Genomic DNA, 139506 nt, shown 5'->3' with positions numbered 1-139506 from the left:
GCATCTGAAGTTTGTGAGCGTTTGAAGGGAACGAGGTCAACGTGGGCAGCTGCCACATCGTTATATTCTCCATGTAAAGAACCGTCACGAGTCTTTATCAGCTGAGAGCAGAGGCGCCGAGGGGAGAATCAGCCACCACAAACCTCCAGACATTTTTCTCTGTAACGTGCCAGAGAGAAGCTCAGTCGTCTTCCTCTTCATCTGAATGCTCTCAGCAAACTTAACAATGCTCAGCCACATTTAAATATGTGTTGGCTCCTGCAGCACTTTCAAGGTCTTCTACGTTGTAAACTTCATTTTGTTACTCAGGTTCTAATCAAGCTTTTTAACATGTAACATTTGTGCAGATGTGGCCAGATGTGCTGTCTGCCAATCGTTGTAATACTCAGCTATGCTTAAAGGAACTACTCAAAGTGTCTTGCCAAGGACACATTGGACATGTGGCTGCAGAAACTGGGAATCAAACCCCCGACCCCAACTGAGCCAGAAGCACGAGTAACTTATTCATCCAGTAGATGTCGCTCTTTAGCACCAGCAATAACGCAAAACAAACCGGCGACCCTCCCCACTCATGCTCGCACAAAAGGACGGATAAATATCGTCCAATGTTGTGTTAGCATGCTAATGTTAGCATGCTAATGTTAGCGCTCTTCAATTAGCTGGTTAGCTTCATGTAAACTGACACAGAATGATGTAAAAACTCCTCATCCAGATAATCAGTGAGTATGTTCTTCTTCTTCTTGACTCAAACAGCTTTATACACAAGGGGAGGAGCCGGCCGTCCCGTCCATGTAAACACAGCTCTGACAACAACACAGCCAGCAGGACTCCAGCTTCTCCCTCACTGTACACAGGAGAGACTTGGTGTATTTACGTGCAACATGTCGAACACTCAGTGATAGTTGTTGTTGTTGAGTTGGTTATTTGAATGAAGTTTTTAGCGGCGTGGATAACAAGCTGTTCTTTGTGACTGTGAGGTAAATAAAAGACAGTGATGCCTCTCTGACGCTCATCACATTCAGGGACTGCTCTCCTGTTCCCTCATTAGTATGGACTCAGTTCAACGGGACGGTCTGCATGGACAGCATATCAAACCGTCCTCGTTTCCGCGGGGGATCCGGAAGATTTGCTGGGTGGAAGGATCAAAGTCAGTTAAAACACTGGGCTTATTTTGCTCCACGGACTCAGACTGACATGTTTACATCAGGAATGAGTCTTCAAAAGCTCCCGAGAAATAAATGAGGGAGGGATGCAGCAATACGGGGAAATACCCAGAGCTCCCATGTCAAAGAATAAACCATATTCCTGTTATTCCCGACCATATAAAGCTGAAATAAAACGTCAGAAATGCCTGATAAATACACGTTGCTTCATGAGGTCGTCTGTCAAATCAGTGTTCATTTGTCTCCTTAAATTCTCATGTGTGAGTGAGGAATGCTGCTGGTGTCCCAACAATCACAGTTATTGACAAGAGATTCAGAAAGCGAGCGCCTCAGAACGCTTCAAGGAAAGAAAACGTGAAAGGTGTTTTGACTGTTTCGCTTCAGCGTCCGTGCCGAGGAGAAAATCAGCCTCAGGAGATCTGTGCATCGTCCGCTCTGATCTCTCTGAGACGAGTTTGGACGACGAGTTTCACAAAGTGAGAGGAGATAAATGACTCCGACATCGTCAGCTACAGAAGCAAACAGGAAGCAGCCGACTGGTTAGACAAAGACACAGAACATGACCGGCTGTCCCAAAGGATCCCGATTGTTGCTTTCTTTTATGCGAGAAACACAAGTCGACAACTTACCGTAATGTTAAGAGTTCAGACTGCAGTACCCATTTTAAACACTAGGGGTCAGAGTTACATACTGCTCCTTTAAATGAAGCCAAGCGTTTCATGTTGGGAAACAATGTTCTTTGTTCTGGAAGTTGTTGACGATGACTCGGAGTGAGTGTGAAGGCTAAACGTGATGATTGACACGCAGACAGAAGATTAGACGGTTTGAAAATAAAAAATGAAAAAAAGGCTGATTGCATATCGGAGAAGGGAAAATTCAATCAGAGGTGACTGTGGTCTGAAGGGTTCAGCTATGAAAGGCAAACTGATTGCTTTATACAAAAGACGTCATTCTCAATTTCACAGACAGCGATCTGCTGAGTCTTTGAGTGCGACGGCACTGCACTCAATTAATAGTTCAGCGGAACACAAAAGAGCTGTAGAAACGGGGAACTATGGCGTTGACATTATGCCACAAATCACAGTGAAAGGACTGATTACTATGCTAATTTATTTCCGATGAATATTACACCTACAGTGGAAAGTATTCCTGAAAGAAAGACAAAGCGTTGGGTTTGTTTTGGTGTTAGATTCTGCTGGTTGGGCGGCTCGGGGAGATGAGCTGCTGATCCTGAACATTAAAGTGACGATGAAAAGCTTCCTCCAAAGACAGAAACAAAGATAAATAAAGGAGTCAAACAGCCCAGACACGTGACAGACAGAAAACCTATGAGCACCTGAATATTAGTAACGGCCATTACAGACAGGATGTTTACTGTTGCCGTGGAAACGCCGGCTGCTACGTGTCCGAGGCGGCTACATAAAGAGGTGCAAGTGAACGCTCGCTGTTTGTGCCTCAGGGCGATCACTCCCATGATTCCCCCCGCCATCATCTTTTGTTTTCGTTTTTGACTGAGCGCCCCCTGGCGGCTGATGCTACAGAAGAATTCAAACTTTCGGTCACCACTTTTCACGGCCCTCGTCCCGTCATCGCTCTATTAGACGCACTTTGATACGAGTGTTTTAAGGTTACACGTTGTTGCTTTTGTTTCCCCCGTTAGCAAAGAAGCGTGTGTGTTTGTCATCAGTCCAAAGCTCCTTCAAGCTCCTCAGTGTATCCGCGCTGTGTGAAATAAAAACTTCAATCCAAGCCTTGGACTCTGTTTTTGCCTGTAATATAAATGAGATTTTTGAAAGTGCATCCTATCAGTCGCAGACGTCCGACCTTGGAGCTGGTTATGGGCCTGATGAAAAGCAGCAGACTGAAATCTGCTGCCAAACTGCGCTCAGCTGCCAGAGAGGAAGAGGAAGAACTCCTGAAAGCAGTTTCTTCATTTCAAGGATTACTCCCTCCCATCTCCTTCCCCGAGTTCAGAGAAGAGCGAGGTTTTATCTACGCTTGATCCAAAGAGGAGGCAGCTTGTAGATGTCTGAAACCCCGGGTTACGGTGTAACGGTAAAGACGGAGACATGCGACGCCGTGTTTTTAAATCTTATTGTTTAATTACTGCTGCCACACGGGGGGGGACGTAAAGCAAGCCGCTCAACCTGTCCATACCTGTTTATCCATCAGCCTCCGGAAACATCCGCTGGCTCCGGAGGACTGAGTGTCGGAGGCAGCGGTGGAGTGAAACCCGCACTTGGATGCGTTCAGCTTTGAGGTCTGCTGTTGAACTGGACCGCCCAAAGTCGACCTGCACTCTGCTTTCCCGCCATAATGTGAACAGTTATACCCACCCCCCCCCCCCCCCCCCCCCGTTTGTACTTTGCAGACTCAAAGTCGATCCCGCGGAAGTTTCTCTCTGACCTGTGAGCAGTCTGCAAACAAAGCCTGTGTGAAGTCAATATTTACTAAAGAGCAGAGCAAACAGCAGTCTGCTAACAAAAAAACTAAATAACAAGCTGAGAGCAAAGAGAAACTTTCCCGACTTTTACCAACACGTACAAACTCTATGCTGTTTAACTAGCAGCTGTTCAAGTTCACAAGGCCCGGCCCGCCCCCAAAAAAAAGCTCACTTGTTTTTTTCTTTGTTTTTTTTCACAGCAGACGACAGAAGTAAAACCATCTTTCAATCCTGGGCGGTTAATAAATAAAGAATAGGGTTAAAAGGTCAAAGCTGAAACAGCGATCGGTCCCTTTGGAGACCCTGGGTCGACCTGGAGCTGCGTGTTGGATCATTTCTGCTCTAAAATCTGCAGAACGTCATGATGTTCATTCATTTGATGGTACGGGTGAAGACGAGGAAGATGTGTGTATGCAGTCTGAGGATGAAAGTTCACACCTCTTATCACAAACATTTTCATCCTCGCCTCGAACCTCTTTCCCTTCAGCAGGAAGCTCATCCCTGATTGGCTGGAATTCGGCTTTTCCCCCCCGACGTCACACAGACCTTTTTGTCTCCCCCCCTGGACATGAGGCCAGTGAAGGTGCTTCTGATGACATGGAGCCCTCATAAAGGAGAGACGCATGATGACTCACGCAGCGTGGCTACAGTCTGACAGGAAACGCCTGCTTGTCTTCCTCTTTTAATCCCCGCAGACATCTCCAGCACACTTGTTGGGTAAAAGCTCGGAGCAGACAGAATCAGCGTCTGACCCTGAGGCCAGGCTGACGCGCTGTCTGAGGCTCCCTGCTGAGACAGCCCAGCACTTCTCTGAGAGGAAGGTGAGGAGGAGGAGGAGGAGAGGTTACATAACTGAGAGGAGCTCCATCTCAAGGGTCCCGACAGAGGAGGGTGGAAGTCGCCTCCAGCAAATGTGTCCAAAAAGTGAGGCCAGCAGGAGAAGAGAAAACGAGAAGAGGCGAGCGGAGCGGGAGGAGACGCTGCTCGTGGCGTTTGTGTGCAGAGACGGATGATGATGATGCGTGGGGGGGTTTCTGCAGCTATGGTTTCCCCGCTCGCTTCGTCAGACGCTCCTGGAATCAGGACAGAAACAGGAAGCCTGTGTGGGCCGACAGGAGGCTTCCAGTGTTCCAACAAGTGGGAGTTTCCTCACAGGCTTCGGTCTAAATGAATACACACGGAGCGCCTTCTGAGATGAGATGAGATGAGATTCAACTTTATTGTCATTACACAGATACAAGTATAGTGTAACGAAATGAGGTTTGGCATCTCACCAGAAGTGCAAATAAGCAGAAAGTGCAAGAGTTCGTTCTATGTACAGTGATTACAACATTTACAGATGTAGTTAAATAAAAGTGAATTATTAAGTATATATGGCTGGATGGATTATTGGGATGCTATAAATATAAATAAATGCTATAAATATAAGTGTATTCAGAGGATTAAATATACAGGTTAAGGTGCAGAGAAAAAGCTTATACTAGTGTACAGATAATATACAGAATATGAATATATTATACAGATCAATAACTTACTGTGGTGATATGAACATACTATAATACAATGATGTGTGTGTGACCAGGAGGAGTGGTGGGGGGATGATGGATGTGAGGTGATATGCAGGGGAGGGGGGGGGGGGCGTCAGAAGGGGGCGGAGTTCGAGAGAGAGACAGAGTTCAGAGTTCGGGGGGTAGAGTTCAGTAGGGAGACAGCTCTGGGGAAAAAGCTGTTCCTCAGTCTGCTGGTTCTGGTCCGGAGGCTTCTGAAGCGCCTACCGGAGGAGTGGGAGGAGTCTTTAAGGACGCCGTGAGCTCGCCGCAGACAGCGTTTCCTCTGGACATCCTCGATGGCAGGAAGTGGACACCTTGTGATGCGCTGGGCTGTTTTAACCACCCGCTGTAGCGCCTTACGGCCTTCTGACCTTCTGACCTCTGACCTCTGGAGTCGCAGTTTGTGCTTTACATTTTAAAAATCAGAGAGGCCTCGAGGCTGCAGCAGAGATGAACTGATCCACAAGGTCAGAAGCTGGAACGCCATTCCTGTTTGAACAGAACAACAGAGTGGACTCTCCTCGTCCCCGTCTCACGAGTGGTTTTATTCTCCCTCCTCAGCGGCTGCCTCCTTCATGTCTGAGACCACGCTCAGCTCATGTCCTGATCTCCTTCTGACCGCGTGCTCCTCCAGACAAAACTTTGATCTTGGTTCAGATTTACTAACCGAAGAGGAAAAAAGAAATTCCAGAAGAGACGAGATGAGGTGTACAGTCGGATACGAGGCTCACGAGGGAGCGCTGGAGATGTAAATAATTGATCGGTATTGAGAGAGAACCTGAATCTGCTCTTTGAGAGATAAACATCTTTGATTTGATGTAGACCGCCCCGGGTGAATGGTGGGCTGCTCCCTTCCTCTCGTCTGATTCACAACATGTTCAATCTGATCCTGCAAGAATTCATCAAACGCTCACGCTTGTTTGATTAAATATTCATCAAATAAAAGAGTCAGATTCCTCTAACAGCGTTTAGATCGACGCGCAGGAGCGACTCCAGACTGCTGAGACACGGGGAGCCCAGCTGGGGCCCCCCGACTAATGGGGGGGTGGGGGTCTAAAGTATGCTGTGGTATGATGTGTAACTTTATAACTCCTGTTAGCTGCTCGTGCATTTTCAGTGAGTCAAACAAAACGAGCTAACAGGAAGCTGCAGAGCTCACGCCAACACGCAAACTATGTAAACAAGGAAAGAGTGGATGTTACCCGGCTGGTTCCTCGGCTTCAGTTACACAACCAAACTTCCTCCTCAGCCTCCAGGTGTGCGCTCACTGATGGACTGACGTCAGTGCTAATGCTAATTCTTTAAACGGCGACGTGAAGGGTGAAGTAACACACCGACGCAGAGTGTCGGCTAGATTGGGAAAAGCCTCCTCTGAAATCTGACAAACGCCACAGACGGCTGCACGTCTGTCCAGTGCTTAAAATTAGCCCCGCCCCCCTCTCTCTCTCTCTCCTGTCAGACAGGGATCGACCCCGCTGTGAGGTGCAGATGTGAACAGCCATGTCGGGAAAGTCCTCCTCAAATTATGAAGTGCAGGTGTGACTAACAGTACGCAGGATTGTAACCATGGAAACGTTAAAAAAAACAACTTTCCTCCCACGTGTTCACCAGCAGGTTGGTCTGACGGTTGGATCGATCCGACGCCATCAGACTGAAAAAGGGGGCGTGTGATGGTCAGCAGGACTGCTGTCACGTGTTCGACTGTTTACGTGACGTGTGTGGGAGCAGCTTGCTTGTTTTCTCTCTGGGAGGTGAAGCCCCGAGGTGTTCCTGCAGCCTCATTGGACGACCACAGTGAACCCGCTAACGGCTGAGTGTGAGCGTGGGCTAACGCTAAGCACCTGCTTGCATCATTAACTCCGCCTCCAGAGCCATGGCAACCGGCAGGAAGCTGACAAACGACAAAGTTCCTCCTCATAATTATCCCTTCCCTCCCTCCGGTATATTACATTTAGTGCGAGTGTGGGTTTGACAGACGGAGGGGAAAATCATTTCCAGCTCCCGCTGAAACTCCAGTCCTCCTGTTGACTGTTTCAGACTTCTGGCTAACGTGTTAGCTTGTTTTTAGCACGATGTCACCCAGGAGAACATCCATTAAATGCAGCGAACTCGGCACCACTATTCAGAGGTGCTGCTCGTCGACAGGCAAGGAAGGAAACTGCTTTGGGCCCCAGACCAGGAGGAGGCCCCTGAGGGTTCGCAATGAACCACGGGAAACCTCCCTAAGGGGGCCAAACCTGACAGAACTGAACCTTCAAAACAAGCAGCAGGAAATAACGGACCTTCGTCTAAACTTGCATACACGTGTTCTCCAGAAGCTCAGCTGCGTCTGCACAACAGCTCTTCCATTGTTATCCATCGTTTCTAATATCTCTACAGGCCGATCGATGTGGGATTATTGGAGCCGATGAATCGCTCTCGATCTCGGGAGAAAACAAATCTAAGATCAATCTGCAGACATTTATTTCGTGGATGCTTCAAACGCAGTGATCAGCGACGTGACGCGACTCTCACTTGACTCTTGTTGTTGTTAGAGCGCCCTCTGCTGGTGACAGGGACCAGCTGGTGTTATGCAACGAAACTCAAATTTAAAAACGATTTGACAGGTGAACAAATCAAGTAACATCGACGCACATCTGTCGTGAAAGTAGCCAATAGGGATAGTCACTGGATCTGCTGCTGTCAGCTGATGTTATCCGTCACTGTGCAGAAGGCTGTGGTTTAGTTTTTATAGCAGCGACTGTAGTTGTGTCACTGCTGAGTCCCCTAATAAGGAAAATAAAGTCTCACTTGTCCCCGCTGTGAGGACATTTCAGAAAGTACTGGCTGTTCTCATGTCGGCTCCTTGTCATCCGTTCTTCTCAATGATGACCCACATCGCTGCAGATTCATCCGCTCCTGCCAACCGAGCCTTATTCTGAATTATTGATTTGTCCGTCCGCGGGGAGAGAGTCGGGGGGGATTTAAACTGGCAACCCACCACACGTAAGGCTCGCAGCCGACTGCCCCGACGCCCACCAGGGAACTCCACTTCCCCAGTGACACAGAAAAATCCATGCCACATGCTCCCCCGTGCTTTTAATGCACACACATGCATCACATGGAGAGAGAATCAAAATTGAGGGAGGGGGCGGATGTATCCTCATGGAGCTCAAGTTTCTGTATACATACTTTCTGTTCCCTATACTTGAGCACAAATAAACTCCCACGTCTTCCTTCTGTCGGAGGAAATTAAACCTTCATGCACACATGTAAGCTGAATCGTCTGCTTATTGAAATTAAGCACCACCAGACGCTTATTAACAAATCTCCCAGCAGCACAGAGAACACGGGGGGGGTCTTCAGTCAGAGGCCAGCATCCCTGCTCTTTTTATTAGACGGATGAAATGCATTCATCTGTATCTAACGTGGACAAACACAGGCAGAGCTATTCACCAAATCGCTCTGAACGGCCCCTTGAATGTTGCTCAGCCAAGGACGAAGCTGCAACTACATCCTGAAATCCAACACAGCCCGAAACAAAGAGGGGGGGGGGGAATAAACAGCTTCAGACTGAGTGCACAGAAATGCAAGCCATGAATGTTAGATTGTCTTATGTTAACCTCAGAGAAGCAACTTTCTTTAAATTAAAAGGTTGCAGCTTGTTTGTACTCAAAGCAGTGCTTGTGCAAGAGGCTGGTTTGTATTAAAAGTGCAAAGAAATGTGAAATTCCGTCAGAGGTCTTGCACTGCAACAGATTGCATGCAATTTTAGTTGAAATGTGGATGACGAAATAGGAGGCAGAAACACAATCAACAAAACAAGCTGACGTGATAGAAGTGAAGTGTGCAGCTTGGTTTAATAATTACAGTGTAGCTGCAGTGGTGGTCGTTCAGGTAGAACTACAACATGGAAGCAACAGGAGAGATTACATTAACTATTTGATCAGATAGAAGTGATCGGTAATTGAGCAAATGAACGCCGCCGAACTGATCAATACCTCCTTATTTGTCTAAAACCTGAATAGGTTTTATTGATTATTTGGACATTATTCCAACACACGACAGCTTGCCGTAAATCTGCATTTTTTCCAATGGAGAGTGGTCTTCCATGGCAGACTGCAGGGGCATGCCCTGAGAGGTGAGCGTGCGGCACGGACTCACCTTCTGCTGCCGCCGGGCCATGTCAGTGGGCTGCTTGGCGTTGAACGGGTAGGCTATACAGCGCAGGACGAACACGTAAATCTGCACTTTCATTTTCCTCTCTTCTTCCTCCTTTTGGATCCGCTCTCGCTCTTTCCTCTCCTCCTCTTCACCTGTGGACGCGTCGTTGTCGTCTTTGGCACCTTTGCCGGGGGCAGCTCCAGCCGCGGCCGCCTGTCGCTTCTGGCCGCCCGGCCGGCTGCTGCCGCTGCTGTCGCTGTTATTGTTGCCCCGTTTCCCCGCAGAGGAGCCAGCCGCTTTCCTCGGAGGCTCCTGCACAACTTCTGGGTCCGACTCCCCGCCGGTGTCTTCGCTGGAGGACGGGTCCAGCATGGTTCACGGCGGAACAAAAACACCTGTTAAAGCGTTTTCTGGTTACTGAAGTCGACGTGGCGGCAAAGAGCAGCACTTCACAAACGTGACGGTGTTTCCCCTCTGCTGTCGTTGCTGTGTTGGAGTGAGGGCTGTTAGTTTTTGGTTGAGGGGTGGGCGGAGTTGTTACGGTTAAGGTAATGCGCCGCGTGCGCTCCGTTCCGTTGCACCGGAGGAATGAGTGTCGGAATGGCAGCGCGCGCCCGCCGCCACTTTGTTGTTGCTGCTGCTGCTGCTGCTTCACGGAGCTCGCGCCCTCTGCGACTGAGCGCCACCGCATACAGGTGAGCAACCTGTGGCTGAATGCAGAGATGGGAGAAGAAAGCGAAGAGGTCTCACTCTGCAGTGATGTATGTTGGACACTTTATTAACACTTTATTAAAATACAATCAAATAAATGTTGACAGTCAGACTGTCTCGAAATATGGTTAAAAATGTGATCCTAAAGGGTTAGTCTACATATCGTGTTTGGATTCGACAGGATCTCCTTACATGAGTTGTATATTTGCCCTTTTTTGTGTTCTTTGTCTCTCTGGTGATTGAGTTGTTTTAGACAGACTTTGAGGAATCTGATCAATAAAGGGACAGTTTTACTTAATTCTGTGATACCTCTTCTTGAATAAACAATCTTTGATCGTAAAAGTCATTATTTACAGCCACGTGTTTCACTCACACTCAACCATGACAGCTTGACAGAAAGTATAAATACAACTCGTATACATATATAAAGGTATTTCATGTAAGCTAGATTGTATAGGCCACATGTGTACACATCATTTTCTTTACTCGTACATCAACATGGAGAACATTTTAACTTTTGCAATCGATTTGCTAATTGACTGCTTCATCAATAAATACAATTTTGCATGGGTTCTCTCCAGGTATACTCCAGCCTCTCCCACAGTCCAAACACATGCTCGTTAGGTTACCTGCTGACTCTAAATTGTCCGTACTGTAGGTGTGTGTCTCTTTCTTTATGTCGGCCCTGTGATTGACAGGTGAACAGTCCGGGGTGTAACCACGCCTCTCTGGGCTCGACTCCAGCCTACCGTGACCCTGAGCGGGAAGAGCGGTGAAGATAATACTCGAAACAAGATAATAGAAACAACACTTCAGCACGTTATGGCCTCAAACATAGACGATGAAGCTGAATAAACGGCGGTATATAAATAGTCTGGATGTATGATGCATCCAAACCTTCAGTAAGAAACGAGTTAAAGACACTGTGGCCACCAGAGGGCAGTGTTTCTCTGCTCTACACTGATCAATCAAAGTACTTGACTGCAGAAGCCTGTGTGTGTGTGTGTGTGTGTGTGTGTGTGTGTGTGTGTGTGTGTGTGTGTGTGTGTGTGTGTGTGTGTGTGTGTGTGTGTGTGTGTGTGTGTGTGTGTGTGTGTGTGTGTGTGTGTGTGTGTGAAACCCCAGTTAAAACTAAAACAAGATACGAAAATAAAGTCATGGCAAAGTTTGTAAAAAAAAAAAACCTAGAATAAAAAACGTACAGAGAAACCATACGGAGGCTCCAGTGGAGAGGGAGCTTTAAAAGACCTGAAGAAGAATAAATACGCTGTCTTTGTCCTGAGACTTCCTCTGAAGAGTCCCGTGAGGTGTGAGGCACGGCGACGTCTAATTGTCACGGCACGGTGGAGTTGAGCCCTGGGCGGACTGGCGCCCATTCAGGGTAGGTATCCAGAGAGAATAATGGAACTCCCCACGTCGACACGGCCAACAGGGTGGCGAGGACGCCAATCACGTTGACGCCGAGCCCCGCCTTCACCTGCAGCAGCAAACGCACCTTTTTAAAGATGCGGTTCAAATTTTTGTGCCTTCAGTCGGCGTGTGGATCGTGTTCAGCGTGCGGACTCACCATGTCCAGGATGTCGATGTGTCCGTAGGCGAACACGACGGCGTTGGGCGGGTTGGACACCGGCATCAGGAAGGAGAAAGACGTGCAGAGGGTGGCGGGGATCAGGACGTACAGAGGGTTAACGTGGATGGCCTCAGCCTAGAGAAAAAGAAACAATGAACACGCAGAGCCACTACGAAGCCCAACGATGGCGGTCGCCATTTTGGAAATGCTGTCTACAATACGCTTTGGATCAGTGGAGAAAAAAGGCAAAGAGGTGGAGCTGCTGCAGACTGAATTCTGGATGAGACGGCGGTGAAGAAGAGACTCACCAAAGGAGAGAGGATGGGGAGGAAGATGGTGATGGTGGCGGCATTACTGGCCACCTCCGTCACCGTGGTGACGATGATGCAGGCGACGGTGATGGTGGCGAGGACTGGCAGGTCACCCAAAGGTGTCAGCAGCTCGGCAACCCACCCAGACAGGCCTGATACCTGCACACACACACACACACACATAAAGACCACTGAATTATTATTCAGCAGGATTTCAAACTTCTTTTAAATGTCCCTGCTGGTTTTAAAGTAGTGAATCTGCTTCATTCATGCATATAGTAATCTCTGTTCATGGTCTGTCTGATGAATGGGAGGTGTGAGAGTAGAATGTTTCTGCATAATGCCTGTTCATTTTGTTAAGTTGATCGTTTTGTTCGGTATTCAACGTGACATTTTCAGGTTGTATCTTGTCCTCTCTGTGACGAGACATAAACACAGGAGAAGTGTTGGATGACGGACGGCTCCAGGAGAGCGAGTCACTAAGCCCCCCCCCCCCCCCGGAGGTGAGATCGTGTTTTCACCTCTGTGCCTTCAGCGAGTGCGAAGCCTCCACCGACCAGCAGGGCGACTTTCCAGGGCATGGACGCCTGGAACTCTTTCCAGGACACCATTGTTTCTGGATGGAGAGATTAGAAAACACCCTGCTCATATCTTTACCCACAGACTCTCTCAGCACAGCTAACACTCATCAACATGCATTCAGACACAAAGAAAGAGGATTAGAAAGAACTGTATTTTCCTCTGAATTGATTGAATATGAAGTGGAAAATTACAAAATAAGGAACTCAAGTGAACGCACTTTGTGACATTACACACCTTGTGTGGTGATCTTTACAGTAAAATGACTCATAACGATCCCAGCTGAATTGTTATATTTTGTGTATTTACCATATTTCTGCGAGGGTCCGCCGGCAGGTACGATGAAGAAGAGGAGACCCAGCAGCAGTGCGACAGTGGCGTCGGTGATGTAGCCGGAGTGACTGCAAGAAATGAGGACAAAAAAAAAGATTATTTATTTTTGTAAAGACAGGAAAATACAGGTTGAGTCGTTCTTGAGAGCTCCAATCAGCATCACAACCATCCTGAACATCACGGTGATCGTCAAGGTCGCAGGTGTTCATAAAGAGCTGGGTCTTTAGCTCTTTCCTAAAGGTGCAAAGAGGCTCTGCAGATCGAATGGAGTTAGGAAGTTCGCTCCACCACCAGGGGGCGACAGAGGAGAAGAGTCTAGTGAGAGACTTCGTAGCCTGTTGTGAATGTTGGATCAGACGTCTTTGATTGACAGGAGGGAGTGTCGACCAGGAGGACAGTTTAATTAAGGAGGAGGCGTTTTGTAAGCGAGCAGCTCGTGTACTCTTTTAGCAAACAATCAATTTTAACGATCCAAACCGAAAATGTCTCCCTACATTCAGATACTTTCTGACTTCTCCCCCCTGTTTCCTCGATATCCACATGACACACAAAGCAGGCTACCACAACAATCCCCTATGATGTCGTTTGTTTGTTCTGCAGCGTTTCAGCCGTTGCATTTGTTTTGGGAGTTTTTGTTGATCCATCTTTCGTCAAACAGAATTTTATTTTGGTATCTTCAGCTGCAGATGAATCCTATCTGGTGTTCTGTGGAGAGACCGCGGCCTCTTGCACTCTTCGGCACGCTCTGTGGAGTTCTGTGTGCAAATAAATAACAGAGGAATAAAAAGTGAAGTGACTCACTGAGGGAAGAGAGAAGCCCAGCCCGGCATGAAACCAGGCGATCTGGTCAACCACAACAAAACCATCAGCAGGAAAACTGAACCAGTGAAGATCTCCTGCGGACTGGACAGAGTGAGTCAATGTGAGAGAATGATCAGGTGTGTATGGAAGCTCTGAGAGGACAAAACTCCTGCACACATTGATGGATTTATAAATAAAATGTACATGAATAAATAAACCTAAAGGTGAGAGAGAGAGAGAGAGATCACCTCATGGCGCCCAGCGACCTGTACTCTTCTTCTATCACTCTCCGGGCTGCTCCGCCCCTCTCGCTCTTCCCTCCTCCACATCGCCACAGGAACCTGAAGCTGTGTGCGAGTGTGTGTTAACACTAATTACATGATTGATAGCAGACAGAGAGACGCTCACATTGATATACATAATTGACTGTGATTGGGTAAAAAGTAAACTGTGTGGTGGTCTTCAGCGCTCATCATTGACCTTTTCTGACATCATTACACAGCTAATGCTAACATTAGCATGATGGACGCGGATCGTATGCAGGTTGTGTTAGCATTAAAGCATAGAGTTCTGAGAGTACATCCAACATTTGTCAAACCTGGAGTTCTCATGTAGTCAGTGATTTTGAAAGTGGTTTTACTCTTTCAAGATTCAGAGATTAATCTTTAAGTCCGTGCTTCTTGACTGCTCTCATTCAGCACCCACCACGACCGTCTTTATGAAAAATCACAACCCAAACTTCTTTTATTTTTCAACCAGTCTGATTTCTTTAAAGGGTCACACATTCTGCAAAATCCTCTTCTCCATGTTCCTCTAACATGTGTCTCTAGTCTGTCTACAAACCCCCCAATGATGACAAAAGTCCATCCTCTCCGTCTGCTGCCTGCTCCACTTATCAGAAAATGTGTGCTCAAACAGGCCGTTTGCAGATGTTCCCTTCATGACATCACAAAGGGCAGTAGCCCCTCCCCCAGGTGGGTGACACGCCCACAGCTAGGTGTTTGTTCTGCCCTCTGAGTCTGCCTTCTCACCGTAAACAATAGGACATGGAGCCAGAAAGCAGTGAGTACACCCGAGCCCTTCCAGAGAGGGGGCGTGGTCAGACACAGCTCATTTACATATTTAAAGCTACAGACACAGAAACAGCCTGTTCTGAGCAGGGCTGAAATACTTCATTATTAAGCCCATTGAGAGGAAGGGTTCGGGTGTTGAAGGAAACAAACTACTGACTCGATCTTTAAATGAGTGATATTCCTTAAAACCAAGTGGCAACCTCCGGTCTTGAAAAAGAAAGCCATTGCAGAAGAGTAAAATCCTGCAGTTTGTCGAATGTCCGCTTGAGGCTGGCTGCAGGAACACCCGAAGTCACAAACACACAACAGGCAAAAAAGCATAAATAAACAGCCTGGTACAAAAAACAACAAATAGGTGTGTTGACACTCACTCTGAGCCAATGAAGAGCCAGCACAGCCAAATCCATGTGAGCAGCAGCATAATCACACTGATGGGCAGACACATCAGGAGCCAGTTCCCAAAGTTTACACAGTTACAGTTTGGGTACATCCTGGATTCAAAGACAAGGTTTGAAACAGATTTTTTTTAAATGCATCCAGTTTTAGGACTGACAAATACCAACCTCCTCACAGATTGAGTTATTTTCTATTTAGTTTTCATCTCGCCTCATAGCCTTTACAGGATTCTCTGTTTTGTCTCTCCCCTATGTTTGACTTTTCCCCTTTCCTTTAAATGTGCGGTCTCCTTTTCCTGCGGTTCAGGCCCACACGCCCAGCATGTGGGGCACAGCACTCACTGGTTGAGGTACTCAGAGAAGATGAGGTTAGGCGAGGTGCCGGGCAGCGTGCTGATGCCTCCGATGTTGGAGGAGTAGGCCACGCTGATGCACATGGCTTTACAAATCATCAGGTCACGTTTCCTCCGGCTGGGAGCCACAGGCGGACTCGTGGCAACCTGCAAGACGAAACCAAGGGGAAAAAAAATACAGCTAAAGCAACGGAGAGGAAGAAGGAGCAAACACAGAAGTCGTTGGTCTTAGCAGCAACCGCAGTTGTAATGATAATAATAAATGATTGTACAGGGAGGAATGAATTCAGTGTTTCTGTACCTGAGCTGTAACAGGCTGACACACCGTCTGTATCCGAACACAAGTCGACTTCTCATCAGGAACATCTGGATGCTTCTGGTCACTGAGACGTACAGATGTCGTTAATCCCCCACGATGCCACGGGAGAGTGAAGGGAACGTAATAAGACTGAAGTAATCACTGAGCATTGATGGACATTAGCTTCACTTACCTCACATCGTCCTCTATCTTTTCAACATGGCAGACGGTTTCTGCAAGAAAAACAGACCTGGGTTGACTTCTCTCTCTTCTCGATGTGCTGCTGTGAAGTCATTTCATGGCAATTAACTGGAAATGGTGGAAAATTACCTCAATGAGCGCCTATGATGCTTCACCCCCAGTGTGATAATTAGACACTTTTTTTCACTCCTCAGAGCCTGTGTGACTTTGAAGTCCTGTTGATAAATCCCCTTTATCATTGTTTTCCTTTAGACGTCACATATAATGCAAAATCCACTCAACTTTCTTATTCTAACATGTGTCTGTAGTCTGTCTCCAAACCCCCCAATGATGAGAAAAGTCCATCCTCTCCGTCTTCTCCCTGCTCCACTTTTCAGAAAATGTGTGCTCAAACAGGCCGTTTGGAGATGTTCCCTTCATGACATCACAAAGGGCAGTAGCCCCTCCCCCAGGTGGGTGACACTCCCACAGCTAGGTGTTTGTTCTGCCCTCTGAGTCTGCCTTCTCACCGTAAACAATAGGACATGGAGCCAGAAAGCAGCGAGTACACCCGAGCCCTTCCAGAGAGGGGGCGTGGTCAGACACAGCTCATTTACATATTTAAAGCTACAGACACAGAAACAGCTCAGAAACTGTTCTGAGCAGGGCTGAAATACTTCATTATTAAGCCCTTATAAATACATTTTATGTGAAGAAACCAAATAGGTCAAGTGTTAAGTCTTGCTTTCAACACTATTTGGTTGTACAGACACATTTCAGTCAATACCAGAAAAGTACAGAGGTTAGATGGCGGTCGTGGAATAATTTCCATTATCTTCTTTAAACCTTCTTTTCGGGAAAGTTTGTTGGGGTCTTTAAGAATTAAGGTACCATCGAGTTGCAGATTGGGGTTGACTTCGCCAGCGCCTCCTCCTTCGTTGGCCTTCAGGATCTGCTGGAGAACAGCCTCCACGATGGGCATCACCATGGTAACGGCCGAGGTGTTCTGGACCCACATGGAGAGGAACGCACAGCCGCACATGAAGCCCAACATCAGCCTGGAGAGGGCGACACACTGCCATCTCAAAAAGCAACTCAACACTGTCAATGCACCAATCAAAATGAAGCAAATACAGAGGAATGAAAAAAACGGCTGAAGGTCTCCCGAATGGAAAAACGTTGATTGTCTTCTAGTGTTGGACATGTTGAGGTGATGTTTCTTTAAAGGAGAGAAGGGTGTGGCTCACCACGCAGGGTTAACTCCCACCATGAGGACGAGCCTCAAGGCGATTCTCCGATGGAGTCCCCACTTCTCAATGGACGTGGCGAGGCAGGTCACGCCCACCAGCAAGAGGTGGAAGTCTTTAAAGTACTCCTTTGCCACCTGCAGGAGAGACAGATTTACACAACCTCGACTTTTGGCCGCAGATCTAAACTTGTGGTTTCTGTTTCTTTTATCTCTCCTATAAACGGATCATTCCTCATCATTTTCTTTGTCGACTTTCATTAACAAACTTTGGTTTTGTCAGATGAGGCCCCCTGAGGGAAGTTTTCTACTGTCATTGCAAAACTTGTACATTGCTTCAGTTTCAGCCTCTGGTGACTCACATCTGAAGACTTCATGATGCCAAACGTGGGGAAGAGGGCAGCGGGGAGCATGGCGGTCATGGACAGAGGAATCGCCTCCGTCACCCAGTACGTCGCCATCAGCAGCAACACGAAGCCACATTCAGCCTCCTGCAGGGACAGAACGCACTGCGGGATCATCTTCCATTTACAGAGCTAGCATACCAGGACATCTCAGGCAGCAGTGAGCAGTTCATAACATTACACTATTTGTGAGGCAGATTTTCTAAGTTTGCAGCACAATTTAAGGGGAAATCTGGCCCTGCTTTAACTCAGGTACAATATGTGTGTTTGTTTCCTGAAACAAAGCTGGAAAACCCCCCCAAGAAAACCACAAAGTAGATGCAGAAGAAGCCTAAATAAAGGCACAGCAATCTGTTCCAGGAGTTATTTCAGCTCTGAACTCTAATCGTTCTTGTCCTCGCAGCACTCGTCTGGTATTTAGAGAAAACTCACCTTTGCACCGATGACAAGAGGAAGAGGAAGCAGCAGCAGCGGCGTCAGCACAATCACGGCGACGCTGCGATAATACCACAACCTCCTGCTCAACCTCTGCAGCATTTCTCTCGTGGTCTCTGACTCCGGCTCGTCTCTTCGGAGGGCTCTCGCTGTAATGCTGTGCTTGTCGGCAGGAGGACTTAAAAGCGGCTGATTATTACCACGACGCTTCAGCAGGTCGACCTTTGGAGACTCCAATCAAACACAATTGCAGGTTGTGCGTTCGTATCTGCGGGAGTTTTCTCGAGCAAGATACCAAACTTAGTTACTCATTGCAGGTTATCTTTAAACACAAGTGGGACAACAATGTGACACAACCTCTCATTTATGGTACACCTTCGATGTACACACACATCTGTGGACGAGGAGGAAAAAAAGTTTGAGTGGTTCAGTTTCGAGGTTTTCTTTCTTTTCTCGCTTGATGAGATGTTTGAAGTTGTCGCCTCCTCGTCTTTGTGCTAAGCTAGGCTAAAATAACCATTATGATTTTTTTTTATTTGCAAAGAGATGAAAACTTCAAGTCTCATCTTTCAATTCAGACAAATCTGCAGGAAAAGGTGTGTCAGTCAGAGGTCAGTGAGTTCAGTTCACACGAGCAATAAATGAGCGTTTTACTCAGAGTATTGAGTAAACATTCAGTCCAGCTGGAAAACGTTGCTGCCACCTTTACTCGACCTCGGGATAAGCAGAATAAAATATGCAGAAAGAAGCGACGCTGGATTGTTTCCACACGAGTCATGAACTTTATTTTTGATTTCAGACAAAATCTTTTTAAAGGTCGGGGACAAAATGAGGGAGCGAGGAAACGTTGACAGAGGAAAGGAAACAAAGGGGGCTTTCTTAACGAGCTCAAGCAGGTGTGTTGTCGGTGGTGTGCTTGCCTGTCGCCATGGTGATCGGCATGGAGACAAGCTGGTTTCCCAGGGCGGCTGCAGGCTGAGGGTCCAGGTACTCAGTCATGACGGGGATCTGGCTGAAGTGGCGACGAGCCAGCGTGTGCTTGTGCTGGATCCTGCGGATGAACGTCGACTCGTACGCCTGAGATTCACACACACACACACACACACACACACACACACACACACACACACACATACACACACTGTGTGTTCACTGTTTGACCAGATAATGTAAGAGAACAGCAAAACAAAGTGCTGTGAAGCGCTTTACTGTGGAAGACTTCAACGTAAAAATCCACCTAAAGCCTGTGTGCTGGTTCATCAGTAAATCCCACAGAAACTTTTTTCACACAGACTGAACTTCTCAAGGCGAGCTGCACGTGTTTACACAGACAACCCAACTCCTTCCAGAACTTTCCTGGCAGTAAACTGTCCACGAGAAGTTGTGGTGAGCCGGTGTGTGAAGGCAGCACGTTGAGTTATAAGTCGAGATGTAAATATAGTTCGACCTGCTCAGTAGAATAGACTAGAATGCATTTATTTTCATCATACAAATGTACAATTAAATTATTTGGCTTCACCTTAAAGTGCACACAGCTAAACAGAAAAACAACAGAAGAAGAATATTAAACTCTAATTAATGGTAGGAGTTATTTACAGGTAGCAGCATTATGTACATTTATAACATAAATATTTGCACTGTATGAAATGTAAAACTATAGCAGAAACATAAAGAAGATATTGCACAGATCAAAATGTCGCATGTTGCAGAAATATACTCTTGTTTCATGTGCAATATTTATTTTCATACGGTGCAATATTCATGTACATGTGTGTGGTGAGGTCAGTGCATGTTCCATCGTTTGTTTGACGCTCAGTCAGCCTTTAAGATAAGGAGACGGTTACATTTCTAATCAGCAGGCAGGAATGCAAAGACGTGTGAACAGCTGCAGCTCGTCATTCATTCCCAGGCGTGTGAACGTTTACACACCTTGTGGACGTCTTCCACCTCCAGGTGAGCCGACGTCTCTTCTTTGGACAGCAGGATGCAGTTCCAGGGGCTCCAGTCTCTGTCGCGCTCCCAGCGGACAAACAAAAGGCTGAAGAGGTCGCTGCTGCCGTGGAGGGCGGAGCGGGACGCCCAGATCACCTCCAACAGGTACTTCAAGTCCTCCGCCTGACAGAAGAAACACGTGTCGTTGATGTATCGAAGCAGACAGGAAACAGGAGCGCTCGTCTGTGGTTCGCTCACCTGCAGCAGGAAGGGAATCTTGGCCTCCGGGTTGATCTGCTTCTCGTCGTCTCTCAGCCTCTGCAGGATGTTCCTGTAGCACGATAAGTCAGTGCGGGGTCCGCCTATGTTTTCCAGTCCGACGCAGTCTCTGCAGCGGCCGCAGTGACGGGCGTTGGCGGCTGGGTTGAAGTCGGCAGATTGCAGGTAGCGTTTGCAGCCGCGGCAGACAAACATGTTGTTCTTCAGCTGCGAGGGATTCTGGGGAACCTTGGGTTTATTTCAGATCATGTGGATATAATTAACCCATCTGTGGGAGGTCACGGCGTGTACAATGTGACATCAGAGCAGCGGGGCTCTTTGTTTACCTTCAGCAGCCTGGCAGCCTCGGGGTTAAACGCCGGCGTTTTGATGTACTGGAGGAACAGAGTGGAGGTCCTCTTCCTCAGTCCCTCCAGGCTGGCTGCCTTTATCCCCCGAATCATCAGATCCACCTCCCTGTCAATCAAATCCACGATGTCCCGGGTCAGCTGACACTGGTTCTCCTGTCCAATAGGAAAGAAACAACAAGAACAACAGGAACAGTATGCTGTCGTTATGAGACGATGTGGAATCATATCTGTTTAAATTCTGTCCTTGATTTGTTTACGTATAGTTTGTGCACTCTCTTCTACAGAGCTGCAGGATTGACATGTTTCCTGCAGAAGTTAGCGTCACACTGACAACATGAGCGACATTCATTCAATCATGGATTTTTGCAGAAGGGAGATTTTGAAGTGCTGTTTGAGAACTGGCAGCATGTGGACTACGTGCATATGATTCACCTTCCAAACAGCAGCATCACCTGCTCTTTGTCACACTTCAGCTCTCACTGACTCTAAAAACACGTTCAGTATTTACTCTGACTTGGCTTCTTGCTCAGTCAAACCTTTTGTTTCTCTTCTTAGCTTCTTCTAAAGTTCATCTAGCTGCAGCGACCTCCTGACAGAACGGGGGGGGGGGGAGTCATTCCTGCTGCACCTTTTTTAAAGTATTTTTTTAGTGTTTGTTATTTTACAAGCTGCCTTTGTTTCCCTTCCATCGGCTTTCCTCAGACTTCTCATTCTGGGCTTTTCTCCGTGCACGCCTACAGAGCTTTCATGGAAGAGGAGTCCTTTAAATACTTCCTGTTTTATTAACTCTGGTGCCCTGCGAAAACAGTGCAGAAAGACAGCGAGGGGAAAGCATGCTTCTCGTACAACACATAACACAGTGCAAAAGGTAGAACGAACACTTGAGCCACTTAAAGGACTGTAGAGGAAAATAACCCGGCACATTTGCAGAAATGTCCATCGCTGTGCAAAATGAAAAGAACATCTCAATAAGTACTGTTCAGAATAGCTTTCTATATTGAGAATAAATTGTTGAATGCATTGAAGCACACACACAGACAAACAGGTTGTGCATCATTAATATTAAAGTGTGAGCTTGCAGACAGGACAGAAGTGTGTGTGTGTGTGTGTGTGTGTGTGTGTGTGTGTGTGTGCTGCACCTTCACGGTGTGTTTGAGGGTCATGAGGACGTGGAGTCTCTCCTCCTGGTTGACGACGCTCTCGTTGCTGCTGTTGTAAAGTTCTTTCAGCTCTCTGGCTCGGATGGTGTGCTGTGTGTCCATCTCGATCAGTCGACCGTCTGCTGCTCTCCACTGATGAGGAGCTGCAGACTGTAACGCACACACACACACACACACACACACACACACACACATACTCTCAGTCCTATATCAAAAACCCACATGATGTACATCCAACATGGGACTTTTCAGGTCTGGTCTGAAACACCTTCTCACCTTCTCCAGGAAGCTCCTGACTGTTTTGTCGTAGTTGCTGATCTGTGCGGCGATGCGATGGCGTCCGATGGCGCCGATGAGCTGAGTCTCCTGCTCCAGCAGCGAGCAGAGAGCTGCCTTCCTCTCGGCTCCTCTCAGGCTGGAGTTGATCTGCTGCTCCTCCTCGCACCTCCACTCTGACAAAACGTACGCACAGACACCAACAATTTGACTCTCCAGCTTCAGCACACAGATTTAGCTCCGAGTGAGACCTCCCCGTGCACGGCTTACTCTCTAAAGCGTGGAACAGCAGGTTAAAGTCCTCCCTCCTCTGCGGGTTCATCCAGCGGTGGCGGCGGTCTCTCAGCTGCTCCTCCTTCTCCTCCTTCCTCCTCGTCTCCTGCAGCTCCAGCCAGGCCAGCCGCCGGCTGCGGTCGCTCTTCAGCCGGCTCACTTCCTGCTGGGCCAGCCAGCGCCGAGCAAACGACTGCAGACGGATTACCTGGAAGGAGACGAGAGAGGAGGGACGCATGTCACCGCAGCAGAAAGACAAACAGGAGATGTTTTATTTTTATTGACTTTAAATGTTTTCAGTGCATCACTATGGTATGTTGAGGCTGCACCACCACGCAGGCTGGATTTGTTGATGATGACTGAAAACCTTTGAACAAACTTTCATCTATTAAGTCGGCATAGAAAGAGACTTCACGCCTCAGGTGGGACATTTCAGAGAATTTAACTGAAATGTAGAAAAGTGCGTAAAAAATTCCAGACGCACAAACACACTAACTCATGACCCCGCTGACCTTTCCTGTCGTAGCGACATTATCCCGACACATTTCTTTATACTCATATTCACACAACACACTCGGCGTTCACCTACAGCGTTCAGCCTCCTGTCGTGATACGCATCGGCGGTGATGTAGTTGCCCGGGGCGACCAGCGTGTCGCTCACACAGGAGACGTAGCAGCCGATCCCGGTCATCTGGGTGGAGACGTGGACCGCACACTGCTGGACCTGAGACCTCGTCTGCACCGTCTGACGGAGAAGAAACACACAGAGTGAGATTCTTTTAAAGCACAGAATAATACATTCAACTTCAGTTCCCCGGGTCGATGCCTCCTGCGGAGAATAAAGTGACCCCAGGAGCTGTATCACATTTCATTTGCAAATGGTCCTCGCGCCCGACGACAGATAGACGAGCTAACAACATTATTCAGTCTGGCCTCAGTGCTGCTCTGGATGAGCTGTGTGATGCAGAGAAGCAGAGAACCCCTGCAGGCTGGAGCCCAGGTCACAGGCTCAAGGCTCAGAGCAGGAGGAGGAGGCGGGCGGCTGCAGACACAGATTGATGCCACTGCTCAAATAAATAATGGAGAGGGAAACCTGTGTAGTGTCAGAGAGAGATTTAATTATTGCTGACCTTTAAAACATGTCTGAAACATTTTGTGTGTGTGCAACAAGATGCTACACGCGTGTAGCAGATGCATTCGTCATATAAGAGCAGCTTTATCAGACGCTCCAGTACTAAAGGAAAGGAGACATCAACCTCTGGAGCTGAAACAATCAAATCAAAGCTCACAGGCTGCGTCAGGAGAGGAGTCACCTGTGAATCCAAGAGATCATTCCTGAGAGAAAACGATCCAGAACAGAGGAGCTGTGCACCTGTGCTTTTCAAAGTGTCTGCAGAGTTCTTTCACTTCTCTCACTAAACAATAACAGAAGAAACAGTTTGATGCTGTCTTTAAGTGGCCTTCCCTCAGTGCTCCGTCTGCACACCGCCGCCCCCCCTCCACCATGTGTCATCTGCCTACGAGCTGGTCCTGCAGCCTGGGTTTTGTTTGTTGAGAGATGACCTTTTAAAGCTCAAGACCGGGGTCAAAGGTCATCTCGTCTTCACAGATAACTGAAGTAACGATCCCGAAAATAAAATACTTTAGTGCCATTTCAGCTGCTTTTATTCATTTTTGAAAAAGTGACTTGAACAACCCGACCTGATTCCTGGAAAATCAAACATGTAAAAGGAAGACGAGAGAGAAGATGTTTAATAAAAGAGAAAAGCAGCTTGGAATAGAGAGAGACGACGCGGATCATGAGGCCGACACGATGCTGTGCTGCGATGTGTAAACAAACTGTAGAGAGGGGCAACAGGTCAGCTCATCACTGTGACAACACACACACACACACACACACACACACACGCCTCATTAGTGCAGCACTGAGCGTCTGCACATACGTCACTGTGTATGTTCACGTCATGCGGGTCAGGTGTAATCCAAAGGCAGAAGGAGCTGTTTGCAAAAGGATGAAGATGAATCATCCACATACTGATACACTTTCCCCATCGATGAGCTAACACACACACACACACACACACACACACACACACACACACCTCTCTGAATCAAAGCAGGACGAACTTCATCACTGTTGGACTTTAAGAAAGTTTTAAGAGGGTAACCGTTGATTGGATTTAAATCAGGATCCTTCAGGTGGAGTCGAAGGGTTAAAAGCGACGATGATGATGTAAAAGATTTATTTCTGAACTATAAAACTGTGCGCACACGTTGTCAATAATCTTCCTTATTTGTTCAAAGAATTGCACGAGACTGTCAGAAATCAGGTAATTAACGGCGGCGCTCAGCAGAGAGGCGTGACTGTGACCGTTTGTCTTCTGTCTTCTGCTCCAACGAGCTCATTTGCATCTTTTTTTCTGGCTGTAATTACATTGTTTAATTTGCACATGGAGTCGTGTTTCTGTGTGACGGCTGAGTAAAAATGCTGCTCTGCAGTAATGGATGACCTTTAAATGCACCACGCACACACACACACACACACACACACACACACAGACCTGCTGTGTGTGTGTGTGTGTGTGTTCTGTAGAATGGAGACAGACGCTGATGCTCTTGTGTGATATTTCGGTACCTGTGTGTCACGGCTGAAGACGAGCACTCCTCGGTCAGGCCGCCTCTTGGGCCGTGTCTGGACGGCGGCGTGGTGGTACTCGGCCCCCGTCAGCCGGTGTTTGTAGCCCCCCAGGAAGGGCTTCTGCTGACGGGGACGCTCGATCTCCACCACCACCTCCTCAAACGCGCTCTGACCTGCAAGTGAGAGAGTCCTGTGACTGGTGTTTCAGTGACGTCTCAGCATCCTTAAGAGCTCAGGATGGGATTTAATAAATCACTAACAGCCAGATTATTTATAAAACATGGCGCTCAGGCCCAGCTGTGATCTGCTTAACGTTTGTTCATGAAGATATAAAAGTACCCAAACAACGCAGACGCACGTCTTAAAACTAGAGAAGTGAGGTGGTGGTGTTTGGACCTGTTTGTACTCGGACTGTGATGACGTCCTGCGTGGTGTCGTGCTGCCGCGCTCGAACGGGGCGAAGCGGGTGTGTGTTCGGATCCGCCGAGCTCATCTCCATCCGGGTGGAGCCGTGAGGGCGGACCCCGAGCTCCATCAGGCTCTGCTGCTCCTCCACCTCTCTGCCTGTGAGAGAACAGAAGGCTCCCATTCAACAGTTCACTTCATTACGTTTAACAACGTCTGTGAGATTCTCCTGAACTCCTCAAAAACGTTATTTCGGTCAATTATTTCGCCCCTGTAATAATGTTGATTGGTGTATTATATATCTTTAGAAAGCCTGATTTGTCATGTTTACATAGATACAGATATTAAAAAAAAAAGACTGGAGGGTACGGATCTAATATTTTGGTAAAATTCAAAACTTTTGAAAGTGGAGACGGCAGTAAATGTGTACCGGACCAAACCGAACCGGACCGCTTGGTGGAAACAGGGTTGAAGGCCATAGTTTGAACATAGCTTGTGTTATGTTACGTCTTAAAGACGACAGTCGGAGCCTGCAGCTGCATGCTGGGGTGGAGGAGGAGCTGAGAGAGAGAGAGAGAGAGAGAGAGAGACAGAGAGAGAGAGACGGTGCTGCTGCGGGTCAGAGCGTGCAGTGAAAGAGCAGAGACAGGGAGAGAAAGCTCTGGAATCTGACCGCTAATTAGAAAAGAGGTGTCAGGTGATGATGTGTGAAATCACTGCAGCTCCAGTCGTCGGCCTGAACGAGCTCACAGGTGTCACCTCATTTATTTTTCACAGGTCAGTATCTGATCTTTTATTCAAAATCTCTTCGTCTTTTATCTGCAGCTTTCAGAGCCTCAAAAGACAGAAACAATTATTCAAACCTGGGGGGGGGGGCGGGGGGGGGGGGGGGGGGTCTTCTAAGAGGACATGACGTAAAAAGAAAGTAAAGCGATGCACGATGCAAACAAACCTCACCTCCTCCTAAACTTCCACCTGTCATGTAAAAAAAGGAAACTGCTGGGGAGGTCAACGTACCATCCAGAGAGATGTGCAGCACCTCAGCAGGAACTCTGAGCTCTGAGGCGAGATGACGCTTCAGCTCCTCGATGCTGAGCCCGATGGCGAACGCCACGGTCATCACGTGACCCCCTGGCACCAGCACCACCTTGACTGGAAGCACACAGAGACGTGTTTGTCCCCCTCTGAAATCTCTCTATAAGTTTGGACTCTTCTCTCCAGCAGAGTCGCTGCGTTGCCTCGGAGTTATTGGCTCTGGTTGGTGTCATGTCTTTGTCGCTGCTCATAAACCTTTAATAAGATATTGATCCTGCTGTCGTGTTATTCAGGTAACCTAGAAACAGCACGTCACAGATACTTCACAGCCTGCTCTTCACCGGCTTTAATCAGTTCAACCATACAAGATCATGATCTGCATTTGGTTTGGCTTTTGCCTTCATATTTAACACGATGCTAATATAGATATGACTGAACTCAGTTGAATCTGTGAGTGTGTGTATTGATCATTACGGCTGTGTGCTGCCCTGTACTGTTTGTCCCTCCTCTCTCTCCGTACTGTAGTTGTACTGTGTTTTCTACACATGGCTCTACCTGTAGCTGTGGAGTTTCCAACGTTGCCTTTTGTCGGACACTCTCTGAGCTGCTCGGCATCATCAGGCAGGTCGGCCTGAGTTTCAGCTTCTTCCAGCACACCTGGAGGGTCCAGCAAGGTCAGATTATAACCATGTAAACACACGGATACATCTGATAATCACCACAGGATTTAATATTGTCGGTCTAACACTTGACGTCTTGGGTTATATAGAAATATTTGAAGCGTTTGATGGATTTCAACAAAGATTGAATTACTTATTTAACCAGCAGTATTTATTCCATGAATACACACAATCGTTGATATTTTCTATATACTGTATTTAAATATCCAAACATAATCACGTTTTCTGACTCACACTTGAACTTCAAACTTTTTTTTGTTTTTTTTTTACCAGTTTCTCGCGACAGCTCAGCTTGTTGTGCTTCGCTCTGAAGCTGCTCATCGTCTTCATGCAGGTCAGTCTGATGTTCAGCATCGTCCGCAGCATCCGGCACACCTGCATCTGTCAGTTCAGATCGGGAAGACATCACTTATGTCTCAGTGTTCAATAATAATCAAAGGTAACGACCCATATGAGGATAAATAAAAATGATTTATTTAAACAAATAAGGCAGAAATGAAAGCGGAAATAGTTTCAGTTCTGATAATAAAATGTCTGACACCTGAGGAGGTAAACCTGGACTCACCTGAGGAGGTCAACCTGGACTCACCTGAGGAGGTTAAACTGGACTCACCTGAGGAGGTTAACCTGGACTCACCTGTGTGCTGTCGGGCAGCGTTCAGCTCCTCTCCATCATGGCCCGGATCTCTGTCTCCCTCTGGAGGCTGTTCAGATGTACCTCCGTCTGGTTGTGTGTTTGAAGCCGTGTTCGCCTCCTGCTCTGTGTTTCCTCTTTGCTCCGACATGTCAGCGCTAGCTGCCCCTGGCTAACGCTCAGCTGACTCGTTAGCTTTCCTCACGTACACTTAACAAACTGTGCCGGAAATCCACCGGAAGCTCATGTCCGTACGAACAGAATCGTTTCCTCCACTTCCCGTCAAAACGTCTCTTTTAATCCGTGTTTATCTCCTTTATTTTTAAAGGAGACTTTCAGTTAGCAAAGCACAGCTAACGCTGTCTTCCCTGACGCGAGATTGGTTACCGGGCAACGCCAGAGTGTACACGTTACTATAGCAACCATAAACGTAACTCCGTTTTGTCCCCTTCTCTTCTGGATTTCTTTGTTTATATGTATTTATTGATGTTATATTTATTTATGTAGGCTCTTTAATGGCCACTAAAATATCCGTGTAAGTAAGTAAAGTTTATTTATAGAGCACCTATCCAGAGGAGACGTCACAAAGTGAACAAGTGAGGTCACAATGAAATTAAAAAAACAGATAATACAAACAGTCACATGAAATTAAATACAGACAGGTCAAACTAAGTCTGAACAGATTTGTATACAGCTGGGGGGGGGGGGGGGGGGGGGGGGGGGGGGGTTGTCCACAGAGGTCAAGGCTCTCATTCTGGAACAGGACAGTTCCAAAATGTTGGAGCCACAACCTCAAAGGCTCGCTCTCCTTTGGTTTTTAGCCTTGAGCGAGGAACGACCAGCATTTATATCAATTTCAGGGTTTCTTCTTTCTTTCTTTTTTGTTTTGTTAAAACATTCACAAAGTATTTTGCTGTGTAGCAGCGCTTGAGACCTTGCTCTGAGAAAGTCTCCTCATTAAGTATATTTTACTCGCTTCATTTTCCTCTAAGCTATCTTGCAGGAGCGTGCAGGCTACTTTCAAACTGTTTAATTACACAGAATGAGATGGGTAAAATGATTGAGTTGGTATTTCAAGCAGACAATCTTTAACTTCTGTTAGGGTTATATAAAGAGGATTGTTGTGCAGGTTTGTCACTGTGCTGCTGAGGATCTGGTTTAGTGTCCATTACCTCGAACATCTCCAAACAGAAGCACTGCTTATTACATTTGGACAGGTTAAGAGCTCCTTGTGTCAATGCAGGAATGAAATCTGATCTGGTAGTTTTGAAGCATACCACCATGAACATACTGTCGGTATACAGAAGGTTTATGGTGAGCTATATGCTTCTATTTCCATGTCTGGGAGCCAGAGAAGGCGACATGGTGGCCCCTGTAAAGCTCCACTAATCTGCTGCTGGATCCGCAGAGATCACTCGTCCTGCAGCGGAGCGGGCAGAGGACATGGGGGCCCCCCCCCCTCCCGGTGTAAACCTGTCACACACGGGTACTCATTTATCCAGCGGAGGTATTCCTGTGCTGGAAACACAGATTCACACTGACGCACTTAATCCCCTCACTGGGACCGAGGAGGGCGAAAGAGATCAGGACCTCCTGATCTGGGATCTGGAGAAGAATGTGATTCAAAATGACTGCCCGTATATTACAAAATAACAGAATACATCATGATTTAAATGTGATGCAATATGACCACATGAGGAAAGAAATACATTGACACAGGGACTGTAGGTGAACTAACCCTAACCCTTCCTACCATCGTTGCTAATGTTGTTCCCTAGTGGGTCCTAGTGGGACATTCTGAGCTGCTGCTGTGGTTTAAAGTTCGTCGGGCTCCTAAGTGGCCTAGGGCCTCCAAGCAGTTTCCTGCCATGCTTGGTGACAAGGAACGCATCTGCATAACCGAGACCACAGTGCACCGAGACCGAGAGAAGACCAAGACATTTAAGGATGGAGACCGAGTCAAGACCAAGACCTGGACCATAAATATCACAGAGAAGTCTTTATCTTGTGCTTCTGGGCCGAGGCCCCAGAAAGGTGCAGCTGTAACCGGAGAGCCTTTCAGCAGTGGTCTTGACTGGTCTAGATTTAAAATCTTGAGAAGTAATCTTGAGTAAGCGAGTAAAAATGCTTTCAAGACAAGACTGAGACTTTCAAATGGTAGTCTTGCGACAAAGACCTGCGGTATTTTAAGTACTTTAAAACTGCTCGTCAAATTTTAAATAACTAAAATTAAGAGACAAATCTTTTTCATGGATTAAATCTGTTTTTTTTTCTTTCCAAAAGGCCAAAATCATGCAAAACAAAAAGGGCAGAATTAAAAGAAACACTGAATTCGAGCTTAACTAAAAAGACACAAACATTTAAAGCTCTTTGTCTACTTTCAGATATCATCTTCATGTCTTTACAATGTTAAGCAAACAATGCGCTTCACTAGACGGCATTCGGGTAGTAAATCCATGGACAATTAATCTATAAATAGTTTTTAATGCAACTTAACTCTGTTGACAGTCCTGACATTGTTAGTGATGAGGTGTTTGCTTGTTTATGACTAGCTGTCGTCTTAAGGGACACCTCCAGACGGGTGAATAAAGAGCAACAGGAAGTAAATAAAGAACAGATCTCCAGACACATACTGAATGAAAGGTGATTGTAGTGCAATGATGATGGTGCAACGGACCAGAACTTCAACTTTCACTTTATTTGTCCCAATTTTTTACAGTCTATTGTCCCAACAATGACAGCAGACAATACAAGGACATCCAACAAGACAGGAAAAAAAGAAAAAGGACAAAAGTACATGACCAACACGGACACAATGCAAGTGGCTACGAATACAAGAATCACTGCAACGTTTTCATACACTGAAGTTTCCCAAATAACTGATCCCTACTGTCCCACTGCTTGGAATTGATTGGTTGAAAGATTCGTCACTTCCTGTTTGACAACAATAAGCCAAACCTCGCCGTGTTTAAACCACAGACGGTGATCATTCACGTCTGTTTATTTCTCCTCGAGGCACACAGCCTTCACTGAGACAAAGCTGGATTGAGTTTTGTGATAAAGATCCACATGCTAGAGACAAAGTGGATGAACCGCTTGATGTCTTCCAGCGTTTTTCTCCTTTTGTTGAATTTATTAGTTAGCTATTAGCGGTTAGCAGTTAGCGGGTAGCTGTTAGCAGTTAGCAGCTATCATACACAGCATACGGCTTACACGTGGGTGGCTGAGGAAACAAACAGGATCAGGCTTAACCGAACCAAACTGTACTGATCCGTACCGGACTGCTATGTGGAAAGGGGGCTTTTTTTTACACATCTATGTTTAAGGTAACCATGGTAACGGCTCAACAATGTCAGTTTGAAATATAAACGGAGCTTTGAAGAGAGAAGTTGAAACGATTTTTCTAAAATGTCTGAAGTTGAGTTGCTGAGAGCTTTCACCGAGCAGAGACTGCCTGCAGCTGCTGAAGAAATTCTGGAGCAGTTTGAAGGAACAAAAGCAGAATATGAGGAGGAAATCCGTCGATTAAAACGGGAAATGAAGCAACAACTTCACCTGCTGGATGCTGCTTTCAACCCTAGAGTCTGCCTCCACAGATTAGGTTTGTTTTGGTTTTTTATGCTTTTTTATTTCCAGTCAAATGTGAACATTACCTGTTTGTTTGATTTTGATTCAGTCACTCGTGACTCCGCCCACTGAGACATCTCGTGCATACCCTGTATAAAGTAGTGCTATCAGTGGTTTCATCTGATTAGTAAATTCAGGTTTTTAGCACTTTATGTATTTCACTGTTTTCACAGATGTGCAGCAGCTGGTGGTGAGTCAAGACGAGGTTTCCCCTGAGCAGCAGGATCTGAGCCCTAGACTGGACCAGAGCGAGCCACCAAACTCAGCACAAATTAAAGATGAAGAGAAGGAACTGTGGGGCAGACAGGAAGGAGAGCAGCTTCAAGGGCCAGAGGAGTTTGATATCAGCATGTTAACATTCCAACTTGTCCCCGTGAAGAAGGAAGAAGAAGACGAAGAGAAACCTCAGATCTCACAGCTTCATGAAAATCAATGTGAAGAGAGCAGAGACACACAGAATATAAAAACAGAAGCTGACGGAGAGGACTGTGGAGGAGCAGAACCAGGCAGAGACTTTAATCCAGACAGTCATTTACAGCCAGATACTCCTGACAAGACTTCCGACTTTTCTGGATCTGATACTGATGACAGTGGTGATTGGGAGGAGAGAGATGAACCTCAGGAAGGTTTAAAACTTCTGCCAAACAAAGACATAGCAGATACTCCTGACAACCCTTCACTCTCTGAATCAAAGACAGATGACACACGGTGGGCTTTTGAGGGCTCCAGGAATCATCAGGAAGATTTAAACCCTGTGCAAAACGAAGATGTACCTGTGAGTAATGTGGTATGTAATACAGCTAAAATATCAGTCAGCTCCTCTGAATGTTTTACAAGCTTCGGACAAAAGAAACCAAAAAAACAAAAAGGAATCCAAACGGGAGTGAAACTTTTGAATTGTAAAAAAATCAGCTGTTCACTTTGTAAAAAAGGTTTTTCTTCTCAAGCAGCTGTTGTTCTACACATGAGGACCCATACAGGAGAGAAACCCTTCAAGTGTTCAATTTGTGATAAAAGATTTACACAAAATGGAAATCTGAAGTCCCACAAGGCAGTTCACTCAGAAGAGAAACCATTTAGCTGTTCAGTTTGTGGTAAAAGATATACACTAAATGGAAGTTTGAAGTACCATATGGCAGTTCACTCAGGAGAGAAACCATTTCGCTGTTCAGTTTGTAAAAACAGTTTTTCTTCCCAAAAAGGTTTTGTGAGGCACATGAGGACCCATACAGGGGAGAAACCCTTCAAATGTTCAGTTTGTAATAAAAGATTTACCCTCAATCAAAATCTGAAGACCCACATGACAGTTCACTCAGGAGAGAAACCATTTAGCTGTTCAGTTTGTAGTGAAAGTTTTGCACTAAATAGATATCTGAAGTCCCACATGGCAGTTCATTCAGAAGAGAAACCATTTAGCTGTTCAGTTTGTGGTAAAAGATTTACCCTAAATCAAAATCTGAAGACCCACATGACAGTTCACTCAGGAGAGAAACCATTTAGCTGTTCAGTTTGTAGCGAAAGATTTGCACTTAATAGATATCTGAAGTACCACATGGCAGTTCACTCAGGGGAGAAACCGTTTAGCTGTTCAGTTTGTGGTAAAAGATTTCCACTAAATGGACATCTGAAGTCCCACATGGTAGTTCACTCAGGAGAGAAACCATTTAGCTGTTCAGCTTGTGGTAAAAGATTTTCACTAAATGGAAATCTGAGGCAACACTATGCAGTTCACTCAGAAGATAAACCATTTAGCTGTTCAGTTTGTGGTCAAAGATTTACACAAAATGGAGATCTGAGGCGACACTCTGCAGTTCACTCAGAAGAGAAACCATTTAGCTGTTCAGTTTGTGGTAAAAGATTTACACTAAATGCAAATTTGAGGCGACACTCGGCAGTTCACTCAGAAGAGAAACCATTTAGCTGTTCAGTTTGTGGTAAAAGATTTACACTAAATGCAAGTCTGAGGCGACACTCTGCAGTTCACTTAGAAGAGAAACCATTTAGCTGTTCAGTTTGTGGTAAAAGATTTATACGAATTGTACTTCTGAAACGCCACCTGGCAGTTCACACATGAGAGAGACCATTGAGTTGTTCATATTTTTATAAAAACGGTCTCTCAACGTGATTGTTCCAAACGTCACATGCTTGTTTGTGAAAGAAGGAAAATTCAAAATGTCTGTAATGCCAATTAATTCCTGTAGGAATCTATCAGAAAAGGTCAGACACATCTTAACGATGTTCAGATAAAAAAAAAAACACAACAGACTCCAAAATGCGTCTTCTTCAGTTTGATGTTTTCAGCAGACAAAGTCACATGATTAAATAAATTCTGCATTCTGAAACAGTTTTTAAAAAATGATTTACAAACATGTTGTATTTGTTTTGATTTGTATGTAAAAAAAAACTTTGTTCCAAATCTAAAATAAAGTCTTGTTTGCAATATTTCTTTGGTTGTGTTTTTTAAATTGGTCTTATTATTTACTGACCCGCTCACAGAGTGCTTTATGAAATATTTCAGCTGCTCTGTTTGTGAAAAAATATTTCCAAGAGAAGAGATACACAGAAGATAGTCCTTACATGTGTTCCCTCTGCAGTACAGGATTTGCTATCAAAATGGAGCTCTGAGACAACCCTTGGATGTTCATGCAGCCAGGGGCAGCCGTGGAACACTGGTAGGTTTATCCCCAGCTCCTGTAGCCACATGTCAAAGTCTCCTTGGTTAAGCCACATCCATGCCCTGATGACCTCCACACCCAACTACTGAAATTCAATATTTTGATATGAACCAGACCTCTACACACATGTACATTTGGTTCAAAATGCTGAAGCCAGACTCTTTTGCAGATGCAAAACATGTCATCACATAACACCTCTTCTGACCTTCTTGCACCGGCTCCCAGTTCAGAATAGACGTGTAAATATCTTGCTTGTGTTTAAAGCCCTTTATGGCTTCACTCCAGTTTACATCACAGAACTTTCACAACAAGGCCCCTCAGGTCATTGCACCATAAGGGACGTTCCGGTTCCCTTATTGCATCAAGCGTCCTCCAAGTTGTCTCCTCCACTTGCGTCTTAGTCCCGCCCACCAGAGATGCACGGAGGAAATGAAGCCGAGGAGAGAGGACCAAGGAAATCAGCTTAAAGACACATGAGACGTCGTTTCCTCGACAGCGTCACATGACGCGACATCAGCTGATCACGTTCAGCTGTCAATCAGACTAACAGCTGTTTATGTTCACACAAACACACACTGGATTACTTCTAATCAAACACACACACTGTATTATTTCTAATCAAACACACACAGTTACAGTCAAGGGTGTAGGTTTGACTTTGACTTTGGTGGGGACATGAAATCAGGGCTTACAGTATTTTAAGTGTTTAAATAATGTATTATTTTGTACTGTGAATTTACTTAAACTATTAAAGAAAATACCGACAGTCTCTTCATTTCACTGATAAACACTCACGCTCACTTCTCAGGACGTTTTAGCTTCTAACTCAGTCTGAAGGTTTCTCTCCTGTATTTCTATTTTAGACGTCGAAGATGTGTTGAGCTGAACTATCAATATGCATTAAAGTGTCCAACTGGAGGATGACTCTGAGGTCAGCAGTGCAGATGAGGAGTGAGGAAAAAAAAAGTGAAAAATGAGTCCAGGGTTCACCGTGTGCTTCTTCCCTGCCGTGACAGTGAAGTGTTGTACAGTCTGATGGCCTATAGGGGGACAAAAGAGTTCTTGAGTCTGTCCGTGGAGCACGACTGTGACAGCAGTCTGTCACTGAACATGCTCCTCTGCCCGGTGAAGGTGCTGTGCAGAGGGTGGTGTGTGTTGTCCATGATGGAGAGCATTTTGTCCAGAGTCCTCCTCTCTACCACTGTCACAAGTGAGTCCAGCTCTGTACCCACCACAGAGCCGGCCCTCCTCACCAGTCTGTCCAGGCGTGCTGCGTCCCTCTTCTTGCAGCTTCCTCCCCAGCACACCACTGCATGGAAGAGGACACTGGACACCACAGACTGGTAGAACATCTGCAGCAGCTTTTTGCAGATGTTGAAGGACCCCAGCCTTCTCAGGAAGTACAGACGACTCTGTCCCTTCCTGCAGGTAGTGTCCATGTTAGGCGACCAGTCCAGCTTGTCATCCAGTTGCAGCCCCAGATACCCGTAGGTCCTGACCACCTCCACGTAGACCCCCCCGATGGAAACAGGTTCTAGATGTGGCTTGTTCCTTCGGAAGTCCACCACCAGCTCCTGGGTCTTGGAGGTGTTTAGCTGCAGATGGTTGGCACTGCACCACGTCACAAAGTCCTCGATCTGGCTCCTGTACTCCTCCTCCTGTCCATCCCTGACACAAGCAACTATTGCAGTGTTGTCCGAGGATTTCTGCATTTGGCAGAGCTCAGAGTTATACTGGAAGTCAGAGGTGTACAGGGTGAACAGGACAGGGGAGAGCACAGTACCCTGTGGTGCTCCGGTGCTGCTGACCACAGTGTCAGATGTGCAGTCCTTCAGTCTGACGTACTGTGGTCTCTCTGTGAGGTAGTCAGTGATCCACCTTACCAGGTGCAAGTCCACCCTCATCTCGGTCAGCTTGTCTCTCAGTAGGAGGGGATGGATGGTGTCAAAGGCGCTTGAGAAATCACGCTGCTCCCTTTGTCCAGATGAGAGTAAGCCCTGTGTAGAAGATAGAGGATGGCATCATCCACGCCCACCTTTGCCTGGTATGCAAACTGCAGGGGATCCTGTGCGTGTTGGACCTGGGGTCTGAGGTGTTGGAGCAGCAGCCGCTCAAAGGTCTTCATAACGTGGGATGTCAGAGCGATTGGTCTGAAGTCGCCTGGCTCACTGGGGTTTTTCTTCTTGGGGACCGGGGTGAGGCACGAGGTCTTCCAGAGCACAGGAACCTTCCCGAGCCGCAGGCTCATGTTGAAGACGTGCTGAAGTGGCTCCCCCAGCTCAGCAGAGCAGGCCTTTAGCATCCTGGGACACACCTTGTCCGGGCCTGCTGCCTTCCTGGGGCGGAGTCTTTTCAGCTCCTTGCTCACCTGGTCTCTGGTGATGGTGGGATGGATTGTCTCTGGAGATTGTGTTTTGGAGGTGTTGGGGGGAGTGAGAGGGAGGGAGGGGGTGTGCAGAGGGGTGCTGGGGGGACAGGCACTGGCTGCAGCGACGGAGCAGTCAAACCTGTTAAAAAACAAGTTGAGCTGGTTTGCTCTCTCAGGGTCCCCGTCTTCTGCGTTGTTATTTTTCTTCTTGCAGCCTGTGATGGTTTTCATGCCGTCCCAGACCTCCCTCATGTTGTTCTGTTGCAGCTTCTGCTCTACCTTCCTTCTGTACTCCTCCTTTGCCTCTCGGAGTCTGACCTTGAGTTCCCCCTGCACACGCTTCAGCTCTGCCTGGTCTCCCTCCTTGAATGCCCTTTTCTTCCTGTTAAGGATCTCCTTGACATCGCTGGTGATCCAGGGCTTGTTGTTTGGGAAGCAGCGCACAGTTTTAGTGGGAACCACAACGTCCATACAGAAGTTCCATACGGTCCATACGCAAATGGACGCCGATTTGCAGCGTTTCCATACACTAATCCCGGGAAAGTTTCCCAAATAACCGATCCGTACCGGCCACGCTGAGAACTCTCCCTAATCCTCCTTACAGCCTCTCGTCATGTTTTTCAGTGTTCTTGCAAATATTGGGTTAATAAACAACTTATTAAGCTAACGTTTAGCTAGCTTGTCAAATCCGCTGATTAGATCGATGAAGCATAACAGTTGTGACGTCATTACAAACCAACCGTGGTGTGGTTAGCTTGTAGCATAACGTTAGCTTTTTACTTCTCTCAGCTGCATTAACTCTTCAAACTTCATATAAATGATGTTCATCTGTAAAGATTATCCCGCTGAACTAAACAGCTACACATCAGAAACGTGTGGGTTTTTTTTAAAAAAAATTTATTTTTGGCTTTTATGCCTTTATTATAGAGGGAGGACAGTGGATAGAGTCGGAAATCAGAGAAGAGAGTGGGGAGAGACATGCGGGAAATGGGCCACAGGCCAGAGTCGAACCCGGGCCGCCCGCGCGTGAGGACTGAGCCTCAATATGTGGGGTCGCGCGCACTGCCGCTGCGCCACCGGCGACCCCAGAAATGTGTGTTTGACACAGAGATTATTTTCTGCAATGATCCAAAATCCAATGCAAAAATCCTGTAGGCGAATTTTCGTAGGAAACACCGGCGCTATTTTTTCAAGCTGAACTGAAAAGGTGGAGCTAAACACCGCTGTCCGCTGATTGGTTGATTGGTCACTTCCTGTGTTACAACTGTAAAAAAAAAAAAACACCATGTGTGAACCACAGATTGGTCTGTAATCTGTTCTGACTCAACAGCAGCACTGGTGGCATTAAGAGAGGGGACATCAACATCTCGTCCTGATTTAGTTGAGGAGATCCTGTGCTGCTTACTAGAAGTTGAGAATGTAGGTGGTCAAATTGGGTTTTTATGGGTACCCGGTCATTCAGGGATCGAGGGAAATGAAATCTCTGACAAGCTTGCAAAAGAGTCTTTGAGTAAACAGAGTATTGACATGAATGTTCCTCTTGGGAAGAGTGAATGTTATAGTATATGTAAAGAAAAGTTAGGGTGTCAATGGCAGAGAGAATGGGATGAAGAGCAAAAGGGCAGGCGTTGTTTCTCTCTGCAACCATCAGTTAAAAGGAAGGCGAAATTCTTCGTTTCTTGCACGCTACTGGCCTGTATCAAAAGATCTGAAATAATTATACACTCCGAGACTGTGGAGGGCAGCATTACACTTCACAGTGTACAGCCTGCCGGAACTCTAAGAGAGGAAGAAGAAGAAACCACAGACGGTGGTCATTCACGTCTGTTTGTTTCTCCTCGAGGCACACAGCCTTCACTGAAACAAAGCTGGATTGAGTTTTGTGATAAAGATCCACATGCCAGTGACAAAGTGGATAAACTGCTTGATGTCTTCCAGCGTTTTTCTCCTTTTGTTGAGTTTATTAGTTAGCTGTTAGCGGTTAGCTGTTAGCGGTTAGCTGTTAGCAGTTAGCGGATCAGGCTTAACCGAACCAAACTGTACTGATCCGTACCGGACTGCTATGTGAAAAGGGGGCTTTTTTACACATCCATGTTTATGGTAACGGATCAGCAATGTCAGTTTGAAATATTAACGGAGTTTTGAAGAGAGAAGTTGCCGCGATTTTTCTAAAATGTCTGAAGTTGAGTTGCTGAGAGCTTTCACCGAGCAGAGACTGCCTGCAGCTGCTGAAGAGATTCTGGAGCAGTTTGAAGGAACAAAAGCAGAATATGAGGAGGAAACCCGTCGATTAAAACGGGAAATGAAGCAACAACTTCACCTGCTGGATGCTGCTTTCAACCCTAGAGTCTGCCTCCACAGATTAGGTTTGTTTTGGTTTTTTATGCTTTTTTATTTCCAGTCAAATGTGAACATTACCTGTTCGTTTGATTGACTTTTCCCTACGAGCGAGAAATATTTGTGTTGCAGGATCGTGTGAATGTCACTGTGTTGATCAAATATATTGAACCAAAATTTCACCATCTGACCCTGAAGAAACAAGCTGAGGGGGAGGGGCTTGTCAAATAGATACCAATGTTTGTTTTCGTCTCCTACAATCAGCCAGGGTGGTGTCATGGCTGCCTTTTACCTGTTGACCAAAGTCAGAAAAGTTGTAGGTTCAAACACGGCTCTGTGAATGTCACTGTTTCCTCCAGGGACTGCGTACGGATTACGGCTGTTTTCAGTGTTATTTGCAGGCTGACCACTCGAGTTGTGCAGCTCCACATGTCCGCAGACAGCAGTTACAAAATGACCAAATCTCAACAAACGGTGAAGACGTCATCTCTGACACTTGAAGAGAGTTAATGTTGTGTACATAAGATCATAAATAACAGGCTTCCAGGGACTTTAAAGGCCCTGACACAGCGAGGAGATCGTCAGCATTTTAGCAGGTCGGGCTGAAGGATGCCATTGTTAACGTTAATGCTGAATGTCCTTTGCGGGAAATGCATCGTGGGAAGGGAAGGCTGCAAAGGACCCAACCGTTGGAGCCTCTAAATCGGGGAAAAGAAGGCTGCATTCGAAGGAGCCGCTGAATTGGGACGGCACTTATCACACCGGTGTGACGCAATCGTTCTGACAACGCAGCCCACGAAGGCTGCGGCCGCTGGAATGGGACTCGGCTTATGTGATAGTTTGTGCACAAAAACGCCATGACCACACGTCCACAGAGAGAACTGTCACGATACTGTCGGTGTGTTTGATTGAGTCACACAAAAAGAGCAACAAGCTGTTAATAAACACTGAACTTGAATTTTGACTTGAATTTCAAATTAAAGGAGCATCTGTAAAGATGATGTCATATATTGATGTTTACACCGATTCTATTGAATCTTTGTTCAACCAATCAAAGCATCGATGTGGAGTGATGGATCGTCGAGTCCCGAGGTCCCCTCATCACAGAAAAGACATAAAGCCATGTACTGCTTCCTGACACCACTATGAGCTTTCTGTCACTCGTGACTCCGCCCACTGAGACATCTCGTGCATACCCTGTATAAAGTAGTGCTATCAGTGGTTTCATCTGATTAGTAAATTCAGGTTTTTAGCACTTTATGTATTTCACTGTTTTCACAGATGTGCAGCAGCTGGTGGTGAGTCAAGACGAGGTTTCCCCTGAGCAGCAGGATCTGAGCCCTAGACTGGACCAGAGCGAGCCACCAAACTCAGCACAAATTAAAGATGAAGAGAAGGAACTGTGGGGCAGACAGGAAGGAGAGCAGCTTCAAGGGCCAGAGGAGTTTGATATCAGCATGTTAACGTTCCAACTTGTCCCCGTGAAGAAGGAAGAAGAAGACGAAGAGAAACCTCAGATCTCACAGCTTCATGAAAATCAATGTGAAGAGAGCAGAGACACACAGTATATAAAAACAGAAGCTGACGGAGAGGACTGTGGAGGAGCAGAACCAGGCAGAGACTTTAATCCAGACAGTCATTTACAGCCAGATACTCCTGACAAGACTTCAGACTTTTCTGGATCTGATACTGATGACAGTGGTGATTGGGAGGAGAGAGATGAACCTCAGGAAGGTTTAAAACTTCTGCCAAACAACGACATAGCAGAATCTCCTGACAACACTTCACTCTCTGAATCAAAGGCAGATGACACAAGGTGGGCTTTGGAGGGCTCTAGGAATCGTCAGGAAGATTTAAACCCTGTGCAAAACAAAGATGTACCTGTGAGTAATGTGGTATGTAATACAGCTAAAATATCAGTCAGCTCCTCTGAATGTGCCACAAGCTCCGGACAAAAGAAACCAAAAAAACAAAAAGAAATCCAAACGGGAGTGAAACTTTTGAATTGCAAAAAAAACATTTGTTCACTTTGTAAAAAAAGTTTTTCTTCCCGAAGGGGTTTTGTTAAACACATGAGGATCCATACAGGGGAGAAACCCTTCAAATGTTCCGTTTGTGATAAAAGATTTACACAAAATGGAAATCTGAAGTCCCACATGGCAGTTCACTTGGAAGAGAAACCATTTAGCTGTTCAGTTTGTAGTAAAAGATTTACCCTAAATCAAAATCTGAAGTCCCACATGGCAGTTCACTCAGGAGAGAAACCATTTAGCTGTTCAGTTTGTGGTGAAAGATTTGCACTAAATAGATATCTGAAGTCCCACATGGCAGTTCACTCGGAAGAGAAACCATTTAGCTGTTCAGTTTGTGGTAAAAGATTTACACTAAATACAAATCTGTGGCGACACTCTGCAGTTCACTCAGGAGAGAAACCATTTAGCTGTTCAGTTTGTGGTAAGAGATTTGGACTAAATGGACATTTGAGGCGACACTCTGCAGTTCACTCAGAAGTGAAACCATTTAGCTGTTCAGTTTGTAGTGAAAGATTTGCACTAAATACATATCTGAAGTCCCACATGGCAGTTCACTCGGAAGAGAAACCATTTAGCTGTTCAGTTTGTGGTAAAAGATTTACACGAAATCAAAATCTGAGGCGACACTCTGCAGTTCACTCAGGAGAGAAACCATTTAGCTGTTCAGTTTGTGGTAAGAGATTTGGACTAAATGGACATTTGAGGCGACACTCGGCAGTTCACTCAGAAGTGAAACCATTTAGCTGTTGAGTTTGTGGTAAAAGATTTATACAAATTGAACTTCTGAAACATCACCTGGCAGTTCACACATGAGAGAGACCATTGAGTTGTTCATAATTTTATAAGAACGGTCTCTCAACGTGATTGTTCCAGACGTCACATGCTTGTTTGTGAAAGAAGGAAAATTCAAAATGTCTGTAATGCCAATTAATTCCTGTAGGAATCTATCAGAAAAGGTCAGACACATCTTAACGATGTTCAGACATCTTCTTCAGTTTGATATTTTCAGCAGACAAAGTCACATGATTAAATAAATTCTGCATTCTGAAACAGTTTTTAAAAAATGATTTACAAATATGTTGTATTTGTTTTGCTTTGTATGTAAAAAAAAAACTTTGTTCCAAACATAAAATAAAGTCTTATTTCCATGGTTGTGTTTTGTAAATTGGTCTTGATATTTACTGACCCGCTCACAGAGTGCTTTATGAAATATTTCAGCTGCTCTGTTTGTGAAAAAATATTTCCAAGAGAAGAGATACACAGAAGATAGTCCTTACATGTGTTTCCTCTGCAGTACAGGATGTGCAAACAAAATGTAGCTCTGAGACAACCGTTGGATGTTCATGCAGCCAGGGGCAGCCGTGGATCACTGGTAGGTTTATCCCCAGCTCCTGCAGCCACATGTAAAAGTCTCCTTGGTTAAGCCACATCCATTGGTCAATCTCATTTCCCTTATTTGCACCGAGTGTCCTCCGAGTTGTCTCCTCCACTTGTGTCTTAGTCCCGCCCACCAGAGATGCACGGAGGAAACGAAGCCGAGGAGAGAGGACTGAGGAAATCAGCTTAAAGACACATGAGACGTCGTTTCCTCGACAGCGCCACATGACGCGACATCAGCTGATCACGTTCAGCTGTCAATCATCCGAACAGCTGTTTATGTCCACACAAACACGCACTGTATTATTTCTCATTAAACGCACACACACACACACACACACACACACACACACACACACACTGTATTATTTCTAATCAAACACACACACTGTATTATTTCTCATCAAACACACACAGTTACAGTGTTTAGTGCCTTTACCTGAAGAACAACCTGCAGTCTACTCATAACCAAAAGGACAGTTTCTACTGACTAAAAGATTTCATTTTGAATTGTCTTTAATTATTCATTATTATTAAACAGTTTTGACTTTACCTGGCCTGTATTTAGACAACGAACTCTGTATTTTATAAACGGATATTTATGTGTCAGGATACTGAAAATGATTGATTAGAATCTAAATGATGAAACGTTCAGAAGATAAATAAGTGAGAATATAGAACGGACTCCTCTTCATGTCAGACTCTTTTTAATCCCAGCTCATCACAGAGCGACTCTTTACAAACTCACTGATGTTCATCATCTGTTTAAATGTCCCACGCTCCGTTTAGCCTCTTTTTAATGTCCGTCTTTTCTCCCGTATTAAACTCTGCTCATGTTGAGAAGTTTCACTGAAGTCTGATCCTGTGCAGCGTCCAATCAATGAGTGATATACGAGAAGGGGGCGTGTCTGTCAGTGAAAAGACTTCCGTGAAGTCAGCTCTCGTGTCTCCTCGGTCATCGCTCCTCGGATCAGCCTCCTCTCTCCTCGATCCTCTCTCCTCCGTTCGCTATAAGAGCTTTGGAACGATCCTCAACATGGCGGCTTTGGAACTACTTCCGGTTCGACCGAGGACCGAGGAGACTGCAAATAAGAAACTTGGGATGTACCCCATGCCCTGATGACCTCCACACCCAACCACTGAAATTCAATATTTTGATATGAACCAGACCTCTACACACATGTACATTTTGTTCAAAATGCTGAAGCCAGACTCTTTTGCAGATGCAAAACATGTCATAACATAACACCTCTTCTGACCTTCTTGCACCGGCTCCCAGTTAAGAATAGACGCGTAAATATCTTGCTTGTGTTTAAAGCCCTTCATGGCTTCACTCACAGAACTTTTACAACGAGGCCCCTCAGGTCCTCGCACCATAAGGGACGTTCCGGTTCCCTTATTGCATCAAGTGTACTCCAAGTTGTCTCCTCCACTTGCGTCTTAGTCCCGCCCACCAGAGATGCACGGAGGAAACGAAGCCGAGGAGAGAGGACCGAGGAAATCAGTTTTAACAGACATGAGACGTCCTTTCCTCGACAGCGTCACATGACGCGACATCAGCTGATCACGTTCAGCTGTCAATCAGACTAACAGCTGTTTATGTTCACACAAACACACACTGGATTATTTCTAATCAAACACACACACTGTATTATTTCTAATCAAACACACACAGTTACAGTCAAGGGTGTAGGTTTGACTTTGACTTTGGTGGGGACATGAAATCAGGGCTTACAGTGTTTTAAGTATTTAAATAATGTATTATTTTGTACTGGGAATTTACTTAAACTATTAAAGAAAATACCGACAGTCTCTTCATTTCACTGATAAACACTCACGCTCACTTCTCAGGACGTTTTAGCTTCTAACTCAGTCTGAGGGTTTCTCTCCTGTATTTCTATTTCAGACGTCGAAGATGTGTTGAGCTGAACTATCAATATGCATTACAGTGTCCAACTGGGGGCTGACTCTGAGGTCAGCAGTGCAGATGAGGAGTGAGAAAAAAAAGTGAAAAATGAGTCCAGGGTCCGTGACAGTGAAGTGTTGTACAGTCTTATGGCCTATAGGGGGACAAAAGAGTTTTTGAGCCTGTCCGTGGAGCACGACTGTGACAGCAGTCTGTCACTGAACATGCTCCTCTGGCCGGTGAAGGTGCTGTGCAGAGGGTGGTGTGTGTTGTCCATGATGGAGAGCATTTTGTCCACAGACCTCCTCTCTACCACTGTCACCAGTGAGTCCAGCTCTGTACCCACCACAGAGCCGGCCCTCCTCACCAGTCTGTCCAGGCGTGCTGCGTCCCTCTTCTTGCAGCTTCCTCCCCAGCACACCACGGCGTAGAAGAGGACGCTGGACACCACAGACTGGTAGAACATCTGCAGCAGCTTTTTGCAGTTGTTGAAGGACCCCAGCCTTCTCAGGAAGTACAGACGGCTCTGTCCCTTCCTGCAGGTAGTGTCCATGTTAGGCGACCAGTCCAGCTTGTCATCCAGCTGCAGTCCCAGATACCCGTAGGTCCTGACCACCTCCACGTAGACCCCCCCGATGGAAACAGGTTCTAGATGTGGTTTGTTCCTTCGGAAGTCCACCACCATCTCCTTGGTCTTGGAGGTGTTTAGCTGCAGATGGTTGGCACTGCACCACGTCACAAAGTCCTCGATCAGGCTGCTGTACTCCTCCTCCTGTCCATCCCTGACACAACCAACTATCGCAGTGTCGTCCGAGTATTTCTGCATGTGGCAGAGCTCAGAGTTATACTGGAAGTCAGAGGTGTACAGGGTGAACAGGACAGGGGAGAGCACAGTCCCCTGTGGTGCTCCGGTGCTGCTGACCACAGTGTCAGATGTGCAGTCCTTCAGTCTGACATACTGTGGTCTCTCTGTGAGGTAGTCTGTGATCCACCTCACCAGGTGCGAGTCCACCCTCATCTCGGTCAGCTTGTCTCTCAGTAGGAGGGGATGGATGGTGTCAAAGGCGCTTGAGAAATCAAAGAACATGATTCTCATCACGCTGCTCCCTTTGTCCAGATGAGAGTAAGCCCTGTGTAGAAGATAGAGGATGGCATCGTCCACGCCCACCTTTGCCTGGTATGCAAACTGCAGGGGAGCCTGTGCGTGTTGGACCTGGGGTCTGAGGTGTTGGAGCAGCAGCCGCTCAAAGGTCTTCATAACGTGGGATGTCAGAGCGATTGGTCTGAAGTCGCCTGGCTCACTGGGGTTTTTCTTCTAGGGGACCGGGGTGAGGCACGAGGTCTTCCAGAGCACAGGAACCTTCCCGAGCCGCAGGCTCATGTTGAAGACGTGCTGAAGTGGCTCCCCCAGCTCAGCAGAGCAGGCCTTTAGCATCCTGGGACACACCTTGTCCGGGCCTGCTGCCTTCCTGGGGCGGAGTCTTTTCAGCTCCTTGCTCACCTGGTCTCTGGTGATGGTGGTGGGGTGGGGGTGGAGGGGGGGGGGGGGTGGATTGTCTCTGGAGATTGTGTTTTGGAGGTGTGGGGGGAGTGAGAGGGAGGGAGGGGGTGTGTAGAGGGGTGCTGGGGGGACAGGCACTGGCTGCAGCGACGGAGCAGTCAAACAAGTTGAGCTGGTTTGCTCTCTCAGGGTCCCCGTCTTCTGCGTTGTTGTTTTTCTTCTTGCAGCCTGTGATGGTCTTCATGCCCTCCCAGACCTCCCTCATGTTGTTCAGCTGCAGCTTCTCTTCTACCTTCCTTCTGTACTTTTACTTTTTTTAAGGTTTTTACGCAAACTTTAAACGGCGGTTGCTAACGAGTAGCTAACTGAAACTACAGTGGTTGTTGCAGACATTAAACGTCATCACGCTGGGAACTCTTTCACTAATCCTCCTTACAGCCTCTAGTCATGTTTTTCAGTGTTCTTGCAAATATTGGCTTAATAAACAGCTTATTAAGCTAACGTTTAGCTAGCTTGTCAAATCCGCTGATTAGATCGATGAAGCATAACAGTTGTGACGTCATTACAAATCGACCGCGGTGTAGTTAGCTTGTAACACTACGTTAGCTTTTTACTTCTCTCAGCTGCATCAACTCTTCAAACTTCATATAAATGATGTTTATCTATAAATATTATCCCACTAAACAAAACAACAACGCGTCAGAAATGTGTGTTTGACACAGAGATTATTTTCTGCAATGATCCAAAATCCAATGCAAAAATCCTATAGGCGAATTTTCGTAGGAAACACCGGCGCTATTTTTTCGAGCCGAACCGAAAAGGTGGAGCTAAACACCGCAGTCCGCTGATTGGTTGAAAGATTCGTCACTTCCTGTGTTACAACTGTTAAAAAAAAAACACCATGTGTGAACCACAGATTGGTCTGTAATCTGTTCTGACTCAACAGCAGCACTGGTGGCATTAAGAGAGGGGACATCAACATCTCGTCCTGATTTAGTTGAGGAGATCCTGTGCTGCTTACTAGAAGTTGAGAATGTAGGTGGTCAAATTGGGTTTTTATGGGTACCCGGTCATTCAGGGATCGAGGGAAATGAAATCTCTGACAAGCTTGCAAAAGAGTCTTTGAGTAAACAGAGTATTGACATGAATGTTCCTCTTGGGAAGAGTGAATGTTATAGTATATGTAAAGAAAAGTTAGAGTGTCAATGGCAGAGAGAATGGGATGAAGAGCAAAAGGGCAGGCGTTGTTTCTCTCTGCAACCATCAGTTAAAAGGAAAAGGCTTCTGCTGAAATTAAGCAGAAAGGACGATGTGGTTTTAACTAGGCTGAGGTTAGGATAATGTGTTCTAGCCAGTTACTTAAAGGTAATAGGTAAACATCCTGATGGCCTGTGTCAATGTGGACAGGAAGAAACAGTCCGACATGTTGTGTTTGTGTGTTGTAATTATAAGAATGAAAGAAGTCAGTTATTCAGGGAGTTATCTGACTTGGGACTCTCATCCTTCTCATTGAAGTCCATATTTTCTGTGGAAATAAATGCCCAGTGTGTTGCAGGCGCAATTCTTTGTTTCTTGCACGCTACTGGCCTGTATCAAAAGATCTGAAATAATTATACACTCCGAGACTGTGGAGGGCAGCATTACACTTCACAGTGTACAGCCTGCCGGAACTCTAAGAGAGGAAGAAGAAGAACCACAGACGGTGATCGTTTACTTCTGTTTGTTTCTCCTCGAGGCACACAGCCTTCACTGAAACAAAGCTGGATTGAGTTTTGTGATAAAGATCCACATGCCAGTGACAAAGTGGATGAACCGCTTGATGTCTTCCAGCGTTTTTCTCCTTTTGTTGAATTTATTAGTTAGCGGTTAGCTGTTAGCTGTTAGCGGTTAGCGGATCAGGCTTAACCGAACCAAACTGTACTGATCCGTACCGGACTGCTATGTGAAAAGGGGGCTTTTTACACATCTATGTTTATGGTAACGGATCAGCAATGTCAGTTTGAAATATAAACGGAGTTTTGAGGAGAGAAGTTGCCGCGATTTTTCTAAAATGTCTGAAGTTGAGTTGCTGAGAGCTTTCACCGAGCAGAGACTGCCTGCAGCTGCTGAAGAGATTCTGGAGCAGTTTGAAGGAACAAAAGCAGAATATGAGGAGGAAACCCGTCGATTGAAACGGGAGATGAAGCAACAACTTCACCTGCTGGATGCTGCTTTCAACCCTAGAGTCTGCCTCCACAGATTAGGTTTGTTTTGGTTTTTTATGCTTTTTTATTTCCAGTAAATGTGAACATTACCTGTTTGTTTGATTGACTTTTCCCTACGAGCGAGAAATAATTGTGTTGCAGGATCGTGTGAATGTCACTGTGTTGATCAAATATATTGAACCAAAATTTCCCCATCTGACCCTGAAGAAACAAGCTGAGGGGGAGGGGCTTGTCAAATAGATACCAATGTTTGTTTTCGTCTCCTACAATCAGCCAGGGTGGTGTCATGGCTGCCTTTTACCTGTTGACCAAAGTCAGAAAAGTTGTAGGTTCAAACACGGCTCTGTGAATGTCACTGTTTCCTCCAGGGACTGCGTACGGATTACGGCCGTTTTCAGTGTTATTTGCAGGCTGACCACTCGAGTTGTGCAGCTCCACATGTCCGCAGACAGCAGTTACAAAATGACCAAATCTCAACAAACGGTGAAGACGTCATCTCTGACACTTGAAGAGAGTTAATGTTGTGTACATAAGATCATAAATAACAGGCTTCCAGGGACTTTAAAGGCCCTGACACAGCGATTAGATCGTCAGCATTTTAGCCGGTCGGGCTGAAGGATGCCATTGTTAACGTTAATGCTGAATGTCCTTTGCGGGAAATGCATCGTGGGAAGGGAAGGCTGCAAAGGACCCAACCGTTGGAGCCTCCAAATCGGGGAAAAGAAGGCTGCATTCGAAGGAGCCGCTGAATTGGGACGGCACTTATCACACCGGTGTGACGCAATCGTTCTGACAACGCAGCCCACGAAGGCTGCGGCCGCTGGAATGGGACTCGGCTTATGTGATAGTTTGTGCACAAAAAAACGCCATGAACACATGTCCACAGAGAGAACTGTCACGATACTGTCGGTGTGTTTGATTGAGTCACACAAAAAGAGCAACAAGCTGTTAATAAACACTGAACTTGAATTTTGACTTGAATTTCAAATTAAAGGAACATCTGTAAAGATGATGTCATATATTGATGTTTACACCGATTCTATTGAATCTTTGTTCAACCAATCAAAGCATCGATGTGGAGTGATGGATCGTCGAGCCCTGAGGTCCCCTCATCACAGAAAAGACATAAAGCCATGTACTGCTTCCTGACACCACTATGAGCTTTCTGTCACTCGTGACTCCGCCCACTGAGACATCTCGTGCATACCCTGTATAAAGTAGTGCTATCAGTGGTTTCATCTGATTAGTAAATTCAGGTTTTTAGCACTTTATGTATTTCACTGTTTTCACAGATGTGCAGCAGCTGGTGGTGAGTCAAGACGAGGTTTCCCCTGAGCAGCAGGATCTGAGCCCTAGACTGGACCAGAGCGAGCCACCAAACTCAGCACAAATTAAAGATGAAGAGAAGGAACTGTGGGGCAGACAGGAAGGAGAGCAGCTTCAGGGGTCAGAGGAGTTTGATATCAGCATGTTAACGTTCCAACTTGTCCCCGTGAAGAAGGAAGAAGAAGACGAAGAGAAACCTCAGATCTCACAGCTTCATGAAAACCAAAGTGAAGAGAGCAGAGACACACAGCATATAAAAACAGAAGCTGACGGAGAGGACTGTGGAGGAGCAGAACCAGGCAGAGACTTTAATCCAGACAGTCATTTACAGCCAGATACTCCTGACAAGACTTCAGACTTTTCTGAATCTGATACTGATGACAGTGGTGATTGGGAGGAGAGAGATAAACCTCAGGAAGGTTTAAAACTTCTGCCAAACAACGACATAGCAGAATCTCCTGACAACACTTCACTCTCTGAATCAAAGGCAGATGACACAAGGTGGGCTTTGGAGGGCTCTAGGAATCGTCAGGAAGATGTAAACCCTGTGCAGAACAAAGATGTACCTGTGAGTAATGTGGTATGTAATACAGCTAAAATATCAGTCAGCTCCTCTGAATGTGCCACAAGCTCCGGACAAAAGAAACCAAAAAAACAAAAAGAAATCCAAACGGGAGTGAAACTTTTGAATTGCAAAAAAATCAGCTGTTCACTTTGTAAAAAAAGTTTTTCTTCCCGAAGGGGTTTTGTTAAACACATGAGGACCCATACAGGGGAGAAACCCTTCAAATGTTCCGTTTGTGATAAAAGATTTACACAAAATGGAAATCTGAAGTCCCACATGGCAGTTCACTCGGAAGAGAAACCATTTAGCTGTTCAGTTTGTAGTAAAAGATTTACCCTAAATCAAAATCTGAAGACCCACATGACAGTTCACTCAGGAGAGAAACCATTTAGCTGTACAGTTTGTAGTGAAAGATTTGCACTAAATAGATATCTGAAGTCCCACATGGCAGTTCACTCGGAAGAGAAACCGTTTAGCTGTTCAGTTTGTGGTAAAAGATTTACACTAAATACAAATCTGAGGCGACACTCTGCAGTTCACTCAGGAGAGAAACCATTTAGCTGTTCAGTTTGTGGTAAGAGATTTGGACTAAATGGACATTTGAGGCAACACTCGGCAGTTCACTCAGAAGTGAAACCATTTAGCTGTTCAGTTTGTGGTAAAGGATTTACACAAAACAGAGATCTGAAGCGACACTCTGCAGTTCACTCAGAAGAGAAACCATTTAGCTGTTCAGTTTGTGGTAAAAGATTTGCAGTAAATAGATATCTGAAGTCCCACATGGCAGTTCACTCGGAAGAGAAACCATTTAGCTGTTCAGTTTGTGGTAAAAGATTTACCCTAAATCAAACTCTGAAGACCCACATGACAGTTCACTGAGGAGAGAAACCATTTAGCTGTTAGGTTTGTGATAAAAGATTTACATATAATGGAAATCTGAAGACCCACATGGCAGTTCACTCAGGAGAGAAACCATTTAGCTGTTCAGTTTGTGGTAAAAGATTTACACAAAACCAAGATCTGAAGCGACACTCTGCAGTTCACTCAGAAGAGAAACCATTTAACTGTTCAGTTTGTGGTAAAAGATTTACACAAAACAGAAATCTGAAGCAACACTCTTTAGTTCACTCAAGAGAAACCATTTAGCTGTTCAGTTTGTGGTATAGGATTTACACAAAACAAAGATCTGAAGCGACACTCTGCAGTTCACTCAGAAGAGAAACCATTTAGCTGTTCAGTTTGTGGTAAAAGATTTATACGAATTGAACTTCTGAAACACCACCTGGCAGTTCACACATGAGAGAGACCATTGAGTTGTTCATATTTTTATAAAAATGGTCTCTCAACGTGATTGTTCCGGACGTCACATGCTTGTTTGTGAAAGAAGGAAAATTCAAAATGTCTGTAATGCCAATTAATTCCTGTAGGAATCTATCAGAAAAGGTCAGACACATCTTAACGATGGTCAGATAAAAAAAAGACACAAAACAGACTCCAAAATACGTCTTCTTCAGTTTGATGTTTTCAGCAGACAAAGTCACATGATCAAATAAATTCTGCTTTCTGAAACAGTTTTTAAAAAATGATTTACAAATATGTTGTATTTGTTTTGCTTTGTATGTAAAAAAAACTTTGTTCCAAACATAAAATAAAGTCTTTTATTTCTTTCGTTGTGTTTTGTAAATTGGTCTTGATATTTACTGACCCGCTCACAGAGTGCTTTATGAAATATTTCAGCTGATCTGTTTGTGAAAAAATATTTCCAAGAGAAGAGATACACAGAAGATAGTCCTTACCTTTGTATCATACTGAAATTCAATATTTTGATATGAACCAGACCTCTACACACATGTACATCTGGTCCAAATGCTGAAGCCAGACTCTTTTGCAGATACAAAACATGTCATCACATAACACCTCTTCTGACATTCTTGCACCGGCTCCCAGTTCAGAATAGACGCGTAAATATCTTGCTTGTGTTTAAAGCCCTTCATGGCTTCACTCCAGTTTACATCACAGAACTTTTACAACAAGGCCCCTCAGGTCATCGCACCATAAGGGACGTTCTGGTTCCCTCATTGCATCGAGTGTAATCCAAGTTGTCTCCTCCACTTGCGTCTTAGTCCCGCCCACCAGAGATGCACGGAGGAAACGAAGCCGAGGAGAGAGGACAGAGGAAATCAGTTTTAAAAGACATGAGACGTCCTTTCCTCGACAGCGTCACATGACGCAACATCAGCTGATCCCGGTCAGCTGTCAATCAGACTAACAGCTGTTTATGTCCACACACACTGGATTATTTCTAATCAAACACACACACAGTTACAGTCAAGGGTGTAGGTTTGATTTTGACTTTGGTGGGGACATGAAATCAGGGCTTACAGTATTTTAAATATTTAAATAATGTATTATTTTGTACTGTGAATTTACTCAAACTATTAAAGAAAATACCGGCAGTCTCTTCATCTCACTGATAAACAAAACAAAGTGTACTTGTTTTAGTTTAGAATCACACAGTTCTCACAATCATAGAGGTTTCTGCTGGAAAGAAAGTGGTTTAGTCACTGGATTCACTTCTCAGGACGTTTTAGCTTCTAACTCAGTCTGAAGGTTTCTCTCCTGTATTTCTATTTCAGACATCGAAGATGTGTTGCGCTGAACTATCAATATGCATTAAAGTGTCCAACTGGAGGATGACTCTGAGGTCAGCAGTGCAGATGAGGAGTGAGAAAAAAAAAAAAAGTGAAAAATGAGTCCAGGGTTCACCGTGTGCTTCTTCCCTGCCGTGACAGTGAAGTGTTGTACAGTCTTGTGGCCTATAGGGGGACAAAAGAGTTCTTGAGTCTGTCCGTGGAGCACGACTGTGACAGCAGTCTGTCACTGAACATGCTCCTCTGCCCGGTGAAGGTGCTGTGCAGAGGGTGGTGTGTGTTGTCCATGATGGAGAGCATTTTGTCCAGAGACCTCCTCTCTACCACTGTCACCAGTGAGTCCAGCTCTGTACCCACCACAGAGCTGGCCCTCCTCACCAGTCTGTCCAGGCGTGCTGCGTCCCTCTTCTTGCAGCTTCCTCCCCAGCACACCACTGCGTAGAAGAGGACACTGGACACCACAGACTGGTAGAACATCTGCAGCAGCTTTTTGCAGATGTTGAAGGACCCCAGCCTTCTCAGGAAGTACAGACGGCTCTGTCCCTTCCTGCAGGTAGTGTCCATGTTAGGCGACCAGTCCAGCTTGTCATCCAGCTGCAGTCCCAGATACCCGTAGGTCCTGACCACCTCCACGTAGACCCCCCCGATGGAAACAGGTTCTAGATGTGGTTTGTTCCTTCGGAAGTCCACCACCATCTCCTTGGTCTTGGAGGTGTTTAGCTGCAGATGGTTGGCACTGCACCACGTCACAAAGTCCTCAATCAGGCTCCTGTACTCCTCCTCCTGTCCATCCCTGACACAAGCAACTATTGCAGTGTCGTCCGAGTATTTCTGAATGTGGCAGAGCTCAGAGTTATACTGGAAGTCAGAGGTGTACAGGGTGAACAGGACAGGGGAGAGCACAGTACCCTGTGGTGCTCCAGTGCTGCTGACCACAGTGTCAGATGTGCAGTCCTTCAGTCTGACGTACTGTGGTCTCTCTGTGAGGTAGTCCGTGATCCACCTCACCAGGTGCGAGTCCACCCTCATCTCGGTCAGCTTGTCTCTCAGTAGGAGGGGATGGATGGTGTCAAAGGCGCTTGAGAAATCAAAGAACATGATTCTCATTACGCTGCTCCCTTTGTCCAGATGAGAGTAAGCCCTGTGTAGAAGATAGAGGATGGCATCGTCCACGCCCACCTTTGCCTGGTATGCAAACTGCAGGGGAGCCTGTGCGTGTTGGACCTGGGGTCTGAGGTGTTGGAGCAGCAGCCGCTCAAAGGTCTTCATAACGTGGGATGTCAGAGCGATTGGTCTGAAGTCGCCTGGCTCACTGGGGTTTTTCTTCTTGGGGACAGGGGTGAGGCACGAGGTCTTCCAGAGCACAGGAACCTTCCCGAGCTGCAGGCTCATGTTGAAGACGTGCTGAAGTGGCTCCCCCAGCTCAGCAGAGCAGGCCTTTAGCATCCTGGGACACACCTTGTCCGGGCCTGCTGCCTTCCTGGGGCGGAGTCTTTTCAGCTCCTTGCTCACCTGGTCTCTGGTGATGGTGGTGGGGTGGGGGTGGAGGGGGGGGGGGGGGTGGATTGTCTCTGGAGATTGTGTTTTGGAGGTGTGGGGGGAGCGAGAGGGAGGGAGGGGGTATGTAGAGGGGTGCTGGGGGGACAGGCACTGGCTGCAGCGACGGAGCAGTCAAACAAGTTGAGCTGGTTTGCTCTCTCAGGGTCCCCGTCTTCTGCGTTGTTGTTTTTCTTCTTGCAGCCTGTGATGGTCTTCATGCCCTCCCAGACCTCCCTCATGTTGTTCAGCTGCAGCTTCTGTTCTACCTTCCTTCTGTACTTTTACTTTTTTTAAGGTTTTTACGCAAACTTTAAACGGCGGTTGCTAACGAGTAGCTAACTGAAACTACAGTGGTTGTTGCAGACATTAAACGTCATCACGCTGGGAACTCTTTCACTAATCCTCCTTACAGCCTCTAGTCATGTTTTTCAGTGTTCTTGCAAATATTGGCTTAATAAACAGCTTATTAAGCTAACGTTTAGCTAGCTTGTCAAATCCGCTGATTAGATCGATGAAGCATAACAGTTGTGACGTCATTACAAATCGACCGCGGTGTAGTTAGCTTGTAACACTACGTTAGCTTTTTACTTCTCTCAGCTGCATCAACTCTTCAAACTTCATATAAATGATGTTTATCTATAAATATTATCCCACTAAACAAAACAACAACGCGTCAGAAATGTGTGTTTGACACAGAGATTATTTTCTGCAATGATCCAAAATCCAATGCAAAAATCCTATAGGCGAATTTTCGTAGGAAACACCGGCGCTATTTTTTCGAGCCGAACCGAAAAGGTGGAGCTAAACACCGCAGTCCGCTGATTGGTTGAAAGATTCGTCACTTCCTGTGTTACAACTGTTAAAAAAAAAACACCATGTGTGAACCACAGATTGGTCTGTAATCTGTTCTGACTCAACAGCAGCACTGGTGGCATTAAGAGAGGGGACATCAACATCTCGTCCTGATTTAGTTGAGGAGATCCTGTGCTGCTTACTAGAAGTTGAGAATGTAGGTGGTCAAATTGGGTTTTTATGGGTACCCGGTCATTCAGGGATCGAGGGAAATGAAATCTCTGACAAGCTTGCAAAAGAGTCTTTGAGTAAACAGAGTATTGACATGAATGTTCCTCTTGGGAAGAGTGAATGTAATAGCATATGTAAAGAAAAGTTAGAGTGTCAATGGCAGAGAGAATGGGATGAAGAGCAAAAGGGCAGGCGTTGTTTCTCTCTGCAACCATCAGTTAAAAGGAAAAGGCTTCTGCTGAAATTAAGCAGAAAGGACGATGTGGTTTTAACTAGGCTGAGGTTAGGATAATGTGTTCTAGCCAGTTACTTAAAGGTAATAGGTAAACATCCTGATGGCCTGTGTCAATGTGGACAGGAAGAAACAGTCCGACATGTTGTGTTTGTGTGTTGTAATTATAAGAATGAAAGAAGTCAGTTATTCAGGGAGTTATCTGACTTGGGACTCTCATCCTTCTCATTGAAGTCCATATTTTCTGTGGGAATAAATGCCCAATGTGTTGCAGGCGCAATTCTTTGTTTCTTGCACGCTACTGGCCTGTATCAAAAGATCTGAAATAATTATACACTCCGAGACTGTGGAGGGCAGCATTACACTTCACAGGGTACGTCTCACTTTGCTTATTTGCAGTCTCCTCGGTCCTCGGTCCTCGGCCGAACCAGAAGTAGTTCCAAAGCCGCCATGTTGAGGATCGTCCCAAAGCTCTAATAGCGAACGGAGGAGAGAGGATCGAGGAGAGAGGGGGCTGATCCGAGGAGCGATGACCGAGGAGACACGAGAGCTGACTTCACGGAAGTCTTTTCACTGACAGACACGCCCCCTTCTCGTATATCACTCACTGATTGGACGCTGCACAGGATCAGACTTCAGTGAAACTTCTCAACATGAGCAGAGTTTAATACGGGAGAAAAGACGGACATTAAAAAGAGGCTAAACGGAGCGTGGGACATTTAAACAGATGATGAACATCAGTGAGTTTGTAAAGAGTCGCTCTGTGATGAGCTGGGATTAAAAAGAGTCTGACGAAGAGGAGTCCGTTTTATATTCTCACTTATTTATCTTCTGAACGTTTCATCATTTAGATTCTAATCAATCATTTTCAGTATCCTGACACATAAATATCCGTTTATAAAATACAGAGTTGGTTGTCTAAATACAGGCTAGGTTCAGTCCAAACTGTTTAATAATAATCAATAATTATAGACAATTCAAAATGAAATCTTTTAGTCAGTAGAAACTGTCCTTTTGGTTATGAGTAGACTGCAGGTTGTTCTTCAGGTGTTTTTTTTTATCAGGTAAAGACACTAAACACTGTAACTGTGTGTGTTTGATTAGTAATAATACAGTGCGTGTGTGTGTGTGTGTGTGTGTGTGTGGACATAAACAGCTGTTCGGCTGATTGACAGCTGAACGTGATCAGCTGATGTCGCGTCATGTGACGCTGTCGAGGAAACGACGTCTCATGTGTCTTAAAGCTGATTTCCTCGGTCCTCTCTCCTCGGCTTCATTTCCTCCGTGCATCTCTGGTGGGCGGGACTAAGACGCAAGTGGAGGAGACAACTTGGAGGACACTTGATGCAATAAGGGAACTGGAACGTCCCTTATGGTGCGATGACTCGGTGCAAATAAGGGAACTGAGAAAGGCCCACAGTGTACAGCCTGCCGGAACTCTAAGAGAGGAAGAAGAAGAACCACAGACGGTGATCATTTCCGTCTGTTTGTTTCTCCTCGAGGCACACAGCCTTCACTGAGACAAAGCTTGATTGAGTTTTGTGATAAAGATCCACATGCTAGTGACAAAGTGGATGAACCGCTTGATGTCTTCCAGCGTTTTTCTCCTTTTGTTGAGTATATTAGTAAGCTGTTAGCGGTTAGCTGTTAGCGGTTAGCTGTTAGCAGTTAGCTGTTAGCTGTTAGCGGATCAGGCTTAACCGAACCAAACTGTACTGATCCATACCGGACTGCTATGTGGATAGGGGGCTTTTTACACATCTATGTTTAAGGTAACCATGGTAACGGTTCAACTATGTCAGTTTGAAATATAAACGGAGTTTTGAGGAGAGAAGTTGCCGCGATTTTTCTAAAATGTCTGAAGTTGAGTTGCTGAGAGCTTTCACCGAGCAGAGACTGTCTGCAGCTGCTGAAGAGATTCTGGAGCAGTTTGAAAGAACAAAAGCAGAATATGAGGAGGAAATCCGTCGATTAAAACGGGAAATGAAGCAACAACGCCACCTGCTGGATGCTGCTTTCAACCCTAGAGTCTGCCTCCACAGATTAGGTTTGTTTTGGTTTTTTATGCTTTTTTATTTCCAGTCAAATGTGAACATTACCTGTTTGTTTGATTGACTTCCCTACGAGCGAGAAATATTTGTGTTGCAGGATCGTGTGAATGTCACTGTGTTGATCAAATATATTGAACCAAAATTTCACCATCTGACCCTGAAGAAACAAGCTGAGGGGGAGGGGCTTGTCAAATAGATACCAATGTTTGTTTTCGTCTCCTACAATCAGCCAGGGTGGTGTCATGGCTGCCTTTTACCTGTTGACCAAAGTCAGAAAAGTTGTCGGTTCAAACACGGCTCTGTGAATGTCACTGTTTCCTCCAGGGACTGCGTACGGATTACGGCCGTTTTCAGTGTTATTTGCAGGCTGACCACTCGAGTTGTGCAGCTCCACATGTCCGCAGACAGCAGTTACAAAATGACCAAATCTCAACAAACGGTGAAGACGTCATCTCTGACACTTGAAGAGAGTTAATGTTGTGTACATAAGATCATAAATAACAGGCTTCCAGGGACTTTAAAGGCCCTGACACAGTGAGGAGATCGTCAGCATATTAGCAGGTCAGGCTGAAGGATTCCATTGTTAATGTTCATGTTAAATGTCCTATGCGGGAAATGCATCATGGGAAGGGAAGGCTGCAAAGGACCCAACCGTTAGAGCCTCCAAATCGGGGAAAAGAAGGCTGCATTCGAAGGAGCCGCTGAATTGGGACGGCACTTATCACACCGGTGTGACGCAATCGTTCTGACAACGCAGCCCACGAAGGCTGCGGCTGCTGGAATGGGACTCAGCTTATGTGATAGTTTGTGCATAAAAACGCCATGACCACACGTCCACAGAGAGAGCTGTCACGATACTGTCGGTGTGTTTGATTGAGTCACACAAAAAGAGCAACAAGCTGTTAATAAACACTGAACTTGAATTTTGACTTGAATTTCAAATTAAAGGCACATCTGTAAAAATGATGTCATATATTGATGTTTACACCGATTCTATTGAATCTTTGTTCAACCAATCAAAGCATCGATGTGGAGTGATGGATCGTTGAGCCCCGAGGTCCCCTTTACTCTTAGTCACATAGGGGCTGCAAAATCTTGTTTGGGGGATTATTGTATAGAGAGGGGAGGGGGGACAGCGGGTGTGCATTGTAACGATGCTTTGTACTGTAACCAATGTCCTGTGTCTTGTGTCCTGTCTGTATACAGCTACTGGATGCCCTGAATTTCCCTCGGGATCAATAAAGTATCTATCTATCTATCATCACAGAAAAGACATAAAGCCATGTGCTGCTTCCTGACACCACTATGAGCTTTCTGTCACTCGTCACTCCGCCCACTGAGACATCTCGTGCATGCCCTGTATAAAGTAGTGCTATCAGTGGTTTCATCTGATTAGTAAATTCAGGTTTTTAGCACTTTATGTATTTCCCTGTTTTCACAGATGTGCAGCAGCTGGTGGTGAGTCAAGACGAGGTTTCCCCTGAGCAGCAGGATCTGAGCCCTAGACTGGACCAGAGCGAGCCACCGAACTCAGCACAAATTAAAGATGAAGAGAAGGAGCTCTGGGGCAAACAGGAAGGAGAGCAGCTTCAAGGGCCAGAGGAGTTTGATATCAGCATGTTAACATTCCAACTTGTCCCTGTGAAGAAGGAAGAAGAAGACGAAGAGAAACCTCAGATCTCACAGCTTCATGAAAACCAAAGTGAAGAGAGCAGAGACACACAGCATATAAAAACAGAAGCTGACGGAGAGGACTGTGGAGGAGCAGAACCAGGCAGAGACTTTAATCCAGACAGTCATTTACAGCCAGATACTCCTGACAAGACTTCAGACTTTTCTGGATCTGATACTGATGACTGTGGTGATTGGGAGGAGAGAGATAAACCTCAGGAAGGTTTAAAACTTCTGCCAAACAAAGACATAGCAGATACTCCTGACAACCCTTCACTCTCTGAATCAAAGACAGATGACACAAGGTGGGCTTTGGAGGGCTCCAGGAATCCTCAGGAAGATTTAAACCCTGTGCAAAACAAAGATGTACCTGTGAGTAATGTGGTATGTAATACAGTTAAAATATCAGTCAGCTCCTCTGAATGTGCTACAAGCTTCCGACAAAAGAAACCAAAAAAACTAAAAGGAATCCAAACAGGAGTGAAACTTTTGAATTGCAAAAAAAACAGCTGTTCACTTTGTAAAAAATTGTTTTCTTCCCAATCAGCTGTTGTTAAACACATGAGGACCCACACAGGGGAGAAACCCTTCAAGTGTTCAGTTTGTGGTAAAAGATTTACAGAAAATGGAAATCTGAAGACCCACATGGCAGTTCACTCAGGAGAGAAACCATTTAGCTGTTCAGTTTGTGGTAAAAGATTTACACTAAAACGAAGTCTGAGGCGACACTCTGCAGTTCACTCAGAAGAGAAACCATTTAGCTGTTCAGTTTGTTGTAAAAGATTTATACTAAATGGAAGTCTGACGACCCACATGGCAGTTCACTCAGGAGAGAAACCATTTAGCTGTTCAGTTTGTGGTAAAACATTTCCGCTAAAACGAAGTCTGAGGCGACACTCTGCAGTTCACCCAGAAGAGAAACCATTTAGCTGTTCAGTTTGTGGTAAAAGATTTATACTAAATAGAAGTCTGACGACCCACATGGCAGTTCACACAGGAGAGAAACCACTTCGCTGTTCAGTTTGTGGTAAAAGATTTACAGAAAATGGAAATCTGAAGACCCACATGGCAGTTCACTCAGGAGAGAAACCATTTAGCTGTTCATTTTGTGGTAAAAGATTTGCACTAAATGGACATCTGAGGCAACACTCGACAATTCACTCAGGAGAGAAACCATTTAGCTGTTCAGTTTGTGGTAAAAGATTTATACTAAATGGACATCTGAGGCGACACTCGACAATTCACTCAGGAGAGAAACCATTTAGCTGTTCAGTTTGTGGTAAAAGATTTGCACTAAATGGACGGCTGAGGCGACACTTGGTAGTTCACTCAGGAGAGAAACCATTTAGCTGTTCAGTTTGTGGTAAAAGATTTACACAAAACAGATATCTGAGGCAACACTCTGCAGTTCACTCAGAACAGAAACCATTTAGCTGTTCAGTTTGTGGTAAAGGATTTATACAAAACAGAGATCTGAGGCGACACTCTGCAGTTCACTCAGAAGAGAAACCATTTAGCTGTTGAGTTTGTGGGGAAAGATTTATACGAATTGAACTTCTGAAACACCACCTGGCAGTTCACACATGAGAGAGACCATTGAGTTGTTCATATTTTTATAAAAACGGTCTCTCAACGTGATTGTTCCAGACGTCACATGCTTGTTTGTAAAAGAAGGAAAATTTCAAATGTCTGTAATGCCAATTAATTCCTGTAGGAATCTATCAGAAAAGGTCAGACACATCTTAATGATGTTCAGATAAAAAAAAGACACAAAACAGACTCCAAAATACGTCTTCTTCAGTTTGATGTTTTCAGCAGACAAAGTCACATAAACAAATAAATTCTGCATTCTGAAACAGTTATTAAAAAATGATTTACAACTACGTTGTATTTGTTTTGCTTTATCTGTGAAAAAACAACAACTTTGTTCCAAACATAAAATAAAGTCTTGTTTGCAATATTTCTTTGGTTGTGTTTTGTAAATTGGTCTTGATATTTACTGACCCGCTCACAGAGTGCTTTATGAAATATTTCAGCTGCTCTGTTTGTGAAAAAATATTTCCAAGAGAAGAGATACACAGAAGATAGTCCTTACATGTGTTCCCTCTGCAGTACAGGATTTGCAAACCAAATGGAGCTCTGAGACAACCCTTGGATGTTCATGCAGCCAGGGGCAGCCATGGATCACTGGTAGGTTTATGCCCAGCTCCTGCAGGCACATGTCAAAGTCTCCTTGGTTAAGCCACATCCATGCCCTGATGACCTCCAGACCCAACTACTGAAATTCAATATTTTGATATGAACCAGACCTCTACACAGATGTACATTTGGTTCACATAACACATGGTGGGGACATGAAATCAGGACTTACAGTATTTTAAGTATTTCAATAATGTATTATTTTGTACTGGGAATGTACTTAAACTAGATTGGACAACAATTGGGAATGTACTTAAACTAGATTGGACAACAATTGGGAATGTACTTAAACTAGATTGGACAACACACACCAACCACCTGTACGGGAAGACACAAAGCAGGATGTACTTCCTAAGGAGACTGCGGTCCTTTAACATCTGCAGCAAGTTGCTGGGGATGTTTTACCAGTCCGTGGTTTCCAGCGTGCTTTTTTACACCGTGGTATGCTGGGGGGGGCAGCATATCCAAACAGCACACATCCAGACTGGACAAACTGATCAGGCGGGTCGGCTCTGTGGTCGGCTTGAAGCTGGACTCTTTGGTGACGGTACACAGTACCCAGGAGGTCGAAGCGCAGCGAGCCACCCAAGGACTCACGGGAAGCTCTGCCTGCAGCCATGGCGCAAGAACAAGAGGCAGAGTTCCCCCTCACACTGAACACCAGTGACTACGAGGAGCAGTACTCACTTCCGGACTTTCCGGGTTTAACACCGTTCACCCCGGTGGACACGCGGCCCAGGCGGAAGCAGGTGAAGAACCCCTTCTATCCGGTCACTGCGGAGTCTTACGGCGCATACGCGATCACGATCTTCGCCGCCGTCATCTTCAGCGTGGGGATCATCGGTCATGTGCATCGTGTGTCACAACTACTACATGAGGAGCATCTCCAACTCGCTGCTGGCCAACCTCGCGCTCTGGGACTTCGTCGTCATCTTCTTCTGCCTGCCGCTCGTGGTGTTCCACGAGCTCACCAAGAACTGGCTGCTGGGGGAGTTCTCGTGCAGGATCATCCCCTACCTGGAGGTGAGTGGGGGGGGGGGGGTTCAACTCCTCCAGGTTCAACTCTGGAGGAAACGAGCTGCCTGGCGTCCAGCTTTCAGAATATCGTAACTGTGATGTCATCGGGAGGTCAGATGGCTTTACTCGACCTGTCGGCACCGTTCCTGTTCAGAGGCAGGAAGATATACTATGGGTACAGATGACTTTTAAAAGGACCAATCAGTGAGCTTCCTCTCTGATCTGTGAGCCGAGGATCAACGTTTCCTGTGTGTGTGTGTGTGTGTGTGTGTGTGTGTGTGTTTTTCAGGTGTCAGCGGTGCTCCGAGGTCGCAGTGAGGGAACCATGTGCCGCGGCGATCGACGAGAAGGTCGTAGCAGAAGGTGAGACGTAACGAAGCTCCTCCGCCACGACCTCACATCAACCGTGTCGACCAATTTACATCTTTGTGTTGAGGCGTTCTGGAAGCATGGCGAGCAGAGAAAACAACCGGTGATCACACACACACACACACACACTCTGAAATCTAAACACACGCAGCGCTGCTCCGCCAATTTGTGAGAAACTGACGAGATGTCGAACAGTTTTTACACATTTCACGCAGGACTACTTCTTCAAGTTCCACAAAAACTCCTTTTCTCTTTTTTTTAAATTGTTTTACATTTATTTATATTTGATGAATAAACTGACCACACGTCACCGTCTGTGTTCTGCAGCTCTCGGCGTGCAGCTGCTGCAGTTCGTCCTGCTGATGAAGCTCGAGCTGCAGGACTCGACGGACACGCTGGACGTCTTCCTGTGGAGAGACGCTGTGAGTTTTCTCATCGCCATCAGAATCCAAAGCTCAGCATGCATCAAATTAATCAGTATTAAAGAAAAAAAAATTAAAAAAGAGGCGAATGTGAAAGTGCTTGAACGTGCTTTACCTCTGAGTGCCAGCAGGGGGCGACTCGACCAGCTGCAGAAAAAAAAAACAGAAATCTATAAAAGTCTTTAAAAGAGACATTTAACAACGTTGGTCCAAATATGGTCGCTTCTGGGTCACATGATATTAGAGGTGGCGTAAAGACGCCGTCCAGAAGCTGCTCCAGTTTAACGGGTCAGAATCAGCGCTTGGACCCCTTCGGGCCCTCGCCGTTCATTTTAGTCTTCGTCTGTCCCGTGCGAGCTCTCTGAGCAGAGATGATGTCAGCGCTTTGTTTCCATATTCAGGAGGAGTTCTTCGGTGTGGCAGCAGAAGACGCCGCGGCCAATCAGGAGGCTCAGAACAGCATCCGTCAAACGATGAGCTTCCTCTGTCCACCGGGGGCCGCCACGGGCAAGTATTTTAAATATATTCATCTGTAAAAAGAAAACATAGAGGAGTGTTAAGTTCAACACACACAAGAAGGACAGAGCCTCGTCAGTTAGTTGCTATGGCTACCCCAAACCTGGAGCTCGACACACAGTGAAGGTAACAACGTGACCTCAAGGAAAGAGAGAAGGGAAAATATGACAGAGCGGCCTTAATAGAGTGTGACTGGTCGTCTGTCTGTATATATCAGCCGCCCTGTGATTGGCTGGCGAGCAGTCCAGGGGTTTAGCCCCGCCCCCTCATCCCATCTTTCACAGCCTCAGGTGTGTTTGTGTCCTCAGGTGAGCGGCGTCCGTGGATGGATTTGTGTCTGGCGGCATACGAAGCAGAGAACCGCATGTGTTATCAGATCTGTCAGACCGTCTTCACCGAACCCGCCTCGTCAACACGCAGCAACCCGAACCCGGTCTGAAACACCTGCAGCTTAGAAAAAACCACGAGTCGCTCACACCAGCTTTGACCTTTATTTAAACCTATTCCTGAAAACAAACATTCATGTATATATTTCTTTAGATGTATAAAACTGAGTGTGTGTTTGAAAACGTTCTTTGAGCGACTCTTTTATTTAAACGTCATGTATGTTGTGTATTTGTGTTCTTGGCATGTTTATGTTTGTATTTTTGAGGTTTGTACATGTAAATAAAACTTTCTTTATATAGTATACTTTTTATCATTTGTGTCTCAAATTACTTTAATTATACACAACACACACACCTAGTCGTTGCGGCTCACAAAGGAAACAGAAGGGTTGAGTATCTGCTGTGTTATTGCGCCCTCTGCTGGTCAGATGAACTTCATAAAAACTTCTAATGAACTGGCTCTCCTGTGATGATGAAACACTGAGTGATAACTTTATTATCCACTTTGAGCAAGGGTGTAGGTTTGACTTTGGTGGGGACATGAAATCAGGACTTACAGTAGTTTAAGTATTTAAATAATGTATTATTTTGTACTGTTAATGTACTTAAACTATTAAAGACAATACTGGCAGTCTCTTCATCTCACTGATAAACAAAACAAAGTGTACTTGTTTTAGTCTAGAATCACACAGTTCTCACAATCATAGAGGTTTCTGCTGGAGAGAAAGTGGTTTAGTCACTGGGTTCACTTCTCAGGACGTTTTAGCTTCTAACTCAGTCTGAAGGTATGTCTCCTGTATTTCTATTTCAGACGTCGAAGATGTGTTGAGCTGAACTATCAATATGCATTAAAGTGTCCAACTGGAGGATGACTCTGAGGTCAGCAGTGCAGATGAGGAGTGAGAAAAAAAGAAGAGAAAAAAGTGAAAAATGAGTCCAGGGCTCACCGTGTGCTTCTTCCCTGCCGTGACAGTGAAGTGTTGTACAGTCTTATGGCCTATAGGGGGACAAAAGAGTTCTTGAGTCTGTCCGTGGAGCACGACTGTGACAGCAGTCTGTCACTGAACATGCTCCTCTGACCGGTGAAGGTGCTGTGCAGAGGGTGGTGTGTGTTGTCCATGATGGAGAGCATTTTGTCCAGAGTCCTCCTCTCTACCACTGTCACCAGTGAGTCCAGCTCTGTACCCACCACAGAGCTGGCCCTCCTCACCAGTCTGTCCAGGCGTGCTGCGTCCCTCTTCTTGCAGCTTCCTCCCCAGCACACCACTGCGTAGAAGAGGACACTGGACACCACAGACTGGTAGAACATCTGCAGCAGCTTTTTGCAGATGTTGAAGGACCCCAGCCTTCTCAGGAAGTACAGACGGCTCTGTCCCTTCCTGCAGGTAGTGTCCATGTTAGGCGACCAGTCCAGTTTGTCATCCAGTTGCAGCCCCAGATACCCGTAGGTCCTGACCACCTCCACGTAGACCCCCCCGATGGAAACAGGTTCTAGATGTGGTTTGTTCCTTCAGAAGTCCACCACCATCTCCTTGGTCTTGGAGGTGTTTAGCTGCAGATGGTTGGCACTGCACCACGTCGCAAAGTCCTCAATCAGGCTCCTGTACTCCTCCTCCTGTCCATCCCTGACACAACCAACTATTGCAGTGTCGTCCGAGTATTTCTGCATTTGGCAGAGCTCAGAGTTATACTGGAAGTCAGAGGTGTACAGGGTGAACAGGACAGGGGAGAGCACAGTCCCCTGTGGTGCTCCGGTGCTGCTGACCACAGTGTCAGATGTGCAGTCCTTCAGTCTGACATACTGTGGTCTCTCTGTGAGGTAGTCAGTGATCCACCTTACCAGGTGCGAGTCCACCCTCATCTCGGTCAGCTTGTCTCTCAGTAGGAGGGGATGGATGGTGTTGAAAGCGCTTGAGAAATCAAAGAACATGATTCTCATCACGCTGCTCCCTTTGTCCAGATGTGAGTAAGCCCTGTGTAGAAGATAGAGGATGGCATCGTCCACGCCCACCTTTGCCTGGTATGCAAACTGCAGGGGATCCTGTGCGTGTTGGACCTGGGGTCTGAGGTGTTGGAGCAGCAGCCGCTCAAAGGTCTTCATAACGTGGGATGTCAGAGCGATTGGTCTGAAGTCGCCTGGCTCACTGGGGTTTTTCTTCTTGGGGACCGGGGTGAGGCACGAGGTCTTCCAGAGCACAGGAACCTTCCCAAGCCGCAGGCTCATGTTGAAGACATGCTGAAGTGGCTCCCCCAGCTCAGCAGAGCAGGCCTTTAGCATCCTGGGACACACCTTGTCCGGGCCTGCTGCCTTCCTGGGGCGGAGTCTCTTCACCATCACCTGGTCTCTGGTGATGGTGGGGGGGGGTGGATTGTCTCTGGAGATTGTGTTTTGGAGGTGTGGGGGGAGTGAGAGGGAGGGAGGGGGTGTGTAGAGGGGTGCTGGGGGGACAGGCACTGGCTGCAGCGACGGAGCAGTCAAACCTGTTAAAAAACAAGTTGAGCTGGTTTGCTCTCTCAGGATCCCTGTCTTCTGCGTTGTTGTTTTTCTTCTTGCAGCCTGTGATGGTTTTCATGCCCTCCCAGACCTCCTTCATGTTGTTCAGTTGCAGCTTCTGTTCTACCTTCCTTCTGTACTCCTCCTTTGCCTCTCGGAGTCTGACCTTGAGTTCCCCCTGCACACGCTTCAGCTCTGCCTGGTCTCCCTCCTTGAATGCCCTTTTCTTCCTGTTAAGGATCTCCTTGACATCGCTGGTGATCCAGGGCTTGTTGTTCGGGAAGCAGCGCACAGTTTTAGTGGGAACCACAACGTCCATACAGAAGTTCCATACGGTCCATACGCAAATGGACGCCGATTTGCAGCATTTCCATACACTAATCCCGGGAAAGTTTCCCAAATAACCGTTCCGTACCGTCCCACTTTTTTTGGGACCCTTCCGTTCGGGTGCCAAAAATAGACTGGCATAGTTTAGAGTCCTTAAACCAGGATGTGAGTTAGCATTTTAGCGTCATGGGTTGCTAACTCTAAAAGTCAATGAGGATTTTGAATGGGTTTGTGTTTAGACGCCTGAAATAAGGTCTGTGGTTAACACAAGCTGAAGAGATGTTGACGTTTTGTTAGACGAGATAAACTACGTTAGCTAAGACCCCACGTGTGAATTTTAAGGTTTTTACACAAACTTTAAAAGGCGGTTGCTAACGAGTAGCTCACTGAAACTACAGTGGTTGTCACAGACATTAAACGTCATCACGCCGGGAACTCTCTCCCTAATCCTCCTTACAGCCTCTAGTCTTGTTTTTCAGTGTTCTTGCAAATATTAGGTTAATAAACAACTTATTAAGTAGTGATGTTACAAGATGTGCCGAGGCTTTGAAGCGTGTGTCGAGTAATCGAGGGGGCGGTTCGGCGAAGCGCGTATCAAGGCTTGCTTCTTTTAGAGGAGGAGCCGAAAATGATGACGTCTGAAGCCTCGCTGCCCGGCTGTACCACGTGACTGCTTCGGGAAGTGGTTCAGATTTTTTTTCCCCTGTGTGGGAACATTTTGATTTGATAACTCCTAACAAGGTAAGCTAAATCTAACATTATTTCAGACCAAATAGGTTTGCTTATCAAGAACTGCATTTTCATTCACTTTGTTATTTTATTCAAAGGTGAGGTGTTTATTGTGTTCCAAGGAGTTGGGGTACAATAACAACACCTCATCCATGCTAAGGCATTACCGTGCCTTGCATGAGAATAAGGAGGCAACTGGAGCCTTAAGGTAAATCATTACAATATTATAAACGCGCTATAATAATTTTTCCATGTTGACTTTTGTTTATTGTGCAAATAAAGACAATTAACAGACACTGTATTTATTCTCATTTGACCAGCCACCAGAAAACAAGAGCTGGATGAAGCCCTGGTCTCCATGATAGTGAAGGATACACAGCCCTTCAGTGTTGTGGATGACGTTGGATTCAGGACATTTGTGTCCAAACTGGATCCCAATTATTCTGTACCCTGTGAAAGGGTGTTTTCAAAGGCTGGAGTGTCAAAAAAAAAAAGGAATCGCTTAAAACCAAAAACTGCTGAGAAACTGTTATTTCTGAATAAAAATGAATAAAATCTCCCCTTTTCTGTACATCATTGTCCAAGTTACACAAGCATGTTCAGTGCCCTTTTCCTAGTTCCACAAGCACTTTAACTGTCCTATGCCTGCTTAAGGCCATGCCATTTTCCTAAAGTGACAGAAAAACACTACACAACCTGTTTTATATATACTACAATATTTTGAAAATGTACACACAGAAAAAATGTAAAAATACTTTATTATACACATATGTGATCAGTTATGTAGAGAAATTATTTGGTCATACATTTCTTTGTAATTCTCAAGAGCCATAACAGACACAAAAATTCAATGCATCACACATTATGTGGTTAAGATCATAGGTTAAGATACAGCTGCCTGCAATTATAAACCTGGCCAGTAGGTGGTTTCGTGTGCACATGAAGCTTCGTGAGATGAACCCTTTCTCGAACCAATTGGCTCAAGTGGATCAATGCCTCATGAGGCTTCATCTCATTAAGCTAACATTTAGCTATCTTGTCAAATCCGCTGATTAGATTGATGAAGCATAACAGTCGAGACGTCATTACAAACTGACCGTGGTGTAGTTAGCTTGTAGCATAACGTTAGCTTTTTACTTCTCTCAGCTGCATTAACTCTTCAAACTTCATATAAATCATGTTTATCTATGAAGATTATCCCGCTGAACTAAACAGCTACACATCAGAAACGTGTGTTTGACACAGAGATTATTTTCTGCAATGATCCAAAATCCAATGCAAAAATCCTGGAGGCGAATTTTCGTAGGAAACACAGGCGCTATTTTTTCGAGCCGAACCGAAAACACTGCAGTCCGCTGATTGGTTGAAAGATTTGTCACTTCCTGTGTTACAACTGTAAAAAAAAAAAAAAAAAAAAAAGGGAAACGAAATCTCTGACAAGCTTGCAAAAGAGTCTTTGAGTAAACAGAGTATTGACATGAATGTTCCTCTTGGAAAGAGTGAATGTTATAGTATATGTAAAGAAAAGTTAGAGTGTCAATGGCAGAGAGAATGGGATGAAGAGCAAAAGGGCAGGCGTTGTTTCTCTCTGCAACCATCAGTTAAAAGGAAAAGGCTTCTGCTGAAATTAAGCAGAAAGGACGATGTGGTTTTAACTAGGCTGAGGTTAGGATATTGTGTTCTAGCCTGTTACTTAAAGGTAATAGGTAAACATCCTGATGGCCTGTGTCAATGTGGACAGGAAGAAACAGTCCGACATGTTGTGTTTGTGTGTTGTAATTATAAGAATGAAAGAAGTCAGTTATTCAGGGAGTTATCTGACTTGGGACTCTCATCCTTCTCATTGAAGTCCATATTTTCTGTGGAAATAAATGCCCAATGTGTTGCAGGCGAAATTCTTTGTTTCTTGCACGCTACTGGCCTGTATCAAAAGATCTGAAATAATTATACACTCCGAGACTGTGGAGGGCAGCATTACACTTCACAGTGTACAGCCTGCCGGAACTCTAAGAGAGGAAGAAGAAGAACCACAGACGGTGATCGTTTACGTCTGTTTGTTTCTCCTCGAGGCACACAGCCTTCACTGAAACAAAGCTGGATTAAGTTTTGGGATAAAGATCCACATGCTAGTGACAAAGTGGATAAACTGCTTGATGTCTTCCAGCGTTTAGTTAGCGGTTAGCGGTTAGCAGTTAGCGGTTAGCTGCTATCATACATAGCATACGGCTTACACGTGGGTGGCTGAGGAAACAAACAGGATCAGGCTTAACCGAACCAAACTGCACTGATCCGTACCGGACTGCTATGTGGAAAGGGGGCTTTTTTAGACATCTATGTTTAAGGTAACCATGGTAACGGCTCAGCAACGTCAGTTTGAAATATAAACGGAGTTTTGAGGAGTGAAGTTGCCGCGATTTTTCTAAAATGTCTGAAGCTGAGTTGCTGAGAGCTTTCACCGAGCAGAGACTGTCTGCAGCTGCTGAAGAGATTCTGGAGCAGTTTGAAAGAACAAAAGCAGAATATGAGGAGGAAATCCGTCGATTAAAACGGGAAATGAAGCAACAACTTCACCTGCTGGATGCTGCTTTCAACCCTAGAGTCTGCCTCCACAGATTAGGTTTTGTTTTGGTTTTTTATGCTTTTTTATTTCCAGTCAAATGTGAACATTACCTGTTTGTTTGATTTTGTCACTCGTGACTCCGCCCACTGAAACATCTCGTGCATACCCTGTATAAAGTAGTGCTCTCAGTGGTTTCATCTGATTAGTAAATTCAGGTTTTTATAACTGTATACATTTCACTGTTTTCACAGATGTGCAGCAGCTGGTGGTGAGTCAAGACGAGGTTTCACCTGAGCAGCAGGATCTGAGCCCTAGACTGGACCAGAGCGAGCCACCAAACTCAGCACAAATTAAAGATGAAGAGAAGGAACTGTGGGGCAGACAGGAAGGAGAGCAGCTTCAGGGGTCAGAGGAGTTTGATATCAGCATGTTAACCTTCCAACTTCTCCCTGTGAATAAGGAAGAAGAAGACGAAGAGAAACCTCAGTCCTCACAGCTTCATGAAAACCAAAGTGAAGAGAGCAGAGACACACAGCATATAAAAACAGAAGCTGACGGAGAGGACTGTGGAGGAGCAGAACCAGGCAGAGACTTTAATCCAGACAGTCATTTACAGCCAGATACTCCTGACAAGACTTCAGACTTTTCTGGATCTGATACTGATGACAGTGGTGATTGGGAGGAGAGAGATGAACCTCAGGAAGGTTTAAAACTTCTGCCAAGCAAAGACATACCAGATACTCCTGACAACCCTTCACACTCTGAATCAAAGACAGATGACACAAGGTGGGCTTTGGAGGGCTCCAGGAATCCTCAGGAAGATTTAAACCCTGTGCAAAACAAAGATGTACCTGTGAGTAATGTGGTATGTAATACAGCTAAAATATCAGTCAGCTCCTCTGAATGTGCTACAAGCTTCGGACAAAAGAAACCAAAAAAACAAAAAGGAATCCAAACAGGAGTGAAACTTTTGAATTGCAAAAAAAACAGCTGTTCACTTTGTAAAAAAAATGTTTTCTTCCCAATCAGCTGTTGTTAAACACATGAGGACCCACACAGGGGAGAAACCCTTCAAATGTTCAGTTTGTGGTCAAAGATTTACACTAAATAGACATCTGAGGCGACACTCTGCAATTCACTCAGGAGAGAAACGATTTAGCTGTTCAGTTTGTGGTAAAAGATTTACACGAAATGGAGGGTTGATGCGACACTCGGCAGTTCACTCAGGAGAGAAACGATTTAGCTGTTCAGTTTGTGGTAAAAGATTTACACTAAGTGGAGGGTTAATGCGACACTCGGCAGTTCACTCAGGAGAGAAACCATTTAGCTGTTCAGTTTGTGGTAAAAGATTTGCACGAAATGCACATTTGAAGTCCCACATTGCAGTTCATGCAGAAGAGAAACCATTTAGCTGTTCAGTATGTGGTAAAAGATTTGCACACATTAAAACTCTGAAACACCACCTGGCAGTTCACTCATGAGAAAGACCATTGAGTTGTTCATATTTTTATAAAAACGGTCTCTCAACGTGATTGTTCCAAACGTCACATGCTTGTTTGTGAAAGAAGGAAAATTCAAAATGTCTGTAATGCCAATTAATTCCTGTAGGAATCTATCAGAAAAGGTCAGACACATCTTAACGATGTTCAGATAAAAAAAACACATAACAGACTCCAAAATACGTCTTCAGTTTGATATTTTCAGCAGACAAAGTCACATGATCAAATAAATTATGCATTCTGAAACAGTTTTTAAAAAATGATTTACAAATATGTCGTATTTGTTTTGCTTTATATGTTAAAAAAAAAAAAACTTTGTTCCAAACATAAAATAAAGTCTTGTTTGCAATATTTCTTTGTTTGTTTTGTAAATTGGTCTTGATATTTACTGACCCACTCACAGAGTGCTTCATGAAATATTTCAGCTGCTCTGTTTGTGAAAAAATATTTCCAAGAGAAGAGATACACAGAAGATAGTCCTTACATGTGTTTCCTCTGCAGTACAGGATTTGCAAACAAAATGGAGCTCTGAGACAACCGTTGGATGTTCATGCAGCCAGGGGCAGCCGTGGATCACTGGTAGGTTTATCCCCAGCTCCTGCAGCCACATGTCAAAGTCTCCTTGGTTAAGCCACATCCATGCCCTGATGACCTCCACACCCAACTACTGAAATTCAATATATTGATATGAGCCAGGCCTCTACACACATGTACATTTGGTTCAAAATGCTGAAGCCAGAAATAAATCAAAAGTAGAATAATGATAAATAACAGTGAGAAGTTGTGTGCAACATAATTTAATATTCTTTAGTTTTTGTACCAGTCCCTTTAAATATGAAACACAATCAAATAAACACGTCAACAGAAGGAAGAAAAGAAGAGGAGGCTTTTATTTGATCTTTAAAACAAACAGGTGAAGTTGTTCACGTCTGTATGATCATATTAAATGTCCATCTTAGTTGGAGCAGTGTTTTGGTTTGTACAAACACTTGCACACAGCACTTGTAACGGTTCTGGTCTTAAAGGAAGGAGTGCCAGTCAGAGTCAGTCTGACAAATAATGTGTTAAACATGAACCAAGATACCTTAACCCGCACAACAAACATGCATAAACAACAGAATAACAACATCATGAACAAAAAAAAAAAAAAAAAGGAATCCAAACAGGAGTGAAACGTTTGAATTGCAAAAAAAAACAGCTGTTCACTTTGTAAACAAATGTTTTCTTCCTAATCAGCTGTTGTTAAACACATGAGGACCCACACAGGGGAGAAACCCTTCAAGTGTTCAGTTTGTGGTAAAAGATTTACAGAAAATGGAAGTCTGAAGACCCACATGGCAGTTCACTCAGGAGAGAAACCGTTTAGCTGTTCAGTTTGTGGTAAAGCATTTCCACTAAAAGGAAATCTGAGGTGACACTCGGCAATTCACTCAGGAGAGAAACCATATAGCTGTTCAGTTTGTTGTAAAACATTTGCACTAAATGGAGATCTGAGGCGACACTCGGCAGTTCACTCAGGAGAGAAACCATTTAGCTGTTCAGTTTGTGGTAAAAGATTTACACTAAATGGACTTGTGAGGCGACACTCTGCAGTTCACTCAGGAGAGAAACCATTTAGCTGTTCAGTTTGTGGTAAAAGATTTACACTAAATGGACATCTGAGGCGACACTCTGCAGTTCACTCAGGAGAGAAACCATTTAGCTGTTCAGTTTGTGGTAAAACATTTGCACTAAATGGAGATCTGAGGCGACACTCGGCAGTTCACTCAGGAGAGAAACCATTTAGCTGTTCAGTTTGTGGTTAAAGATTTACACGAAGGGAAACTATGAAATACCACCTGGCAGTTCACACATGAGAGAGACCATTGAGTTGTTCATATTTTTATAAAAACGGCCTCTCAACGTGATTGTTCCAGACGTCACATGCTTGTTTGTGAAAGAAGGAAAATTCAAAATGTCTGTAATGCCAATGAATTCCTGTAGGAATCTATCAGAAAAGGTCAGACACATCTTAACGATGTTCAGATAAAAAAAACACATAACAGACTCCAAAATACGTCTTCTTCAGTTTGATGTTTTCAGCAGACAAAGTCACATGATTAAATAAATTCTGCGTTCTGAAACAGTTTTTCAAAAATGATCTACAAATATGTTGTATTTGTTTTGCTTTGTATGTAAAAAAAACTTTGCTCCAAACATAGAATAAAGTCTTTCATTTCTTTCGTTGCTTTGTAAATTGGTCTTGATATTTACTGACCCGCTCACAGAGTGCTTTATTAAATATTTCAGCTGCTCTGTTTGTGAAAAAATATTTCCAAGAGAAGAGATACACAGAAGATAGTCCCTCAGAATAGACGCGTAAATATCTTGCTTGTGTTTAAAGCCCTTCATGGCTTCACTCCAGTTTACATCACAGAACTTTTACAACGAGGCCCCTCAGATCATCGCACCATAAGGTACGTTCCGGTTCCCTTATTGCATCGAGTGTCCTCCAAGTTGTCTCCTCCACTTGCGTCTTAGTCCCGCCCACCAGTGATGCACGGAGGAAACGAAGCCGAGGAGAGAGGACAGAGGAAATCAGTTTTAACAGACATGAGACGTCCTTTCCTCGACAGCGTCACATGACGCGACATCAGCTGATCACGTTCAGCTGTCAATCAGACTAACAGCTGTTTATGTTCACACAAACACACACTGGATTATTTCTAATCAAACACACAGTTGAGGAAAAACCAGTCAAGTCAGAGCAGAATCCACTCAATAGGCAGCACAGCACCTTACACAATCAAAAACATAAACAAAAGCCCATGAAGATCAGCCTATAAGGTTCAAGGTTCTTGAACCTTATATATATAAGAAAGTAACTGCTGACCAAAGAGACGCAGACACACAGTGAAACACAGCTGTCTCCCCGTCATGCATCAGGTAAACAGCAACAGCTTAAAGAAAGAAGGAAAAGAGAAAAGAACAAAGAATCAAATGAAACCAAGCACATCGATGTCAATCAAAGCGATAAACACACAGCGGAGAATAAAAGTGTGGAAATCAGTCCAGGAAACAATCACAGAACTCTTCCTTCATCACACAGGATCGCTTCATTTCCCCCCTGCAGCTCTTTTAGCAGTTTCCGAGACATCCTCCTTCTCATGTTTCTGAGCGCAAACCGGGGGGGGGGGGGAAATAGACCCTGTTGATTTTGTTTTCCATTTCACAATAGAAGCTCAAATGGTTGTCTGCACTAGTCCTCGACCCGTAAGCCCCAGAGGATTGTGGGATCTCGAATGTGGGATTCTCGCCAAACACGGCAAAGACCTGGCTTAGCTGACACAATGGCACATGTAACGCTCTATATTTAAGGCCACAAGGCAGGTGTCGGACACACGCCCATCTCTCAGTGTGTGTGTGTGTGTGTGTGTGTGTGTGAGAGAGAGAGAGGAATCTGAAATCAGGTCACACCCAAATATAAAAACCCTCGGAGCTGTTTGGAGGAGAGGGAGCGTTCAGTGCAAGCCGCTAATACACCTCACAGGTGAGACATTTTTTAAACTTCAGAGATGTTTGATTTTTGTCCATGTTTCTGTCATAGTTAGGATTTTATTTTAATTATTTTTTGTCGCTCAACTTGCCGAGTTGAAGTGAATTTGTCGGCAGTAGATCTTTGCATTTCTGTCTCTTTGTGTGCAAAGAAGGAGGACACTGAAAGCTCTGCCATCGTACCTGTCCTTTAACCTGAACCTGCAGCACTTTAGGATTTACGTTTTTTATTGGATTGGAGTTTTTTAGAGGTAAATTCATCTCTGCCTTATTTCTATTTCCGGGAAGTTTTCCTGGAATTTTTTGGTTGAACAGGAAATGTCTTCATTTAAAGAAAGGACTAAATGTGTTGTTACTGATTCAAACTTTGCCGTCCATGTTGTCGCTGAAATGTTTGTTGTCTATTTTTGGAGGCCGGTGTGACCGCGAGGGAGAATATAAATGATTAGCACATGATAGCTCTGATGTTTGGAGCCTGTTTTATCCCATCAGTCTGCAACATGAATTTATAGAGAAGGTAAAAGATGCAGCTGGTGGCCTAGTGGTTCGTGTGCGAGCCCCATGTACAGAGGATGTTCAATCAGGAGAGACAAGGCCATTAAAGTATTTATTACAATGAATTAAATAAAACTGGGACGTGACAGAAAGTCTTTGGGGCCCCCCACCATGGAGTCCAGACCCTAGTGGTGGTGAAGCTCAGGACTTGATGAGACCGGATGGAGTCCGGACCCTGGTGGAGGGGAAGAACAGGACTTGATGAGACCGGGTGGAGTCCAGACCCTGGTGGAGGTGAAGCTCAGGACTTGATGAGACCGGGTGGAGTCCAGACCTTGGTGGTGGTGAAGCTCAGGACTTGATGATACCGGGTGGAGTCCGGACCCTGGTGGAGGTGAAGCTCAGGACTTGATGAGACCGGATGGACTCCAGACCCTGGTGGAGGTGAAGCTCAGGACTTGATGAGACCGGGTGGAGTCCGGACCCTGGTGGAGGTGAAGCTCAGGACTTGATGAGACCGGATGGAGTCCGGACCCTGGTGGAGGTGAAGCTCAGGACTTGATGAGACCGGGTGGAGTCTGGACCCTGGTGGAGGTGAAGCTCAGGACTTGATGAGACCGGGTGGAGTCCGGACCCTGGTGGAGGTGAAGCTCAGGACTTGATGATACCGGGTGGAGTCCGGACCCTGGTGGAGGTGAAGCTCAGGACTTGATGAGACCGGATGGACTCCAGACCCTGGTGGAGGTGAAGCTCAGGACTTGATGAGACCGGGTGGAGTCCGGACCCTGGTGGAGGTGAAGCTCAGGACTTGATGAGACCGGATGGAGTCCGGACCCTGGTGGAGGTGAAGCTCAGGACTTGATGAGACCGGGTGGAGTCTGGACCCTGGTGGAGGTGAAGCTCAGGACTTGATGAGACCGGGTGGAGTCCGGACCCTGGTGGAGGTGAAGCTCAGGACTTGATGAGACCGGGTGGAGTCCGGACCCTGGTTGAGGTGAAGCTCAGGACTTGATGATACCGGGTGGAGTCCGGACCCTGGTGGAGGTGAAGCTCAGGACTTGATGAGACCGGGTGGAGTCTGGACCCTGGTGGAGGTGAAGCTCAGGACTTGATGAGACCGGGTGGAGTCCGGACCCTGGTGGAGGTGAAGCTCAGGACTTGATGAGACCGGGTGGAGTCTGGACCCTGGTGGAGGTGAAGCTCAGGACTTGATGAGACCGGGTGGAGTCCGGACCCTGGTGGTGGTGAAGCTCAGGACTTGATGAGACCGGGTGGAGTCCAGAACCTGGTTGAGGTGAAGCTCAGGACTTGATGAGACCGGGTGGAGTCTGGACCCTGGTGGAGGTGAAGCTCAGGACTTGATGAGACCAGGTGGAGTCCAGAACCTGGTTGAGGTGAAGCTCAGGACTTGATGAGACCGTGTGGAGTCCGGACCTGTGGCTTCTTTCCTGCACGTCATTCCACACTCTCTCCATGACCTCCCCCTCCCCACACACACACACACACACACACACACACACACACACACACACACACACACACACACACACATCGACTCTGACATTTCTGTCCTTGAAGTTGAGTCCATCAGCCTTCACGTCGTGTCTCCTCCCTGCAGAGTGATGAACTCGTATGAAGAGCACGACGAAGATGAGCTCGACGACTTCATCATCCAGCTCAGCATCCAAGACGCCTGCCAAGAGGCCTTCCTGAAATCTGCAGCCAGGTATTCCCACCACACCCAAAATCATTTACTCACTGAAAAAAACCCAAAAACAAACACAAAGGTAAGATAAGCCGCCTGCTATGTGCTTCTCTCCGTTAGCTTAGAAGCAGCAACGGAGGAAAACCTGAGAGTCCTGGCTGCCATCGAGCAAGGTAGGCTGGAAATACCTCCATCATTACGTTGTCTTTTTTGTTATGTGTGTTGGCTCTCCTGTGTGAATCACACGGCCAGCAGCTGCAGATGAGGACAGCCAGACACACACACACACACACACACACACAGAGGGAGATAAATACACACACACACACACAGAGCTGCAGAGAGATGAAGGCAGCTCTTGAACATTTCTCAATAACTGTCCGTCCGTCTTCCTGTCATTGGTTGGCTGTTTTTTTCGTGTCACTGTGGGGACCAGGTGAGGTCGCGGTCCTCAGAGAGATGTTGAAACACACCTTCGCCTTCGAAGAGCCGGACAGTCGTGGCTGGCTTCCCCTCCATCGAGCCGCGTCGCAGCCCGTCCTGGAGGTCCTGGAGACCGTCCTGAGACGTGAGACACACCGAAGCATGTTTCCTGTGTTTGTATCAGCTCTTTAAAAGTGCAAAATACTGACTTCAATTATGTGCAAGTTATTGTTTTTAATCTTCACGTGAAGTCTATAGAACTGTCAGATTATAAAGACAAAAGTCCCGCACACTGCTCTCGCTCGATATCGCCAATTTACAAGAAAAATAATAAACGCTCTAAAGTGATCACGCGTTGTGATCACTTTTTGATTTTCTTCAAACGGATTGGTGAGAAGAGACGACGGTGCAGGAGTTTTTCTTATCAATTGAATTTGGATATTTCATCTGTATTTATTTAAGGAGAAGCTTTATTCACAGTAGGACAGATAGCAGACCTGACCCGCCCCCCCCTTCAGAACCAGACTCAGGCTTGGCCCCCTTGTGATTCACACTTTTCCTCCCTGTCTGTGGCGACTGCAGCTGAACTGATCAGATGATAGGATCTAAAACGGACGAGGTGACACGCATGCAGGATTTGAATAACAAGGTTAAATGTCAGGTTGAATGAAGGGGTGGGGGGGGGGGGTGGGGGGGTCGGACGCCGGAGACTTCATCATAACGATGGCTGTCCAAAATAATCCTCAGATTACGTCGGTTAGAAATGCTGCAGCTTTCCATCTGAAGCCAACAATCCTCTCCTGCGTGTTTGTGTCTGTGTCAGTGGCGTCGCAGGGCCTCGGCCTGGAGGAGAGGACGGCCGTGGGAGGAGAGACGCCACTGACGCTGGCGGTCAGAGCCGGGCTCGTGCAGCACGTGAAGAGCCTGCTGGTGCACGGAGCTTCGCCTCACAACACCAACAGCAAGAACGAGACGCCGCTGCTGCTCGGTAACACTTCACAGCAGGCCGTCGTTTTCTTTAACCAAACTGAAACTGCATTCTTTCTAATGACCACTAGGGGGGCATTTCGAGTAGCGTAAAAGAAAATGAGCCTCGCCTTATTTAAGACCTTCCTTTAAATTCCTGAATTTTTCGGGGTGAGCTGCATGTGTGAAACCAAACGGCCATGTGTTGCCTCACCTGCATGGCTTGTTTGTTTTTTTTCCGTGTCGGTCCACAAACCAAATGTCTGCAGCGGTGAGGGCCGGCTCGTACCCGATGGCGTACGCGCTGGTCGCTCACGGCGCCTGGGTGGAGCAGGTTTGCCGGAAGAAGTGGACGGCAATTCACGAGGCGGCCAAGGTGGGCGATGTGGACATCCTGATGCTGCTGCTGAGGAACGGCGGGCGGGTCAACCACAAAGACGTGACGGGAGTGACGCCCCTCGCTGTGGCTGCAGAACACGGACACTATCACATCGCTGAGATTCTGCTGAACTGTGGTCAGTCTGAGTTGGACGCCGGCTTCAGAGACGATGTTGATGTTGAGTTTGATGCGTTTATAAGTTTTTTGTGACGGTCTGAATCGCGGCGTTGCAGAGGTTCATCCACCTCGTGTTCTCGTCTCCTCCTCAGGCAGCAAGGTGAACTCTCAGGCCTGCAATGGGGAAAGCGTCCTGCTGGATGCAGCTGGATCAGGAAACACCGCCTGCATCCAGCTGCTCCTGGATAACGGAGCTAACCCCAACCTGCCCAGCATCACGGGACACCTGCCCGTCCACAAGGCGGCGTACGCCGGGCACTACGAGTGAGCTCCTTTAGCCAGAATATGAGTTGTAAAAAAAAACAAAAAAACATGGCATTGAGTGATTTCCTGTATCCATCCAGAAGTGTGAAAAGGTGCTCTTGAAGTCAGATCCCCTTTAGTTCCTTTATTTTAACACAGTTTTTTAAGGTTTGCATTAAGAGGGTTTTTATTGCCTTAAAAAAAAAGGCAATAAAAAAAAAGTTTTTTCAGTAAAAACTTGCACAAGTAAAATGTTCTTATCACTCATCACTTTCATAATACACAGACAAAGAGCTTTATTTGTTTGAGTTGACTGACAGGTGAACATGTGACCTAACATGTCACATCAGAAGACACATGCACCTTTTTCTTCTTTTTCTTTTTTTTACATTTCCAACCAGATAAACATTTGAAGGGTGTTCTTTGGGACAATTCAAATGTATCTCCATTATTGTTTTTTTGTTTTTTTTCATTAACAAAGTTAAGGCTTATGACCAGCAGCAATCAGAACTATAAAAGTAGAAAGTCCTTCTTGGGTGTCTTTCGTTCACCTCGCCGTATCGAGCCGATGTTTACAGTCATCCATTTTCAGGAAGCAGCCTTAAAGAAAAAAACTGGTTTTAAAACGAGCTGCTCTCTGTTTCCGGATGTTTCCGCTCAGGTTGGTTTAAACTCTTTGCTTCCATTCCCTGATCGTTTTTCTCTAACCGCAGCGCTCTGAAGATGCTGATCCCTCTGACCACGAAGAAGGCCATCAAAGAGGCGGGTCAGAGCCCGGTCCACTCTGCAGCAGAGGGCGGTCAGAGTCGATGTTTGGAGCTCCTGCTGGCCTGCGGCTTCGACGTCAACTACCGAATGAGCGCCAGAAACTCGGAAAACTACCGAGACATGAGGAGGAGCGCGTTGTACTTCGCCGTCTCCAACGGGGACGTTAAATGCACCAAAACCCTGCTGGCAGCCGGGGCGAAGACAGACCTGGACCCGCTGTGCTGCCTCCTGGTGGCGGTCAGGTCGGGGCGGTACGACATGGTGAAGCTGCTGCTGGCGGCCAAGGCGGACGTGAACTGTTACTTCACGGTGGTCAGCGACACGGTGTTTCCCACGGCGCTGCAGTACTGCCTGAAGGACGAGGTGATGATGCGGCTGCTGCTCAACAACGGGTACAAGGCAGAGAGGTGTTTTCACTGTTGCCATGACGACGGCTTGGACGCCTTGGACGAGGGGGAACAGAAAATTCCAGTGAGTACAAAACGTGGCGTGGTTTATTTCATATTCACGTGATCACACTCGGCTTGACCTTCGCCGTGGACTCGCCACGCTTGAGTCGACGTTTTGTGTGACATTTGAAGACGGTCCTTTTTGATTGGTTCACACACACACACACACACACACACACACACACACAAATAAAGACAACGACCTCCCTCATGCCTCCCTCTTCAGTTCTGCGAGTTCATGAACCTGTGCTGTGTCAAGCATCTGTCCGGGACCGTGGTCCGGACTCTGCTGGACTACGTGAGCCACGTCAACATCTGTTCCAAACTCCGAGTCCTGCTGGAGAAACAGGCAGAGTGGACGGAGATATGCGACATCCTCAGTGAGTCTTTTTTTTTTTTTTTAACGCTCCTCTCTCCATTTCACAACTTCTCCGAACCTCTCTCTCTCTCTCTCTCTCTCTCTCTCTCCAGGCAGTCCTCGCTCGCTCAGGCACCTCTGCAGACTGGAGATCCGGAGGCGTCTGACCCTGAAGAGAATCAACAAGCCCGAAATCATGAACTCGCACGTTTTCCCTCCCAGACTGAAGAACTTCATTCTGTATCAGGAGCTCGACCTCTACAGCCAGGACCCTGAACGCATCATGTGACCACGTCACACGCCAAGAGTTTTTTTTCTTTCTGGTTTAACACTTTATAGATATTTTATTTTTATGATAGATTGTACGCTGAATAAAAGTGTGATTGCACACAACATGTCACCGCGAGTCGAATGTCATTCAAACAACTTTCTTACTTATTTGTTTTGATACAGTGTGTGGCTCTTTGCATTCACACATACAGCAGCACTATCACACATGCAGACAAATAAAGCTGGATGAAGTCTGAGAGAAGTCTGTGGCTGTTTGAGTTTCACACATGCAGCTCACTTTGCATTTTGTGCAAGTGTGAAATCTCTAAAACAGAGTTGTGAGTGAAAGGATCCGGGTCTGGATGTCTTACATGTGTCACATACATGTCAGAGTTCATGTGTGCAAAGAGTTAGAAAAAAAGCAAGGCCAACCTTTGACCTGCAGTTCTGTAGACATCGTTCACTCATTCCTCTCCTGCAGCAACACATCACTTCATGAATGATCCACTGAGCATCACGCACACTCCTGCATGTGAAAATAAACAAGGAGCAGATGAAGGTGTCGGTCCTTTCACTCTTCTTCATGTGTTCAGCATGCAGGCTCACCGTGCATGGATCTGTGGCTCATCATTGTTCGTCATTATCTGTGGGAAAAATGTGTGCCGACTGAGACTGCACTTGATTTAGTTCTGTGAACGCCCTGCATGTTAAATACACTGCAGCAGGTGACGGCTATAAATAGTGTTCAGGCTTGTGTGTGTGTGTGTGTGTGTGAGGGGGAGGAGGAGGGGAGTTCAGCCATGACACAAACACTCTGCTGCTGCTTCGTCCGCCTGACTCCGACTCCGACACACTAACAGGTGAGAGGGATTCAAACTAAGCTTTGTTTTAAAAAAACATGCATCAGGTGTGATTTGTAAGTTTTTCTCGTGCAGGATGAAATAAAACGGTTTGGATTATGTTGCGCCTGCTCACCCGTATCATATTGGGATAAACAGAAAGGAGGTCAGAGGTCGTGATCTTTTATAAAGAAGAGCTTATTGTATGTGAAAAACAAGGTTTACAGTAACGATGGAGACAGAAGGAACTTCAACGTTTAACACAGAAGAGAACGAGTCAGAATCTGTTACTCAGCGACACCGGAGAGCTTTGACCCACTTCCTGATGAAACACTGAATGAGTCTAAACGGACCTGAATCAGACGAGTCACTGCTGCCTGCACAGGATATTCATGTGGACTTTGATTATTGCTTCGTGTCAAACACTGTGTCGCTCTTTTTCCGTGTTGTTTTGTGCATGTCTCTTTTTTTACATCTCACTTCCTTCTCTGAGTTTTTGTTCAACAATAAAACTGATAAATCCCTTGTATTTTAAAAAAAACAATAACACCCTGTATTATAAGGAATGGTTGTTGCTTCTTGCTGCAAATTCTTTGAGCCAGTAGGTGTCGCCATTGAGCTCCAGCATGAAACCAAAACAAACTGCTGTTTGGCCACGCCTCCTCTATACTGAAGCCTCCGCCCTCCTCCAGAGTCAGAATCGTTTTTATTGCAGAGTACATTTTCATACACGAGGAATTTGTCTTGGTTTATTGGTGCAAAAGCAATTACCAAAATAAAAGACAAAAAAAAGAAGTCAAAAATAAAGAATAATAAAAAACACAAAATGTGCAAATAATAAAGTCCAGTGAGTGTAACTCTTAGAGTTCACTGTGATGTTTTCTCACTGTGAGGTCACATTTACACAGGAGACACTGGATTTATGAAAAGTTGATGACATTATATCAAATAATAATAATGAACATGTCTCACATTCTTTCCAATAATTTAGTAAAATATGATCCAATATGAGCTAAAATAGTGTGTCGTCAGAAGGATGGATGACGTGGATGAAGACGAGCTCCTGGACTACGACATTCAGATGAGCATTCACAAGGCGTGTCACAGAAACGCTCTCACAGGATCAGGAAGGTAAAAAAAAACTGTATCTACTGATTTTACTGATTCAGTTTAAAATGTGTTTTTTTGTGTGTTTGTTTTAAAGTGTCGTTGTCTTGTTTTCATGTTTTCATGTTCAGGAACGAGTTTCTGAAGCTTGTTGGAACCATCAAACAAGGTAAGAGTCAAACGTTACTTTACATCTAAAGTTCGGTAAATCCCGATTTTAGAAATGTAGCACCTAGCTGTGAGAGTGTCACCAACCATGGGGGAGGGGCTACTGCCCTTTGTGATGTCATGAAGGGAAGATCTCCAAACGGCCTGTTTGAGCAGATTAGAGACGTTTCTTAGTGTGTGACCTTTTTATAAAAAAGAAAAAACTACTGACAGAATCTGTCCCTGTAGGTGACATTTTGGCTCTGCAGGAGCTCTGTGACTTCCCAGAATCCTTCAGTCGGGTGGACGAGCGCGGCTGGTATCCTCTGCACTGGGCTGCGGTCCAACCTCTGGTTCAGGTCCTGGAGATGGTGCTGTATGGTGGGTAAGAGGTCCTAAATGTTTGAGTCCCTGCAGACTTAAAAAGAGCTTCAAACTGCATCAGAAAAAAAACTTTACTGAGTCTGAGAGGATTTTCTCTGACAGGGAATTCTTGTGAACTAATATGTTCTCTTCTTCAGCGTCTCTCGGTCTGACCCTGGAGGAGAAGACCTCAGAAGGAGACACCCCCCTGACTCTGGCCGTAAAAGACGGTTTGGTTGAAAACGTCGACTTCTTACTGAAACACGGAGCTTCTCCTCACACCACCAACAACATCAACGAATCCCCGCTGATTTTAGGTCAGAACCACCCGAGTGCAGGAGACCCCTCTCTGTCCAACCCTAATTAAAATGTCCTCCTCTTATGTGCAGCCGTCAGAGCTGGATCTCACCGGATGGTGTCCTGTCTGATAGCTGGAGGAGCTCGGGTGGAGCAGGTGTGTCTGAAGAAGTGGACGGCCATGCACGAGGCCTCCAGAGCCGGCTGCGTTCACGTGTTGGAGCTCCTGTTGCAGAACGGGGGTCGGGTGTCGGAGACGGACCAGCATGGAGTGACTCCTCTGGGGATCGCTGCGGAGTACTGTCACCCTGAAGTCCTGGAGCTCCTCATCAAACATGGTGAACCCAGGATTCCCAACTTTCCCAACACACCGCTCATCGTCAGGGTTTCCTGTCGCCAACTCACTCCAAAGTCTTTTTTTTGTCTCCACCTCTCATTAAGGTGCCGATGTTAACGCCCAGGCACCGAATGGCGACAGCGTCCTGTATGACGCCGCGGGATCAGGGAATCCAGACTGCATGGAGATCCTGCTGCAGCACGGAGCAAATCCCAACATCCGCAACCTGAGCTCGCAGCTTCCCATTCACCACGCCGCATATGAAGGACACTTCCTGTGAGTGGACGTGCCGCCGCGGCTTGTGTGGAGTTCAGTTCCAAAAAAGAAGAACTGAGCGCCTTATGGTAATTTAGTTAGACGGGGATGGATGTTTTTTTAATGGTTTTATTATCAATAAAAAACCTAGAAAAAATAAAAAACTATCGATAAAAACATACTGTAGTATGAACAACAGTTCCACATCAGCAGCAGCTGATTATTATTACAGAAATGCAAACAACAAAACATTTACAGTAAAATCCGCCCATAATAGATAAACCCTTGTGATTGGTCCGAACAAAATCCGGCCTAATGGGAATATTTTGGGGTATTTTGCCTTCATCCAATCGACAGTAGAGAGAGTTGGAGATGACATGGGGTAAAGGAGCTGCAGGTTGGACTTGAATCCGGGCCCCAGCCTCCATATAAGGAGCTGGTCCTAACCGCTGGGCCATCTGCGCCCCCCCCCCCCCAGACCACATGGAAACCAGTCCAGACAGGAAGTGAAGGGAATGCATTTCCCCAAGAAAAAAAAAAAGAGATCCCAGATTTTTCAGGATCCAAAGCAAGTAAATGGCTTTGATCCTACCTCAAAAAAAAAAAAAAAAAAAAAAAAAAAAAGGTTTGTAAACAAAACCTTGTAAGAATTTCAAATGTTTGATGTTGGACTTTATCTGGGTAATTCACTTCTTAAAGATTCATCAGCTTCCACTTTCTACCTCCAGAGCTTTACGGATCTTGATGCCGATCACCACTCGACGAGCCCTGAGGCTGTCCGGACACAGCCCGGTCCACTCCGCCGCTGACGGAGGCTACGCCCACTGCCTGGAGCTCCTTCTGCAGAACGGCTTCGACGTGAACGCGACGCTCGCTCCTCACCTCTCGGAGAATTACGGCGACATGAGGAAAAGCCCGCTCTACTTCGCCGTCTCCAACGGGGACGTGACCTGCGCTGAGATTCTGCTGAGGTCCGGGGCCAAACCCGACCTGGACCCGCTGCGCTGCCTCCTGGTGGCGGTGAGGTCGGGGCGGTACGACATGGTGAAGCTGCTGCTGGCGGCCAAGGCGGACGTGAACTGTTACTTCACCATGGTGAACGACACAGTATTTCCCACGGCGCTGCAGTACTGCCTGAAGGACGAGGCGATGATGAGGCTGCTGCTCAACAACGGGTACAACGCTGAGAGGTGTTTCCACTGTAACCACGGCAACGACAACTGGGAGGACCTGGAGTCGGGTTTCTCGCAAGATCAGGAGGAAAAAGTTTCGGTGATTTATCTTCCTTACTAGAATTAAAAAATGATATCCCAAAGTATAAATCTCCAGGAAGCAGAACAGTTTGTGACTTCCTGACTTGAATTTCCACTCCTCCAGTTTTGTGACTTCGTCAGCGTCTCCTGCCTGGTCAACCTGGTTGGTCGAGTCGTCTCGCTCCTCCTCGAGTACGTCGGTCAGGTTTCTCTCTGCAGCAAACTGACAAAGATCGTGGAGCAGCAGGAGGCGTGGCCTCACATCCACTGGACCACACGTGAGTGAGCGTGTCATAAATAACGATCTGACGACGGTACGAACACAAACGATGTGCGATGTTCTGTGCCATGCAGGTAACCCTCGCTCTCTGTCACACCTGAGCCGAGTGCTGATCAGAAAACACCTGAGCTGCAGAGATCTCATGTCGGTCCACCTTCCCAACAGGCTGAAGGACTACCTGCTGTTCAGAGACGACGACCTCTGCGGTGAGGACTGACTCCGGTCGTCTCCACAAGCTCAGCAGCGACTTTATCTTTTACTTTGAAGAACACAAACTGGGCCCATTTGTTTGTTTAGTCAGGGAGACCAAATCAAACCCCCAAACTGGGACCCTGAAGTGTCCATGCTAGCACACGTGTACTGTATGAGCCTAAACACACAGCCTGTTTCTTATTGGGTGGGTTCTCCTCTGTGACTGTTTAATGACGCAGCATTAACATCATTTCTATCCGAGCTGTGATTTGCTTTTTCGTCGTGTAAGTGTCACATTTTCCTGCAAAATCAAAACCGACCAGGTGAAGTTCAGACCTCCATCAGCGTCAGTGTGAAACAGAAGCACGACTGCACTCTTGCTTAATGAAGAGTGGAACGCACCCCCAACACGTCCAGACCATCCCATAACTCAGACCACATACTGTATGCAGGAGATCCGTCGTTTTTGTTTGCTTGTTTGTTTGTTTGTTGTGGAAACGTGAACACCTTCTGGGCAGCATGAAGGACCAACCTCTTCGCTGTGAGAATAAACGATGCCTCCAAAGCTTCTTAAACTAAAATGATCTGAATTCAAGGGCTCGAAGGACGTGCAGAGTGTGAACGCGCCTACTTCCACGCTTTATCCGATCACACAGGATGGATGGAGAGGCCTTTTGTTGATGTACAGGTGGAACAAGAAACCACTGAGAAGGGCATTATAAGAAACGCATCAACGTTAGAAATGCAGAAGTGTTACCTGTGTGGCATGAGGAAATCAAGCTGAGCATATTTATGGAAGGGAATAAAAAATAAAAACACCTGTTTGTGACGTTTTCTTTGCCTGACAGTCTTCAACGTTTTGCAAGACGCTAAATTAACTGCATCAATGAATTTGATGCACCGGTTGTATTTGAGAAATGGACCTTTGAGGCGGATCCTGTTGACGCTGGTAGAGAGAGGAAGATGTCGACGCCTGAAGCTGTGAGCTTTGCTGACTTCACATGAGCTCTCCTGCCATGTGGGTGAATAGGCTTCATCAATATGAGCTCATTAAATATCATTATAGCATTTAGTTACTGTGCGCCTCAACTGTTGAATTGTTTTCCTTTATTGGAGAGACAGGAAACGTCTGGACGAGAGATTAGACGGCGAGATGCAGCGAAGGACCAAGGCCGGACTCGAACCCGCAGCAGCCACCATGACGAGGACTTACGCTTCTGCACATGGCCACAGGAAACCCAATCTAGCTAGCTAGGTGTAAAGGAGGCTTCTTGTCCCACTCACGCCATCGAGTGACCACAACGAGAATGTGTGCGCCGCTTCCGCTTGGCTAAAAAAAGTGAGCGCCTCTAAATTTAACCTCCTGACCTGCACAGACATTCGGTCAGCTGCACAGAGATCCTGATAACAAAAAAAGGAGGTCATATTCAAACGACCTCCAAACTGCAGGGTCGTATCAGAGCAGGTGTGTTAATGCGCTAAAACAAAGCTAACAGGAAGTGTGCAGGACATCAAAGGATTTTTGAGATGGCGGTGTCTTTGTGAACAGCGGATTGTGTTTCTGTCTGTTTGGATTGCATTGAACAGAATTCATCTGGAGCTTCGATCTCTATCCGACTAGCAGGAAGTCTTCACAGCTGTCAGTCATGTGACCGGCGTGGAGGCACCATTGAACACTCTGTGGAGCTGCAGGACTGTCTCTGGTTTTCCACAGCGGCAGATAAACAGAGATGTTTACTTGTATCGAGCGGAGAAATCTTCCCCTTACACCATCACTGGGTGAAAATCACAATTTTATTTAAAAAGCGCTGCACAGGTAGTGAAATCAACAAAAAAATATGAACACAATAAAAACAAATCAAGACATATTGGACAAAGTAAACAAGCAGGTTTTGAGCTTAGCTTTAAAAGCACCCACAGAGCATGCTGATGTCCAGAGGAAGACGCTTCCACAGTGCCGGTGCACAAACATAGAAGGCTCGCTCACCAACAATCAGCAGATCCTCGAGAGTGAAGAGCACGAGAAGGTTCACACAATCCAACCAGATTAAGTTAGTTAAGTAAGAAAAATGTTATAAGTCAATCAAATCAGCACAAACACTGACATGGAAGTGTGAAGAAAAGGCCGACACCGGGTTAATGTCTTCATATTTTCCGGCTCCTGTCAGAACCCGAGCCGCAGTATTTTGCTGAAAAAAGGTAAAAGAAGGCACATGATGTAATGCTGCAAGGAAAGAAGGTAGATGACAGCAGCTGAGAACAAATCATAGAGCTTTGTGTCAAATTTAAAAAGTTATCTCCATCCTGACTCTGATGGATATCTCTACCCGCCAGCGGGAAAAAAAATAAATAAATAAAAAAGACGTCTGTGGAAGAAAAAATGAATCCATAACTTGAATCTGTGATTCAGAAGAAAAGCATCTGCAGTGTCCTTCTCAACCGAGGTTAGAAGTGCAGACGCTAAAGTTATACCCTGAACCTTGTTTTCATTCTAAGTCTGGACCCGATGACTGATGCTTATCTGCACTAATCCAGGTCAAAGGTCACGTTTACAGCAGATCTAGGATGAGAGTGTTGTTATGTCACCCTTCAGACGTGTAACGTGATATGACTGCAGAGCGGCTTGTTAAACACGCTCACTGATGGATGTTTGTGTGTGTGTGTGTGTGTGTTGTTATTGAGCTGAGTCGGTGGTCATGGCAACAATCATCAAACGTTCCCTCAGCACCGGGAGAATAAAACATCCTGGGGTCCCTGCACGTGTTTCCCTCGCATCAGATCTTGTGTTTTGTGTTTTGGTTGAACAGAAGTGTCGAGGTTTGGACAGTGTTTGGTTAAGTTTGTGCAACGTTACATGTTTCAACCGTCTCCAGGAACCGTGGGAGTCTTAAGCACCTTATTTCAGGGGTCGCAGGCGGAAAAGTTAGGAAACACCTTCCCAAGACTACGCCTACTCGGAGTCCAGATACTATTGCTATATATATGTAAAAACATGACTTCGTATCGAAGCCAAAATCGAGCTCTTTCTCCATTTTTTGGTCTCGCCTGAATAGTCAAAATTTGCTCAAGTGTTGCTCAAAGAATCAATCATTTGGTGACATTTTGATGACGTCGTCAGCCAGCGCTGTACTGTATGCAATCCTCGTCAGAGGTTTCAGACAACAACAACACCACTCTGTGTTTCTATGTTACATAACGTTGCATCTCTGATGTTTCCCCACTACGATTCGCTCCCTCCATTTCTTTTCTTTAGAGGCACGAGTCCCTGATAAGCTCTCGGCACAGGGCCACTCCGAGGGCTCACATTCCCCCCGTTCAACACCCTAAAAAAAGACCGGACCATCAGCGGCAGGACGACACTCCCCTCTCTCCCCGCCAGTCTCCTCCAGCAGCTGGGAAGAGTACATGAGCGAGGACTCTGATCCGTCTCTGACAGTCCGAAGCATCCCTGATCTGAAGGAGTCTGCTAGAGGACAAGTCAATGAGCTGAAGAGGATTCAAGCAGGACAACTTACTGAATATTTGAATCAAGCACACGAGGAGGTGAAGTGGACGAAACAAAAACTTGAAGGTAGAGATTTCAGTTCTCAGAGAGTTCAGAAAGCATGAGTACCTCAGGGTACCGCAGGGACGTGAAGAAAAACGAGGAGGTGGATGAAGACGAGCTCCTGGCCTCTCTCTCCTTCGACGAGCTCCAGGAGCTGGAGAGGGAGCTGGCTGTGCTCGATGACAACATCCCGATCGGCCTGAGGCAGAAAGACCAGACGGCCAAAACGCCAACAGGGACCTTTGACCGGGCCGCTCTGCTGACTTACTGGGAGGAGGAGAACAAGGCGCTGCTTAAAGACGACAGAATGGAGCGTGTAGGGCAGGTGAGATTACTCTCGTTTTAAACATCAACACATCCATTATGGTAACTGACCAAGTTACGGTACCGTTTGTGGGAATTCAAGGTTTGAAATGACAAAAACTCCGATTTTGGTTCTGAGAGTGACTCTCAAATGTCTGAGAGATTTTAGAAATCATTTATTTAGAAGTTGAATTTTCTGGACGTTTTCTGCAGCTGATTCTGAGTTGGTGGTCGCTGCTTGCACGCCCTTTACCAACGTGCAATCGTTCTAGATGAAGAACTAGATCAACCTGTTTGATGTAAACATGTTCATGTCTGCTGTAAAAACAGGCTTTTTGAACGGGTGTGTATGTGACTTCCTGTGCTTCTGCAGCCAGCCTCTAGTGGACACTCGAAGTACTGCAGGATTTTGCTTCATTATTCAACACCGCAGTTTTCCGCTTGGTAATAATTTGATAACTGTCACTCTGTCTCTGACAAAGATAATTATCGTTTAGATGAAGGTACTGAGAGATTCAGTTTCAATGAGATTAATGAGACACTCCAAACTTGTTTCGCATGAAGATCAGTTATCGTGGACCTAATTCAGTCTGTGAAAACAGTTGTAAAATGTCTCCGCGGGAGGGAAGGGAAAAAAAACAAAAAAAACACCCAGATGGCACTCGAGTGATGCCTTCAAGGTCTTTCATCTAGGGAGGGAAATTAAGCATTCAGTGTTTGAAACTTAGACCCAGACATGGCAATTAAATCCTGAAGATTTCTGCGAAAAATGAGAAACGTTTTAGTTCGAATCCATCTTCCTGGTTTAAAGCATTCGACCCTTTATCACAAGAAAACATGTTGAAGCGTTTCCAAAGGACATTAACTGTTTGCTAATTATATTCTGAACTCTTTGGCCTAAACTCTGTCGTTATAAGAACTCTTTAATGATGGAGAAAGTGTCATGTATCGATGTGCGGCTGGAGGGGAAAAAAGTCTAAAAATAAAGCCAGTGAGAAATGCCAGCTTTAATAAGCGTCTCCCAGTGTGGGAGAGGGTTCTTAATTAAAAGTCAAAGGCGAGAGAATGTCAGGGTTCAACCTAATTTTCTGTCCTGTTATTGTGTGCAGGATGGACGCCCAGTTAAGATCATCGAGGAGCAAGTGACAGTCTCCACTAGCATCAAGAGTAAGACTCTGGACGGTGACAGGAAGAAGACGTTGCAAAAGGGGAAGAAGACGCAGAGCACGGCAAAGCAAGATGAAAAGAAGGATGAGTGTAAAAAAGAGGCTCTGATCAGGAGTAAATGTCCTTCAAAGAATGGCCTGTCAAAAGGCACTCAGTCTAAGAGGACTGAAACTGCAAACCAGAACCTGAACGCAGACCTTGACAGACCAAGCGGGAACCCGACGATCATCGACAAAACTCTGGAGCAGATCCTGTGCGACGATCCCACCACGAGGGAAGTCAATCTCAACAACATCGAAGATATTTCCCAGGAAACCTTGCTTCGTTTTGCAGAAGCCCTGCGCACAAACACCAACGTCCACGTTTTCAGTCTCGCCAACACCCATGCGGATGACCGGGTCGCCTTTGCAATCTCCAAGATGCTCAGAGAGAACAGCTGCATCCAAAACCTGAACATCGAGTCCAACTTTGTCTCTGGTCAGGGCATCTTGGCGGTGCTGGCGGCGCTTCAGCACAACAGGACTCTGGTGGAGCTTCGCTTCCACAACCAGAGGCACATCTGTGGGGGAAAGGTGGAGATGGAGATGGTCCAGCTGCTGAGGGAAAACACCACCTTGCTCAAGCTCGGGTACCAGTTTGATCTCCCAGGCCCGAGGATGACGGCGACCAGTATCCTGACACGCAACCAGGACCAACAGCGACAGAGGAGGCTGCAACAGAAAAAGGACCAGAGTCCTCCGGAGGTGTCCGCACAAAGTCCTGGTTCGTCAGCAGCAAACAAAACACCAAAGAAGCCTTTACAACCGTCCAAGAAGGTTGAAAACCAGAACAGAAATCCTCTGTCTTTGGATCAACCGACGAGAAAGATCGCCGAAATGGTCAAACAGCACGAAGACTCAAACGTGGCGAAGAGTCAGTCGAACCTGAAGAAACCCAAATCAAAGAAGCTCAAGAACGGCGCAAATGAAAAGGAGAGCGCGGATATTCTCAAAGACCTGAGGAACTCGTTGAAGCCGTCAATCCTGAAGAGACGAGACGAGCCGCCATGCCTGCCGCCGCTGCAGAGGTCGAGTCGTGACGATCTGATGGCGGCAATTCGAGGAAGCAGCATCATGTCCTTAAAAAGGGTAAGAGTCCCTGTGAAGCATCACATCAATAACCGAGCCTTCAAAAGCCATTACACCCCCCTTAAGTGTGACCGCCTGCTGTCATTAGAAGACAGCCTCCGTCACTCTGTGAATTCCTCAGCTCTCTGACAGGCTATAAATACCATGACCTCTTCGCTGCTGGTTGATAAGACTGACGGCTGAGAGAGCTGATGGAAAAAGGGCTGATTAGTAGACAAAAACAAAGTGTTGTTCACATTTCTGTGAGCCTTAAAAGAGCTTTAAACACAACATAGTGCGAAGAGGAAACAATTTCTCACTTTGTCAGATTGTTCGGTGGCCCTGCACTCCCAACTGGCATCAATTATTTCATTTGCATGGCTCAAGGCTAATCAAAGATGTGATGCCCAGTTAAGACAAAAAAAACAGAGTCCAGTTAGTGTGAATTAATAAGCTGCCTGGTGTAAAACTTTGAAGGTTTTACTGCTGACAAAAGCTTGAAAATTGGTTTTGCATCAACAAACATGTTGTTTACATGGCAATTTGTCCTAATAGATAACATTTCTGCAACAAAACTGCTGGATAATTTTTTTATTTCTTCAACTTTGGAAAGGACTATGGCTTCAGTTTGAATAAACACGAACGTACATCTGCACCACAACGCAACATAAACCTGCTGCAAAGTAACGTAACGCAATGTGGCACAACCCAACATAACACGCGACATGACACAATACAACATATCAAATATAGCGTAACAAAACAGTCTATACAGCATTACACCAAACAGCATTAAACAATGCAATGCAATGTTGCTTTGCACCACTTTGAATTCCACCACGCTGCATTGCACCATGTTGAACTGTGCCACATTACATTGCGCCAAGTCGAATTGCGCCAAGTCGAATTGCGGCATGTTGATTTGCACCTTGTTAAATTGTGCCTTGTTGTATTGCAACATGTCGCACCACATATCAAGAAATGAAAATACCTGCGTTTGTCTACTTCCTAACACGGAGTGAAGCCAGTAACATTTCCTTCAGGCTGTTACGATCTTGCTGTGATTGTTACAATTAAAATATCTATTAAGTTTTAAAATAAGTATTAAAATAATATATAACTTTGGAACATCATGCTGAGCGGCCAACTTGATGAGTTTGAGGTGAAAAGTGAGGCTGAATCAGTGAAGGAGGACTTGTATTAAGAAAAGTCCAGTCTCTGTTTTTTTTTTGTTTTTTTTTGAAGAATAGACAAAAAATACTTTTAGAGACTTAAAGACTTTTAGAAAGTTACTTCAATTTAAAGTGTGATTGGAAGTATGAATGTTTTAGTCCTAAACGTCTGGCTGTGACTTTACATCTGTGCAATGTTTCTCTTTTCAGGTGGATCCGACACTGGCCTGAGCTCGCCTGCTGATCTCACCTGAACCTTTCTCACTTTGTATTGAAATATTTAATTTTTACTTCACACTGAATGTCACTTTTAAATTTCATATTTAACTTGTCACACAATGTAACAACAGATTGCATCTTTTGTGTGTATTTTTTTTTAACTGTTAAACATATTGGGAATCCTGATTTGCAGATAAGCACAACAAATGTTCTGGCTCAGTTTTTCAAAATAAAATGGCTTCTCCGAATTCAAAACATTGCAGAGAGCTGTGAGAGAATAAACCCGACAACGAACTCACTCAGAGGTGTAAGACGAGCTAACTAACGGCAGCTGCTGCTTTACTGTCGATCAACACACACACACACACACACACACACACACACACACACACACACACTCTCTGTTAATTACAGGACAGAGATCCAGACAGGTTAACACTGCGTGTGACAGCTGATGGGGTTTTCACTGTGTACACTACAGCTGATCGTGTTACATTAAGAGTCTCTCCTTAAAAACAACAACACAATCTTTGGTTTGTTGATGTTTTTAAACAGTCTGGGGGATCATGGGAGTTGTTGTCTTTGTTGTTGACCATGTTGGAAAATGGAAATCTGAGTTCTGGTTGATTAATTTTGTTGAGAAAAGTTACAAAGTCGGAGGTGTACAAACTCTCGAAAGTCATAGTATGGTATGCTTCATTTTAGGGCTTTCAAACTGTCCATTTTTTAATCGTAAAATTTCAATTGTTAATCACAATTAAACACAATTTAAAAGATTTAATTTTGGGGCTTTTTGTGCCTTTACTGGAAAGATATCAGAGGATAGAGGAAGATAAGATTCAACCCTTACATTTCTTAACATGCTAAAGAATTGGATGTTAAAAATTCCATCACTCCAAACAAAACAAATTGTAGGGCTTTTATTTTGAAATGTTGTTCGGCGTTAAGCTAAGAGCACTTTACCTGTGGTTTGATTTCAACCAAGCTTTTATTTTTGAAGTACAGTACGGCCCTTCAGAAAGAGCTTCGAGATACCAAAGTGACTCCGAACAGCTCGAAGGAACTGTGTGATGTCATCAGGTGGATATGACTTTGGACAAATGCATCCTGAGACCAGAGGGCTCCGAGACCAAGACGTCTAGGGATCAAGGTCGAATCAGACCAGGACCATCAATTTCACGGAGAAATCCTCATCTTGTGTTCAGGGGGCGTGTGGTCCTTTACTTAGACTGCGGACATGACCAGGGGATAAAAATCTAATTATGAATAAATTGATGAAAGAGCTGCTCCCTTCAAATCACAGTGACGACGTGGAGAAAGAAAAAAAGTGTTGTCGTGACCGGTGTTTAAAATCAGGAGTGCGCCCAGTCTGATAAACAGCAGAGCTGGATATGTAGCCTTCTGAATGTGAATCACTCTGCTCTCTCTCACACACACACACACACACACACACACACACACACACACACACACACTGAAGTTCATTAACAGCTGCTCAGAGTAAATCTGGACCCCCAGCAGGGAGACTCAGAGGGGATTGAAGCCTCAGTGAGTGACCCCCTCATTACACCACATTACATTTATCAAATGCCACGTGAATGTTAAACCAAAGTTTAATTGGAGGAACATCAAATCCTTCTCTTCTAGAGTGCTGAGAGACAAAGCGCGTGTCTGCGTAACGACTTTTCTGAAGCCCGTGGGGGGGGGGGGGGGGTGGACGCCACGTTGCTTCGTAAATAGCACTAACACCACCGTCGTAGATATCTTCGTGCTGCGTCACCTTCTATCTGACGGCTTGCACAGCTTGCTGTTGGACCGTCGTTTTGGAAAAAGGTCAGGTGCATGCTGCTGCACTTTGAGGGTTTTGCAGTACTCGAAGTCGGCCTCGGACTTTGAAGGTCTCTGGGTGCACTATTAATCGGATTCCCACCCCATCACTGTGATTAGATGGAAAACACCTCTTTCTATAAGAACGAATAATTTATTCATAATTTGATTTTTATCCCCCTTTACGAACGCAAGCTTCCTGTTGTTACGGTCTAAGTGATGGACACGCCCCCTGCACACATGGGGATTTGTCCGTTACATGGATGGGCTCGTCTCGGTCTGAGCGCTCTGACAGCTGACAGGAAGTGACCAGAGGCGCTGACAGGAAGTGAACAGAGTTGCTGACAGGAAGTGACCAGAGGTGCTGACAGGAAGTGAACAGAGTTGCTGACAGGAAGTGACCAGAGGTGCTGACAGGAAGTGAACAGAGTTGCCGACAGGAAGTGGCCAGAGGAGCCGACAGGAAGTGACCAGAGGAGCTGACAGGAAGTGACCAGAGGTGCTGTTCATAAGTTCTAATCATCCGAGAAAACATCTGTAAATCGTCATTATCAAACAAAACCATCATTATTAAGGTGGGAGGTGTTCATAAAGAGCTGGGTCTTTAACTTTTTCTTAAAGGTGCAAAGAAACTCTGCAGATCGAATGGAGTTTGGAAATTCGTTCACTTCAGCAGGTTAATAAAAAGAAAAAACAAGAGTCACAGATCTCAGTAAATATTAACATTTATTTAAGTATACAATTTAGTATTCTCATTGCCCCCCCATCCCTCCCCTCCCGACCCTTTTCACAGGTTTTCTCTGTCAGTATCTCGGCGTGTCGGTGCAGCATTAAGCCTCGCTGGAGGACGGTAAGAACTCGTAGACGAACAGTTAAAACGAGCATGAGTTACCTCTTTGCACATGGAGGGTCACAAGCAATCGCCAAACCCACAAGCTGCTCGCAAACGCCACATTTGGTTCATTATTATTATTATTATTTAGTCTCGGCGAGGAGGCGTTTTCAGTCGCATTGCATAAAAAACGATTCTTTGTTAAATGAAAGATGGAGCAGGACGTTCTGATCTATGCACGGCGTGATTTGAGTTTGAAATACTGACCCGAGCGCCGCAGAGGATTTCCCTCCTGCAGGAAATAACGGAATGATGATGTCACAACAGAAACAACCAATCAGAGATTGAGAACAAAACGTCCATCGTTTCACAAATGCCACAGAATGTGCGAGTTCACGTATTAAACAACAACAAAGAAAGAAGAAGTCCCAAACCCTGAAGCTCAGCCGTGTTTTTAAAGGTCAGTCTTTTGAGAACGCTGCTGAAAAGAACAGAAACATGTGACACACGCACGCCTGAAACTCAACGATTATATCGACGGTGTGTGTGTGCAAATAAACGGCTGTGACTTCATACAAAAAAAAAAAAAGAAAAACAGGAAGAGAAACTCGACATGAAGGAGGCGACTAAAAAGCCGCATTTTGGTCAAAGGATTCATGAAAAAATAACACGACTAAACTAGTATTTATTAGGAAACTCAGGGTCATGAAAATAGTGTCATCTGGGGTTTAAAACGGACCGCGGTCAAACACAAAGAGGATCCTGCCTGTTTGGTCGCACGGACGTCTCCCTTTTCAGTTTCTGTAGACGAGGAATGAAAACACGAAGAGATGTGCACACAGAATCCTCCCCGAAGGAGCTCGTCTGGTCTGATCCATCATCTACCATGAAATGAAGCCGGCGGTGTCTCCCCGCTTTTGTGCTGAAGGGGGCGCTAAGTGCTTTCTAACAACAGGTGGTTTCCCGTGGGAGGGGGGGGGGGGGAGGGGTGAACATGACGATGACGGACAGGTGAGGTATTGCACAGATTATCTTTTTTTTTTTTTTAAAAAGCAGAAAAAAAGGCAAAAATAAATATACAGCCAATTTCATACAACATTTACATTACAGTTTTAGTCAGATGCTGGAAGATTTTTAAGATGTTTTTTTTTTTTTTTTTGTGTCGACGACTGGCGAGATCGGAGGAGAGACTTCGTCACTAGTCCTCCCACTCGTCGTCATCCTCAAAGTCCTCGTCTTCTTCGTCGTCCTCGTCTTCGTCTGGGTTAAAAAAAAAAAAAAAAAAAAAGAAGACAGATGAGATTTCTTTTGAAGGGAAAAGTTCCACTTTTTTTTCTCCTTTTAAAAGCTAAATGAAGAGAGATCATTTTAGACGCCTCAAACAGCGAGCTAACTTCTCCAGGAAACGTCCCCGTTAGCCTGTCTAATTCACACGTCTGATCGAGGTCATAACTTTACTAAGAGAAAATTAAAACCTTTGCTGCCTGGCCTTTAACGCACAGTACACCTGATGACACCTGTTCCTGCCTCAAAGTCGATGGCGAGCTGTGAGTTTTTGCAGAGCCGATGCGACAAAAGCCCACAGAGGCCGAGATAAATCCAAAACCTGTCGACACGAGTGGTCGAATCAAACGGCGCTCACGGTGTCAGAAGGTGAATCTAAACACGAGCGAATGTTTCAGTCGATGTGGTCGTTTTTATTCACCTTTTCTTTTATTCACCACTCGTGTCTTCATTAAAAGCGCAGTGTGTAGCTTCCACCAGCAGGAGGCTCTCAATGAAAACGCGAACAAAAGACGACACGGAGGCTGGCGGGGAATCATGGGAGTGATTCAGCAGGTAAGCTAACCAGCGTGTGATTGGACTGTGGGAGGAAGCCGGAGAGAACCCACGCCATGCACGGGGAAGAACATGCAGATTCCACACAGAGAGGCTCCTGGATTCAAACCAGCAACCTCCTCGCTGTGAGCCGACAGCGCTAACCGATGCACTGTTCACACGCTCATTTAACGCTGATGTTGTTACCTGAGGAATGGATGGCTTTGCTCCTCTTCTGCATCACCTCCATGAGGGCGCCGACGATGCCTGATGTGGGCGCCGGCGTTGGCGGGCCAGACTCTGGATGATCTGGTACCTGGAGACACACAAACAAGGATCCAGTCCACATGAGTGAATCCAACGATTCATCAACTGCATGATTCACATTGGTGTGGTGGTCTTACAGTCTTGAGCTGGATCCCCTGTCGGATCTGGTCCAGCAGGGCGTCCCGTCCGATGCCAGAGGCTGGCGCTCGGTTGTTCTGCTCCACCTTCTTCAGCTGGGCTCCTCCCCTTATCTGCTCCAGCAGCGCCGACTTCCCGCCGGGGCTCGGCGAGTGAGGAGAGTCTCCTCCGCCACCGATGCCGTCCAGCTCCGGAGGGGGGGGAGGAGGTGGAGGAGGAGGTGGGGGAGGCGGAGCTGGGGCGCCACCGCTGCTGACTGGAGGCTGGTGGGTCAGAGGAGGAGGTGGAGGGGGGCGGGGCTTGAGGAGCGACGGTAGAGTGTGAGGAAGAGGGAGGAGGAGGGGGAGGGGGAGGCTGGTGGTGGTGATGGTGGGGAGGAGGAGGAGGCTGGTGACCCCCCCTGTTGGGAGGAGGTGGGGGAGGCGGGGCTCCGAGAGTCCCTGGTCTGGTTGGAGGTGGAGGGGGAGGAGCTGAGGCGGGGGGCTCTGGATGGAGGAGGGGGAGGCGGGGCCCCGCGCCCCCCCTCTTGACGGGGGAGGGGGAGGAGGAGGCGGAGCTGTGCTGTGATGGGGGGGGAGGAGGAGGAGGAGGAGGAGCGCCGCCGCCGCCACGAGAAGGAGGTGGAGGGGGAGCTGCAGGAGATAGCGAAAAAACACACCTGAAGTTTGTCTCTCACACATTTTATTTTCAGTGTGATCAAACGGGCTGTTTGGAAATGTTCCCCTCATGACATCACAAAGGGGCAGTAGCCCCTCCCCCAGGTGGGTGACACTCCCACAGCTAGGTGTTTGTTCTGCCCTCTGAGTCTGCCTTCTCACCGTAAACAATAGGACATGGAGCCAGAAAGCAGCGAGTACACCCGAGCCCTTCCAGAGAGGGGGCGTGGTCATACACAGCTCATTTACATATTTAAAGCTACAGACACAGAAACAGCCTGTTCTGAGCAGGGCTGAAATAGAGGGGTTTATAGACATGATAGACATTTACAACAACACACTTCACACACATGATGAAGAGGAGTTCTGACACTGATTTAAACTTCTTGACGAGGAGGAGGAGATCATGTCACCTTTAAATCCTTTTAAAGACAAAATCTTATTCCAGCTCCGACAATGTTAGTCAGAAAAAACAACAAGTGACACCTCCAGGTGTTAATAAAATATAGTGACAACCAATAATACTCCAAAACTCGTCAACAGATCTCTCGTATTGTCTTCTAAAGCACACACACACACACACACACACCATTCAGATTCAGCTCACACTCGGCTCTTCACGGCTGATTTCAATCGTTTGCAGTTTAACATGAATAAAACATGGAGAGAAAGAAAGTCGGGGACGGGAAGGAGCAGAGTCTGTCACAGACGATCACAAAGTCTGACAGAAGATCGTGTTTAATGTGTGTGTGTGTGTGTGTGTGTGTGTGTGTGTGTGTTGGTCCTCACCCTGCCTCCTCAGCTCGTTCTTCACGGCCTCCACGCCGCCCTTCTTCTCGATGAAGTCGTAGATGACCTTGGACGTCTCGCGGTCCTTCAGCTGAGCCTCCGAGATGCCGCACATGTCGAACAGGTTCTTGAGTTCCGGGTCCAGGTTGTTCAGCTGAGAAAGAAAAAACACACAAAGAGCGTTTCAGACGTGCACGTTTGTGTCGGCTGGTTCAAGGTTAACCCTTCGTGTTCAAAGAGAGATCCAGAACAAAGAGGAACATTTAAATCTTAAAAAGTGTTTTTTAATACAAACTTAGAAAAGCTGAACTTTGCACTGAAACACTTTGAAGCTGTACAGAAAAGTTTGGTTCCAATCCATCAGGAGTTTCTGTTCCACCTTCAATGTCTGAGGCAATCCATCCGAGGTGTCTCAAACCTTCACAGCAATCCATCAGATAATGGCTGAGATATTTTCAGTCTGACTAAAGACGATCTCTCTCGCCGTTAAGGCCAAAAAGAAGCGTGCTGCTTCTCTCCTCAAGTTGTTTTTTTTTTTTTTCCTGCAGAGACTCCGAGTGAGCCGACGTGAGAACGCAGGACGATGTGATAAGGAGAAATCACCTGCTGACGGCTGCACACTGCACGCCACCTCTACGGACGCCGTCTGCACACTTGATTAAAGGGCGGCGTCCTGTTTGACCTTCTTCTCCGCTGACCAGCTCGGACCCGGGAGAGTCTCCCGCTGAGGTGTGAACAGATCAGGGGGAGTTTTTTTCCCTCCACAGCGACGTTTCTGAGACTGTGTGTGTGTGTGTGTGTGTGTGTGTGTGTGTGTGTGTGTGTGCAGCAACACTGTCCTTGATTTGGTTTCTACTGCACGTCTGTCAGGACAGTAAGGGGGCGGGGCCTTCCTGCGTGGTCATTGTGAAGCCGAGCCGCGGCGTCACAGTGACACCTGCTGGACGACAGGAAGAACTACAAGCTGCCTGAAACAACAAAACCTGCTCGACCTCCTTCAAGGAAGCCGTCACACTTTGTGTCACGCTGCAATGCATGCTGGGAATGTGTTGTGGTAGAGTAAACGGAGCTGATTAGGAGGAAGTGAACAGAACGCGGCCGGCATCCTGCTCGCTCGTCAAGCTCGTCGGTGGTCGACCAGCTCATCAGTGACACGCAGCAGCTTCCTGTTGCCACGGGAAACGGGCGCGTTTTATAACCACAGACTTTAAATAAGAGGAGAGACGACACAGTCTGCTCACGATCCCACTCAGCACGCCGTGATGCATTCAAGGTCTTTGTTGTGGTTTATCTCAAGGCGCCGTCTTCACACGCCGTTTCCCTTCGTTTCCTCGGAGTTTGACGTTAAAACTAAAGTACAAACAAAGCTCTTCAAAGCGCACCGGACTCACTCACACCAGCAACCAAAACCGCACTTTGGCGGTCGAACCTGCTCGTGCGCGGTTGCCACAGCAACGGTCAACAACGAGTCACAGATCTGAGCGTTGAAAGGGAACCGCGTCGGACACAGGCGGCGCCAAAAATCAATGCAAACAGAACGCTGCTCACAACAGGACACACACACACACACACGGCCCCGCAGCGTGCTGACGTGTGTGTGACGAAACATGATCACAATCACATGATCTATCAGAATGCTCAGCGTCGTTTTAACATCAGCTCGAGGATGGTGATGACGTCAAACTCAGCGTGTCGAAAATTTAAATAAAAATAAATTCTCTTCATGAAATCAAATGTTGAGACAACACATTTTTCTGCTCCATCAAACTAAACCACAAAGTCCAACCACTGAAGAGTGAGTGTGTGTGTGTGTGTGTGTGTGTGGCGTCTGAGACACGCAGTGAGACGTTCGCGAACATGAAGAAAAAAGAGCCTATTGTGTGGATTCATCACGCAGCCACCACACAGGTCACTATTGTGCTGCTCTCTCTGTGTGTGTGTGTGTGTGTGTGTGTGTGTGTGTGTGTGTGTGTGTGTGTGTGTGTGTGTGTGTGTGTGTGTGTGTGTGTGTGTGTGTGTGTGTGTGTGTGTGTGTGTGTGTGTGTGTGTGTGTGTGTGTGTGTGTGTGTGTGTGTGTGTGTGTGTGTGTGAGAAGAGTGGGTACTCACATCAAAACCTGTGTTGGGATCCCAGCCCACGTGACCGATGTGCCTGCAGAAGACAGGACAGAGTTGTTGTGGTGAGATCACACGCACACACGTCGACAGAGTTTAGCATGTTCCTCACATGGGCCGGCCATGTGCATGAACACACACACACACACACACACACACTCAGAAAGACACAGTGGCCATTGAGCGAGCTCAGACTTGATGCTCCCTGCAGGACTTGGTGGTTCCTGCAGTGAGACTCGGACTGAGAGTCCGGCCGGTTTATGAAGCACATGGAGTAAAGGTCCCGAGCGGCGAGCGCTGCACTCACTGGAAGTTGCTGGGCGTGCCGATGTCGGCCTTGGTCAGCTTCTTCTTCTTGCCTTTGGTCTTCTTGTCTTTGCGGTGCAGGCCGCTGTGGCTCAGCATGTTGTTCAGCTGGTACGGCTGCTGGTGGCTGTGCGAGTTGTGGAAGCGCACATTGTTGATCTCCGGGTTCTTGATGTCCACCGTGGCCATGTGCAGAGCTGGACCTGGAGGGGGGGGGGGGGGGGGGGGGGGGGGGGGGGGGGGGGAGACGAGAGAGAGAGAGCGAGAGAGAGAGAGAGAGAGAGACAGACAGACAGACAGACAGACAGACGAGCTGAATGAAGACTTTCTGACATTTTAATATCTGTTTGTGTTTTAGTGGTAAAAACCGGTCCAGGTCTGGACATCACTTTTTGAAGGTCTGGTCTCGTAAAGGATTTTGACTGGGTCTGGTCTCGGTCTCAGACTGGGCAGACTGTGGATTCTAAATCATCTGAATCTGAGGACGATGTGACTTGTGGAAGCTCCATCAGAGCGAGCTCAGGGATCTCCTCCCTCCCTGCTCTGATTAACTGTTTTCCTCATATGAGCGCCGACTGGCTCCTCCCCCTCCTCCCCTCCCGTGGGTCCGAACCGCTCGCTCCTCGAATTCCTCCTAATCTCTCTCAAACCGCAGCAGCATCTGACATAACTACTAATCCACTGCTAATCCCAGTCCAAATCCCTGGAGTCCCCTCAACACTGGATGTCTAGGAACAGAGCAACACAAATCTGCTGGAGGACCAGGACCAGGAGGAGGTCCAGGACCACGACCAGGTCCAGGAGCAGGAGCAGAGTTATGTTTGACTTTAAAGCAGCGTGTTCCTGCACAGGCCTGGGAGCCCGTCTGGCTCAGATTTTATGAAGAAGATGTGTGAACGAGGCTCCAGGGACAAATAAAGTCTGAAGGACGTTTTAAAACTCCTGACTTTGTTTTGATTGCACCCTTCCTTTCTTCTGAAGACAGCTTCCTTTGAATTCATTCACGAGCGCCGTCCCTGACTCCGCCTCTTTGCCAAAAAGGTGAATGTGTTTGGAGACGTTTTAAAGACTTGAGATTCCTGATTGAGTGTCATTAACCAGAGCGACTCGTAGAGTGAACTTTGATCAGCAGTAACTCGCACACTGTTCCTCACTCAGCAGAAGAATCCTGAACGCAGCTTCATGACCTGCAGCGTCTCCAGCTTGTCCTCCTTTCGGCTGACTGAAGTCTTTACTCTGCTGATTAACCAGAGAGCAGCTCTCTCTCCCCCCCCCCCCAGTTCATTGTAAAAGCACGGGCTCGACAGATGTGAGGAAACACGACGCAGCTCGTCTCTCTCTCTGTGTCTCCACACATCTGGAAAAGTCTGAACGTGAATAAAATATATATAAAAAACATGTAAAAATATATATATATATTTGTAATAAAATGTAAAATATATAAAAATATGTAAAAAATATATATAATAAATATAAAATATATATACATTTCTAAATAAATATAATAAATACAAAATAAAATATAATAAATTATTTAAAAAATTATATATATATATATAAACAACTAAATAACTTTTTTAGGTCAGAAAAGGGTGAACTCGTTGTCATGGTAACCGGGTAGGGTTCAGCCTGCTACAGTAGACGAGCTGTTTGCCCAGAAAAGAGCAGAAAGCAACAACAAGTTTTTTAGGACGCAGGATGTGACCGAGTTCAAAAGTTCACAGCGGGTACTGAGAGAACAATCTGGGAGGTTCAGTGTTTCTGCGGCTGCTCTCATAACGAGGAGACGAGGGAGACGCTCGTCTTTCAGTGAAATGTCAGAATGAATGTGTGTGGCTGCGATGACAGAACGACGGGAGGCTCCGAGCCGCAGAGTCGATTGGAGAGTTGGAGGATTTTGCTGAGTTCATGTTAATCCTGCTCCGCAGTGTTTGGCAACACGGTGCACGCTCAGTGAAAGCTCTCTGGAGGTGACGAGGTGAAGGCAAACAGAATCAAGTAAAGATGGCGGCTCTGGAAAGTTTCTGTGCGAGAGAAACGAGCTGCACAGATCTGGGTTTTTTTCAACCTTCAGACGAAACAGCACCGATCCTCCTCGCACTTTTTTTTTTTGCAGCATCATTGCACAAAAAGAAAAAAAGGGGGCGGGGCCAGACGTCTGCACATAAAGAAGTCAACTCAACTGAAAACATGTCACGCAGGAAATTAAAAAACATCTCTCATCTGCTGTTTGTGACGTCAACATGGAAAATCAAGATTTGGGGGATTTAATTGGTTGCAGTACCGCTGTCGGCCATTAGGGTGAGCATCTGTGCTGGATCCTCCTCCGCTGTCTGAATCATAATATTCAGTGGACGTTCACTTCCTGCTATGACTCAAGTCAACAAAAAGACGCCGAGTGGAGGATTACAGATTAGGAACGACGACAGAGAGCATGTGGTCTGCAGATGGCACAGATGGACTTCCTGCTGCTCAGATTAACCTGCAGCAGGCTCGTCTCTGGGTCAGTGTGTGAGTCACTGCGCCTAAGCAACGCCGCCGCCAACGTGTCAGCAAACGACCACAAACACAGACTGCTGTGAAAACAAGACCTTCAAATACACAGGGGCTGCTGTGTGTGTGTGTGTGTGTGTGTGTGTGTGTGTGTGTGTGTGTCCTCCTCCCACAGCCCAAAGAAGGCGTGAACACAGGAGCAGGAAGGGGTGGCATGTTTTTACACGTCAGCCCTCTGATTGGCCGGCCTTTCGACCAATGACAGACGAGACCCAGAGGAGGATGATGAGTCTACGTGAACGATGCACCGACGACTTCCTGTTTTTATTCGTCTTTCTTTTGGTGCTTTTTGTGACTCGCCTTAGAAACCGTCTGAAGGATCAGTAAACATCAAATTTGTTTGTTTGTTTTTTTTGGGGGGGACAAAAAAGTTATTTATAATTTGAAACATTGGCTCTGTTTGTGTTGGGAACTGGAAAGCGGATGCTGATAGTCGTGTGCCGTCAGTCATGACGCGTGAAGCTTTAAATAAAGCGGCGTGTTGTGGATAAACTGTGACATCATCATTAAACACGTCAGAGTTGTAAACAAAGACGTGACGAGTGGAAGGAAGTGAAGAGTTGAACGTACCATTCTTAGGGTCGCCTCGCTTCTCTGCAAAAAGAACAAAGTGCACAGCTTCAGAACAAAGATCCACAGGAGCACGTTCAGGAGCGTGGAGAGAGAGAGAGAGAGAGAGTGGGCGAGCGAGACAAGAGTTCAGTTAGCGCCACTTTACGGCGGCGAGAGAGCGCGGGGAGAAGCTGCGACAGTCGTCCGTGTTAGTGGAAGAGGAGAGAGAGCTCAGAGGTGTTTCATGACGTCACATTTCACGACAGCAGGAGTTTAACCTTCGATAAAATCTAAAGATGGCGACGTTTGTCTCGTCACCACGGCAACAGAAGCAGAGTTGGAAGCGTGCTCGAAGCTGGTGTGAGTCGGTGCAGCAGACGGGTTTGAAGTGTGGTCAGCAGCAAAGCTTAGTGTGAGTTAGAGAGAGAGAGAGAGAGGGAGAGGGAAAGAGAAAAAGAGCGAGGGAGAGAGAGAGAAAAAAGGAGAGGGAGAGAGAGAGAGGGAGAGAAAAAAGAGAGAGAGAGAGAAAAAAAAGAGAGAGAGACGAGGAAAAAGAGAGAGAGAGAGAGAGAGAGAGAAAAAGAAAGAGAGCGAGAGTCTGGTTCGGTGGGTTTACCAGTCTTGCGTTGTCGTCTGTTGAGCAGGTCGTTGATGGCGGCTCGGAATCGTTTGGCTTCTTCTTCACTTGCAAAGTTCAGACCGACCTGACACGTCTGAGAGGACACGAGAGAGGAAAGTCATTAAACACTTTGGAAGCTGATCCACGAGCAGCAGGAAGGAAACAGCTGGGAATGTTTCTTCATATGAATCAAAGACTAACATGAAGGACGTGAGCCCTGATCTAAGATGCAGGTTAATGAATGCCTCCTCCTCCTCTCTCTCTCTCTCTCTCGCTCGCTCACTCAGACTGTCTGCAGAAATAACTCTGGATAAAGTGTGAGTGAGGATGCAGCGTAGGACGAAAACTTTTTTCTGTGCGAGCGTGAAAGAAAGTTTGGGAAACTTTTTTCAGTCTGACTTCTGCAGAGACGAAGAGGAACTAAAGCCCGGAGACATGAAATCTAAACGTCCTCTTCTAATGAACATGCAGCTTTGTGTTTCTGCACTTTGAGCTGCAGGAGGAAGAGGAGGAAGACTCACGTCTCCGGTGAAAGAGATGAAGTAGGACCTGGCGCTGCTGATGGAGAAGTTGTGGTACAGCTCCTGTTCAAACATCGTTTTCCCTTCCTGCAGAAACAAGCAGACAGAAGCAAACCTTACTGAACTCCAGCGTCACACTCAAGTCGCTAAAATCGAAAGATGGAGGTTCCACCTTTAAAACATGGAGTCAGGCGCTGACACGTGTATGTGTGTGTGTGTGTGTGTGTCCCCTCTGAAGCGTGTTGTGTTTCTCGGGCTGATGACGGCGAGCAGGTGAGAGGTCAGGTTATGACAGACGCTGAGATGAAGCGTCATCCTGCAGGACGTGTGCCACGAGGCCGCTCTGTTTACAAGCAGAGAGAACTACACACTCCACCTTTAACAGAGTCTGATCTTGTAAAATGTAAACACATCTGACGAGTCAGGATCAGCACTCGGTGCATTCGGATTACTGCGTGTGAGGGGAGCCTGAATGCACCACCAAATAATCCACGCTCAGTCAAAAAAATAAATAAAATAAATCATGCAACATAAACAGAAACAAAAAAAAGAGAAAGAGGGTTTGCTGCAGGTTTGATGGCTGATATATTCAGGCTCTGTGTGAGCTTCAAACAGGAAACAGAGATCAGCTGGTCCTTCACTTTGATCTTTTTCATCGTTTGGCTTGTCCTGCGACTTCTAAATCCAAACAGTCTGCGTGCACACTGACTGACATGAACCACACATCAGCAGCCAGAGGGCGCTCTATCGCCCCGCAGAAGAAGAGACGGCGCTTCGTCTTCTGTCTGCGGAGTTAGCCGAAGACGTGGAATAAGCTCCTTGTGTTAATTCGGCCTGTTGTTGTTTATGTTGTTGATGTTTGTGGTCTTGGATTCGTGGCTGCGTGTGGCGTCGTGCAGAGAGCTTGCTCACCTTGATGTCGAACACTCGGATGAAGTAGGACCTCTGCGGGTTGTCTTTGACCAGGCAGGCCACGCCGCAGCACCTCTTCACCCAGCTGCAGCTCCGATCAGCTCCGTACACCTGGACCACCGCCGAGCACAGCGTCTGGGGGGGGGGGGGGGGGGGCAAGAGGCACACGGGTCATCTGCATGAAATCATCTGGACACAGCTGCTGAATGGAGGAGGAGCTGAGACACACGTGGAGCGTGGCCACAAAGCTGCACGCCGCAACCTGGCGAGGAAGAGGAAGCCGACACGATGCAAAACATTTAAAGCAGGATGAGACACCTGCTGCACCAGTCTGGAGACAAGACGAGGTCACCTGATCAGGAAATCAGATCCCAGGTCAGATATGGAAATATCTGCACAATGGATCCTCTGACACCAAGATACAAATCACGCCACATCAGACTTCACGTGCATCTCGCCTGACCGTCGCCATGGAGACGGTTCTCAGACACTTCTCCGTGAAACATTTTCGTGGACGACCTTAAAAACATTTTATGGTAAACTCTGTGGGGCGGCGCGTGACCTCTTTGACCTCACGGCGAGTTTTTCATTTCATGTTTCAGAGTGTTGGGCTTTGACCTCGGTGTCTGCCTGACAGGAAGCAGCACCGTCCTGTCCTCCCACTCTTCTGCTCGGGGGTTTGAAGTAAGTCCAGGCGCCGGCGGGCAGGGCGGGGGGGGGGGGGGGGGGGAATGCCACAGGGCCGGTTTTTCCTCCTCTGTGATTTACGAGTGCAGGTCAGAGGACGAGCAGGAAACACTTGGCAGCACTCAGGAAGAGGTCAGAGGTCACGCTGTTTAACGTCTCATTTCAACTCCTGCTGAGTCTCAGTGAAGAGCAAAGAGTGAAACTATCTGTGGGTCACATGACCCATCAGCTTCTGAAGGTTCAGCCAGGTCACCATGGTAACCGCTTCCAAATCTCACCTTGATTTCCTCCTTACAGTATTCTACTTCCTGTTTCTTGTATTTGTTAATGAAGTTTTTTTTTTTAAAGCTACCAAAGTACAACCGACACTGCTCGCTAGTTTTTTCTCCTTCGGAAAATCAAACGAAAACGACAAAAATCCAGGGAATCTCTTTTATTGTGAAAGACTTCCTAATCTTTCCTGTCGTGTTTCTAACGTTTCTCGTCTGTCCCGTCTTTCGGACGGTAAAGTCAGCGTTGATGAAGATGACCTGGCTGTAACTTTTAGAAAAACCAGCTGTGAGCGTCCAACAGTCCTCCATCCAAAACTCATCCAAGTCAGAGCTTCCCAAAAACTTTTCATGTAATCTGCCTCCAGATAAATCCTCCACAATCTCTTCAAAGCCGGATTAGGAAATTAGCTCCATAAATCAGGAAGCTTACATGATCAGATGTCTTTAAAGAGAGCCTCTCTTTAATAAACCTGACACCACGTGGAATATCTCAGGTTTCATTTTTCAGATTGGCAGCACAACTTTTATCCGCACATGCAGTCAGACATCCGTCTAACTTTCTAATCCGTCTTTGAGAAAGACCCCCCCCCCCCCCCAAACCCCCCAAAAACCCCTCCATCTGTGCATTAGTACAGAAGACACAAAGTCTCTGAACAAGACCAGCTCCTCTCTTCGCCTCTGGTTTTATTATTTCTCAACTTCCTGATCTGACAAAAAAAACAAAAAAACCTCCAGGACTTCAATCTGTGATCTGATCCAACAGAAGATAATACTAATAATGTGTGTGAAACAAACACACCCTGTTATTGTGTGTGTCAGCCTGCATGTAGAACCGTCCTGCAGGCCGGCCTCTGAAACCTGCAGAGTCTGACATTCAAAACCTGCTGAGCCGTCCTGAAACCTTCACCTCACATCGAGCCCAGAAAAAAAAAAAAAAAAAACAGATGAGGTGGCAGTGTACGGCCACGGTTCATCGTTTTAGTTTGGATGCATCAAATCGTCCCGTCTATGAAGAGAGCGGGACGCTTCCTGTCCCGCCTCCATATGTAATATAAACACTGACGGACATGAAGGACGCGCTGCGGACTCAATAACTCCCTGTAACCTTTCCTGACAGGAAGTCTCAGCTTGAGGATTTTCAAAATAAGAAATGATAATGAAGACAAGGATTTAAAGTTTCCTGTTTGGGGGGGTCAAACAGATTCAGCGTCAATACATCAAACATTGCTCCATCCTGTAACTTCAGCCAATCCCTGCAAAGCAGAAAAGACATGACGCACATGTCCTTTGTATAAAGAAAAAAAACTGTTTACATCAGCGGTGTCCAACCTTCTTTGAAAAAAGTGAAAGTCACCAAGAGCTACAAAAAAAACAAATTCTTATTAATAATCTTAAATTCACATCAAAGTCCAAGAACAAAACAAAAAAAAACTTGTTATTGTGCCACATAGTCAGCTATTTTACTGAAAATCCACATCGAAGACCAAGAAAACAAAAGTCCACTTACACATACAAATATATGAAGAGTGGAAAGAGATGCATTTCCTGTCCTCACATTTTTTAAAAAACGTTTTAACAAAGTCAGTCCACCTGTCGGAGAGCTCCTGGAAACCTGCCTGAGAGCGAGCTGGGAGACGCTGCGCTACACGTGGATGGTTTCAGAGATGTAACAGACGTCTTACACGTCACGCTACATGTTTGCAGCACTTTTACACTTTTCTCTTTTAATGATGTCCAATCTTTTTTATTTCTGTTGCACTCTTACCTTAAAGCTTTGTTTTCATGTATTTAAAGCGTTGTGAATTGCCTCGTGTCTGTGTTACGTACAGCCCTGCAGGATGCGTCTGGCGTCCCACCTGGAGCCCTGCTGGGTCTCCTGCAGGTTCTGGTTCTGTTAGATCAGATGTGCTTCAGGATACACAACAACAGTCTGGACGCTTTTATGGCGTTCTGATGTTTGCCAGAGGAACGCAGACAACTTCCCCCCCTGAGTTTCTCCTTCCACAGGCTGAATCATATGGTGAATGGTCACATCCCTGCACGGAGTCTCACACCTTTTATTTCTCCATATTAACTTTAAAAATCAGATTCTTTCTTGCCTTAATGTGTCCCGTGTTGTATGACAGCTATAATTGCACTGTATTGTCCTGTATTCAAACACGAGTCACCTGTGCCTGCTGTGTTTCCAACACTTTATTAATAGCTGAGTCAGCCTCAGAATAAATCTTATATAACACAGGTTAATGCGCGCACACGTTTGCAAATTGGGTCGCCATGTTTTTAAAAAAACACGCTTTGTGCAAGCAGAACAAAATGTCAAGAAGTGTGCAGGGTCATGGATTTCGTTGCACCACCAGTGCACTGACCCCCCCCCCCCCCTCTTTTAGTTTGAGCACCTCAGATCTCTGCAGCCAAACAGGGAGGGGTAGCCGGGATTAGAAGAGCACGTGCAGGTGGTGTTTTTAAGACACCTGCACCTTCTTGAACTCTGAAAGGTGGTAAACAGAGTGTGTGTGTGTGTGTGTGTGTGTGTGTGTGTGTGTGTGTGTGTGTGGGGGGGGGGGGGAACTTACGGCGCATTTCCTGCCCAGGTAGCCGAACAGGCACTCGTTCTCCTGCGGGGTCAGGAGGATGGAGCCGATGTTAGCAGACCTGCGGGGAGGAGGGTGGCTGTTCATGGCTCGGGATTTTTTGTTTTTCTCTGGTTCTCTCCAAAAAATAAAGCAGGTGTCCCTTCAAGGAGGAGGCAGCAAGCACTTCTTATTATAGCAGAAGATCCATGCGGGCTCCGGTTGCTGTGGCCTGCAACCGGATCATCTCCGCCGAGTCCGACTCCGAGCTGGAGGGGCGGAGGAGATCAGGCGGAGGAGGAGGATGGGGGGAGGTGTCGGTTTCCGGGCTTGCTCCTGGTTAAGCAAGAACCGTGACGTCTCCTTTTTAGTGCTGGATCAACAAAATGTCCCTCACTGCGGGTCTGTGCGCAGCCAAACGCTCAACTTTTCATTCGGGAAGTCCAGCAGCTGCAGCATCGATGCGTACATCCAACATGGACGCAAGACGGAGCAGACCACTTTAAAGAGAGCCGACAGGGGGGAGGGGTTTGGGACTAACTGTACTAACCAGTGTATTATGGATCAATGATTTCATGTATCGAACACACACACACACACGACGGGTTCTATTTTTAAAATCTACTCTCCATAAATTGCGTGTAATTCGTATATTTTGTCTGATTTTCAGGTTTTGTGTCGTCGCTCACGCCACATGGTTCGGTCCGATGTGGCAGCAGGAATGCAGCCTTGAGGAGGGAAAAGGGGAGGGGCGGGGTTTAGCGCGTGGAACGGGATGGAATGTGACGTAGCAGGGGGGGAGGAGCCAGATGGCGGAGGAGAGGGGGGAATAACAGAGGAGTAAAGGACTAAGACCTGCAGCATGTCCTAAGACCTGCAGCATGTTGTCCTAAGACCTGCAACATGTCCTAAGACCTGCAGCATGTTGTCCTAAGACCTGCAGCATGTCCTAAGACCTGCAGCATGTTGTCCTAAGACCTGCAGCATGTTGTCCTAAGACCTGCAACATGTCCTAAGACCTGCAGCATGTTGTCCTAAGACCTGCAGCATGTCCTAAGACCTGCAGCATGTTGTCCTAAGCTAAGAGACTACAACTTCTCATGCAGCACTTTATCTTTAGCGTTACAGCAACTAATTGAGTGTGCGTGCGTGTATGTATATATTACATATTATATTTTTACAGTCTATGGTATGTACCTGGATATTGGGTCGGGGGTGCGGGTCTGGATGATTTTTTATGTGTTTAAATAAATTTGTAGTTTTACCACTGTATTTTATGTCCAAATGACAACTTGCCGTTGTTTAATTTTTGGCTTTAAAATACTGTACATCCACACCGCGCTCCTCTTGCTTTCTCCAGCTCCTCGGCTCAGTGCTCCGTCTCCGTGCAGCTGGTGTGCTACCTGCCGCTTCTGAGTCACGTGAAGGTACAAAATCAAAACAGCAGGGGGGGGGGGGGGGGGGGGGACAAAGCAGCAGCACTTAAAGACAGAAAGTCAGGTCGCCTCCTCAGTGCAGAAATACAGGAGAGAAACTGACACGTGACAAGTATCGATCTCATTGCACAGGTATAATTAATAATAATTTACACTTTATTAATCCCACGAGGGGAAATTCAGATTTTTTCAGGTATCATTCAATATCAACATTAACGTTGGTATCGATATTATCTATATTTGGATCGATCCGCCCACGACTAGTGTAGTGTTATGAACAAATACCACAGAATCTGTTCATTTCTCTAACGTTCACATTTCTCCCCAAAAACTACACAGTGCACATTTAAATGTTAAATAAGCCTTTTTTAACGTCTATTTGACCACCATAATAAACTATCTACATTTTATTCGATATGCTTAAAAACAATGCTACACACAAATAAACACAAGATGACTTTATGCACATTAGCCCCGAAAATTACAAAGCAATAACTGCATTATTAAAGAGGATTATTCAGGCTTATATTACTTTGGGATTTTTCATTATTTTTGATATTTCCATTTAGTTCTGACTTTTTGTTTTTAATTTCAGTTTAGTTTAGAGCATGTTTATTGCCATTAGCACAAGTATAGGGCAGTAAGTAAGTTAGTTAAGTGATTTTTGGGGTCACAAGCATTAAAGTTTAGGAACCCTGAATTAGATCCATTATGTGGAGTGATATTTACAGATGGAACTATTTTAAATGTGAAATCATTGATCATGAACATTTGAAACTATGAACATTTGTTTCAGCATTTGAAGAGACCTCCTTCTCTGTGGGTCCTCCCTGCTAAAATAAATAATACAACTCCCTGCCCCCCTAAAAAACAAACAAACAAACAAAAACAAAACGGTAATCAACATTTAAGAGATGTATGTGGCATTATTTTTGGCTCGATGCTGCAGAAAATAAAAAGAAGCAACAAACTGCTGCTCTGATTAGTAAAAGTCATGACAAATTAATGTCAATTAGCTCGTTACCAAAAGGTCAAAACAATCTTTTACTAAAACACATTCAACCAGGGGCCGGGTGTGAATGCGGTGGTGGCATATGGATAGATGTCAGCGGAGGTCGGTGTCCTGCGGGACCCGCTGTTGGGTTAAAGCCTGTCAGAAGCATTAACACCAAACTAATCTGTACACCAGCTGCTTCCGCACTCTGCCATAAAACAAGCATGCAGAGGCCACGCACGAGGAGTTAAAGGACCATTCACAGCTCACACAGAACCTGCTTTGTGACAATAGTGACATCCTGCTCGAGTCCCATAGAAGCTGCACTGTTCTTTACAAAGTGTGACTCAATCTGAAGTACTGGACAACAACAACAACCTCCTGGAAACGTCTCGACATGTTTTTGAACCTTTAGGTGTCCAAAATGTGAAATAAATCCATCCAGTCCTTTGTTTGTGGTCTGCATAAGTCTGACATCACAGAGAGAAATGATCTGTGCTCCCCTTGTGATGTCACAGTGGGATTCTGGTAAAAGAAAAAAAGAAATCCCTCCCCTGGTTTCTTCACTCATGGACTTCACCTCCAGCCTAGAGCAAAACTTTTGCTGAGGTCCGCCAATTTTATTCTTGCGATCGAAGGAGTAATGTCTGCTGGGAAAACTCAGGGGGCGGGGCTTAATGCATTTAAAGGGACACACACACCAAAACAGAGCGTTCTTGAGAGAGCTGGTTTCTACAGGGTCACAAACCTCCTCTGCTGCTTGATTCATGTTTTATTTGGACCAAAGCTCAGAAACACAGATGTTTCATTTAGACCACAGGGGGCGCTGTTTGAAAAGGTGGAGAAGGGGGAGAATATGTCCCCTTTAAGATGTTGAGAGTGTTGCTAAGCCTGACTTTGTTTTCTTGCGTGCTCGTCAGGTCAACGTTTTAATAATGGCTCAGCTGAACGTTTACATACAGGATATCCATATTCTAAAGATTATAACTCCAAACGACTCTGGTGACGCTTCCCCCAAACAGTCAACATTATCATCTGGAAGGGTTATTGAATGTGTTCAGGTTCACATCAAAGAGTGAGTCTGTGTGTGCATTCACAAAGCGTGAACAGAAGAGAGAAGGGGATGAAGATGAGGGAAATAAAGATGAAACTGACAGGGAAAAGTTAGCTGGGGTCAAACAGAGGTCATCACATCATAGTGATTCTGCGTGGTTGTAAATATTGGCGTCCCAGTCTGTACCACACTACAGAGGGAGGATAACGTTCCTGTCTGACTTTTCATTCATTGATGTGCATATAAATTCCAAAGAATAAAGGTCACTTTAATGTCTAACATGGATGGACTTCAGACGGCACATGGGGAGATTTTCTTGTGTATTCATGTAGTTCCATGAAGTCACCACTAGATGGCATTAGACACCTGGCTCTCCGCTCAACCTCTCCTCTGACTTCAGCCCGAAACTACACTCAGAGCAGAAGAAGAACATCAGTCAGGCAACTGCAGCTGATGCAGAACGCTGCTGCTAGAGTCCTGACCAAAACCAAGAACCTGGATCACATCAGTCCAGTTCTGAGGTCCTTAAACGGACTGCCAGTCTGTCAGAGGATAGACTTTAAAATCCTTCTGCTGCTTTATAAAGTGCTTTAATGGTTTAGTATACATAGGTGACATCCTGATTAATGCGAAGCGTCCGGACCGCTCAGGTGGTCTGGTCCAGGTCCTCAGAGTCAGAACCAAACAAGGAGAAGCAGCGTTCACTTTCTATGCTCCGTATATCTGGAACAAACTCCCCGAAAAACTGCTGAAACTCTTTTAAATCAGGTTAAAAGAATAATCCCAGATTATTCCTCTGCAGCCCAGACGGGCTCTTTTCTCCCAGTCTGCCTGCTGTAATTCAATCAGAACTGCTGCAGGACGGCATGATGGGAGTCTTCATGTCTGTCTGCGTTGTTTCCTGTTCACGAGACGGCTCACTGCACTTTAGCGAGGGAGAGAGCGTTCTTTTTCATTCTTCACACAAATATTTTCTGGTTATGAGGATCAATAACTGTTACACTGTGCTGTCTGTGTTTGAGCTTCTATCTCAATTTGAACGTTGGATACCCTCCATGTTTTTTTACGGATAAAGCAGTACCAAGGTGCATGAAGAGGAAAAAGGCTTGAAGAAGTCAAACAGCTGCAGCGACACTCTCGGCATGAAGATGGACTTCATTAACAAACGAGACCGATGTGTTTCGGCTCGTGGTCTTCATCAGGGTCAGGCTCTGAGGGCTGTAGATGGACATAAGCCTGAGGCGGTTTTATTTATACATACTGTACTGTAGGTACACAATCTATTCTCACTTGCTTATTTTTCTCCTCCTCAGAATCAGGGAAGTATTTTCTTAACGTTGCATTATTGCTATATGCAACATGTTGCTCCGTCCACGTAGAAGAAAAAAACGGCGTTCATTTCAGCTAAAACAACAAAAAATCAACAAGTCTCAAACATTGGACACATTCACAGGAGATGATTCAAAGCACATGCAGACTCTATATCATTGCATGCAAAATGATCTTTAAGTGTTGCCCATATGTGAGCATAGCTCAGCACAAAGCCTCTGCATTCGTTCAGCATCACGATCGTCTTTCCCCAGAAGTTTGATCAAGCTTAAAGCTGATCTTTGTAAATGCAGCGTGTTTATGTAGGTGTGAGGGAAGTCTGAATGTCTGCTGGTTCTATGGAAAACCACCCGTCCCCCTTGTTTCTCCAACACTAACATTCACCTGCCCTGCTCAGCATTTACAGTGTTTCTGCAGCTGGCAGGAAAACTGCTGCAGTCAGTGTGTGTGTGTGTGTGTGTGTGTGTGTGTGTGTGTGTGTGTGTGTGAGATCTGAATGCTTGTTAAGAAACATCACTTGGGAGGCCCGGCTTTATCTGAAAAAACGTAAAACGATCTGTCAGTGGCTGCTACTAAGAAGGGAAAACACACAGACAGTCCAACAGTCTCAAAACAAAAAATTTGCTACCAGACACCAAGAATGCATTCTGTCTCAACACGAGAAGAACTCAAGCGGTGTTCAAAACTCTGGTGTTAAAAAATAAAGCAATTGCAGAAGTTTAAAAAAAAAACTGCATTCTTTGAGGGTCGGCTTGAGTCTGGCAACAAGAGCCCAGGAAGTCACATACACACCCCTTTAAAAAAGCCTGTTTTTATAAGCCGGGTACAGAATAGGATATTGATTCGTTGACAGTGTCGAGGGGGAATTTTTCATAACGCTGCATCAAATCTTCCACTCTGCAGAGATTTCCTGCCGACGTTTCTTTCACGACAGAAGCAGGCACACTGATGAAACGAGAACGCTGCCCTGGTGTCTTCAGATGCTGTCGGACACTTTCCATGCAGACAGCAGAGAATCATCAGACTCGTCTGGAGCAGGTTCTCAGGCTTTGATCTGCCAACGTGCCTCAGAGTGAACTGAACAACTGATGATTCGCTGATGTCTCAAAAATGAAGCTGAAATCGTACGGTGTGCGCCCGGCTTTAGGTGAGCAGTGAAGAGCATTAAGCAGCAATATGCTGCTGAACGTGAACGAAAGCATCTAGCAGACCTCTCCAGGATGCTTTGCATTCACACACGAGCTACAACCCGACTTCCTGCAAATCTGACTCTACACACCCAATAGTCATAATTTACCAACCTTTGATTGAACCCGATCAGTCCCAATATACATGAGTACACTTTTATTAGCTTCTTAATGGAAATGTAAAGGTCTAAAGTTTTTCTGCACGTTGCACAGGTTCATTAAAGCCGAGAAAACGCACGAAGCAATTTTAAAAGCTCAAAGAGATTTTCTTCAACATCTGCAGTTTCGTTCCCTCCGGCGAGGTCACGGCTTGAAGGAATGTACCTTGATTGTATCTACAGTTTATGCTAGCTATACTCCACAGCTGGGTTGGGCTGATATTGCTTTACAGCTTTAAGTCAGCGTGGTATAAAGTAAACTTTGGTTTGGAGTCCGCCCTGTTGGTGCGGCAGTAAACTGATGATTGAGTAAACTTCTGACGCGCTGACGCAGAGGTCGTAGCGAGAGTTTATGGAATGATGTTTTCTCAGCTGGAGCGATACAAAAAACTATAAGTGTGGAGAAAACACCTTTCATAGGGTCGTTTCAAAACCATCAATCTCAGCTGCACATTGTGTGTAGAGGACGTTAGCATGCTAACAAGCTAACCTAAGATGGTGAACAAGGTCGATATTCTATCTGCTAAACGAACACTTTGTTGATTTGTTCTCTGCAGAAAGGTGTGTGAGAAGTGATGACGTTTGACGACCCATGCTAGCTTTAAAGGGACTACTGTAGTTTGGCACGTTGACAATCCAATGATCGATCAGTTGGAGGCAGAGTTTGAGTTTGTGATGTGACTGATGAGTTTTGCCAACCATGCATGTTTGATCTAAATACAATGAGTTCAAACTTCTTTTTTTGCTGCTGTGTATGGAAAATGCTTCCTGAATATTCTCCCGTCTGTTTACTGTATGTTTGGTTCACTCATTAAGAACTGCCTGTTGGGCATTGATGAGGAGGGGCCAAACCAACAACAGAGGGGCATACAGTGCCCCCCGAGAGGCTCCAGGGACCTGAGAGAAACAGGGACAGAGACACAGAGGGACAGTTCAACAGATCGTCAGATGGACACCTTCTGCATCTGAGATTTAAAAAGAACCAACAGGTGAGCCGTGGTCCTCAGCACCAAGAGCGGGCACCAGAAGGTACTTTGCATTTTTATGTTTTTCTACTTCTTTTCAGCCTGATCAACTTTGAATATCCAAATGAATTTCTGCTTCCTCCAGAGCATATCAGTATTTCTCTGTTTGTTTCGTCCTTTCTGTAGCTGTATGATCTTTTATCGGAGGATTATTATGAACGTCGGCCTCCATTGAGCGTAGCTAATTCTTCTTAATTGGCTCTTGAGTGGTTTCTGAAAGTCTGAAAATGTTAGTTTGCTGATCTGTTTGTGAAGCTGGCTCTCTCTTGAGATGTGATGTTTTCGACTTTACACCGCAATACCCATTTTTAACACTAGGTGTCTCAGTTACCATTCAGTCTTCAAGTGGATGCATACGATTTGCATGTATACATATATTTAGCCAGCCTTGACATCAAATTAGGCATCAACACCTAGTATAAATGTAATGACATCTATTATAGAGCTTCACCTGCTTTAAACGTATGCAAGCGATTAACTTAAAAACATGCAAAAATACACAAATATTTTATGAATTATTCTGCATTTTGCATGTTGGAAACTGATAGTTTTGATTCTTTAAGCATATTTTCATGATCACTATTTCCTTTTTTGAAAGTAGGATTTAAAAAAACAGCATTTCTCAGTCGGCTATGTTGGAGAAATAAGCACAAGAAACCACTTTTAGACAAGTTGAGATTTGATTGCTGTTAAGGTTTCTCCTCCTTGGATCCATATTGTCGACAGTGGATGAAGGGAATTTTAACATTTAAACCAAAATAAAAGCTCCAAATAAGAAAATTGTCCATTCTTGTTTTTTAATGACCGAAATGTGAAAGTAAAATGTGAAAAGCAGCTTCACATCGTTGCAGCAGTGAAAAGTGTCTGAGCGCTGGTGTTAATAAAACCATAAAATCCCATCTGGAAACTGCAGCAGAGAGACCACAGCCTGAGAAACCACACGTGAACATAACCAAGACTCTGCTGAATCCTGGAAATGAACCAGATAGAGTCTGTCTGTGTGTGTGTGTGTGTGTGTGTGTGTGTGTGTGTGTGTGTGTGTGTGTGTGTGTGTGTGTGCGAGAGAGAGAGAGCGTAGCGAAGGCAAAGACTTGAATGTTTGACATTTTGACATTTCAACAAACAATTAGTTTGTGGCAGGCAGAGGACAAAAATCTGAGGCAACCGAACTTTGTGTCTTTGAGATTTTGTATATCATATACTCGACGTTTCAAAACCACAAAGGGAACGCATTACACTGAATTTTTTTTAAATATAATATATACAACATCCGGATGATTAAGTTATTCCTTGAGCCTTGCTAGTAGTGGAACCAGAACAGTCACATTTTTCCAACAGTGGCGCTAGAGAAAAGGTCACAGGGTTGTTTATATTTACAGCGGTTTCGTTTCATGGATCATACAAATCCAAACTCAAATTCTTACAACTCTTGCTGACAGAGAAGTTGCTCTGGTGGATGTGCAAACATATTTCCATGTTAACTCTGAGCACGTGTTGGGAATGAAGATTGAACAGAATACTTCTTATTGACTGCACAAAAGTCACTTTTCATGGAGAAATCGTAATCCAGTGGTCGTTTGCAACTTCTTTTATTTTTTATATTTTTGCAGGTATAGCACTCAAACAGTCATGTCAACTTTAATGTCATTAAAATGCATAAAGGTCCAATCTCCTCCTGTTCAGCTAAAATCAGTGTCAGAGCTCCTCTTCAACATGTGTGTGAAGTGTGTTGTTGTAAATCCACTCTGATCCTGTATTTGATCATGTCTATAAACCCCTCTATTTCAGCCCTGCTCAGAACAGGCTGTTTCTGTGTCTGTAGCTTTAAATATGTAAATGAGTGGTGTCTGACCACGCCCCCTCTCTGGAAGGGCTCAGGTGTACTCGCTGCTTTCTGGCTCCATGTCCTATTGTTTACGGTGAGAAGGCAGACTCAGAGGGCAAAACAAACACCTAGCTGTGGGAGTGTCACCCACCTGGGGGAGGGGCTACTGCCCTTTGTGATGTCATGAAGGGAATATCTCCAAACGGCCTGATTGAGCACACATTTTCTGATAAGTGGAGCAGGCAGAAGACAGAGAGGACAGACTTATCTTATCATTAAGTGCGTTTGTAGACAGACAGGAGACACATGTTAGAGTTAAGCCTTTTACCTTTAAAGGTACAAAACTGAATAAAATTATTTTCTCACAAACCAGAGGGAGGAGGTGCAAATAAAAAATAGACCACACTAAATGACAAAAAAAACCTTTAAGACAGTAAGGTGAAGAGCAAATGGCTATGATATGGGATGAAGATACTGTTTAGTATGATTATAGAGGCATGTACATTGACTAAACATTAGTCAATGTACATGCAGAAAAACATTTAAATGTCTCCTGTATCTGTTTTTCATCTGAAGCCTCTTGTTGCTGTTTTTCTGTTTCATTCTTCATCACAGTTCGTTTGAGGTTGGATTATCCGCAAACCTTTTCAGATCTAATCCAACTGTCCTTGCTTTCAGATTAAGTGTCTTTCAAGGGTCCATTAAGTATCAAGACATGCGGCCTGGAGAATTAGTCAATTAAGGACTTGATGCACAGCCATCTCGCTTACCCACAAAAACACACACTCTCACACACAGTTGTGCTGTAGACACATTTGTAAATCCACACACGCATAATCTAATGTACATGTTGGGAGTCAACTCAGCAGTCTGACTCAGACTTTGTGGTTTTCAAACCCACCCACATACACACACCTTCTAAAAGACACAAACATGCACACACTGCACATGATGTGTGGTGTGGCTAAAGAGCGACAGTCCCTCTGTCTCTGCTTGTTAGACATTAACTCTAGATCATTAACGGTAATTCAAGGTTGGATTCATATTTTCCAGAGAGCTGGTAATGAATAAAACCCACTCACAGAGACCCTTCCAGAAAAACCAAAAGACCCCCCGAGGAAAACATCGCTACATCTGCACGCACGGCTCTGCCAAAATGCAACAGGAAAATCGAGCTTTAAAATCCCAAACTTTGCAACAATTACTGCATAAGATACATGTCAACAATCCTGATTTGGAAAACCAAGAGAATGAGCTTCCTATTGGGACAACATAGGCCGTGAGATGTCTGAAAGCTAACATGCTAACAAAAAAATACATTCACAGAATTTAAAGTTGTCCATTTCCATTAGCTGAACGCCATCTTTGAAATGAGAAACAATACCAACTAATGTTTGTCATGGTCACTACCCATAAATCATAAATGTTATATAGGCCAGATGAGAACTTACAAAAAACACCTTATAGTGAAAACATTTCCGGTTCCATAAAACTTCCATAAACTTGAAGTTTTCCAGCTGGTTAGCTCACAATGGCTAGCTTTTTTTAAAGTGTGAAACAAACTCACAGGATGTACGGATTTATACCTTTGAAAAGAATGCTAACACCAACACGTCAATATGTTTGTAGAAGTGTTACCTTTTTTCAGTTGACATTTTTTGTCATCATAAACCTGGTAAAATATCAAGGGGCATTCAGAGGTCGACATACTGGGCTGGTGCCTTATAACCAACATGGGTAACTATAGGCGCTAAAAGGTTTTCATTTCTGGTAACACAAAAATACTCCAATATTTGACTGTCAATAAATGTCCAAATTAAATTTAAATGCAGTGCGTCCCAAGCGAATAGTCGTTAGTCGGTACTTCAGTATGGACCACAGCGGTGGGTCGACTGACTGGCATTGCCATCCGGTGCTTGTAGCAAGTGAACCTCCTGTCCACATCTGGATCCACTTAGCCGAGATCAGCAGCTTCTTTACCATGTTGTTGTGTCTGTCTGAGACAAAACTGAGTCTCCTGTGTCAGTTTGGACTCAGACGCTGATTTTTGGGGGGTCTTTATTGTGGTTTAGCGTTGCTGTGTTTTCAGAGATTCTGGGCCTTTCGGTGGTTTCAAGGACAGCCTGAGTGGCTTCACCGCACTTTGTTTGTCTTGGATCAGTAGAAACTTGTCAGAGACGCAGTTTGGAGAAATGCTTTCATACCCTGAGCCGGACATGAGGAAACTTTTTGATGCAATACCACCTTGTAAGAGGTTTTCAAGTTTGATTATGACAGTTTATTTCATATAAGGCTGAGTCGTCTTTCTTCCACCATCTTCTCCTTGAACTCTCTACGGAGGAGAGCTGTCTCCACTCTCGATCCACATCCAAGACTTGCAGGGGTCATAAAGTTCTCATGCCATTAAAGTCATCAGAAAACACCATCTCCAGGCCAACGCTTCCTTACATGAATGAAAAGATGAAATGGTCGGCGAAGCCTCAGCCTCAGCCCACCGGCGGTTTTCCCGCTCCGCTGCTCTACTGTACTTACGATCCCACAAAGAGAATGATGGGAGATTTTCCGTGGCTTCCTCGGAGGCAACCTCAGCGGCCATGATTCCCAAGAGCTGGGCCACAATATCTCCCCCCCCCCCCGACTTTGGAAAAACTGAATTATGAATTACTTGCATGTGAAAGGGGGCGCCAAGGGCAATTATCCAGGGAGCTCTTGCATAAAGAGCTGGAGGGAACAATTTTGGAAGAATGTCAGAGGAGAAAAATTAAAAAGTCAGACCTACAAAAGTGAAGGAAACTGTCCCAAATGTATAATAGAATGAAAAAGGACTGTTAAGCTGTAGAGCTGTTGATGTCATATTCTTCATGCTTAATTCTGAAACTCTTCATACACGTCTGACAGGCCCTTCCTTCCCTACACACAGAAAACATGCTGTGTGGAAAGCGTCATCATTAAACGGGGTCATCTTTTCTTTTCTGGGTGTGCAAAAGGAGAAATATTACGAAAGGTTATGACTACCCATTGTTTCCCACACATCAACCTTACCTGGCCGTCACAGACAGGTAACCCAAATGATCAGTGTTTCTTTTATATGCAGCCTATTTACTCATTTATTTTCGGAGAGATGACTGCAGTGGTCTCTCATATCATGCAGTTCTAAACCACGGTGGCCAGGAGGTGTCAGACGAATGGATATCCAAAATGCTTTGCAAAGAGCAATGACAAGCTTGCATAAAGACATGACCGAAAAAGCCATGAACAGGAATGTATACAAATCTGATATTTAAAAATACGTTTAGATCATGTAAGGAAAAGCTGTAGTAGATATTCTTTGGCAAACCAGATCGGAAGAATATCCGGAGCAATCCTCCTGAAATGATCAAGATATTTTTTAATATTTTAAAGGATGAAATGAGATGAGATGAGATTCAACTTTATTGTCATTACACATATACAAGTATAGGGTAATCAGAATCAGAAATCAGAATCTATTAATTCAGTCATGCAGGAAAGGCCGCAGCAGGACTTCCTGACCATGAAATAAGAGTCTCTGACTTGTAAGTTATTAGTGAGACAGTAGAGTGTTTCCTGACTGTCCTCCCTGTCCGAAGCGTCTCTTACTTTGGGACGGGAATGGGAATCCTTTTCATCAAAGTCCTGCTCCCTGTGAGAACAGAGGAGCTTTGTGTTGTGTTGAGGAATTTGGAGCGTCTCTCGTGTGTCATCGTACATTATCTCTGCTCGTTCAACCTCATGACGTGTTTATTTTCTCTCTCAGACATGTTCGTTCTGTTGCAGGTCCACTAATTGCTCCATGAGTAATCGGGGGCCATGATGGCTGTGATGGAGCTCCATCTCCTGGCTCTGGCCGTGTGGGTTTGCGTGGGAGGTCAGGGCGATCAGATGAAGCCGGCACGGGCGCCCCTCATCCCTAACCGGCCTTTCGTCGTTGTGTGGAACGCTCCCACTGAGTCCTGCCGCCTTCGATTCAAAGTGGACTTGGACCTTAGTGTTTTTGACATAGTAGCGAATCTGAACGAAACCCTAAGTGGACCAAACGTCACCATATTCTACCACAGCCATTTGGGACACTACCCGTACTACTCACACACTGGGGATCCAATCAACGGTGGACTACCGCAGAACCAGAGCATCTCTAAACACCTGAGCAAGGCCCGGGCGGACATTGACAAGCTAATCCCCCACAAGGACTTCAGAGGCCTGGGCGTGATAGACTGGGAGAACTGGAGGCCCCAGTGGGTCAGAAACTGGGGCTCGAAGGACATCTACCGCAACAAATCCAAGGAACAGATTCGGAAACTTCACCCAAACTGGCCGGAGAGCAAGGTGGAGAACGAAGCGAAGGAAAGCTTTGAGAGGGCCGGGCTTTCGTTCATGAATCTGACCCTGGCGTTGGCTGAAGGTCGCAGGCCAGACGGGCTGTGGGGTTTTTACCTGTTCCCGGACTGTTATAACTACGGATACAAGCAGCACCCACAAAGGTACACGGGCGAATGCCCCAACATTGAGCACGTACGTAACGACCATCTGATGTGGCTTTGGAAGGAGAGCACGGCCCTCTACCCGTCAATCTACCTGGACTACGAGCTCAAGTCCTCCCCCAACACGGTCAGGTTCGTCCACTACAGAGTCAAGGAAGCCATGAGGATTGCGTCCATCGCCCGTACGGACTTCACGCTTCCTGTGTTTGTCTACTCCAGACCGTTCTACGCGTACACCTTTGTGGTTCTTTCAGAGGTATGTTAAAATGTCATCGCCCAGTGTCTGCTTCTTACAGTCGGCGACAAAAAGATTAGGAATCAGACAATCTGCTCCAGTCAATAAAAGCTGAAATAAGCTTGTAGTCAACCACCCTAACAAAATAATTGCGTACAAAACCGTGAACATTAAATGAGCGATGATGCATATTTTCCGATGGATATCTCGTCTGCGCTCACAAAAGGGAAGGAAGTTGTGCTTTGAGAGATATTTGCCAAACTTGCCCTCCAATCCCTCCTTTTGTTTCACTCCAGTCGAGTTGTTGACGGTAACAGCAAACTTTCAGCTTATCAACAAACAACAGAAGAAGAAGAAGAAGAAGAGAGAAAGAGAGACATCCAGCCCATTTTGGTAAACGTTGGGAACCAGCCAGTCACAAATAGCAGACTTGTTTTGGAGAAAAAAAAAAGCTGCACTCAAAACCAGAAAATGCTAAACCTTTAAATTGGGTTGTCTTGAATTTTAAAAGCCTTCATTTTAACCTTGAAGTTGTTCTCTCTGTCATGATGGTTTCCTGGCTGTTCTTGTTTTTGTGTCTTTTTAAATTCTCGCCATCAACTGAGTCGAGTATGTACTTTTATTTTAAAGTTATTTTTTCGGGTAGGAAAGTTGAAAAGGATGCAGGAAATGTTGGGAGGAGAGGTTTAGGGGGATGACATGCAGCAAAGGGGTGAAGTCAGAATCGAACCCACAGCTGCCACGACAAGGACTATGATCTGTGTACATGGGGCTCCCAACATAACCGCTGGGCTATCGGCATTCCCCTGAGAATGGATGCTTCAAAAAGAAAGACGCCTCTCAGCCACAGTTGATATGAAACTTCAAAATTTGAATTCCCATGTCTAAATGAACGCTATGATAAGTAGATGGTCGTAGCTGAAGTCAGGTGTTTACCACGCTTTCCGTTTCAGAGTGACCTGATTCACACCATTGGGGAGAGCGCTGCGTTGGGAGCGTCGGGGGTTGTTCTCTGGGGATCATCAGAGTATGCACGGACACAGGTAAGGGTTAAACCTGCATTAGAAAAAGTACAGTGATGACTAGTGAGATAAAAATGAGTGAAAATGACCAGAATTAATTAAATAATCCTGCAGAGAAGAAAGGATGAATAAATGTTTGATGTTAACTAATCTCTTCTTGATTGGGGCGGCTGCAGCTCAGTAGAGTCGGTTGTTTCTCAGCGGCGAGGTTGAGGGTTTGATCCCCAGCTCCTGCAGCCACATCGGTGTGTCCTTGGGCGAGACACCTAAGCCCATGTTGCTCCTGCTGCTTTGTCTGGATTAGTTAATACTGATGCAAGTGGGAACTTTTTTTTTTTTTTTTTTTTTTTTTAAAAGTGTACTAACTGTGATTTCATCTCCCGCTCTTTTCAGAGAAATTGCCTGACAGTGAAGAAGTACATTGACGGTCCTCTGGGACATTACGTCATCAACGTCACGTCTGCTGCCAAGCTGTGCAGCAAGGCACTCTGCAAGAAGAACGGCAGGTGTGTACGCAAGAGCCTTGACTCGGGCGCTTATCTGCACCTGAACCCACGCTTCTTCCACATCCACCATAACTCGGCACCCAGGGGCCCCCGCTTCCAGGTCAAGGGTCACCTCAATAACCACGACATCCTGGACATGAAGCACAAGTTCACCTGTCAGTGCTACCAGGGCTGGACGGGTGTTTACTGCGAGATGCCTCAGAGTCCATCACGTCCTCCTCCTCCTCTTCCTCACCCACGGGAGCACACCCTGCTGGGAGACATCCTGCTCCTCCTGTCGCTCCATTTCTCCTGCCTGTGCATCATCATGTTCCTGGGACTCTGTCTGATTATTAAGTGTCTGATTCTGTAGACACCAAGACTTCATTTTGGGACTGAAGAGTCGTCGTTGAGAAAACAATAAAAGGTCTTCAGAAGGAGAAGTTACAGTTTGGATGCTGCAGTACCTCAAACGTCCACTAGGTGCTGCTTCATGAAAACTGCTGTGAAATGTGTTTGGTATTTGTGTTTGGGTCACCTTATGGATTTTTAAATAAAATATAAATGGTCTCCTAAAAAAACAAGTCCTGTCGGGTCCCCGCGACGTTTTTTAAAAAAGCATCTTTTTTAAATAAGTGGAAAGTGTTTGCAGCAGCAGGCAGCCGTCAACAGAAAAAAGCGCCGCACCCTCGTAATAATGAGAGGACACAATTATCTATTTAACAGTTTTCAAAACTGGTATACTCCAGAATATTAAGACATAAAAGTAAAAATGATAATTGCTGATGAAGGATTTGTGCGCTGGCAGACTAAATTATTTACTTCTGTGTTCAATTTCTGATCATGTTTCTATAATATTTATACATTTTCTGAGAAAACCTGCACCAAGGAAATCTTATATGGAGTTTGTTTTGTCCAGCAAAAGCACAGAATAAATATTATTCTCTTTCCAAAAACAATCAGTAAATCAAGTGAGACAGTCATTTGTCTCACGTTGGATAATGACTGTAATGAGGCTCTCCGTCAGTCGGGATGGAGCGAGTCGGTCGGGTGAGTCACAGCGAGCTACTGTAGGCGGTTTAACAATAGTCCCAGGAGAGAGGGAGGAACAAACACTGTACAGGGGGACGAGAGGGGGGAGGAGACGTCTCTGTTGCAATTGGAGGTTCATGACTGTTGAGTAAAGTGAGGATTACAGAAAGTGTTGAAGTCAGCCAAATTAAAGTCTTAACTTCACTTTAACAGAAGCTTCAGAGTTTAAGGATTAACCTGCAGCCGCTGCAGGATCAGAAAGACCTTCGACATCAATCTTTACACTTCCCACTTAAAAGTCAGATGTTATTACGTTTATGGTGGAGTCGAATTAAAAAAAAAAAAAAAAGTGTTTTTTTATTTACTGATATAAAAAAACCCCTGCAATTTCTAACAAGATTAAGTTTTGTGTTTTAATGGGAAAAAGATTAAAATGCAGATTCACTCATGAGGATGCATTCTCTGTGTACAATGAAGGTTAAAGTAAGTATTCAAGGCGCGGTGGATATCCTCGAGGTCACAGCGGCCCTTTTCTGCACGTCACCCCCAACGTTTCCTCTCCCTCCTCAGCTCTTAAAACGAAAGCACAAACAACAGTTACTGAGACTCTGAGCCGAAGCCGACTCGGTTGAATAATTCTGGTAGCTCGGCTCTGTCGGCGTTATTATCGGATTATGATGATTGACAGTCGAAGGAAATAAACAGCCTGAGAGCATCTGCAATTCACAGTGCTGTGTTTTTTTTTCCTTCATCGTTTGAGTCAAGAAAATGTTGTCAATGAAAGTTACATCACGGAGAATAGTGTGACTCAATCAACACAGCTTTCCCTCTCGTTTCCACCCAACTCATACGACACCATTCGTTATAGAAATAAACTAAACAGAGCTGCACAATTCAATCTGAAAGCAAACACCTGTGATTTTACAAACCACAGACTGTGTTTAGCTCCTCCACTCGGACTAATAACCATCATCAGGTCCAGTCTAGTGTCAGCACTCGCTCTGGATATTCAGCTCGTGCAGAGTCAACGTGAGAAATCGAACCGGTCCATATCACAGCACTTAAAAGGACCAATGTTGTTATTTATTTTCCTTTCGTCACTGGGTCGTGAACAGACACAGAAAGGCATTTACTTTGCTGTGTGAAAAAAAACAAAAACGTCTTTAACTTTATTAATTACTGGGAAAAGATAAAAAGTAAGGTTCACAGTTAAACAGGTCTGAAACCAGTTAAAAACGGATGTGATCCATTTCAGTGACAGCTCGGTTTGCTAATTCAGCTAATTCAACCTGTCAAACGTCCTCTTGTCCAAATATGTCAAAACAAAAAAAACATGGGGAAGGCCAAAAGTTCACAGTTTTAGTTCAGCAGAACAGAGAAAAAAACACCCATCTCCATAGCGACAGGATCAAAACAACATGAAGAAGCTAACGCATGTAAACCAAAGCAGCGGTACAAAATGTGCACGTTTGGGCGGATGTAAACATCCTTAAGAGAGCAGCGTCTGACAGCAGTATTCCTGTAAAAACCAAAGTTCATCCGAGAGGAATCGTGCGTCTATATGAGAGAAAAAGAAACATGAAACAGGAGGATTGATTGTTGCCCCACTAGACCGAGCCTTTCAGACGTCGGCTCTGATTGGCTCTTCATCAGCTGCTTCCTCGCCTCAATCAGCCGCATGTTGATTACAAGCTGCACGGAGGGAGAGCAAGTAAATATTTGTGACCCTCGTACACAAACAATTAACCTGATCCAAACTGTGACGAGTGACGATCCAGAAGGATAAGATGTCTGAGATGGAAAACAACAACATGCGATCGTGCTGCTTACTTAGCAAATGGTGCAAACACATCGTTTCCTTGTTCCAAAATTAAAAGTGTGTATGCAAGAAGAAGAAAATGATCCAACAGCTGGATGTGAACTCCCGGTTGTAGGTTTGAATCTTGACTTCAGCTGGGAGAGAAAAGCTCCGGTTTTCTGATGACGGGTTCAGTTTACCAACGGGAAGGAAAGGGTTGGAGGTTTGAAACCATCAAACAAAAGTATCTTCGAAATAACCGAGGATCACAGGGAGCAGAAGGTTCCAGTTCAAACGCTGGACAGGATGTTGATTCTGAATCCACTTCTCAGATCCGGATCCTGCACCAACACGTCTCCAAAGCTTCCAGAGGGGCCGTCAAGTGCAGAGTCAGGTCGGTGGGTGAAGATGGCATCAGAAACAATAAGGAGTCTGCAGGGGGGAAACCAGCAGAGGTGAACTTCACCGACATGTTTGAAGAGAAGAGGAGAGGTCACTTGTGTTTGCACGTGCAGACAGGAGACGTCAGAGACAGATCGGAGCAGAAGCAGAGCGACTGGGATGAAAGAGACAAAGTCTGTTTCCTCCCGATGAGCTGATAAAAAGATCAGAGACGAGGCATGAAGCTCTTTAAAGTCAACTGCTCATTCTGCACAACTGTTACACGACTCCTCAGATTAGATGACTCTCTGCTGGAAGAGAAAAATCAGAACTGGAAGCACTTGGGAGTTCTCTCCTCGTCTGAAGCTTGAGGTGATGGGAACAGTGATCGGTGCTGACTTTACAGGAGGGGCGTTATAAAGCTGGTAAAACTGCTACTTAGGTAATCTGAAGGTTGCAGGTTCGATTCCTGAGAGGAATTTATGTCATATAATGTCTTTTGTCCTGCATGTATGTAGGATGCCTTGAATTTCCCTCGGGATCAATAACATATCTATCATTTATTGAGCTGTCACAAAATCTAAACTAAAAAGCACATTTTCAAAGAATCTATGAATCTAAAAAGCTTAAAAGGAAGAACATGCAACTTTTTTAATCCAGCAGATGAAACCAAAGCTGCATTGTTGTGTTAGCATGCTAATGTTAGCGCTCTTTGGTTAAAGCAGTGAGTATATTGTTCTTCTTTTCTCCAGTCGTTGACTGAAACAGCTTTTAAAAAGAAAGACATTGAGATGTTCTTTGAAACTGAAGCGGAGCCGCGAGTTTGAACCGTCGATGTGAAGATGATGAGATGTTGACTTTCATCTGCAGCAACCACAGGATCCAGTTTCCGTCCTTTTAGAAGTAAATGTAATTTCTGTCGACCACCAGCCTGCAGGATCAGGCATCCTGCAGGCTGCACAGATGGAAATCAGCGAATATCTCCTGAAAGGTTTCATCTTATTCAGCATTTATGGAACCAACCAAGACCGATCCTGAACCGTCGGTTCTTCCCCGACGGCAGCTCGGGGCCTCATTACAGCTCCAGGAGGACCCGCGCCGTCTGAGCGCTTCCATAACACAGTCCATATGTCACTGTGGACGACTCTGACCACCTCAGCAGGGACGCTGAGGTTTCCGTGCAGGGCTGAGGGAGCGGGGAGGAGGTGAGGGGAGGAGGAGAGGACGTGAGGGGAAAGGGGAGGGGAGGAGGAGGCGAGGGGAGGAGGAGTGGGGAGGATTAGAGGGGAGGAGGAGCGGGGAGGATGTGAGGGGTGGGGAAGAGGGGGCGAGGGGAGGATGAGGAGGAGGCGAGTTAAGGAGGCGAGGGGAGGAGGAGCGGGGAGGAGGTGAGGGGAGGAGGCGAGTTAAGGAGGCGAGGGGAGGATTAGAGGGGAGGAGGAGCGGGGAGGAGGTGAGGGGAGGAGGCGAGTTAAGGAGGCGAGGGGAGGATGAGAGGGGAGGAGGAGCGGGGAGGAGGTGAGGGGAGGACATGAGGGGAGAGGGGAGGGGAGGAGGTGAGGGGAGGAGGGGAGGGTAAGAGGAGAGGGGAGTAGGAGAGGGGAGGAGGCAAGGGAAGGAGGGAAGGGGAGGAGGTGAGTGGAGGAGGAGAAGGGAGGAGGCGAGAGGAGGAGGCGAGGGGAAGAGGCGAGGGGAGGAGGCGAGGGGAGTAGGTGAGGAGAGGAGGAGCGGGGAGGAGGTGAGGGGAGGATTAGAGGGGAGGAGGAGCGGGGAGGATGTGAGGGGAGGGGAGGAGGAGGCAAGGAGGAGGCGAGGGGAAGAGGAGTGGGGAGGAGGCGAGTTAAGGAGGCGAGGGGAGGATGAGAGGGGAGGAGGAGCGGGGAGGAGGTGAGGGGAGGACATGAGGGGAGAGGGGAGGGGAGGAGGTGAGGGGAGGAGGGGAGGGTAAGAGGAGAGGGGAGTAGGAGAGGGGAGGAGGCGAGGGAAGGAGGGGAGTAGGTGAGGGGAGGAGGCGAGGGGAGGATTAGAGGGGAGGAGGCGAGGGGAGTAGGTGAGGGGAGGAGGCAAGGGGAGTAGGTGAGGGGAGGAGGCAAGGGGAGTAGGTGAGGGGAGGAGGCGAGGGGAGGAAGTGAGGGAGTTGGAGGGGCCTTTCATCCACTGAGGTGGAAACGAATCTGAAGTCAGGATCACAACGCTGGAGCCAAGAATCCAAACACCCCCCCACCCCAACCAGCCCTCCACCCACTATGGTTTCCTGAACACACACACACACACACACTGGGAGAGAGCTGTTATGAAATCAGTCAGTAGGTGTGTTTTCCTGAGTTTGCATTAACGTGGGGACAAAGAGAGTGTAAAGTTCAGAAGGATCATAAGTCTGTGTGCTTTCACTCTTTTCACTTTGTGATAACATTCATGAAACTTGAGGACTCTCTTTGACGTCTCTCTAAACGTGTCGAGAGACTTTCAAACAGACGTTTAACAGCTGCAGGTGTTTTCAAATAGTAAGAAAAGTCGATTCAGGCTCATTGTTTTAGAAAGGATACCTCAGCAGATCAGGAGACCTCGCACACACACACACACACACACACACACACACACACACACACACACACACACACACACACACACACACACACACACACACACACACACACACACACACACACACACACACACACACACACACACACACACACACACACACACACACACACACACACACACACACACACACACACACACACACACACACACACACACACACACACACACACACACACACACACTTCACTTGCGTCCATGTTTCAACTTTTTTTAAATTTGATTTTCAACGAGTTTCCGTCGTAGTATTTGTTTTTCGACTTCTGCACACGTCTAGGTTTTTTCCTTATGTAAAATGTTTGGAGCAAAAAAATCTTTTTTACATTTTCCAGTCCCACAAGACAACCAGTTGAATACTTTCCTGTGAAATTCACTGGACATAGATCTGGAAAAACTAGAAGTTGTGAAACAAAGAAAAGAAGTTGTTCGATAGACGACAGCTGAGAAAACAACCGGGACCACGTGAAGCTCTTCTGTTAAAACAATCTCTGCCTGAACACTTTTTCCACATAAATATTCAAATTTTTGAAAATGTGTCTACAGCTGACATAATTTAAAAGAGATGTATATCTATAATTCCCATTCACTCCCCATCTTTATTTGAAGCCAAGATTTTCTTCTGACTTACTTCTAGCTACTCCTTTTCAGACATTTTAAAAATATTTTGTTGATTATTTTCTTATTATTATTTTGTTGTTCTCTCCACATGTTCGAAATAAAACAATAAAAAGGAGCCATGGTTTTAAACTGAACAGTGGATAAAAGGGACGAAGCTTCGATGAACAAACATGGAGGGTCAAAGATGTTGAATATAAGTAACCACAGTTCACTCTTCTATAATACAACATGATTTCTTCCTGCAGACAGAAATCAGCGCTTCACTTGGCTGACACATTTATTCCGTTTAAAAACACACACACACACTGGAAAAGGGAAAATCCATGTGTATATTTAACGCTGACAGGGATCGGGTTCGCCGTGACTTTTGTCTTCTGCTTGTAAATATGCGTGGTGAACCACTGGAATCTGAGCCCCGGCTGGGTGAAAGCGTCGGGTCCACATGAAACATACACAGCGACACTCGGCTGCAGCGAGCAGCGAGGAAACAAATTCAGAGATACACAGAGATATACAATATTTCCTTTTATTCTCCGGCTGCATCTTTGACTTGGCCGAGAAATAAAAAGAAGCGTGTTATGATGTGATGTTCACGACTCCCTGTTCTCAGGACTGTCTGAGTTTGTGTGGTGTCACTCGTTAAATTTGTTCCCATTTGAATGTTTAACAAAATTATAGAGGAACTTTGGAGAGTAAACTCGGGTTGGAAGAGAGTAATTGGTGGTGAAACCTGAAATGAAAAAAAAAAAAAAAAACACTCCCAGCTTTAAGCTTCTTAAAATCAAACAATCTTTAAACGCACGGTATGTAAAACCCAATCAAAACAATAACACAAGAGGACGTCGAGGCTGGCGGGGAATCATGGGACTGATTCTCTTAGCTCCTCCCCCCCAGTACACAACAATGTAGACAGGGTGCAGTGGGTTAGTCTCTCTCGCTCTGATTAAACGACTATCCACCGTCCTATCTCTGAAACAAAGGCAAAAAAATCCGCCTTTGGCAGGAAGAATACGGAGCAACCATGGCAACCACTCAAGGTTATTTCCATATTTCTGAGACCCTCTTCCTGCTTAGCTTAGAGGAAGAAACGTGCACGTTGCTGAGGGGATACAACGGTTTTTGAAGCGTCCGGAGACGTCATTTCGGCGGTCCACTGCTGCGAGTACAGTATCAACATGAACCGTACTTTGGGTGGGGTCAAGCGTACTCAGGGCCCTCGGGTGAGACCAGTTTAAACCTGTAAAGATATAAAATGGCGTCCTTAAACGTCGGAGCTCAGTGACTGTTTGCTGAGGAGTTTTCACTGTGTTTCCTTAAACGCCATCAAACATGCTGAATGAATAAATTCCTCCTAATAAAAACATGCACGGCAGATTTTTCAGCATTGTTTTACTAGCTGGCACGCTCCTTGTCCGGGTGCATTGATGCTATTTTTGGAGGCTTGTGGCGGCCTGTACACATTGGTACAGAGAGGAATGTGTGTGTGTGTGTGTGTGTGTGTTGTGTCAGCCACACTCATGAGTGTTTTAATGCCAAGGCACGGGAACAAATAAAAACAGAAAACCAATCAGGAAACAACAACGCCACTAACTAATAGTGGTTTAGAAAGTCTCACGGTCCATTTACCACTTCAAATTAAGTCCTGGGTCTTTAATCAGACACATTCATTAAGATCATCACACTCATGAACCACGACCAATGTCAGGGTGAAATGTGATTTTTGCCCTTTAGGAAGTTTAATTTATCGATGTCAGTTGTTTGTTGGGACGACCTGAAGGTGTTCCCGTGTTGTTTCTCTGTTACAGGTTCCGTCACGGCGAGGTCGTTATCAGGGGACGAGCTCATTGGTTTGGAACTGAAAGTGAAAATGTATTGTTACGATGAGGGTCTCTTATCTTTGCTCGCCTTGTGTGTGTGTGTGTGTGTGTGTGTGTGTGTGTGTGCATCGTTCATGTTGTGGGAATGCTTGTTTTGTTTTTTCTTCTGTTTTCATTTTGTTTTGTTTTTATTCCCAGTATTTTATCTTATATAGTTTTTTTTCTCTGTGTCACATCTGCAGCTTTACACTGGGCTCGGGGGAATGACAGTATGTTGTGGTTAAAAGATGCCCTTAAGAAGTAAAATCCTGGTGTTGTACTGTCGGGTAAAATGAATTAAAATAAAATAACTGAAAAAAGAAAAAGAAAAGTGGAATTGTTTGAGAGTTTTGATATAGAAATAAGTAGGTAAATACAAAATCTGTCAGATATCTATAAATGTCTATTTTCTGCTTCATCCAAATGCTAAATAATCATGTCAGGTAAATTTAGACAAACGCACGCCAACACACATTGACTGTCATTGTTGTTGACACGTTTGTTTTGGTTTGTCAGAAGCTGATTGAAGTGGATGAGTCGAGACTTTTCTTCCAGAAAGGATCAGACCTCAGAGGAGCTCAGAGAACTCTCAGGGATTATAAACCTCTCTCTCTCTCTCTCTCTCTCACCCCCTCCCTCCCTCTCTCCCTGCTCTCTAATCGCTGTGTTGTGGTGGCGACGATTCCTCCTCCCTCTCCTCCGCTCTCCTCTCTGGGCTGTATATAAGTGTGGACGGCTGGCTTGTGTTTCAGACAGAGGAATGACTGCGAGCCTTTCGGACGTACGGCGAAGGGGGCCACCATGACCCCTGCCGTGACCCCGGCAAAGACACTCCAACCTCCCAGCAGGCTGCTTCTGATTGGTCGGTTTGCAGCATCTACAGGTGAGCTGATCATCTAATTTTTTAAGTTTCATGTTTAAAACAAAATAACTGTCTAAGGCTTGTTTTTTTAAATTTTTTTAAGACCATCGTTGTGCATCTTCTGTTTGAGTGCACAAAGAGCAAATTAAAGTGTATTTTTAAAACCCTGAGGGAGGAGGCGACCCTGGGTGTTACAGGATTGCTGGAGCGTCTGTTTACGGGTGATGCAGGAAGAGGAGGAGTGCCCTGTCATGTCAGGAATGTTGGCTCACCCTTAAGAATACACTCGCAGTTGAGAAAGTTTCTCTTATTTTGCAATTTGAGGCATAAGTGAGATTTCAAAAGGCTGCTTAAAAAAAAAAGCTGCACATCAGCAGTAACAGTGACTTTAAAGGTCTCGTGTTCTTACAGTCGCTTTCATTTAGCAGACGCAGTGACTCAGTCATCTCCGAGGGAAGCCGACGACGACACGGGAGGTCACAGTTTTGTTGAGCAGATGGTTTGAAAGTTCATCACAGAGCCTATAAAAAAGCTCTTTTGTGTTTATGGGAGTCTTGATGTTTTTCCGTCTGCCCTGCATGCAGACTCAAGAGGGTGAAAGTGACGGAGGTGAGAGATCAGAGGACGAAGCGAGGGCGCTTGATTGGTTGACGGGATTTCAGGATTGAGCTTTAATCTCCACGGGGTTTAATCTGACGGGTGCTCGGGCTTCGATTGAGGAATTGGCTCGTCGACGAGAAGAACTGATTTTGTTTGAATGACACGCAGCATTTTACAAAGGTTGAAATAAATCAGGAGTGCCTTCGTTCTTTGACATATCAAACCTGTGATTGAACTGTTTCAGCTTGACTTGTTCCTCTCTTTGTTGGAGATGATCTTTAAAATGTCAACTTTAAAAAGGACTGTTGAGACGAACTCAGATTAAATACTTCATGTTATTAAGTAGGTACATTATATCTTTCTTTTTTTTTGAGTCATGGCTACAAATGTGCAGCAAACGTTCTCATTGGCATCATGACAACAAACATCACTAAATAGTCCTCCAACTAGATTCTCTTTCCTAAACAATTCTTAAATGAGACAAAAAGTTGTCCAAGAAGAAGTTGTGTAAATGTAGGATTATATATTGTATTTCCCAGCAGTCTGTTTGCACCTGACATAGCATCCTTGACTGGCTATAATGGTGACCAGAATAACTGCTGCACTCACACTTCACTGTCAGCTCTGTGACCTCACACTTCTTAAATCATAAAAGCACATTGTTTATGTTGTCCTGTAATTATTTCATCAATCAGTAATTCATTTGCCGACTGGTCGAAGTGACTCGAGCTAAAAAGCCTCTGCATGTTTCTAATAAGCTCCAGCAGCAGAAAGCTGCTCAAACTAGGATCAATGTTGGAGATGCTTTTGAAACATGGAGAGAGGTTAGAACGCAGAAAGCTTTACAGACCCATGCAGAGCTGGCTAAACACTGAAGCTACAGTGTCCACCACATGCAGAGCTGGCTAAACACTGAAGCTACAGTGTCCACCACATGCAGAGCTGGCTAAACACTGAAGCTACAGTGTCCACCACATGCAGAGCTGGCTAAAAACTGAAGCTACAGTGTCCACCACATGCAGAGCTGGCTAAAAACTGAAGCTACAGTGTCCACCACATGCTGACCTGTGTGAGAGGAGGGGGCGGAGCCAGCTCTCTGTGATGATTCGAGTTTAGACTGCGGTACTCATTTTAGATGTTGAATGTTTAACACACGACAGGCTGTACCAACTATCACTAACAGTTCTTAATAAATAGATGGAACAAACTGGAACTCGCACGATTGTGTTGCAAAATAAATTAGAGAAAACGTGTAATGTGTATTTCCGTTGAAGCAAACCGAAGTGAACCGTGACCTCTGTGAAGCGTCACACCCCGACCAAAGATGCAGCCAATTTGTGGTCAGTTTTCCCACGCTTACTGGGAGTATGTCATGGTTTACTCTTGGAGGAAATCCTAAAAGAATAAAGGGCTACACTGACACCTTTTTTTTCTAAATAGGAAACATGTTATCCACTACATCTTTCTTTGTCTTCTCCTCCTTCTACCTCGATAGAGGGTCGGCGTCGATTTGGTCAATCAAACCCACAGGAAGCAGCTCAGAGTCTGTAAACATTTAGCTGGAAACAAAGGGATATTTTGGAAGGAGTACACACCATCAGGATAAACAAAGGCGCTCAGGAAGGCATATTACGTAGCTCAGTCTGAAAAGTATCCCATCGTCCCTTTCATTATTTTCACCTCCGTATAGTTTACTGTTCTGTCCTCCTCTGAGGTCATCAGTCTGTTTTCTCCATCTGACAAATCCACCTCCAACCAGAACTCACCAATCATGCTCGCCTTGGCTCCGAGATCACCGGGCTGTGATTAGCTCTGGCTCTGCCGCGTGGAAACATGTCAGACTGCTTTTTTTTTTTTTCTTGTACTCTCCCTGTTTTCCAGTCTTTGCTTGGGTTTTTCTTCTTCTGCTATCGTGTGATGAACATGAATGGCGACCACATTTAGTCACCAGGAAATCTGGTTAAAAAATGCTCCTCTTTGCTCTAGTTACTTATTTTAACCAGCTTTGTTGCTGATTCATGGGAAGCCCCGATGCAGAGTTCCGCTGCTGAGCGTTTGAAGTGATGATGGACGAGATGAAACGGTAACAGTTTGGAGAACTTTCAGGGACTCGTGTTTTTTTAGGTCAAGCGCTTCTCTGCCCAAACAAACCACTTGAATAAGTCACCTGAATTAATTCTTTCTACAACATTAGACTGACGTTGAGTTCCTCCGGGATTTAGAGAGCTTGATTGTTTGGAAGAGATTCTTTTGAGGCTTCGTCTTCTGAGCTGTGCCGTGACTGGCAAAAACACGGCAATAAAATAAGTCATCTAAGGGCTGAGTGAACGGTTTTCTGACATCATTTCCATGTTGATTCATTTTAAAAAAAAGAAAAAAAATACAAATACATGAACATGAACATTTATTGAAACTAAAGAAAATTGCCATAAAATAAACATTTTGTGCACATTTTGATGGACACATACATCCCTTTCTTTTGGCCGCAATCACACTAGCAATCAGTACCACACCCAAGCAAGCTTCACCCCCAAAGTCCAGTTTGTTTGACGTGAAGTGTGAGTGCTCCTATTTGGCTCAAACGTGGTTCACTTCCTTGGCCCTGGCACACTTCTGAGAGGTGAGCTTTGGGACAGTACAGTCTGGCGCGAAACGTGGCCAGCCTTCAGTTATTGACAAATCCCAGAGTGTTCAACCTGCATCTGATAAAAAAGAGTTGAAGTAAGACGCCGACGAAAGTCAAGTCAAGGAGCGGTCATGTTCTCTGATGAGCGGATGCAGACTCGACCGCGAGTCCCTTTTCTCATTTTCTTATTCTTTGAGGACTTCTGTCTCGTAAACAAAGCACGCTTATGTTGCACAACAACGTTATGCAGGCTACAAGATGTGACCGTGTTCAGGCCCAGTTCGTCCTGGAGCAGAGTGAGCGTAGGCCAAAGGGGAAATGGGGAGATATGCAGTTTCAGGTTTTAAGCCCAGTTAAATTAGTGAACAGCAGAAGCATGAGATGTAAAATGCTTTCATGGTTTTTTGAAAGCTGTCAAGCTGCGGTGATGCGACTTGGTGACGTCTGGTCAGTGTTGGAACATATTTACGTGCCAGATGGCGAGTGTGAGGGAATCTGTTTATCCTGGCACCTGCCCCTCGGCCCTACATCAGGGGTTCGGCTCGATTCCCGAACATCAAATGGAGGACAGGCTTCTCCCTCTCCTGGCACCTCTGAATGTGCACACAGTGTTCTTGTCTCGTCCCCACTCTCCATCAAACTGTCAGATTCATTTACTCCCAAATTTGAAAAACATTTTCTTTGGGTATGAAACTCTTTTTTTCCCCAGGAGAGGTTGGTGTGAAATGAGCTCCTTCGAGGTGGGTGAGGTGGTACGGCAGCATGCTTACATCAAAGATAAAAACTAGTGTCCAGATAAGAGCTTAAGAACTGATCTGATATCAGCTCAGAGTCTCGAAGAG

The 139506-nt window shown here is 45.7% G+C and overlaps 11 protein-coding genes and 2 long non-coding RNA genes across 20 annotated transcripts in view; 9 read left to right on the top strand and 4 right to left on the bottom strand.

Annotated features, from left to right (window-relative positions):
- Window positions 1–10026, bottom strand: part of cadps2 (Ca++-dependent secretion activator 2) — a 141470-nt gene extending 131444 nt beyond the window's left edge. The window contains exon 1 of the mRNA XM_079346814.1: window positions 9300–10026. Within this exon, the coding sequence (XP_079202940.1) occupies window positions 9300–9671 (372 nt within the window). The 5' untranslated portion in view covers window positions 9672–10026. The remainder of the gene's footprint in view (window positions 1–9299) is intronic.
- Window positions 10027–11289: 1263 nt separating this feature from the next.
- Window positions 11290–18437, bottom strand: slc13a1 (solute carrier family 13 member 1). The gene is made up of 15 exons (XM_079345836.1): window positions 17986–18437; window positions 17512–17640; window positions 17151–17287; window positions 16795–16961; window positions 15917–15956; window positions 15727–15808; window positions 15415–15572; window positions 15049–15168; window positions 13853–13951; window positions 13605–13706; window positions 12780–12871; window positions 12413–12507; window positions 11889–12050; window positions 11578–11715; window positions 11290–11487 (listed from the first exon to the last, which is right to left on the bottom strand). Exons 1-15 carry the CDS (start codon window positions 18088–18090, stop codon window positions 11344–11346), a joined length of 1770 nt encoding a protein of 589 aa, XP_079201962.1. The 5' UTR covers window positions 18091–18437; the 3' UTR covers window positions 11290–11343.
- Window positions 18438–18747: 310 nt separating this feature from the next.
- iqub (IQ motif and ubiquitin domain containing) lies at window positions 18748–28060 on the bottom strand. 2 transcript variants are annotated; one of them, XM_079345835.1, is made up of 14 exons: window positions 27654–28060; window positions 27339–27397; window positions 26892–26994; window positions 26319–26453; window positions 25293–25460; window positions 24894–25069; window positions 22848–23003; window positions 22256–22466; window positions 21986–22161; window positions 21689–21859; window positions 20526–20702; window positions 20179–20427; window positions 19918–20103; window positions 18748–19065 (listed from the first exon to the last, which is right to left on the bottom strand). In XM_079345835.1, the coding sequence occupies exons 1-14, from the start codon at window positions 27799–27801 to the stop codon at window positions 18877–18879; spliced, it is 2304 nt and encodes a 767-aa protein (XP_079201961.1). In that variant the 5' UTR covers window positions 27802–28060; the 3' UTR covers window positions 18748–18876. The 2 variants fall into 2 exon arrangements, with proteins under 2 accessions (XP_079201961.1, XP_079201960.1); XM_079345834.1 differs by having other exon boundaries at window positions 26892–26993; window positions 27287–27397; window positions 27654–28059.
- A 2193-nt stretch (window positions 28061–30253) lies between these two features.
- On the top strand, window positions 30254–33719 carry LOC306824959 (uncharacterized protein). Its single transcript, XM_079345393.1, has 3 exons — window positions 30254–30809; window positions 30890–31251; window positions 31451–33719. The coding sequence occupies exons 2-3, from the start codon at window positions 31059–31061 to the stop codon at window positions 33349–33351; spliced, it is 2094 nt and encodes a 697-aa protein (XP_079201519.1). The 5' UTR covers window positions 30254–30809; window positions 30890–31058; the 3' UTR covers window positions 33352–33719.
- A 13155-nt stretch (window positions 33720–46874) lies between these two features.
- LOC306826071 lies at window positions 46875–50419 on the top strand. Its single transcript, XR_013779360.1, has 2 exons — window positions 46875–47717; window positions 48971–50419. It is a non-coding gene; the product is annotated as an uncharacterized lncRNA (long non-coding RNA).
- A 6001-nt stretch (window positions 50420–56420) lies between these two features.
- LOC306825153 (uncharacterized protein) lies at window positions 56421–71605 on the top strand. Its single transcript, XM_079345718.1, has 3 exons — window positions 56421–56626; window positions 69367–69812; window positions 70007–71605. Exons 2-3 carry the CDS (start codon window positions 69620–69622, stop codon window positions 70792–70794), a joined length of 981 nt encoding a protein of 326 aa, XP_079201844.1. The 5' UTR covers window positions 56421–56626; window positions 69367–69619; the 3' UTR covers window positions 70795–71605.
- LOC306825859 (uncharacterized protein) lies at window positions 56626–63279 on the top strand (the record flags this gene model as incomplete). Its single annotated transcript, XM_079346813.1, has 9 exons — window positions 56626–57061; window positions 58507–59108; window positions 60849–60951; window positions 61491–61637; window positions 61765–61958; window positions 62036–62127; window positions 62242–62315; window positions 62649–62743; window positions 63145–63279. The coding sequence occupies exons 1-9, from the start codon at window positions 56869–56871 to the stop codon at window positions 63277–63279; spliced, it is 1635 nt and encodes a 544-aa protein (XP_079202939.1). The 5' UTR covers window positions 56626–56868.
- On the top strand, window positions 67165–67666 carry LOC306825653. The gene is made up of 3 exons (XR_013779302.1): window positions 67165–67207; window positions 67294–67403; window positions 67516–67666. It is a non-coding gene; the product is annotated as an uncharacterized lncRNA (long non-coding RNA).
- A 2893-nt stretch (window positions 71606–74498) lies between the features above and the next one.
- Window positions 74499–81145, top strand: LOC306825640 (ankyrin repeat and SOCS box protein 15-like). Of its 5 annotated transcripts, none has more exons than XM_079346511.1 (10): window positions 74499–74783; window positions 76904–77009; window positions 77109–77161; window positions 77425–77556; window positions 78235–78399; window positions 78647–78892; window positions 79026–79197; window positions 79890–80415; window positions 80620–80773; window positions 80865–81145. In XM_079346511.1, exons 2-10 carry the CDS (start codon window positions 76906–76908, stop codon window positions 81038–81040), a joined length of 1728 nt encoding a protein of 575 aa, XP_079202637.1. In that variant the 5' UTR covers window positions 74499–74783; window positions 76904–76905; the 3' UTR covers window positions 81041–81145. The 5 variants fall into 5 exon arrangements, with proteins under 5 accessions (XP_079202637.1, XP_079202639.1, XP_079202641.1 ...); XM_079346512.1 differs by lacking the exon at window positions 74499–74783 and adding an exon at window positions 74955–75039 and having other exon boundaries at window positions 76902–77009; XM_079346513.1 differs by lacking the exon at window positions 77425–77556.
- Window positions 81146–81797: 652 nt separating this feature from the next.
- Window positions 81798–86884, top strand: asb15a (ankyrin repeat and SOCS box containing 15a). Of its 3 annotated transcripts, XM_079346516.1 has the most exons (10): window positions 81798–81881; window positions 82852–82991; window positions 83099–83136; window positions 83364–83495; window positions 83636–83794; window positions 83867–84112; window positions 84216–84387; window positions 85095–85638; window positions 85744–85897; window positions 85974–86884. In XM_079346516.1, exons 2-10 carry the CDS (start codon window positions 82897–82899, stop codon window positions 86114–86116), a joined length of 1683 nt encoding a protein of 560 aa, XP_079202642.1. In that variant the 5' UTR covers window positions 81798–81881; window positions 82852–82896; the 3' UTR covers window positions 86117–86884. The 3 variants fall into 3 exon arrangements, with proteins under 3 accessions (XP_079202642.1, XP_079202643.1, XP_079202644.1); XM_079346517.1 differs by having other exon boundaries at window positions 81841–82991; XM_079346518.1 differs by lacking the exons at window positions 81798–81881; window positions 82852–82991; window positions 83099–83136 and having other exon boundaries at window positions 83399–83499.
- A 2812-nt stretch (window positions 86885–89696) lies between these two features.
- Window positions 89697–93845, top strand: lmod2a (leiomodin 2 (cardiac) a; the record flags this gene model as incomplete). Its single annotated transcript, XM_079346567.1, has 3 exons — window positions 89697–89963; window positions 91051–92235; window positions 93597–93845. 3 exons carry the CDS (start codon window positions 89697–89699, stop codon window positions 93615–93617), a joined length of 1473 nt encoding a protein of 490 aa, XP_079202693.1. The 3' UTR covers window positions 93618–93845.
- A 2296-nt stretch (window positions 93846–96141) lies between these two features.
- wasla (WASP like actin nucleation promoting factor a) lies at window positions 96142–111790 on the bottom strand. The gene is given in 14 exon segments (XM_079346473.1): window positions 96142–97524; window positions 98290–98398; window positions 98487–98775; window positions 98777–98967; window positions 98969–99007; window positions 99010–99119; window positions 99933–100086; window positions 102041–102083; window positions 102354–102555; window positions 105476–105499; window positions 106074–106170; window positions 106598–106684; window positions 107510–107644; window positions 111042–111790. Coding segments are annotated over 14 exon segments (1647 nt in total). The 5' UTR covers window positions 111147–111790; the 3' UTR covers window positions 96142–97462.
- Window positions 111791–118127: 6337 nt separating this feature from the next.
- hyal6 (hyaluronoglucosaminidase 6) lies at window positions 118128–126738 on the top strand. Its single transcript, XM_079345368.1, has 4 exons — window positions 118128–118225; window positions 123842–124801; window positions 125734–125823; window positions 126196–126738. Exons 2-4 carry the CDS (start codon window positions 123875–123877, stop codon window positions 126658–126660), a joined length of 1482 nt encoding a protein of 493 aa, XP_079201494.1. The 5' UTR covers window positions 118128–118225; window positions 123842–123874; the 3' UTR covers window positions 126661–126738.
- Window positions 126739–139506: the final 12768 nt, after the last annotated feature.

This window comes from Symphodus melops (genome assembly GCF_947650265.1).
Source record: "Symphodus melops genome assembly, chromosome: 6".
NCBI lineage: Eukaryota > Metazoa > Chordata > Actinopteri > Labriformes > Labridae > Symphodus > Symphodus melops.
This window is presented reverse-complemented; position numbering and strand designations above follow the sequence as displayed.

Excerpts from the sequence above, each read along its gene's own strand:
- asb15a (XM_079346516.1), top strand. The coding sequence starts at position 82,897 with ATGGATGACGTGGATGAAGACGAGCTCCTGGACTACGACATTCAGATG. Across the intron at positions 85,639-85,743 it reads ATCAGGAGGAAAAAGTTTCG|TTTTGTGACTTCGTCAGCGT; the intron begins GTGATTTATCTT and ends CCACTCCTCCAG. Across the intron at positions 85,898-85,973 it reads TCACATCCACTGGACCACAC|GTAACCCTCGCTCTCTGTCA; the intron begins GTGAGTGAGCGT and ends TGTGCCATGCAG.
- hyal6 (XM_079345368.1), top strand. The coding sequence starts at position 123,875 with ATGATGGCTGTGATGGAGCTCCATCTCCTGGCTCTGGCCGTGTGGGTT. Across the intron at positions 124,802-125,733 it reads CCTTTGTGGTTCTTTCAGAG|AGTGACCTGATTCACACCAT; the intron begins GTATGTTAAAAT and ends TTTCCGTTTCAG. Across the intron at positions 125,824-126,195 it reads CAGAGTATGCACGGACACAG|AGAAATTGCCTGACAGTGAA; the intron begins GTAAGGGTTAAA and ends CGCTCTTTTCAG.
- iqub (XM_079345834.1), bottom strand. The coding sequence starts at position 27,801 with ATGTCGGAGCAAAGAGGAAACACAGAGCAGGAGGCGAACACGGCTTCA. Across the intron at positions 27,398-27,653 it reads CGCTGCCCGACAGCACACAG|ATGCAGGTGTGCCGGATGCT; the intron begins GTGAGTCCAGGT and ends CTGAACTGACAG. Across the intron at positions 25,461-26,318 it reads GCTGCACATCTCTCTGGATG|GCAGAGAGGTGGAGGAGCAG; the intron begins GTACGTTGACCT and ends GTTCTCTCACAG.
- LOC306825640 (XM_079346511.1), top strand. The coding sequence starts at position 76,906 with ATGAACTCGTATGAAGAGCACGACGAAGATGAGCTCGACGACTTCATC. Across the intron at positions 78,893-79,025 it reads TGAGATTCTGCTGAACTGTG|GCAGCAAGGTGAACTCTCAG; the intron begins GTCAGTCTGAGT and ends TCTCCTCCTCAG. Across the intron at positions 80,774-80,864 it reads GGAGATATGCGACATCCTCA|GCAGTCCTCGCTCGCTCAGG; the intron begins GTGAGTCTTTTT and ends CTCTCTCTCCAG.
- LOC306824959 (XM_079345393.1), top strand. The coding sequence starts at position 31,059 with ATGTCTGAAGTTGAGTTGCTGAGAGCTTTCACCGAGCAGAGACTGCCT. Across the intron at positions 31,252-31,450 it reads AGTCTGCCTCCACAGATTAG|ATGTGCAGCAGCTGGTGGTG; the intron begins GTTTGTTTTGGT and ends CTGTTTTCACAG.
- slc13a1 (XM_079345836.1), bottom strand. The coding sequence starts at position 18,090 with ATGCTGCAGAGGTTGAGCAGGAGGTTGTGGTATTATCGCAGCGTCGCC. Across the intron at positions 15,809-15,916 it reads AAGATAGAGGACGATGTGAG|TGACCAGAAGCATCCAGATG; the intron begins GTAAGTGAAGCT and ends TGTACGTCTCAG. Across the intron at positions 13,707-13,852 it reads AGGTCGCTGGGCGCCATGAG|TCCGCAGGAGATCTTCACTG; the intron begins GTGATCTCTCTC and ends CACTCTGTCCAG.
- LOC306825153 (XM_079345718.1), top strand. The coding sequence starts at position 69,620 with ATGTCTGAAGCTGAGTTGCTGAGAGCTTTCACCGAGCAGAGACTGTCT. Across the intron at positions 69,813-70,006 it reads AGTCTGCCTCCACAGATTAG|ATGTGCAGCAGCTGGTGGTG; the intron begins GTTTTGTTTTGG and ends CTGTTTTCACAG.